Genomic DNA, 144,179 nt, shown 5'->3' on the forward strand with positions numbered 1-144,179 from the left:
GCAACTACGTACGCGTAAGACATCTTAAAGCTTGTGGAACGCTGCGATTAATGTTTAAGTTTGAACGGCAACTACGCACAAAAAATTATATGTCAATGTGAAGCATCCTATGGGTTCTGATAAGTGAGTTCGCGCGTATGCAAATTGTGACGTAAATGGTCGTATTCTTTGACTGCACTGACATAGAAACTTAATACTTTTGCGCCACCAAAGAGCTATAAACATCAATTTGCGACATAAATTCGATTTAATACATCTGTCTGTTCCTGAGAGGAAGGGTTCTTAATGACGAAGAGACAGACAAACAGTTGGATAACAAATGACAAAAAAAATTTTATGTGATATGATTACAAATTGACGGTTTTCGGATGTTTTTCTTCGGTTGCAGTGAGAAATCTTGCTTCCTGGCAAATTTTATAACTCTCTATCAACGGGAAGCACACTCTAGATTTTGATGAGTGAGTTTGTGAATATGAAAATATGTGGCATAAATGGCAGTATCTTTTGATTACACTGCCTTAGAAGCTAACGGTTACTATACCGCCAAGGGATCATAGACCTTCGTGTGTGACACAAATTTCAATTTGAGTCGTCTGCCCATTCCTGAGATTCTGATAAATGTCAAATTTCTTCTTCGTGTGATATAATTACAAATTAACAGTTTTAGGGTTTTTTCCTTTGGTTGTGGTGTGAAACCATTCTTCTTGACAAATTTCATAATTTTGGGTCAAGGGGAAGCACACTGAAGGTTTTGATATGTGAGTTTGCGAGAATCAGGATATGTATCTTTTGACTGCATAGACGTAGACGCACTTTTTTACTTCGCCAAGGGATTATAGATCTTGGTATATGACATAAATGTCAACTTTATACATGTACCCGTCCTCGAGAAAACGGATTTTGAACAGTCGGACAGACAGACATGCGGATAACGAAGTGATCCACGGAACCCAAAAAATAGCTAAAACATCAAAATACGTTGTAAAATAAGTTCTCTTACATTGACTTGAATCAAAATGTCTAAAGAAACAAACGTTGTTTACTTTCAGAATGACCTTCGCATCTCAAATTGTCATTGAAGCAGTAAAATGAAAATTATAGATGCGAGTAGTAATCCGGCAGACAAAATCTCGCAAAAAAAAGAAACAAAAAACGTTTCGATTTGATGAACTGTTTATGAAATAATTACGGAAGGAGTGGTGTTACATCATTGTGATACGAAACCATCAATATCAATCTATTCGAATTGAGATCAACAAGCATTTCAATAAAAAAATTAATATACAGGTATACAGCGCCCAAACAATCACAAAACATGCAGCAATGTACGCTCTTTTATTGCGAAGTTTAATTGTTGCATACCGTTTCGAACCTCAGGTCATCGTCAACCGACCATTCAGAACAAATAATACATCTTTAGTGTAAGTCTAGTCTATATACCAAGGTGTCAGTGATGTAATATACCGCTGGCTTCTGATGTTTTTTCACCCCTGGGCCGGATTATATGTTTGTGGCACGCTACGTTGTAGATCTATATGTTCTCTAGTGAGGAACATTTTCACACACCTGAAGCCACAATTTCTCCCTTCTTAAAAGCTTATCTGATTCACTTCTCAACAAAGTTCCAAAATCTCAACTTTGTCTCAGCAGTCATTTGACATCTACTATTGGATAAAAGCCTCATCAGGATATTTCTGTTTATAAGGGCCTTCGGCGACGTACATCCAGGTTACTTCTGCATGTTTTCTCCAGCAAATGAAGCTATAATATTTTAAGCGGAGGTTAAAGAGAACCGATGGGGTTGGTCCTACGAAACTTCGACATTGTGTACAGGAAGACTGAACGCAATTTGGAAGAAAAGAAAAGTAAAGGTATTTAGTCAAACCAGGCAGATTACTAGTTACAAACCTTCAAAGTGAGTCCGATTTATTATCGCTACTGTTTGAGAACCCATATCGCAACTGCATTTGCAATTATGACCGGTTTCTACCACGGTATTCAGAAATTCGTATTGGCACTAGTGACAACTTTTATTTGTCAGTCGTTGTTTTATGCACCCAACAGAGAGTCTTCTACTAATTTACTGCTGTTTAAAGCTGTATTAAAATATAGATAATGAAAAAGATAAATGATCAGTACTGCTCGAGAACTGTCATAAATTCATCTGAAAGTTAAATCTGAACTAACAAATGGGTGGGTTAAGCCAGGAAGGCCACAAGTGGAATCTCTGTTAATTTCAGGTGAAAGGGCATATAAATAATAGCACATGAAGCACTGCTAGACAGACAAGATCTGTCTCGTACGACGCTACAAGAGGGAGAGATTATTTGGATAAGACAGGTGACTTAGTAATGATATCAGAGTTTGACTGAGCGTTCAATCACCTGAATTCGGATTACCAACAACCGTAAATAACATTACTACTCAAACTTGCGGAATAATTTGATAGATACTAGAAGGCTCTGATATTAGAAACACGACATTTATCATCCGTCCTGAAGAAGTGATATCGAAAGAGTTTGTTCAGCTTCAATAGGCTGATAGTTATAACAACTTTCTTTATGTATTTCTCGGAGTTTAATAACATTATTCTCTCTCTCAAATTCATTTCATTACACCTTGCCTGCCTAAGTTTTGAATATCACTGAAGATATATTCTGTGAAGCTACAGAAATCCAGCTGGTCTAATACATTTGGGTAACAACATGGTTCAAAATGGCTCTGAGTACTATGGGACTTAACTTCTGAGGTCATCAGTCCCCTACAACTTAGAACTACTTAAACCTAACTAATCTAAGGACAGCACACACATCCATGCTGGAGGCAGGATTCGAACCTGCGACCGTAGCGATCGCGCGGTTCCAGACCGTAGCGCCTAGAACCGCCCGGCCACCCCGGCCGGCGTAACAATATGATTTCGCGAATTGTGAAAAGTAAGCCTTCAATCTCCCTGCATAAACCTGGCAAGGGACCCACCTGAAACATGAAAGTGTGAGATGCAAGTATTCTCACCACATTCAAGAACAAACGACTCTTGTTCGTAACCTTTGTTAATTACTAGTTTTAAAATCAGTTTTTGTGAAAGTGAATCTTCTAAGAGCATACGATTTGCTTTCGCAAATAAGACATCTCATTGAATTTCCTTCCGGTGTAAAAATATTGTCCTTTATTGGATATATTGATGGTGGATACACATGTTCGGTTACAAAATGCACCATATTAATAACGTTTCATGGCTTCAGTCTCGGAAGTGTCGATCAGTCGTACGGAAGAAACCAAACGAAACAAAATTTTACCGTGGGCGATTAATACAGGACAACACACCGGCGAGTTGGTCAAGACAAATATATTCTATAATACTGATACGATGTCTTCCTCTTTCCCGGCGAGATTAACTAATGAAAATGAAAATATCGATCATTTGTACGGAAGAAACTAAACGAACTGAAACTTTACCATGAGCGGTTAATGGAGGACAACACACCTATGAGTGACAAATATGTGCGTGTAATACGATATGATGTCTGTCTGTCCCGGCGAGATGAACTAATGAAAGCATCTCGGGAGTTCAGTCAGACGAAGTAGGGTGACTTCGCCAGAAGGTGATGGGAATTACACTGATCAGAACATAGCGCTATTTCGTCGAATTCACCCAGACGGGAACTTTGTAGGTGTAGCAGTAGTAGCAGTTGTTGTTGTTTTGATGGTAGAGCTCGTCATTGTAGTTATAGTAGTGGTAGTTGGTATTGTCGTTGTTGTTGTTATTGTGGTGGTCTTCAGTCCTAATGCTCTTTCCATGCTGGACATCTAGCTATTGTATCCTTGTAAGGGCTATATACCTTTGCATAATTGCTGCGCCTCCATTTTCTCTCTGCAAATTTTTCATCTCCCGTCGATGTTCTCCTACAATTTTTCCTGCTTTTCCTACTATTGAATTCCAGTTCTCCATCACAATTAAATTTACATATGTCTTAGTCATCTGAATAAAGCCTTTTATCTTTTCGCACTTTTTTTTCAGTTTCTTCATCGTCTGCGGAGATAGATAGCATATAAAGGAGAATGACTGCGGTGGGTACCGGTTTCGTGTCTGACTTGGCTGCTGTGAAGCATCAACTGTTGTTAGTAGTAGCGTACCCGCATTCCTATTTTCTTGTTCAGAATTACAACTTTTCTTGCTTAACCTCTACTTGATTCTGCGTTGGTAACTCTTTTTTTAAAAAAAAAAAAATTCCATAGCCCACATTCCGACCTGTGGAACACCAATACTCTTGAGGACAACTTTCACCCGAATGTCCCACTTAGTGATCGAGATGGGGTATTGTTTCACCTCCAGCATATTTTAGCCAAAGGGAAACCACTATCATCAAACCTTATAGGAGAAATCCACTTGGTGATCCGGATGGGATATTGTATCACCTCCAGCATATTTTAGCCAAAGGGAAACCATTATCATCAAACCTTACAGGAGAAATGCATGTCCCGAGCAAACAAAACAGCTATAGCCATGGACTGTGCGGCTGATCCTGGTGGAGGTTCGAGTCCTCCCTCGGGTATGGGTGTGTGTGTTTGTCCTTAGGATAGTATAGGTTAAGTAGCATGTAAGCTTAGGGACTGATGACCTTAGCAGTTAAGTCCCATAAGATGTCACACACACAAGCTGTAGTTTCCCCTTGTTTTCAGCCATTGGCCGCAGCATTATACCAAAGCTGTGTTGAGTAAATGACACGAGGTCAGACCAGTCAGTTATCCCGACTGTTGTCCCTACAACACTTAAAAAGGCTCTTGCCACACTTCAGGAATTACAGGTTTGTCTGGACTCTCCACAGACAACCTCCTACGGTACAGCGAACTGTGTTATAGAGGCGCGCAGGCGTTCTTTGTAGTTTTTTCTTTTGGTGCTTATTTCGTGAGATGTTTGGCCCGGTCACTACCAATGGACCACCCTGTATAATGAAAATATACTCAACACGGTCAACAGAGTTCCCCTTTTAATATTTTCTTTCTTTGGGAAAATTGTGTTGTGCAGCCTGTAAGAACGAACGTTTACTAGAATTGGTCGAAATCTGACAGCGGTAGGATCATCGCCTAGCGAGACAAAAATGGTTCAAATGGCTCTGAGCACTATGGGACTTAACATCTGGGGTCATCAGTCCCTTATAACTTAGAACTAGTTAAACCTATCTAACCTAAGGACATCACACACATCCATGCCCGAAGCAGGATTCGAACCTGCGACCGTAGCGGTCGTGCAGTTCCAGACTGAAGCGCCTAGAACCTCTGGGCCACGGTGGTCGGCCGCAGGCCACCCCACTTCAGCAAGTTCCACAGTCCGTGGAAACATTATGTTAATACACTGAAGTGACAAGTGATACGATACCTCCTAATATCATGTCGGGCTTACTTTTACCCGGGGTCGTGCAGCAACCCGACGTGGCATGGAATCAACAAGTCATGGAAGTCTCCTGTAGAAATATTGAGCCGTGATGCCTCCATGATGCCGTTCATAATCTCGAAAGTGTTGCAGCTGCAGAAATTTGTGCATCAATTGATCTCTCCATTACGTCCCGTAAATGTTCGATGGGTTTCAATCAAGGTAACCAAATAATTCGTTCGAATTGTTCAGAATGTTCTTCAAACCAATTGCGAACAATTGTGGCCTGGTGACACGGCGCATTGTTTTTTGGGGACATGGAGTTCACGAGTTGCTGCAAATGGCCTCCAAGTGGCCGAACATAACTATTTACAGTTAATTATTGGTTCATTTGGACCAGAGGACTCAGTCCAATCTATGTAAACACGGCCCACACAATTACGGAGCCACCAAAAACTTGAATAGTGCCTTGTTGACAACTTGGTCCATGGCTTCATGGGGCTGCGCCGCACTCTAACCCTACCGTCAGCTCTTGCCAACTGAAATTGTGACTCGTCTGAACAGGCCACGGTTTACCAGTCGTGTACGGTGCAACCGGTTTAGTCACGAGCCCAGGAGAGGCGGTACACGTTATGTCATACTGTTAACAAAGACACTCGCGTCTGTTGTCTGCTACCAGAGCCCATTAACGCCAAAATTCGCCGCACTGACCTAACGTACACGTTCGTCGTACGTCCCACACTGATTCTGACGTTATTTCACGGAGTGTTGCTTGTCTGTTAGCACTGACGACTCTATGCGAACGCTACTGCTCTCGGTCGTTACGTGACTGCGTTTCCGTGGTTCAAAAGTGGTTCAAATGGCTCTAAGCACTATGGGACTTAACATCTTAGGTCATCAGTCCCCTAGACTTAGAACTACTTAACCTAACTAACCTATCATACACATCCATGCCCGAGGCAGGATTCGAACCTGCGACCGTAGCAGCAGCGCCTAGAAGCGCCTAGAACCGCTCGGCCACTGCGGCCGGCTGTTTCCGTGGTGAGAGCTAATACCTGATATTGGGTATTCTGGACACACCGTTGACACTGTGTATCCCGGAATACTGGAGTCTCTGACAATTTCCAGAGTGGAATGTCCCAAGCGTCCAGTTCCAACTACTACTCAGTGTTCGAAGTAAGTAAATTCCCGTCGTGTGAGCATAATCACCTCAGACATCTTTTCACATTAATCGCCTGAGTATAAATGACAGCTTGGTCAATGCACTGCTTTTTTGTACCTTGCGTACGCCGTATTTCCGCCATCTGTATATCTGCATATCGCTATACCATGACATTTTGTCACTTCAGTGCACATGTGGGCATCCTGAAAAGTAATGCTTCGAATATTTTTTATGTGAAAGCTCCTAAAGCTTTTTTTCTTTAGAACAGATGTTACTAACACTGTACATCTTTATTCCTCTACATATCTTCAGACCTCTGCTGCAAGAACACTTTCAACTGTAGAGTGTAACATGATGGTCTGTAACGTAACTATGTCGGTGCGTGCGAAACAGCGTTCTGAAATCGAGTTTCGAATTGGAAGAGTTCGTCTACACATGTAGCACCCTCTGCTTCAGCAGGACAACGCCAGACCACACACGAGTGCTGCAACACCTGCAACGATCCGACGCCTTGGGTTCACCGTGATCGATCATCCTTCGTGCAGTCTCACCGACTTGGCCCCATCCTATTTTCATCTGTTTCCAAAACTCAAAGAACGCCTTCGAGATCTTCACTTTGATAGTGATGAAGCGGTGCAGGGAGAGGTGAGGTTGTGGCCTCGTCAATAAAGTCAAACATTGTACAGTGACGGTATCGACAAACTGTTCTCTCGTTGGGACAATTATGATCCTCACCAGAGTGACTACGTTGAGAAATAATCTTGTAGACATGACGAAAAAAGATGTAGAATGTTAATGGCGTCTGTTTTATTTAAAAATCTTTATGAGTTTGCAGATAGCACATTCGAAGGCATTAGTTTTTCAAACATGGGACTTAGGGAAAGGCAGGATTCGGTGTGGATGGGGCCTTACTCAGTTACCGTTCGTTGCTCAGTTTTTCTTTTAAAAAATCGCTTGCATTTTATTTGGAACCAACTGCAAACAAGGTTGACAATAAGGAACAATTATCAGATTTGACTGTTAAGACAGAATGTCTAATAAAAAAAATCTCAAGCAAGTTGGATTCACAGCTGAAGGGCTTTTTGACCAGAAATTCAAATTATTTGTCGGCTGAAGGTCCCAATAGTAATAACTCCAACAATTTGACGCCTGAAGGCCTGGATAGCAATTCTTAAGAACAGTTAAACTTCTCTTCTTCAATAGATACTAAAATATTTTTTAAAGAAAAGGACAATCCTCAAAATTTCACTGTAAAAATTTCATTCACAGCTGAAGGCTTTGTTGACAATAAATTCAAATTACTTGTCGGCTGAAGGCCCCAATAGTAATAACTCAAATTTAAAATGTTGTTAAAAAAATAATGATCACAATATGATCAAACCAAGAGAGTAGTGGGCATCAGACAGTGCTCCAAGGATCAGCCTGGGAAAGTCACTCAACTTCGTGACCGATGAGACAGGCAGCCAAGAGTTGTATTCACTTAACTGGATGGCAACTCAAACTAGTGACAGTTTAAACGCAGACCAACACTCTTGGAAATTCTCCCTAACGTCTGATAACCAGTGCAACGATGGAATAACCCAAGCAAGGCGGAACCCGCAGACAGTACTGCGTCTTCAGAATCCGGCGTTTAGAACATCCAGAAGCAGAAGGAATCACTACGACCAAAGCAGCCGAACATAAACAAGATATCCGAACTATAATCAAGGAGGCTGTCTAACTACACGCCTTACCAGACAGCAGCGCCAATGCGAGGAAAGGTACAATGACACGAAAGTACGCTATCCTCCAGGGCAGGTAACTAGGCCGTTAGCGGTCACTAGGCAGAAAAATTCCGCTGGTTGAACTTCACCAATAAACACAAGGAATTCAATGATTAATAATAAGAAGCAGAGGATGGCTAACTAATTTCGCCAACTCCAAATACTCCACTCGTTGCTCTTCATCTCATCGACCCTGCGAGAAGCAACGCCCAAAGAAATGGCGTGATCTCAAAATAGTGGAGGTTTCACTGCTGGGTTAATGTTCACTCAACTCAAACGTCCTGGGTCCGGTGGACCACGAGGTTGTGGCCCTCGCTACTACAGCCCCTCGATCCCGCAGTGCCTGCGTGCCTCCAACTGTCCCGGCATGACCTCGCCTGCCGGACCTCACTGCTGCTCCATCCCAACTGAACTCCCAAACACACTCCGACCCGGAAAACACTTCACGTCCTTCCAAAGATAGTACCACGGTACTAGGTACCGATAACCGCTGCTGCCACTCGCAGACAGACAATGCTAGCAAATGTAGTGGTGCCAGTAAACACATGAGGAAAACGAGACGCCACTATCCCTATTACACAATGCCAATCTACCAGCGGCACCAACGCGAGCTGTAACATGGCTCAGTTTTCAGCACGTCCTCGTACTTTAGTGTAAGACGCCGCTATACATGAGGTCACTAACTCATGCTTTTGCTGTGGCGCTGGACTGGGAGGTAACCTGTTTACATCCATGTAGCGGAATATATTATTGTATTTTCATCATAAGCATTTGGCCAGCAAGGGAAGCAGATATGGTGAACTAGTTCCCTGGATTAAATTCCAAACCGCTCTGCAGTGTCTGATGGAGTGAGAGAATTTGACAGAGTCGATGGTGATTTGTCCATCGTACGGAGACGTCAAGTTCGACGGTCTCTTTGGTGCCGCTCAAAAGCAGTAGTGTATGCGCCGGCACCGATTGCTAACAATTTGACCATGGACCCACAAAAACTAAGCTAAACTCCACCTGAAGAGGCCATGAAGGCCCAACGTTACCAATCGGCTCCTTGTCATCCTCAGCCCACAGGCGTCACTTGATGCGGATACAGAGGGCCATATGGCCAGCACACCGCTCTCCAGGCCGTATCTCAGTTCACGAGACCGCAGCCACTACGCCTCAGTGAAGTGTCCCAACCACCTTGCAGGAAATACACTCCTGGAAATTGAAATAAGAACACCGTGAATTCATTGTCCCAGGAAGGGGAAACTTTATTGACACATTCCTGGGGTCAGATACATCACATGATCACACTGACAGAACCACAGGCACCTAGACACAGGCAACAGAGCATGCACAATGTCGGCACTAGTACAGTGTATATCCACCTTTCGCAGCAATTCAGGCTGCTATTCTCCCATGGAGACGATCGTAGAGATGCTGGATGTAGTCCTGTGGAACGGCTTGCCATGCCATTTCCACCTGGCGCCTCAGTTGGACCAGCGTTCGTGCTGGACGTGCAGACCGCGTGAGACGACGCTTCATCCAGTCCCAAACATGCTCAATGGGGGACAGGTCCGGAGATCTTGCTGGCCAGGGTAGTTGACTTACACCTTCTAGAGCACGTTGGGTGGCACGGGATACATGCGGACGTGCATTGTCCTGTTGGAACAGCAAGTTCCCTTGCCGGTCTAGGAATGGTAGAACGATGGGTTCGATGACGGTTTGGATGTACCGTGCACTATTCAGTGTCCCCTCGACGATCACCAGTGGTGTACGGCCAGTGTAGGAGATCGCTCCCCATACCATGATGCCGGGTGTTGGCCCTGTGTGCCTCGGTCGTATGCAGTCCTGATTGTGGCGCTCACCTGCACGGCGCCAAACACGCATACGACCATCATTGGCACCAAGGCAGAAGCGACTCTCATCGCTGAAGACGACACGTCTCCATTCGTCCCTCCATTCACGCCTGTCGCGACACCACTGGAGGCGGGCTGCACGATGTTGGGGCGTGAGCGGAAGACGGCCTAACGGTGTGCGGGACCGTAGCCCAGCTTCATGGAGACGGTTGCGAATGGTCCTCGCCGATACCCCAGGAGCAACAGTGTCCCTAATTTGCTGGGAAGTGGCGGTGCGGTCCCCTACGGCACTGCGTAGGATCCTACGGTCTTGGCGTGCATCCGTGCGTCGCTGTGGTCCGGTCCCAGGTCGACGGCACGTGCACCTTCCGCCGACCACTGGCGACAACTTCGATGTACTGTGGAGACCTCACGCCCCACGTGTTGAGCAATTCGGCGGTACGTCCACCCGGCCTCCCGCATGCCCACTATACGCCCTCGCTCAAAGTCCGTCAACTGCACATACGGTTCACGTCCACGCTGTCGCGGCATGCTACCAGTGTTAAAGACTGCGATGGAGCTCCGTATGCCACGGCAAACTGGCTGACACTGACGGCGGCGGTGCACAAATGCTGCGCAGCTAGCGCCATTCGACGGCCAACACCGCGGTTCCTGGTGTGTCCGCTGTGCCGTGCGTGTGATCATTGCTTGTACAGCCCTCTCGCAGTGTCCGGAGCAAGTATGGTGGGTCTGACACACCGGTGTCAATGTGCTCTTTTTTCTATTTCCAGGAGTGTATTTTGTTCAGTTCCTGCACAATATCAGGCGCAGGATGGCCTGGGTGACCATAGTGCTGCATCCTCATCAGGCTCGTGATATCTAGGTTGACATTCTGAACGAGATCACAATATAAGCTCGATACATCTGACCTGTCAGAGTAACTGCGAAGTGGTCTGGAACGATTACTTCATGTCCAAGGATTGCACGCGACATAATAACGGACAGCCTTCATTAATGATCTACACGACATATCTAACCAGGACACTTTGTTGCGCATTTATACATATTATGACGATTCACTGCAGTACAATTTGTGAACGTGGTTTTAACAGAGAACATAACGGACGCTTTGTAAGGCGAGCACAATGAAATTATTCACGACCCATTCGCAGAAAGTAACTTTCCAATTGAAATCGTTCGCTTGTAGTTCGTCTGTGACGTGGAACAATGAAACTTGTGACCGTGTACTATTCGCCACACACATGTAAGACTGATATCGATGATTGCAGCAGTCTTTTTCTTAACTTATGTGAGAATCGCGCTGCACTGCATCTGAAACAAACGCTCCATATCCTCACTTCTTGCTGGCCTTCATCTGTTACTGCCGCTTCATGTAAAACTACTTGTTTACGCTGCTTACACGTAAGAGCGTAGCCGCTAATGGAGCTCTTCGACCATGATAACTCAGGCGTAACCCATGGCTGGTTCACTGATATTGTGTCGTCATTAGCAGGACATCAGCAACGTGACATCGTATTCGGTGGATGTGTGTGCTATGTTCATTCCACGTAAGCATCCGTGGCATACCGAGTCTCGCTTTTTATTCATTGCGACCATCCTTTTATATGGCAGCACAAGGATGCATTCTACAGTCTAATAGAACATGACTTCAAACAATGCATCGAGGGGCCTTGTTAATCCGTGACGTTACAGGTCGTCCGTTGCTTGTGTAGTATCTGTAATGAGTTGTGCAGACAGCAAAATAGGTACTCATTTGACCACATTACTTAAATGAACGTTTCGCCACCAGAACATCCATCCGAACACAGTCAATTCCAAACAGCAGATTGCATCCACCCCTAAAATGCTACACAGTTTTAGGTCCATAATACTGATAGAAATTTAAGTTGATTTGTACACAACTGTTTGAATAAAGGCCGTCCCTTTCAAGGCACAGGGGAAAACAACCGCAGTAGATATGATAATGAAATTGCATAATATGCTATAGCATCTCAAAGACTTTATGTTTAGGATTGAGATGTGCGAATTATTCTCGCCAGAGGGCAACATGATAGCATGAAGTAAAATGGCGACTCCAAAGTAGTACGAGCAAGCAATAGTTTGGTTTGCAGAAACAAAATCATCTATTACTGGGCAAAGAAATTATCGTATGTTGCATGGATTTAATTCGCCTGATGTGAAAACAAGAAATGTTATTTTATCCATGTTAGATCTTGAGAACTCCGTGGCCATTAATTATAGTTGATGAATGACGCAACCAGCAAAAATATTTTTCAAATGTTTTATTTTAGTGCCTTAACCGGTTTCGGGCTACCACGCCTGTCTTGAGATGGCTAATATTTTTCGTTACGCAAATATTTTGATCAACAGCATGTCGTCTGCTCCACACTTCACATGAAAAATATTAGGCATCTGAAGGTGAGTGTGGTATCCGGAAACTGGTTATGGCACTAAAATAAAATGTTTAAAAAGTGTTCGCGGCTTGTTGCGTCATTCACCAACTATTTAAGGAATGGTATCGTATGTTCCTGACAACTGGAAATGTTTTGAATCATTCTGGCGGCGCCCGTCCTAGGTTTTCGGAAGAGACAATGAATATCAGACAAGAGTTTCTTAGAAGGTCACGTACGTCAATTCGGCAGACGGCTAGGCGACTTACTGTATCCCGAGCAAAGTTCCATCGTGTAGTACACCAACGTATTCGATGGTACGCTCACAAAGTGCAAGTTATTTTACATCCGCTGCCGGGCGACAACGATAACAACTTACTACGGATATGCTGCAGCTTACTGGAAACATGTTTATTCTCAGACGAGGCAACCTTTCATGTAGCAGGAACGGTTAGTTGGCATAATGTTCGGATTTGGGGCTCGAAATATCTGAACGCTATCATTGAACATGTTCGTGATATACCTAAACTAAATGTCTGGTGTCAGCTAGAGCACGACAGGATTATTGGACTGTCCTTCTTTACAGAAAACAGAGTGAATGTATTAGCGTATCTGGATATGTTGGAGCAGTCTGCATACCCTCAGAAACAAGATTTGGAACGCGACCGCATCTTTCAACAAGATGGAGCCAGCCGCTTTGGTCAGCGGCTGTTCGCAAATTCTTGGATACGAAATTTCCCAGTCGCTGCATCGGACGCAGAGGACCCATTACCTCGCAACCCCATATTACACCACTGGATTCCTTCTTCTGGGGATTCGTGAAGGCCAGCGTGTATGTGAGCAAAGCGGATGATATTCCTATGTTACGCCGTCGTATTACTGGTGCGATGGTGAGAGTGACAGAGGAAATGTTACGAAGAGCATGGCAAGAAACTGAATACAGACTTCATTTCATTCGTGCTTCAGATGGATCACATAATAGTTGTAGTTGCAGTGATGATTATCAAATAAATTCTTTCAGATGCTTTAGCATATGGTGTAATGTAATTCAAAATGGTTCAAATGGCTCTGAGCACTATGGGACTTAATTTGTAAGGTCATCAGTCCCCTATAACTTAGAACTACTTAAACCTAACTAACCTAAGGACATCACACACATCCATGCCCGAGGCAAGATTCGAACCTGCGACCGTAGCGATCGCGCGGTTCCAGACTGTAGCGCCTAGAACCGCTCGGCCACCCCGGCAGTGCAATGTCATTATCATATGTACTGTAGTACTATTTTTTTCTGGGTATCTGAAATGTAGGAGGTTGGAAAGAGACGCCCATCAGCTACAAGAAAGAACAAATAATGTTGTATTTACAGATTTTTAAACCATTTCTGCAACTGTTTGCACAACACATAATTAAACTACGTTCATAAATCTAAAGAAAGAGTTAGGTTTGCCTATCTAAATAAATACTTCTTCCTGTTATTGTTCTATGAGTTACAAAGAAAAAAGATCTTACCTAAAAAAAACCCTGTCTATACAAATGAAGCCTGAGAATACAAGTGTCATAAGTTATATTTCACAAGAAAATAATCCAAATGCGCATTTGAAGAGCTAAAGTATGGATCTCTTCCGAGTACTAAAAGTACAAGCGATTTACTACATAGTACCACATTCTGCGGTGATGAAGTTCAAGCTCTAAGCGAAAGCCTGAACTGAGTGTAGAACGCAGCTAATATAAGTGAAATGGTGTACAGAAAGACGGTTGCTGATATCTTTAATGAAGGTTCACGAATTTATTTTTTGAAAGTACGGCAATAGCCGTATGCTTATGTTTTCAAGAGTATATATGCCGATATTTAATGCATTTTTAAATAGGTCATATTTTGAAATTCCGCTTGTATGTCTCGATTCAAAATCAACATATTGCCACAATAGATCATAAGGTACTTGAACCTAGCGATAAATATGTGATAAAGGTTTTGGTCTATCTGAAAAGACAAAGAAACATTTCAGACATATATTTGTTCATCAAGACAGAATGGAAGCAGAGAAGCAGATCATCCGACAGCTGTGGCCGAGCAGCTCTAGGCGCTTCAGTCCGGAACCGCGTTGTTGCTACGGTCGCAGGTTCGAATCCTGCCTCGGGCATGGATGTGTGTGATGTCCTTAGGTTAAGTTAGGTTTAAGTCGTTCTAAGTCCAGGGGACTGATGACCTCAGAGCCATTTGAACCATTTTAGAGAAGCAGATCAGCAGGGAGTTTTTCGTAGTGGAAGCGGAAACAGAAAACGTTTTTTCAATTAAAGCCATGGATACCATAGCAAAGAATAAAGTTGCTAAAGACACGGAATCCAACCAAATACAACGGAGAAGTGCAACGTGGCTCTGAATTAGCAAAGAAAATTCTCTAATAATGCAGTTCAAGTGTTCACTAAACCATGATCATGAGTTCATAGAAACGAATTTTAGAAAGCCCAGTATTGGCCCATTACACCATCAGCACCTCTTCTGCAGTCTTTGCATCAAGATGAGTTTGAAATAAAATTTGAGAAATGGAAAAATCGTCAGGAGATGAAACACTACATCCCTCCATTTTACCATGAGTTCTGTGACAATACAGATAGCAGTTACCGTAGGTGTAAGAAGAGCGAATGGAGAAGGAAAAAGATGTTGTCATAAGGAGGGAACGAAGACGACTGAAAAATGCACAACACAATGATACAGCATCACTAGTATTGCTCAGGAAGGACATTCTCCAAGAGGTATCACAAAAGGAAATGATTTTGCTTCTATAGACAATGACTGTGACGGGATTATAGAAAGTGACTATGAATATTCTGTTGTGTGTGTTGGAACCATATTATTACACGTTCTGAGAAAAGAAAAGAAAACGATGCACCACGAAGGAGTTACCTGAATCGCTAAATTGGACGGAAATCATTAGATCGTCTCCAGACACGTCTTCGGCCTGGAATCTCAATGACTGGAGTAGAACTGTCTTCAGTGATGATGAGTCCCGCTTCGAACTGAGCCCCGACGACCCGCGAAGATGTGCCTGGAGACCCCCCAGCCCGGACTGCGGTGAGGTACCAAACTGACTGTTGCCCGCCAAACCGCCCCATAAACAGGACTGATGGTCTGGGGTGCCACTTCTTTTAATAGTAGGAGCACTGCAGTTGTCATTCGCGGCATCATTACAGCACATCGCTACGTCGACTATATTCTACGCCCCATTTTGTTGCCCTCCGTGGCGAGCCATCCTGAGCTTACATTTCATCAAGACAATGGCCGCCGGCACACAGCGAGTGGTTACATTGCTTTGTGCTTGCGAAACCTTACCTTGGCCAGAAAGGTGGCCGGATCTCTCCTGACTTGTGAACATTTGAAGCATTGGGGTGGGGAGCTTCAACCCGTTCGGTATTTTGACGATCTAACGCAACAGTTGGACCGAATTTGTCACGATATCCCTCAGAAGGACATCCAAAAACTCTATCAATCAGTGCCAAGTCGCGTAACTGCTTTCATAATGGCGAGAGATGAACCAGCGTCTTATAGATCTGCCTATTTTGTGAAGTTCTTTCTCTTCAATAAATCATCAATTTTTTTAAAAATTTTAATCATTTGCTTGTCCGTATATGTGCATCACATCTACCGTCCCATCCGCATAATCCCTTGTGGGGCGTCTTCCTTTTTTTATTTGTCTTACAGTGTGTTTCCGTTTCGATATTTTAATTTTACTTGCTATTTACTTACTGTTTTTGACCTCGCTATATTAATTTCACATTCATTACTCACGTATCATTGTCTTATAATTACTTTGTATTTTACCATTACATCATGTGCGTTGTACCAAAAAATTTTCAAAATATAGCACAATAAATAACATGTTTTTCCACTTGAACTTGTTTTAACCTAAGGAGTACTTTTAATATATTTTAAAAAATAATGCCAGGCCACTAAAATCTATAACCAGACCCACAGTTATACGTAGGCTAACTTGCTATTAGGAAAAAACTTTCTGATGTTTCGATAGTGACTCAAATAATTTATAAGCAGCCATTTAACTTCGGCAGTCATTTACTCAGTTTGCTTCGGCAAACAGTTGTGCTACTTGTACAATCAGGCCCTCAGCCCCTCAAGTAGTAAGCAAGTAAGCATTGTGTACATCAGATAAACTCTTTATCAAATAACAATTGTAACATTCTTTAAAAAACAAAAAAAAAAGATATATTACTTTACGATTACGTTAAAAGAAGTCTGAACTGTGGAATGGATACTGAACTCGAATTGTTTGTTGCGTATTGTAACCGTAAGTAGTGTGCTTACTCTGTCTTATTGTTAGCATAACTTTACACGAATCGATTGGGCACTGCAAGTCCCATTAGCAATAACGAAATACATCACTGCAAAATGCATTCAGCCCCTTAGGGACTGAATCACCTGGCCCTGTTCAAAACATAACTTTGGTCCTCGTGCACATAACAAATAAATTAAATTATCTTACTTCTACAGCAGCAACGGTGGAACGCGATATATTCTGGTCTCTCTCAAAAAAATATGAATGCTAGCTACGGGCTTAGCAGTGTGCAATGCTCGCCATAATACTTGAAATGTACATGAAATTCATTTGGCTGATAAACGAGAACATAAGAAAATTCATGTTCTTTAAAATTTATGTGACGGTACTGATTATGGTGAATTACTAACACTCAGTTTTTTTTTAGCAAAATTATATTGCAAGTTAAGTTTGGCTTTCGAAAAACATCTGACAACTGAAGTTACGTTACTCACAACTAATTCACAAACAATGAGATTTAAACAGCATGTATGATCTAACTTCATTAATCCAACATAAATGCAAATCATCAAATTACATACAGCTCTGTTAACAAATCTTAAAAACATTACAAAAATGAAATATCTAACTAGTCTTTTTCTGAAAACAATTTTCGTACATTCTGGGGTTAGTCAACAATTACAGATTATAAGCCAACTCATCTATACTAAGACGCTGGCAAAAACAGAAATCATAATTATTTAACATGTTTACCTTGGTTGCCTGAAGACTTCCTCTTTCACGTTCAACAATATTGACATACGTAAATTGATGTAACACTTGGCGGCTTCACACAGCACACCACACAAACTGCCTACTCCATCGTCTTTCCCTCATAGACAGCTACCAACAACTGAGCGCCCAGCACTCTCTTACTCCAACTAAGCAGTATCTTTGGCTCTGTGGTCGCGATCCACATTATCGAGCCTATCAGAGACATTCATCGTTTATGGTGCATTAGTTTCATCTGAATTTATTAATATTCTTATCGTATTCTGGTGCCACATGCAAGTGCGCCCCAGTATACTCCTTTCACAATGAGTATGATAATATGACTATGTTCTTTCTTTTAGTGTTCAACCCTGAGATTGGTTTGCAACAGTGCGGCATTCCTCTCTTCTGTCTGCCTTCCTCTTCGTTTCCACGTATGTGTTACATCTAACGTCATTCATGATCTGTTGCATGTATGATATCCCTGGTCGCCCCCTCCGATTCCTTCCCCCAAAAGCTCCTTCTACTATTGTTACAATGATGTTGTTATTTCGTAGGATGTGCCCTACAAGTTTATCTCTTCTTGTTTGGATGTGCCTCCACAGAGATCTGGTTTCCTGTACTCTTCTAAGCACCTCTTCATTTGTTACTTTGTCTCTCCAGCTGATCTTCATCGTCCATCTATAGCACCACGTCTCCTGGACCTCTAGAGTGTGGCCGAGCGGTTCTAGGCGCTACAGTCTGGAACCCCGCTACCGCTCCGGTCGCAGGTTCGAATCCTGCCTCGGGCGTGGATGTGTGTGGTGTCCTTAGGTTAGTTAGGTTTAAGTAGTTCTAAGTTCCAGGGGACTGATGACCTCAGCAGTTAAGTCCCATAGTGCTCAGAGCCATTTGAACCATTTTGAACCAGGATCTCTAGCCGCTTCTCTATTCTCTTACAGTTGTCCAAGTTTCACATCTGCATAGGGCCACACCCCAAACGAAACCTTTCATGATACGTTTCCTTATTTTCAGACTGATTTGGTTGCTGGTGAGTAAGTTCCTTCTCCGATTAAATGCAATTTTGGCCTTTTGTATTCTGGTCGTAATTTCTTTCCGGCTTCTGCCATCTCTTGTAATTTTGCTTCCCAGGTAAGTAAATTCCTCTATCACTTCCTGCTCCTCTCTCCCAATTCTCATTCTCAGAGGTTCATATTCCACTCCTGTACTGCATACCATCACTTTAGTCTTTTTCTTGTTTATTCTTATTCCATACTGATTGCATAGAATTTTTTTCCATTGCTCTGAGGACTTCCTCTAGATCCTCTTTTGTCTCTGTGACTATCGCAATATCATCTGCACAACGTAACATGTCTATCCTCTGCCCATTAATTTTGATCCCCACCTCAGTAGCTTCTCGAACTTGGTCTATAGCTTCCTGGATGTAAGCATTGAATATGAGAGGAGAGAGAGCAAATCCTTGCGTTCCCCTTTTCTAATATTTGCTTCTCGTTCATGGTGACAGTTCCTAATCACTGCCACCTCATTCTTATAGAAACTGAGTATCACACGGACGTCTTTGTACTTTATTCCACTTTTCCTCAGCACTTTGAACATCTCTTGCCAGATAACGTTATCAAATGCCTATGTATATGAATTAATTACCTTTCTACGAGGGTTATTCGGAAAGTAAAGAACGATCGGTCGCGAAATGGACACAACAGTGAAAATCCGATGAAGTTTTGCACAGGTGTGCTGGGCAGTGTCTCTAGTATGCCCGTCGATCGCGTTAGGTCGTTCTTTTTAGTTCTGAGCACACACGGAGCACATAAAGGTACCTAGAACAGTAGTGTCTCCCGCCAAGTACGAGGGCCTGGTGAGAAATTTCGCCTGAAACTATGGAGCGCTTTCTTCTTCAAGACAATTCTCATCCGCATTCCGCAGGGGCAATGAAGATGCTCCTGCATCTTTTTCAGTTGGAAATGTTTGATTGAAAACAATACAGCCCATAATTGTCTCAATCTGAGTTTCATCTCTGCTCATATGAACCGCTGGCTACGAAGACAACATTTTGGCACAACGAGCTGCAGGCCAGCGTAAAGAATTGGGGGAAAGCTCTGACGGCTGCCTTCTATAACGAGGATATTGGAGAGTTGGTACAACGCTACGACAAACGTCTACGTCGGATCGGCTACTATGGAGATAAGTAGCTGGAGGTTGTAGCTAAGTGTTGCAAATTTCACTGTTGTTTCCCTTTCGCGACCTATCTTTCCTTACTTTCCGAATAGCCCTCGTAATTGCTTACATCTTTGTATTAAGTTGACATTTCCAATATCGTTGCGTACACGTTATAAGAAGGAGTAAACTATACTACTGGCCATTAAAATTGCTACTCCAAGAAGAAATGCAGATGATAAACGAGTATTCATTGGACAAATATATTATACTAGAACTGACATGTGATTACATTTTCACGCAATTTAGTTGCATAGATCCTGAGAAATCGGTACCCAGAACAACCACCTCTGGCCGTAATACCGGCCTTGATACGCCCGAGCATTGAGTCAAACAGAGCTTGGATGTCGTGTACAGGTACAGCTGCCCATGCAGCTTCAACATGATACCACAGTTCATCAAGAGTAGTGACTGGTGTATTGTGACGAGCCAGTTGCTCGGCCACCATTGACCAGACGTTTTCAGTTGGTGAGAGATCTGGAGAATGTGCTGGCCAGGGCAGGAGTCAAACACTTTCTGTATGCAGAAAGGCCCGTACAGCACCTGCGACATGCGGCACGTGCATTACCCTGCTGAAACGTAGGGTTTCGTAGGGATCGAATGAAGGGTAGAGCCACCGGCCGCGGTGGCAGAGGGGTTCTAGGCACTTCAGTCCGGAACCGCGCGACTGCTACGGTCGCAGGTTCGAATCCTGCCTCGGGCATGGATGTATGGGTGCCCTTAGGTTAGTTAGATTTAAGGAGTACTAAGTTCTAGGGGACTGATGACCTCACTTGTTAAGTCCCACAGCACTCAGAGCCAAGTGTACAGCCACGGGTCGTAACACATCTGAAATGTAACGTCCACTGTTCAAAGTGCGGTAAATGCGAACAAGAGGTGACTGAGACGTGTAACCAATGGCACCCCGTACCATCACGCAGGGTGATATACGCCAGTATGGCGATGACGAATACACGCTTCCAATGTGCGTGCACCGCGATGTCGCCAAACACGGATGCGACCATCACGATGCTGTAAACAGAACCTGAGTTCATTTGAAAAAATGACGTTTTGCCGTTCGTGCACCCAGGTTCGTCGTTTAGTACACCATCGCAGGCGCTCCTGTCTGTGACGCAGCGTCAAGGGTCTCCGAGCTGATAGTCCATGCTGCTGCAAAGGTCGTCGAACTGTTCGGGCAGATGGTTGTTGTCATGCAAACGTCCCCATCTGTTGACTCAGGAATCGAGACGTGGCTGCACGATCAGTTACAGCCATGCGGATAAGATGCCTGTCATCTCGGCTGCTAGTAATACGAGACCGTTGGGATACAGCACGGCCTTCCGTATTACCCTCCTGAACCCACCGATTCCATATTCTGCTAACAGTCATTGGATCTCGATCAACGCGAGCGGCAGTGTCGGTATACGGTAAACCGCAATCGCGAGAGGCTACCATCCGGCATTTATCAAACCGGAAACGTGATGGTAGACATTTCTCCTCCTTACACGAGGCATCACAGCAACGTTTCACCAGGCAACGCTGATCAACTGCTGTTTGCGCATGAGAAATCGGTTGGAAACTGTGGTGTCACCGCCAGACACCACACTTGCTAGGTGGTACCCTTTAAATCGGACGCGGTCCGTTAGTATACGTCGGACCCGCGTGTCGCCACTATCAGTGATTGCAGACCGAGCGCGGCCACACGACCGGTCTAGAGAGACTTCCTAGCACTCGCCCCAGTTGTACAGCCGACTTTGCTAGCGATGGTTCACTGACAAAATACGCTCTCTTTTGCCGAGACGATAGTTAGCATAGCCTTCAGCTACGTCATTTGCTACGACCTAGCAAGGCGCCATTATCAGTTGCTATTGATCTTGTAATTCATACCTCACGCCAGCCTGCGTGAGCTAAAACGCGTGTCTTTCGGCTTCCTCTAGTATTCCTGGGTTGGCTCTCCTGCCAATCCACAACAGAAACTTTCCTCATATCAGCACGTTGTAGGTGTCGCCACCGGCGCCAACCTTTTGTAAATGCTCTGAAAAGCTAATCATTTGCATATCACCGCGTCTTCTTCCTGTCGGTTAAATTGCACGTCTGTAGCACGTCATCTTCGTGGTGTAGCAATTTTAATGGCCAGTAGTGTATTTTTGTATTAAGTTGACATATCATTGCGTACACGTTCTGCGAAGGAGAAAACTACGTCTTCTGTTGTCGATTACCACAAAAAAATTCACCGAGTGAGGCAGGAGCAGGTTGGAGACGGGACAGAGAGCTGGCTGGGCTGTGGTATCCGGCCCGCCGTGAACCAGAGCGGCGGGTTCCCGGCCCGGCGGGTTCAGTGCCCCGGCCGCCATTCAGCGGCTCGCACTGGGCCGCCGACACGTGCCGCCCGGCCCGCCTGCTGCTGACCGCTCAGCGCACACCTCGCCGCTGCTGCGTCAGGGGCCACCGCGGACCACGCAGTGGTGCCAACTACACCAGCCTTCTGCTCCACCGCACGGGATGAGCACTCACAAAGCTTTAATCACGATCTCGATAATATGAACTTTCGTAATTAACTTTCTTGTTTGTTTAGGCAGGCAACTGTCTGCCTTTCTGGCACACGCCGGCAGCCTTCGCCGCAGTGCCGTAGCAGACGGCTAGAGGAGCACCGTGATACAGTGGAGAACGGTTCGGTATTTCCTTTCCGGCAGTGGCGGAAATGTTGCAGCTGTGTCGGGCTAATCCAGATGCCTGAAGAATCAATCTGGATTGCGACGACACAGCTGCAACATTTCCGCTGCTGGTCTGCCCAGAGACCCGACCTGAACCCAACAGGGCACATTAGGGATCAGGTGGAACGCCGATTTCGCTGCAGACCACTACTCTCTCTGGTGTCGGCTTTTAAGGAAGAATGGACGGCCATTCCGCAGCAGACATTCAGACACCTCGCTGAAAGTGTCCCCAACAGAATTCAAGCCGTCATAAACGCGATGGCTGGACAAACGCCATTTTTATCACGTAGTATATAACTCTCACGCTCTATACAACGGTCTTCCACTATCGATAACGCATTATGGTGGTTGTCTTTCGTAGAGTGGTGGCGATACTTGCTTACACTGTGTGTTGTTTTCCTCCGAAGGGCGTCTTTTGGTTTCTAACTGACGTAGTCCCTCCCATTCTAGGTTTAAGTTGCCTTGCTCAGCGACCTCTCGTTTCATTTATTCTTTGTAAACCACGGCGCGTTCACCCACCGAAAAATCAGTGGTTTTTGAGGACGTTACCCGGCTGCATCCCCGTAAGTTGTCTTAACTGCTGTTAATGTACTGTAGTAGTCTTCCATGGTCCGACTGTTGTCTCACAACCAGAGTCAGTTGGCCGTAGGAACGGTGTGCACGGGAGGCTCGTAGATACGATCACAGACAGCTAGACGCAGAATACGCAAATCGTAGGCTGGGATTCATTGACAGACAACTCGAAAACTACGGTTTTCCTCTGAAGAAAAAATAATTTACATCCGTACACTTGTGTGGGAATCTTACTATGCACTACTGCTTGGGAACAACGAGTGGATACAAAAACGAACTGGCCATTGGCAAATGTGTGTAGCAGAACACTAAAAAATCTAGACGAACAAACATTCCAAGAAGGATGCCTATTGTCTCACGTGAACCTACTTAGGAAAAAAAAAGAAAATCCTGGGAACAGGCTAACAGAGCGAAATATGCGAGTACCGTGCCGTCCGCCTTCCCGAGCTCAACTCTCTGCAGTTAAAAAGGCATTCTGCCAATCCATCAACGGTTCAGTTGTAAATGGGTCATATTACTGCTTAGTATCTACACTGAAGCGCCAAAGAAACTGGTACAGGCATGGTTATTCTTATACAGAGATATGTAAACAGGCAGAATACGGCGCAGTGGTAGGCGACGCCAGTATAAGACCAATGTCGGGCGCAGTTGTTAGATCGCTTACTGCTGCTACAATGACAGGTTATCAAGATTTAAGTGAGTTTGAACGTGGTATTATAGTCGGCGCACGAGCGGTGAGTCTCAACATCTCCGAGGAAGCGATGAAGTGGGAATTTTCCCGTACGACCATTTCACGAGTCTACCGCGAATATCAGGAATGCGGTAAAAGATCAAATCTCCGACATCGCTGCGGCCGTAAAAAGATCCTTCAAGAACTGAACCAACGATGACTGAATAGAATCGTTCAACGTGACAAAAGTGCAACCCTTCCGCAAATTTCTGCATATTTCAATGCTGGTCCAACAAAAAGTGTCAGCGTGCGAACCATTCAACGAAACATCGTCGATATGGGCTTTCGGAGCCGTAGGCCCACTCGTATATCCTTGATGACATGCACAACACAAAGCTTTGCCCTTCACCTGGGCCCTTCAACAGCGACATAGGACTGTTGATGACTGAAAACAAGCTTTGTCGGACGAGCCTCGTTTCAAATTGTATCGAGACGATGGACGTGCACGGGTATGGAGACAACTTCATGAATCCATGGACCCTGCGTGCCAGCAGGGACTGTTGAACCTGGTAGAGGCTTTGTAATGGTGTGGGGCAGTGCAAAATGGTTCAAATGGCTCTGAGCACTAAGGGACTTAACTTCTGAGGTCATCAGTCCCCTAGAACTTAGAACTACTTAAACCTAACTAACCTAAAGACATCACACTCACCCATGCCCGAGGCAGGTTTCGGACCTGCGACCATAGAGGTTGCGCGGTTTCAGACTGAAGTGCCTAGAACCGCTAGGCCATTCCGGCCGGCGGGCGTGTGCCGTTGGAGTGATATGGGACCCCTGATAAGTCTAGGTACGACTCTGACAGGTGACACGCACGTAAGCATCCTGTCTGATCACCTGCATCCATTCATGTTCATCGTGCATTCAGACGGACTTGGGCAATTCCAGCAGGACAATGCGATACCCCACCCGTCCAGAATTGCTCGAGTGGCTCCAGGAACACTCTTCTGAATTTAAAGACTTCCACTGGGCACCAAACTCCCCAGACATGAACATTACTGAGCATATCTAGGATCCTTGAAACGTGCTGTTCAGGAGAGACCTCCATCCCCTCGTATTCTCATCGGATTAGGGACAGCTTTGCAGGATTCATCGTGTCAATTCCCTCCACCACTATTTCAGATATTAGTAGAGTCCATTCCACGTCATGCTGCGGCACTTCTGTGTACTCGCAAGGGCCCTACACGATATTAGGCAGGTGAACCAGTTTCTTTGGCTCTTCAGTGTATATTACTAAGCGACAATCAAGGAACCGGGTTCCAGATGCAGGTTGCCTATCTGACGTCTTCAGCGGACAACAAAAATTTGATTATCAGTATTTTTCGTAGTTATTGACAGAATTTAAACATTTAAGTGCTGCCGTAATCTACTCATTAAGAGGTGTAGTCTTATGTTAAAAGTTTACGTAATAATACAAGTATTACATTTAGAGACTGTGTGTTTGTCTTGAGGCAACGTAAATTACGACGAGCAACCACCCGGACTTCACTCATCCAGTATCTGAGGATGAGAGCACTTAGTGACTGTAAAACTAGGACAGAAAAAACGTTCGTCGCTTACTACATTTCCGCTGTTCGTTCAGTAAAGCGCTACCATCAGACATAATGTATTAATTTATTAATTCTTTACTACCGACTCAATCCTCGACACAGTTTGCTAATATCATCCAAATACACCACTGAACGTACCTGCAAATTAAATCATTGTACGACACATAGTTCAGAATATATGACAGCATAGACTCGTGAAAAGCTAACATCTGCTTAAAAGGGTGCGTAGTATATGTTCAACAATAGGTATGACTTTTTGATGTATTAAATAAGCTTTTCAGACAACATATATCACCTGCAAAATGATATTATTGTATGACAAATAATAGTTCTGGAGATATGACGTCATAAACATTGAGTTACGTGGAAAGCTCACTTTTGCTTGAAATGAAGCGCCAATTATCCACACTGTACGCGTCACATGTTCCATAATGAGAGTACTTAGCTACTTCCAACTAGCATTGAGCGTAATTTCAAATTTATTCTAAAGGTTTACTCGTTCATATGCTTTACGTCAAATATTTAACTCATTAACTCTTTTGTTAAGTAGTCAGACTTTTGAAGCTGTTCTATGCATGGGTTCGAGTCTTAAAAGAATCGTGGGTTTACTCTTACGACACAAGATGCAGTCCTGGGTCACGGAGTTTCGAGTGATTCGAAAACAGTAGATCCGCGTTCTAATGCGAGTTCCATCGCTGACGAAGCTAGAGTCTCAACTGTTGCTCTTAGCCATCACTTGATGAGACGGAAAGATGGTCGTTGGTCGGTGGTGGCAGTACTCGAAGGATAATACTCGAAACTCAGCTGCACAACTTCTTTTAGTTCTATCTGGGTGCTCTAACGTTTGTAGTAAAGTTCTCAATAACTCTGAATTCTTCCTGGTGATTCCCCGATACGACAGAAGGTTTAGTGGAGTGATTCGTTCTGACGAAGAATCCATGCAGCCACACTACATTGCTCTGCTTAATAACGCTACGTTTTCCCCTCTCTGGAAGCCTACGACGTTCCTCATATTTGGCCTGCTGTTGTACCTCCACAGTGCCATTGGTCTGTGTGTGATTGCAGGAATGGTTCCCCTCATTCCTCCAGCAGAAGGCTACCCCTGACAACTTTGGCATAGATGCACCTGCAACACAGCCTATACCATCGGCACGGTAATGCCACAATTCTTCAGATGTCTTGACGTACAAACACGTGGGATGTACAGCATCTGATGTGCTTTGCTGAGCACACATTGTGGACTGATCGGGCTGGAAAATGCATCTACATCAGGTAGTGAACACTGGAGAGGAAAATTCTGAAAATTTTCCACTAGCAGTGCCTGCGACGGCGAATGAACTTAATAACGTAACAGTGGCAGAGAATAACCCATATGCTTGATGTGGTTCCTGGTTTCTGAAGCTCAGATCATGGAAATGACGGCTGTAGAACTTTACAGCACATTGTGTACGTTAAAGGTCCTGTAGGCGATATAGTTAAGGGGCTTCTGCGGTAACGTTAGTGGGAGACATTCTGTCGATAACTGCACGAGCGGCAGAGTGAAACGAGCTACCGCATTATGTCGTCCACCGGTCTCACACTAAAGAAAGTAACATTCGACAAAAGATTCTGCGAGATAAAATTATTTGTCTTACTTCAGGGAAGATTCTGCACAATTCTGTTTTAACAATGCTACGGTACTATTCTTTTTAGATCCTGCCCGCCACAATTCCCTTTCATCTGCTAATCTTTTCGTCTCTACGCAACTACTGCAATCAACCTCCTCTGTAATCTTGTTTGCATATGGTACTGTTTATCTACCCCTATTTTTTGTGGTTTCTGCTGTTCCTTCCAGCGTCAACCGTTCATGAATCCCGTAGCAGATGTCCCATAACCTCTTTTTTTAATTTTTTTCATTTCACACTTTGCTGATAATATGATGACTAAACAGCATTTATACACATATCAAAAAAAGATTTGCACCACCTCGGTTCCGAGAGTTCCGGTACCTGTACAGAAAATTGGAATAGAGATCAACATAATCATCACTTCCGCCCTCTTTACTGCTCATGAAAACCACACATTGCATGTCGTACCACCATACAGCAAGACCTTCAGAGGTGGTGGACCAGATTGCAGTACACACCGGTACCTCTAATACCCAGTAGCACGTCCTCTTGCATTGATGCAAGCCTGTATTCGCCGTGGCATACTGTCCACAAGTTCATCAAGGCACTGTTGGTCCGGATTGTCCCACTCCTGAACGGCGATTCGGCATAGATCCCTCAGAGTGGTTGGTACGTCACGTCGTCCATCAACAGCCCTTTTCAATCTATCCCAGGCTTGTTCGATAGGGTTCATGTCTGGAGAACATGCTGGCCACTCTAGTTGAGTGATGTCGTTATCCTGAAGGAAGTTATTTACAAGATGTGCACGATGGGGATGCGAATTTTCTTCCATGAAGACGAATGCCTCGCCAATATGCTGCTGATATCGTTGCACTATCAGTCGGAGGATGACATTCGCGTATCGTACAGCCGTTACGACGACTTCCATGACCGCCAGCCGGGTACATCGGCCCTACGTAATGCCAACCCAAAACATCAGGGAACCTCCACCTTGCTATACTCGCTGGACAGTGCCTATCCGGCCTGCCTCCAAACACGTCTCCGACCATTGTCTGGTTGAAGACATATGCGGCACTCACCAGTGAAGAGAACGTGATGCCAATCCTGAGCGATCCATTCGGCATGTTGTTGGGCCCATCTGTACCGTGCTGCATGGTGTCGTGGTTGCAAAGATGGATTTCGCCATGGACGTCGGGTGTGAAGTTGCGCATCTTGTACCCTATTGTGCACAGTTTGAGTCGTAAAACGACGTCCTGTGGCTGCACGAAAAGCATTATTCAACATGGTGGCGTTGCTATCAGGGTTCCTCCAAGCCACAATCCGTAGGTAGCGGTCATCCACTGCAGTGGTAGCTCTTGGGCTGCCTGAGCGAGGTATGTCATCGACAGTTCCTGTTTCCGAATAACGTCGCTTTGGTTCACTCCGAGACGCCTGGACACTTCCCTTGTTAAGAGCCGTTTCTGGCACAAAGTAACAATGCGGACGCGATCGAACCACGGTACTGATCGTCTAGGAATGGTTGAACTACAGACAACACGACCCGCATACCTCTTTCGTGGTTGAATGACTGGAACTTATCGGCTGTCACACATCTTCCGTCTAATAGGCGCTGCTCATGTATGGTTGTTTACATTTTTTAGTGACATCTCTGAACAGGCAAAGGAGTGATACAATATCCACAGTCAACGTTTATCTTCAGGAGTTCTGGGAACCGGGGTGATGCAAAACTTTTTTTGATGTGTGTATATTAAATTAACCAGTAAACGTATGAATCTTATCTGTCGAAATTATAGGGTAATTACACGCGACCTTGAACAAGCGTGTTAAACTCCTACAAATTGACGAACGGACAAGCGGAGTCTGAGAAGGAAGTGCACGCTATGTGCCCAGTTTGCTCCCCATATACACTGCCCTGATGCGGTCTGTACTATAACTCAGCAGTGTTAAGTGGGCTTTGGGGTCGCTCAGACGCTATGTAACTCTGTCATTTTTCTCTCCTCAACGCAGTTAGAACTGGGAAACGATCACATTTTCTTCCACAGATTCGTAAGCGAGGGCCCACGTGGTGTACGCTCTTTGCTTTCGGAGATACTGTGGGCAAAAGTTGATGACGATAAGTTTGTGTTCTTCCCGATTTCCCTTCACAGGTTTTAAACTATGAGGTTTCTTTCAAAAATTGACAAGATTTCGTTGGAAAGATCATGCTATTTCGGAAACATTTGATTGATACTGGAAAAATTTAGAGAAATTATCTTTCTTTGCAAAGAGGGATGAATCTTTACCAGAGCTCATGAAGTTGAGCCTTTACATCTCTTTTAACAGCGTCGAACTTCCCGTTATTTTGCCTAAAAGAGCAGATAGCAAGTTGTGCAATGACTGGATTACAGACAAAGATATTCAATAGGGAAATACTATTAGCTCAGGGTAATTCTGATTTTAGTTTTCCGTGGATTCGGTCCGTCACATCGGGAGTCCTTTGTTGTTTATCTAGTATTAAACACTATATTAAGCTATAGGGAAAATCGAAAAGAGGTACACCACAGCAGCCGAGGTGCAGCAAGGTATAGATAATTATTCATTTGGATTACCAGGGACATTTGAAATGCATCCGCATTCAGCGCGCCGGCCAGTGTGGCCGAGCGGTTCTAGGCGCTTCAGTCCGGAACCGCGCTGCTGCTACGGTCGCAGGTTCGAATCCTGCCTCGGGCATGGATGTGTGTGATGTCCTTAGGTTAGTTAGGTTTAAGTAGTTTTAAGTCTAGGGGACTGATGACCTCAGATGTTAAGTCCCATAGTGCTTAGAGCCATTTGAACCATTTCGCATTCAGCGTGATCAGCAGCTATCCATGGTTGCATTACCATTCATCCCAGTAACTCCTTCAATGACTAAAATGTTTGCGAGCTCTGCATCTTAGATATGATTGTACGTTTCTTCGCAAAATGTATTGGGTAAGCACCTGTTTCTCCGTCATGTCATATTCCGGTAGAGGCGTCAAATGATACGTTCAAATGTGTGTGAATTCCGAAGGGACCAAACTGCTGAGATCATCGGTCCCTAAACTTACACACTACTTAAACTGACTTAAGCTAACTTATGCTAAGAACAACACACACACTCATCCCGAGAGAGGACTCGAATCTCCGGCGGGAGGAGCCGCGCAATCCGTGGCATAGCGCCTCAAACCGCGCGGTCACTCCGCGCGGCTCAAATGATATATTTGTTTTACAGACATAACAAATTGTAATTCCTAACAGCTATCACGAGTTCTGTAGAAGTGAAAAAAGTCAAATCTAGCGCTGGGCTCTACCCGCTTCTTAAGAAGGAAGGAACAACGTTTTAACGTCCCGTCGACGATGGGGAGACACGGAGCACAAGATCGGGTTGGGAGAGAGTGGGGAAAGAAATGGGTCGTGTCCTCTCCCAAGGCAGCGTTCTTGCATGGGCCCTTAGCTATTTAAGGAAATCACTGAAAAAATTCAGTCTCGATGGTGAGACGTGGTTGAAGTACCGTTCCCCACGACGCGAGTCCAATGTCTTATTGCTGGCCCGCCTCACTCGATTGCTTCTTAAGAGAGATGCAAAGGATCCTGAAACACTGGAATAGTAAAAATTACTCAAACTGGCATATTACTTAAAATTACGCATTATATTGTTACCCGTGAATCACCATTGTCTCTGGAATATATCACTGGCGGAGAAATATAATTCTTCACCATAAAAGAAGAGGCTTAAATCGAATCAGTCTGAGTCAGTCTTATCTCAAGAGACAGCTTGAGGCCAGGTCATTGTTTTCTTCTCCTCAGACCGACCGAGATGACGTAGCGGTTACGGTATTCAGCTGCTAAAACAGTGCTGTCTGGTACCTGTCCCAGCGTTCTGATATGGGTTTCACGCGATTTCACTAAATAACTTCGGCGAGTGCTTGAAAAGTACCAGGCCGCGTTCCTCCGCTTCCATGTCCCGCTGATCACGACTATGACGAGGCGTTACACTTTTATGTCCCTTCCTTCAGATTTCTTCATGAACTCGCTGCCCGTCAGATACAGCTCCTTTCAGCCATTTCTCCCACACTGCAGAGGACATAATCCTGACTCAATCAGCCAATGCTCTTATCAAATGGACAAAAATTGAGCGCGCGTCGAATTACAGCAGCACTTCAGTCGTGATTCACTGAAGCGATGAACGGAGCAGATAGCGTCACCTAACGTGAGCGTCGCGAGACTTGCAGCCAGGGGTCCCCGGTTCAGTGCCTGGACAGACCTTGCAAGGACGCGGACCAGTTTGCTGTCCTAGGTTCGACGCCCGCCAACAGATCGCGCTGGCATGCCTCCGCAGCGGAACCATTCATTCAGTCGAAGCGTAGCCGTCAGTTTCATGTCTTCCGTTGATTTATGATAAACTTCGCGATATGCAGCGTGCATAAAAGATTAGCATATAAATGTACGTGACTGACTGCTTACTTTAATTATTGTTCAGAAGGATTCACAGTATTTCAGATATTCAAACATACATATCACTGATGAATCGTCAAACACTTTTAGTTCGATATTGATCTCAAAACGAAATAATGTGTTGACAGCTAATTTCTTTGGAGAATAAATGTACTGTGAGCGTATACGAGTATTCTCAATTGCTTCAACACGCGTCTGTAATGAATACCTGTCTGAGTTCAGTACATAATTCGTTTCTGTTCTGCAATGAACGCTTGTTGGCTAAGTGAAAATATATCCCAAGTTAACAACAAGTGTGATGTAAATGGCTGAATTTCTGCAAAAAACGTTGACTTATTGAATTCTGTCTCAAACATTTGAAATTATTCTTAGCAGAACATAGTAGACATATAGCATACAATACACAGTTTTATTCGTTTAAACTGTAAATAATTCGTCTCTAGTAGCCTATGAAGCAAAACTACTTTGTTAAAGGTATTTCTTTAAGCAGTAACCAGTCATGTTATATGTTACAGAACTAGAGGAGTTGCGACTGTTCGATGTTTAGCACTATCTCATTTGTGCAAATGACAAACAGCTTCTAGAAGAACACTTGCAGCCTTACTCTGTGCTACATTGAATGTCTATGGCAAGAGCAAACTTTGTACTGTTTCCCACGACGGGGACGATCCGTGTAGTCAGTTTTTAATTCATCACATTAAATGAATTTACAGTTGAATCGTTCATGGTTTTCACTTGATTTAGCAACAACTGTATCATAAATGAAATAACATGTTCTGTTCACATTTTCAAATAAAATCGGTGTTCCTCTAGGCAGAGCAGGAACAACCAAGGACCTTTGACCGAGCCTCATGGAACGCGCTTTGAGATTTCTGCCAAAGCAAATGAATTACTGCCCGTCGATGATTTACTTGGAATGCTTAGAATACTTTTGTATACTCTTTTCCCTTGGATACGATGTAAACTAATAATATGCTGGAGTATTATTTTCATAAAAACATTTCCTATCCATCACAATGTTGCGACGGATATAGCTGAAGTAATATTTTGTACTTTAATAAATTTTCGTGATTAACGGATGTATAAATAACTGTGTCGACAGAAAGATCTTCCTGAAATCCAAATTTTGGTTATGTAAATGTCCCATTGTTTTCATGGCTGCTAACTGGCCTTCTCAACACTCATAAAATGAAGTTAAGAGATCATCTACTAGATTATCGTTTTCGGTACCACTTCTCTTACAGAAAGACCTCACATTGGCATATTTCAAACCAGAAAATTATTGTATCGCTGTTTTTCACTGGGCCTATACCGTTCTACCATGTGTTCCACACCTCTGCTCCTTTTCTGGAATGTGTTTCCTTTTCGGTGACAGTTGAAAGTGACGCTGCACCGACATCTGTACTCCAGAAATCACGTCAGCATGCCTAGCAGGAAGCATTTTTTTTATTCTACAATGCTCGTATATTGAGTTTTCTTACAACTTCTCTACAGTTGGTCGTTAAACTTGCAACACCAGGCAGTCCTTCAAATAACGAAAATTTACAAATGAAATGACAGAATTCCAGAGACTTTACTGATCTCTACCAACGAATGTTCACTTATTGTGCGTGCACAATACAGTAGGAAGAATACATGATTGGATTTGGTGGACTAAGAATGCGCCAACTTAGGTGTCAGAGCTGTTACCTTTACGTTATCCGTGATTTCCATAAATCGCTCCAGGGAAGTGCCGGAATGTTTTCTTTGAAAAGGGCATGGCCGATTACCTTTTCCATCCTTTCGCAATCCGAACTCATGCTCCATCTCCAAGGACTTCGCTGTCGACGGTCCATTAGTGTATCCTTCCTTTCTTTTTTTAACAGCTCAAACCCACTGAGCAACGGGTCTCACTGAGTTAGGATGACAGATATTGATACTTATTATGTAATTTGAAGGTGGAGCAGGGAGAAAGGAAAGGACTTTTGATATCAGCTGTAGCGTGGACGAGTGAAAATGTGTGCCGGATCGGGACTCGAGCCTGGGATCTCCTGCTTACGAGACAGTTGCGTTAACAACTCCACCACCTGGACACAGTGTTTATAACAACTGCGCGGACTCACATTCCCACCTAGCGTCACTTATCCATAGTCCCCGTCCATTTCCTCCATACTCGCTAATTTTAGTTTCCCTCCGGAGGTCGAATGAAACGTGCATCGGGACTGAACATTGTGGATTCGTTGCCCATCTAGACGACTCAGTTAAATGAATCCGTAGTGCCTATTCTTTCGGACATGTCTGAAAGAAGAAACGCGAAGCATTCATATAACAATTGGAACGTCATTCCACTCCGCTCAACTCTGTGTCAAGAATTCATCAACTATAGTGTCTAGCGAGTGGTGGCATGTCAGTATCTCGACAACCCGTGAGCAGATGTTTTCAATGGATGGGAGATGTGGATAATTTGCTGGCCATGGCAAGAATCTAAAACCCTTTGTATCGATGTAAGTCGGCACAGCACAGACAACACGTGGTCTTGTTAAATGGTAACGTCATTGGTATCACGAAGATGGGGTGCAACCATAGGCTCATCGCATACGAAAAGTAGCACCTGCGGTTCAAATTTCTGGCTATACGAATCAGAGGTGATCCTCCTGTGTATCCAATGGCACCTCATAACACCATGGCAAATGCTGGACCGATATTAGGAAGACGAATATAAGCTTTCACAGAAGGGTACGTCCATTGTGATGCTGCACGCAGAAGCAGAACATTTCTCGAAATTCTGTGTCAGTGATGTCGTCGGGCTCACCACCGTTGGTGGCATCAGGGGAAGCCTCAATAATGTGTTGGGTCACTGTGGAGCAGGGGTCGAAAAAATGTTAAGTGACACAAGTGTTCTGATTACTTGGGTTTATTTGAATATTAAAAGTTTGGTAACTAACAATTAAGGCGGAATGATATTTAGGTACTCTCACTGATAATTTATCCTTCCCCTTCAAACACAATAATGGTAACCTTTGGCAACTTCTTAATAAATATTTAATAATGGCGACCTGTGCAAAAGCAGATCTCATGAATCTAACACGAGGGGCGTGGCGAGGGGGGGGGGGGGGGGGAGGAAGGAGGGAACTGAAGATAAATGGTGTAAGTGCTGAGTTATTGTAGTGAATTTAGTTGGCATAAAATAGAACTACAAAAGGTAATACTTAGAAATATTAAAGGTCAAAATAATGTGTCATTACTGTTGTGGATTTTGGAAGCAAACTATTCATGACTTTACAAGGCAAATTTTCAAAGCGAGACCCTGAAATTGTAAAATTAGAAGTTGGCTTGAAATCCCCTAAGCGGCTCGGTCTTACCACAATGGAGATCTCAGTAACCGAAGTACGGCGACCTCAGTCACAGGCAGTGACAGCGGATCTCGCCTGAGGATAAGCGTAGGATGGCCTAAAATTTTTCGAAGTACCCGAAAACCCATCAGATCAGCTGGTGGGTGAAGCCGACGAAGACAGCAGAGCGGTAGCAGTGCTCCAAGACAAGAGGCGATGTGAGAGGGTCTGCACTTTTAAAGGTGGACACGTCATTCTGATTTTTGTAAGTTATCGATGTGTACGTCACACAGAGAGAACAAGTTATGTTACTGTTAAACAATCTTTGGTCTTGCTGTGGCACAGTCTTTTCCTCTGCTAAGTCTGATGCATTCTTATTTTAAGTATGGTAGGTGATGGATTATTCAGTAGTGCTGTCTTGACGTGTGATTGTATCAGTTAGGTGAACAAAGGTTTATTGTAAAGGACAGGGAGGATGAATGACATGTACATTGAAAGGTGTAAATAATATAATTTTTTTAAGAGATGAAGTATGACGTAAGACAGCTAGGTTGTCGGACTGATTATTGTCAGCTAGTTAACTTTGTTCATTTGCTCAGAGCTGAGAGGAAGACCGACCGACTTCGCTGAGTCATGCATTAATATATCAACTCATTAAGCTGTTTGGTTTTTATAGAAATTCTCTGTTAACATTATACGCTTTGCAAATCATTGTTCACCTTGTTAAGCATTGTACTATTCAGATCAATGTTATGCGTGAAGATCACGCGAAGTTTTTCTCTGTTCTTTTGAACACATACTTCATTCTAAAATCGTTGCCCTGGAGTATCCCTTCAAAGGAATAGTTACTCTCCCCATCCGAATATTTAAAGAACATTTATCATTACGCATTATCACATTGCACAGTATGATATCTAACAGTTTGAATATTGTTCGGAAATTGTATTTAAAAATGAACTCTAGCTCAGCCGCTGCCTGCTTGCTGTTTGCTGTTGTGCTTTCGAGAAAGCTGCAACAATATTGTCTAGACGTGAGGTAAATGGAAATTTTTATTAGGGTCAGGTAGCCGTTTTACTTCACTTGCGCATTTAATATAAAGACAAGTTGAATTCAGACCAGTTACAGTTAGTTTCAAATAAGATTTCTTGTAGCCAAAAGTTAGCATATGAGTATAAGTTGGGAAAAAGTTTGTGGGTACATAGTTTGGGTAATACTTAGACTTTTTATAGGGTGGGAGGTAAATCTGGGCTAAATTACACACAGAAACAAACAGTGGGGAACTTAGAAGTTGACGTACAGATTCCTGTGCGAAGAGCAGCAATAATATACTGGAACAAAACGCCTCAAATATTTCAGTTATTTGAGCACATACCCCTGTTCATTGTTCTTTTCGTGATTAATGCCCCAATACGCAATACGTCAAGAAACTAGGGAACACGAAGAAATAAGGACCCTCTGTTTGACTTTTTATTGCTTTTAAACTGGTATCGTAACTAATGTCACGATTTTCTGGTACAAGTGTTCCAGACAGGTAAATTAGTTATCCAGTTTTGCTATGAATGATTCAACTGCAGTGTCATTAATAATATTCCGTCAAGTGTGACATGTTTGAGACATCATGCCGAGTGTCAAGCACATTTAACTACAACGGCTACTACAGCAAGTCTTTTTATTTGACACCACTTCGGCGTCTTTCGTGTCGATGATGACGAAATAATGATGACAACAATACCCTAGTCCCCGAACGCATAAAATCTCCGACCCAGCCAGAAATCTAACCCGTCGTGTTGTTGAAACTTTGAATACAAAAAGAAAAGAAAAAACATTAAAGCGAGGCTGGAAAGCCTATCAAAACCTTTTGCGCTAATATGTTATCTACAACAAGGAGATATACTGTATTTTTAACTTTTGTCTGGAACAACACACTCCGAAGCCCCAGGTTCCAAATAAGGTTTTTAGGAAGTTTCCTTCGGTTATGAGCCTAATCCTAGTTCTAGCAGTCCCTTTCCAAATATCTCCAATAGAGATTCTCTCCACCCCACTCCCACCCTGCTTAGACATGTGGCTAAGAAGCAGCATGACCCTCTAATGGGCCTGATTTCAAAAAGCCCTTTCTGCTCTTGGGGAGTGGAGAATGAAAGGTGAAAATAAAATTAGACTGTCATCAGTAAATTAATACCTAGGCCTACAGTGAATCACAAGCACATATGCAACAAACTTACACAATACACATTTTCGGTTTTGTCTGGAACTATCGATGGCTATGGATCAACTCTTGACTACAGTGGCCCACTTACGGCATGTAGCAGCACCACGTGTGTCACGAAGAGCGGAAACGTGTACAGGGCAACAGGGGTGGTCCTCGGTGGCTCGGCGCTGCTAAGGAGGGCAGAGTCGAGCTACTAGACTCTACACGGTCCTCCAGTGCTGCTCTTCAGCCAGCCCTCTCTGCACAGTAGTCAACTTGACTGTAGGTGTAGTAGTGACAGACATTGGTTGGATGATTAGGAGAGTCTCTTACTTTCAGCCAAAATCCATTTGCCAAATACAGATTGCACGTTCCGCCCTGAGGAGCCTGCGACCCCGACCGGCCACAGTGACATTTGGGTGTGGTTCAGCAGACAGCTCGCACAACTTTCCATTCCTTCTATGACATTTATGGCAAGTTACAGTCAATCCAGGTGTAACCTAGTGCCATATGTAGCAAGCCGTACTGATGGGGAAGTCTTTTAGGTATAACGTTGTGCCGTATGTAGAAAGCCGTACTGTTGAGGAAGTCTTTTACGAGTTGGGGGCGTTGTTGTGGCAAGTTACGGCGTCGCAACGCCCCTGGGTAGAGCACAGTCGCTCTCTATGGCCTGAGAGAAGCGGACTCTTATTTGGTAGCAAGTAACAACCTGGACCCTGACTGGCCGAAAAGTCTGAGGCAACTCCGGTTTTATTGCTGAGAAGAATCGAATGGGGGGCAGCCACAATGAGCAGTCGTGCAAATAAGGCCATTGTAAAGAAATTATCTAAATGAGTTAATTCTTTCATTCTAAGTGTTAATTGCTTCAAGGAAGCGCATTATAAGAGTGGATTGGCGGCGGCCACACTGTAATGTCGCACAGACCACGGCTCTATCCAGTTATTGAGGAATATTTCATTGTTAGACAGGCACGGATCGGGGCTGAGTGCAGTAGCGTATGATCAACAAGAGTGTGAAATAGGAATAACTATTATCATCACTGTTCACGAGTGTCACCTACTGCATGTTGTGTAATGCCTCTTGTGTAAAGTTAACAGCACTGTGTTCAGGAGTAAAGCAGGGAATAAATGCCATACCTTGAAACAAAGCTTAAGAGCTCTTTGCTGAAAGGTGGTACTAGATTTTCCTATGATTCTCTCACCTGCAGCAACAGGTCATTAACGAAAATACGAAAGAGCTCATCTTCAGTAGCGAAAAGGGCAAACCTATAGTAGACATCAAGTAGGAGAACTATAGAAAAACTCCGGGATGTACCCGACATAGCACGTCTCCAGCGATAACCCTTCCGTGTGTGGAAATCTGTGACAACCAAATACTGGGGCATGTCACTCTGACGGGGTGAAGGTGCTGCACTTCGAGCCGCTACTTTCCTCTCACGCAGCTTCTTGATTGGCATCGCAAGACTGAGTGGCTCCGGTTCCAGCAGTCCCGCCAAGAAAAGATCTCAAGCAGTCCCGGGAACTGAACCCGCCACATGAACGCGGGTCCTCTCCATGGCAATCCTACTCTCAGCTACGGAAGGAGACCCATCTTACCAGATACAATGCTAAATTACTTGTAGTGGTTGTTATCCAGATATAGTGCGCAACTATGTAATTTAACGGGGCTGAAATAGGCCTTTGACAGAAAAATTTTACAAACGGAAAAACACATTTAGAACCTTCATTGTTCATCAAGCTAAAAGTTAGGCTGAGCACTATACAGTAAAGATGATCTTCACTGATACTATTTGTTACATATTCAGGCTGTATCAGAATTACTGCTGAAAATTGCCACGGCTGAAAACACTCTATAATACGCTGTCAAGTCACATTCACGAGATCACCTGCCAAAACTTGAATAACTACATTTTGCAACGCAAACGGCTGCCAGACATGCAGTAAGAGAGGCAATGAGGTTCTGGAAGGAACCGACAGGAATTCGGAGCCATACCCACTCTAGCGTGGCCAGCTGCGCTACGTTTCTTAGTTGAGGATCCATGGTACGAAAGGTCCGATCAAGGTGGTACCACATCTTCTCGATTGGCTTTAAGTCCTGGGAGTCTGGTGGCCAGGGGAACATGGTAAACTCATTCTGGTACTCCCTGAACCAAGCACGAACACTACGAGCTGTGTGATACGTTGCATTGTCCTGCTGGTAGGTGCCATCGTCACAAAGGAAAAACAAACTGCATGTAAAGGTGGGTTCAAAATGGCTCTGAGCACTATGGGACTTAACATCTGAGGTCATCAATCCCCTAGAACTTAGAACCACTTAGACATAAATAACCTAAGGACATCAGACACATCCATGCCCGAGGCAGGATTCGAACCTGCGATCGTAGCAGTTGCGTGGTTCCGGACTGAAGCACCTAGAACCGCTTGGCCACCGCGGTCGGCGTAAAGGTGGGCATGGTTTACAAGCATAGATGCGTATTTGTGTTGATCCATTGCGTCTTCCAGCATGACGAAATCACCCATGGAAAACCACGAAAACGTTCCCCACACCATAACGCTCCCTTTCCTGCCTGGACCCTTCCAGCGATTGTCGCAGGGTGTTTTGCCTTCAAGACGTTTCACGCTGATGAAACATCAATAGTGACGCATATGAAAAGGTCACCTGTTGCCATTCCATAGCCGTACAGTTGCGGTATTGGTGTCAAAATTCCACCTTTGTCGCCGATGAACGGCAGTTAGCATGGATACGAGAACTAGGCACCTGCTGCGAACGCCCATACGCAGTAGCGTTCGCTGAACTGTCGTTGAGGAGACACAGTTGATAGCCCCTTGGTTCACCTGGGCGGTCAGTTGCTCAACAGTTGCACATCTAATCGACAGTACGTATCTCGGCGACCGTCAGTCACACCTGTCATCTAATGGCCATCGTGCATCGCAGTTGCCTTGCCGCCTATTTTGTATAGTGCCATGCAAAGTATACTTCAACCACAGCGGCGCGCGAACAGTTTACAGATGTAACCGCTTCGGAAATTGCTCCACCATTGGCCACAAAGCCAACGATCATGTCATTCTGGACGCCAGATAAATCGCCCCGTTTCCGTATTACTACAACCACTGAACTGTTTTCCCGCGTCCCTCCGACACGCTTCATGCTATATGCCCTCCAGCCAGTGCAGACACCTGCCATCTGTGAGTGGTTATCGCACGTTGACGTTGAGCATGCGGTGGTCACATTAATCTGAATGGATCGATTAGAAGCAAAAATATTCCACTAAACATATGTCCGCAAACGAAACGTTTACGAGATAATTTCTAATCTGTGGCTACATATCGCCACTGACCTAAGTATCAAATAGTGTCCCATTAGTACAAATGCATTTAAAACGCAAAATTTTCACTGAAGACTCCATCTAATTGGATTCATATTTCGCCCATGGTCTAGCTTGATGAAAAATACAGTACTGCGTCATTACATCACAAGTTACAGATTACTGAAAAGCCGCCCGTTGTGGCCGAGGGGTTCTAGGCGCTTCGGTTCGGAACCGCGCTGCTGCTACGGTCGCAGGTTCGAATCCTGCCTCGGGCTTGGATATGTGTGATGTCCTTAGGTTAATTACGTTTAAGTAATTCTAAGTCTAGGGGACTGATGACCTCAGATGTTAAGTCCCATAGTGCTTAGAGCCATTTGTACCATTTTGCTTACTGTAACCTCGTACCTGTTAAATGAGATGTTCCATGTCTCATCCATGCTTTTGCGTGCAATACTTCACCCGTTTCTGCTGTGGCTTACGAGTTATTTCAAATGCCCCAGGATCAGCTTGACAAGACTGGCAGTTCGCTGATACAACTATTCGACCTTGTTAGCGGTGGCGCTGTGCACCGTACGTTTCATTTTGAGATGCTCCAGGGAGAAAAATGCAGATGATTGGGTTGTGGTGATCTCGGAAGACGACCAAAGATCCATCGTTTCTGTGCGGACGCACACCAAGCCCTATCTTTTGAGGGAATCGGAAATGGCGAGTGAGGAGTTCATGGGTAGGTGACCCTACGCTTGAAGCGTGCAACAGGCTGGGAATTTGGGTCGGATGGGAAGCGTGCTCGGATAGCCGAGGCGGTTAAGATAACCGCTCCCTTTAAGCAGAAGGTCCGGGTTGGAGTCCCGCTCTAGTACATATTTTCACCTACTGTCACTGATTGATTTCGATGCCCAAATGCGGCTAACGTCGATGAAAACCTTTGAATACTATCCGTCTAAGATCGTATTTGCAAGTTATACGTCATCTTACTTCAGCAGAAAGATGTGCCCACAAAACAAAATATCACTCTAGACTAATTTTGAATTCCTCCGTCATATGCGCTCATAAAATTCCACTTTAAATATGATTTTGCTTGTAATGGGAAACAGAGCGACACTTTTCGTTGACATTGGGCGTCACATGAAAGACGTGAAGAGAGGCATTTGTCTGCGCCGTAGCCAGTTACATACTGCAAAAACGAAGTTGCAGACATCTACCGAAGCATCAGAGATATTGCGGCTGTAGAAGGAACACCTGGTGTAAGTCAGTGTAGCACTGACTTGAGAAAGAATAAAAGGCTGTCATCTATATTGCTTTATGTGTCTCGCAGTTGTCGCTGTTCTATGATTTTTTCCCTAATTTATGGAAATCGCCGTGCGCCCGTTCTTAACCATTGTAATCTCCGCAGTACGCTGAGCACGTCGATTTGCATTCGGATGAGAGAGGAACACTGCGTGCAGAACAAAATGCGCGATCTCATCAAGTCATATTACAGGCCCGTACAAGAGAGGCAATTTTATGGTAATGAGGTGCGAGTAATGGATTCAGTGCGGTCCGCTACATTGTGGCATTTCGTGAAAGGAGCAAGTGACGCAACGTTGCTGCGGCTCGCGCCATCCTGGCGGGCCGCCAAGGACACTCTTCGATTCCGCCGCTCGAGCCGCCTTTGCCGGCCGAAGACCTCGCTTCTGCCAGGGCGGCGGGCGGTTCAGAGTCCCGAAGGCCCGCGGAGCAGCACCTGCACTGCCGCCAGGGCAGGCGCCCACAGCCCTTAATGTAAAGAAACCGCTCTTATCCTCCAGTAACAATTCCACGTTCGTAATGATCGTGCATTGGCTCGAATCAAAAACAAAGATCAAGATGTGGATTTTGACGCTAACTGACTTAACCACCAAGATAAACACACTGGACAAAAAACTTGGCCGCTCCTGGGAAACATCATGCTAATATTGTGTAACATCATCACGAGCCTTGATAACGACTATGGGACATGGTATTAAATTTGATGAAACTGTGGTAGTTGCCAACATTTCCGGTTTTTGGAACAGAGTCTATAAAGAGGCGACTGAAATTAGGTTGGCGGATAATTTAATCAACAGAGGCAATGGGTTTCCTCTTAGCAAGACATGGAATCCTGTATTATCTCGCATCAAAACTGAACGTTCTTCGGCGCCGCCCTGAGTGCAATATATCGTTGCCAGCAGTGTTCCACTAAGGGCGGCGCCACCTCCCTGTCTTGGAGGGCAGCAACCATGATGGCCATGATGGACGGCGCATGCGCCGTGTACTGAACGGTGGCCTATATAGGACGTCGATTTTTACCCTGGCGTCAGTTCTCAGCGGGACTCATCAGCAGAAGCAGCATATTCCTGAAGATGGCGACCACTTGGATCGCCGAAATATCGAGTCAAGTTTGATTTTAGAATCCGGCAGCAAACCCGAAGAGACTTTCAAGACTATGAGATTCAGATCGGGTGATTTAGCGACGAGTAGAGATATGAAAGCCAGGAACATAAACGTGCTGCCTTGTGGATACGACTGACCACATCGTCAAAGACGGTAGTGTCCATAGCATACTCACTTTTGAAAAAATAAAGTCGTACAGTATGAATGGCTGCGGGACCCGAAGGGCGGGTTCAGCGCTTTAAGAGGAAAGGTTTTCCCTATCCTACACGCCCGCAGGCACCACTCCATCGCGAAGTCTGAGTGTGGGTGAGTATATGTGAGATGTGTGCGTTTGGAGTGTAATGTCATGCTCGCGTTGGAGATGATGAGAGAAGGCAGACGGAGAAACTCGGTGCCAGCACACAGGCTACTCCTTTTGAATAGCTCCAAGGGGGCCACTGAGCTTGACGTCCTCATCCAATGGATGAATCACCATAAATAGCCTCCCATACCCTCACTTCGTGAAACATTGTGTAATTTAATGCAGCGCATTGGCGCAAAGACTGACGATCGGGGACTTTACGCCACAACCCCTTCTGTCCCCTCTGCCGTAAAGACAAAGCGGAGATTGCGAATGCGAAATAGCAGTGCTTGTGTTATTAAGAAGTACGATGCAGCGTTGCTTCAGACTCGGAAATGTGTCTCAAGGAACATTCATTGCACTTTTTAATACCACAGATACTGCTATTTTGTACACTAATGGCCATTAAAATTGCTACACCACGAAGATGACGTGCTACAGACGCGAAATTTAACCGACAGGAAGAAGATGCTGTGATATGCAAATGATTGGCTTTTCAGAACATTCACACAAGGTTGGCGCCGGCGGCGACACCTACAACGTGCTGACATGAGGAAAGTTTCCAACCCATTTCTCATACACAAACAGCAGTTGACCGGCGTTGCCTGGTGAAACATTGTTGTAATGCCTCGTGTAAGGAGGAGACATGCGTACCATCACGTTTCTGACTTTGATAAAGGTCGGATTGTAGCCTATTTTGATTGCAGTTTATCGTATCGCGACATTGCTGCTCGCGTTGGTCGAGATCCAATGACTGTTAGCAGAATATGGAATCGGTGGGTTCAGGAGGGTAATACGGAACGTCGTGTTGGATCCCAACGGCCTCGTATCACCAGCAGTCGAGATGACAGGCATCTTATCCGCATGGCTGTAACGGATCGCGCAGCGACGTCTCGATCCCTGAGTCAACAGATGGGGACGTTTGCAAGACAACAACCATTTGCACGAACAGTTCGACGACGTTTGCAGCAGCATGGACTGTCAACTCGGAGACCACGGCTGCGGTTGCCCTTGAAGCTGCATCACAGACAGGAGCGCATGCGATGGTGTACTCAACGACGAACCTGGGTACACGAATGGCAAAACGTCCCGGCCGGAGTGGCCGAGCGGTTAAAGGCGCTACAGTCTGGAACCGCACGACCGCTACGGTCGCAGGTTCGAATCCTGCCTCGGGCATGGATGTGTGTGATGTCCTTAGGTTAGTTAGGTTTAAGTAGTTCTAAGTTCTAGGGGACTTATGACCACAGCAGTTGAGTCCCATAGTGCTCAGAGCCATTTGAACCAAGCCAAAACGTCATTTTTTCGGATTAATCACGGTTCTGTTTACAGCATCATAACGGTCGCATCCGTGTTTGGCGACATCGCGGTGAACGCACATTGGAAGCGTGTATTCGTCATCGCCATACTGGCGTATCATCCGGCATGATGGTATGGGGTGCCATTGGTTACACGTCTCGGTCACCTCTTGTTCGCATTGACGGCACCTTGAACAGTGGACGTTACATTTCAGATGTGTTACGACCCGTGGGTCTACCCTTCATTCGATCCTTGCGAAACCCTACATTTCAGCAGGATAATGCACGACCGCATGTTGCAGGAGCTGTACGGGCCTTTCTGGATACAGACAATGTTCGACTGCTGCCCTGGCCTGCACATTCTCCTGATCTCTCACGAATTGAGAACGTCTGTTCAATGGTGGCCGAGCAACTGGCTCGTCACAATACGCCAGTTACTACTCTTGATGAACTGTGGTATCGTGTTGAAGCTGCATGGGCAGCTGTATCTGTACACGCCATCCAAGCTGTGTTTGACTCAATGCCCAGGCGTATCAAGGCCGTTATTACGGCCAGAGGTGGTTGTTCTGGGTACTGATTTCTCAGGATCTATGCACTCAAATTGCGTGAAAATGAAATCACGTGTCAGTTCTACTGTAATATATTTGTCCAATGAATACCCGTTTATCATCTGCATTTATTCTTGGTGTAGCAATTTTAATGGCCAGTAGTGTATTTATTCGACAACACGAGGCCCTTGAGTCTCAATCAATATGTCCTTCCTGGACGGGAATACACGTAACGTACGAGTGCAGTTTATGACACAAGGACGACGACGTATGGAAGTTTGCATTTAGCCGTGATCCGTGCTCTGATGGCCAAAGAGATTAAGGCGACCGCTCATGTAAAGTGGGAACGACGTTCCAATACACAGTCGAACGTGGTCCATATTCGCAACTACCAATACATTTCCTGTATTACAGGGAAAATTCTCACAGCCCGAAGCGTACCCGGACAGTCACCCATACAAGTATTGGGCACGTCTGACAGAGCTTAATTTCAGTGTTCTGACAGGAAGCGGTGAGCTCAAGTGGGCTCGGCCGTTGACTCTCGCCATAAAGACATAGAAGAAAGGGCAATAATTAATCAACGAAAATGCTGAAATGAACATCCTGGCTCAAGTTCATGGAAACTTAAATGACTGCCGGCCGGAATGGTCGAGCGGCTCTAGGTGTTTCAGTCTGGAACCGCGCTACCGTTACGATCGCAGGTTCGAATGCTGCCTCGGGCATGGATGTGTGTGATGTCCTTAGGTTAGTTACGTTTAAGTTGCTCTAAGTTCTAGGGGGCTGATGATCTCCGCTGTTAAGTCCCATTGTGCTCAGAGCCATTCGAACCATTTTGAACTTAAATGACTGGTCCCAATCCACAGTAAGAATAACACCACCAAAGCTACCAATCGGACCACAAAACACGCCTACAATCAGCTACTGTCCAGTTTCTGTGTGGTTTGACTCACTGAACACAAGCAGTTCTACTCGCCGCTGTGAGCAATGGTCTTTTACGAGGTACCCGAAACCAAATCTCTGTCGCTTGCAGTTATCTGCATGATGTTCAGTTGTAAACTCGTTGATACAGACTTACATTCACTGACAGTAATAATGCCAGTGGAGTTTGAAAGTGTTTCTGATTGACAAGGCATGACACTCGTCTCCGGTACTTCCCGATTAGCATGATCTTCTATAAGCATGACTAATATTTTACTCGGTGAGCTTACTACAGCACAGTATTACTCTATAAAACTACTACACGTAGTACCCATGAAGCTCATACGTAACGTCACTAACAGCATCACAAGTCAGTGCATGATATTTATTGCTAGTCGTCACAAATACAATCTATATTGAAGTGGTATTCCACGCGCAGCGATTCATGTTAGAACAGCCAAAGCTCGAGTATAAATCCTTCGAGAGAAATTTTGTTTCTCGGGTCTTAATCACGTGTGAGTACTTTCTTTTAACGTATACGACATCCGGCATCTTTTGATTATCATGACACTTTTCTGATATTTAGGCTTCCGTACCTGAATCGGTAAAAACGGAAACCTAATAAGATCACTTTGTTGTCTGTTCGCCCGTCGGGCTGCTAAGAGCTCTTTTCCTGAGAAACAGGTAGGCATATCAAGTTGAAATTTATGCCAGACACTAAGGTCAGTGGTCCCTTGGCGGTATAAAAATAATTAAGCTCTTACGTCCCTGCGTGAAAATCCACTGGTCACTTTTAATGTCTTGGCCAAAGTACTCATTCCTGTTTTGAGGATCATTTGTAAGCATCCAGGGTGCTTTTAGTAAAAAAAGTTAAGAGAAAAGTGCAGCGAAAACAAAATACACGTATATACGCTGATGAGCCAAAACTCTACGACCACTGCCCACCGCAAGGTTGAGTGCCTTCCGGTAGTGTTGCGGGCACGTGGCGCAGAAAGGAAAGAATGTAAGCGGGAGACAGACAGATGAGCAGTCGTTATAGCGAAGATAAATGCGGAAATCCGTTGATATAAGCGGTTTTGACAAAGGGCGCATTGTTATGGCCCTGCGACTGGAAACGATAATCTCTGAAACGAAGAAGCTGGTCGCCTATTAGCTTACTACTGTTGTGAGCACCTATGGAAAGTGGTTGAAGAATCGTGAAATAACGATATTATTATATTATAAATATATTATAAATATGGTATTGGACGACCAAGTCTCATCGCGAAACGTAGGGGTCGGAGGATCCGCCACTGTGCCATCCAGGATAGGCAGCGAGCTATCTGTGGCAGATCTGACGGCAGAGTACAACGCCGCTGCAGGCACAAGTGTTTCGGAGCGCACCGTTCATTGGCCGTTATTGCACATGAAGGTCCACATCACACAACATAGCGTGTTTTCGCGTTAACCCAACGACATCGACAGTTATGACTGCAGTGAGCACAGCATCACTGGGCTTTCACCATGGATCAACAGAAACGCGTCGCCTGTGGAATGAATCGCATTACACCAGGTCGATAGTTGGGTCGCCGTCATCCAGGCGCGTGGCTGCTCGAAACATTCATCTCATCACAAATGCAGGCCGATGAGGGCAGAAATATGCCATGGGGTACATTGAGTTGAGCTCCCAAGGGAACTGTGGTGGTAATCGAAGACATCATGATAGCAACGAACTACGCGATCGTTATCGCGGGCCACCTTCATCGCTTTATGCCCGAAGTCCCCCCTACGGCGATGACATCTTCCAGCAGGATAATTGTCCGAGTTGCAATGTCATAGCCGGCCGCAGTGGCCGAGCGGTCCTAGGCGCTTCAGTCTGGAACCGCGCGACTGCTACAGTCGCAGGTTCGAATGCTGCCTCGGGCATGGATGTGTGTGATGTCCTTAGGTTAGTTAGGTTTAAGTAGTTCTAAGTTCTAGGGGACTGATGACGTCAGATGTTAAGTACCATAGTGCTCAGAGCCATTTGAACCATTTTTGCAATGTCATAAACGTGCTACAGTGGTTTGAAAGGTACTATAATGAACTCACATTGGTGTCTTGGCCAGAAAATGTGTCTGATCCGTACCCATTGTAACAGATATTGGGCACCAGCTGCATGTCCGTGAGCCACCATCGCGTAACTTGCAGGAATGGTTGATTTGTGAGTAGACATTCGGTGTCATGCACTGTTGGAATCCTGTCAAGGACTTGTACAATCCATGCCCAGCAAAATATCTGCTATGTTCACACCCCACGTAATCGAGACTACTGAATTAGACCCAAGGCAGGTACAAGGATACATCAGATATTCATTTGTCCAAACAATCATTCAAACATCCTATTTGAAAAGTGGAACAACATGGTATTAAACAGGTGGTGATAATATTTTGGCTCATCGGTGTAAATCTTAGGCCTTTCTGTTGTACAAACCAAAGTTTTTTTCCTCCTACAACTTACTGAGAGAGACACAAAAAGTGCCTCGGCCTAGCCTAGCCGACAGCAGACACACGTGGCCATGCAGACAGCAACCAGCGCACGGTGTCAGCCGCTGACGCGGCAGTCGTCTTGCCTTACTCAGCGGCGCATATGCAGCCGGCGTCAGCAGCGGGTGAGTGGCGCGACAGAGACTCGCTGAGCCATGTTCACAGGCCAGGTAATCGAGACTACTGTATTAGACACAGGGCAGGCACAAACAGACATCACATATTCATTTGTCCAATCACTCATTCAAACATCTTGTTCACCAAATGCCATCACGAAGGACAGTTCTCAGCGATGTGGAACGAGTCAACTTAGCACTGTATTAGACACAGGGCAGGCACATGGAGACATCACATATTCATTTGTCCAATCACTCATTCAAATATCTAGTTCACCAAATGCTATCATGAAGGACAGGCACACCTGAAATCACTCTTACTTCGGAAGACTTCTCTCCATTGAGAACGACATGCTGCGTTCTGTTATCTAGGAACTCTTCAATCCAATCACACAATTGGTCTGATAGTCCTTATGCTCTTACTTTGTTCATTAAACGACTGTGGGGAACTGTATCGAACGCCTTGCGGAAGTCAAGAAACACGGCATCTACCTGTGAACCCGTGTCTATGGCCCTCTGAGTCTCGTGGACGAATAGCGCGAGCTGGGTTTCACACGACCGTCTTTTTGGAAACCCATGCTGATTCCTACAGAGTAGATTTCTATATATTGCTATATACTCCAGACACCTGACCGCCATCCCGTTTTTTCCCATCGGCGGTTATTGTTAGTGTTAAATACGAAGGGCGTTCATTAAGTAGTGCAACACTTTTTTTCTTAAAGCAAGTGGGTTTTATTCAGGATTCCGATACACCCTACTCTTTTGGCTACAAAACTCTGTTTTTCAACATAATCTCCGTTGAACACGACAGCCTTACGCTACCTTTCTGCGAGGTCCCTGTATACCACACTAGAGTTTGACGTTGCAGCCAACGTCTTGGTGCATCGATAACTCCCCATCATCCTCCAACTGCTTCCCGTGGAGTGCATCCTTCATCAGGCTAAACAGATGGAAGCCGGAAGCTGCGAGATCCGGGTTGTAGAGTGAACGAGGAAGAACGGTCCAATGAACATTTTGTGAGCTCTTCTACAGTGCCCAGTCTTGCGCGAGGCCGTGCGTTGACGCAGAGAAGGAGAAGTTCGTTTGTATTTTTGTGGCGATGAAAACGCTGAAGTCTTTTCTTCAGTTTCCTGAGCGTATAACAGAATATGGCTTATGGCCACATATTGTGATGTTTTTGGACAACGAAAATCTTCTCTATAAATGTCAATAAGAATTCCGCCGTAGACAAAAGCGCTCAAGGTGAGGCTATGTTGTTGACTTCCGAGAAGATACAGTATCGCGCTGACGTTCCGCGGGCAAAATTAATATTGTTATTTTTGATTGTATTGTTATTCTCATTGTACCTGTGTATGTTGCCCTTCTGCTTCCGTAACCTTCGACGAAAACGATGTCTGTGTAAAAGCTTTACCAACGTGTGTGTGAGGGGAGGAGGGGGTGAGAGAGAGAGAGGGGGGGCAGGGGGAAGTGTGTGTGTGAGAGAGAGAGAGAGAGTGAGGGAGGGGGGGAGGGAAAGAGAGAGAGAGAGAGACAATTGAGCGAGTTGTTCAAGGAAGGACGGAGCAGTGATAAGACGGGCTGTTAAAATGGTTCAAATGGCTCTGAGCACTATGGGACTTAACTTCTATGGTCATCAGTCCCTAGAACTTAGAACTATTTAAACCTAACTAACCTAAGGACATCACACAACACCCAGTCATCACGAGGCAGTGAAAATCACTGACCCCGCCGGGAATCGAACTCGGGAACCCGGGCGCGGGAACGGGCGGTTATGATGGGTCGATTTATTGGTAGAAAAGGCAGGCAATTTTTAAAAAAATAAGTGTTTCTGATTAACATTGGTCGGTATGTAAAGTCTGGAAGAAGAGAATGTGCAATCCGGAGGAAGAGCAACGAATTTCATTAAAAAGTGAAGAAAAGAATGATTTTGATGGCGGTGGAAGGAGGGGAGACTTCGAAGAAATCAGGAGCAGATGGAGAAGGTCGGCATTTGCGAGGAGAGACTTGGAATATTCTAGAAGATCGAATGTCATACGGAACTTTACAAATAAACATCCTATTCGTTCGCCATTTGTGAATGAAACCGGAGACAGGGAATAAAGTAGGCACTGGAAGTCGTGGTATGAATCCGTCCACAGCGTTAACGCCAGTTGTAGTTTTAATAGAATGAGTACACTACGGAACACAGTTTTTATAGATTGACGACGTAATTTGTATTACGATATGACAACATTCTTTTATCACCTGAAGGTAACGATTTTATATTTCGCCTAACATTACGTTGTGAATTCTTTTATGAACCTGCTGATGGTCGGACGACTGAAACTGGTTGTGTAAATAAAGTATTTTACCAGTAGCTCTAGACGCTAATACGACTTTTTCAAATATATAAGAGCTCTGGGCGCCACCCCCTGAAAATGTATTAGAAGCCCCTGAGCTTGCCAAGTGGAGAGGTAGACGTATCTACACTTTCCTTGCCGCATCACGTACCGGCAACGTTACCAGGACTAAGTTATTAACGTCCATAATAATTTAATGGGACGTCATTGCTATTCCGCTGTCCCTCTATTTCGTCCCTTCAATTGAATACTTAAAATTGTGACTTAACATGTAACTTTATAATATTGCTGTACGTACAGAAAAGGTAAATTAAAATTCACGGAAGTATATTCCGTCTTTGCAGCTAAATGAAAGGCAGTTTGTTTTTTGCCGTACACGTTTCGTTTATTATTTACGAAGAATCTTCAGTGGCGAATTCTAGCGTTGTTAACTCAGGTGTGTCGTCCTGTAAATGTCTTTCCTCAGTTTCCATACTCCAGATGGGCGATTTTCGGCGTTCTCTCGCTCACATTTATTTCAACACTACAGTTGCATTTTCACTGTTCATTGAATTCAATACACAGTGAAGAGTGAAGACACTTCATAAAGAAAAAGAAGCGAAATGCTTATGGCAAAAAACAAGCTGCCTTTAATTTAATTGCAATAGCTCCATGTATTTTGAAGCAACTAAGGAACGACGGAAAATGAAAATATGACGATAAATACGAATTTACTAAGGGAAAGACTTGTTTGCGTCAACAGACCTCAGTTAATATTGAAGGTTCAAGCGGTTGGCGGCTATCAGCCGTCGTATGTCAATACGATAAGGACGACAAGTATGCGGAACGTTGCAGGCAAACATGCGAGCAGATGTGCGAGGATTCGCAGAAACACTGAGCGTCACGCTGATACAGATAGCGACTAACGAGTTGGATGAAGATTTAAACTCGTCTGCCTGTGATGAAGATTTAAACTCTTCTCTTTCTCCCTTTTTTTCTTTTACTCCTCTGTCAGCCTCTCGGATGCAGTGGGTAGGCAATGATGCAAACAATGATACAGAGTAGGCGGGACTTGGAGAACCGTCGTCGACATGACTTGGAAAAACCGGCGACAAGTATTCTTGTATCCATTAGTTATTTTCACTCCGATACTCTTTCGATTATACAACCGAACAGCTCTGGATGGCTTCTTTCAGTGTTGTCACTTATGAAATGCGACTTCGAGGCATACGCAGAGCTTCTGCCCTCACTTGTTTTGTGTAACAAGAATCTACTTCGATTTTCATTTGTCCGCTTAATTGTCAATGTCCTTCTGCAGAGATAACATTTCAAACTCTGTATGTCAGATCTTTTTCAAATATCCGGCTGTCCACTTATATTTTCAACTTCATTGTGTTTGTGGACTTGCGAAAAAGGTTTCGAAAATTATAGTCGCAATAACATAATGAAGTAGACGATGATAATGTTCTGGAACAAATGACTGCTCCACAATGTACGTACAAAGCAAATAATGAAAGTGGAATACCCTAGAAAGACCACAGACTAGTATTAAGAAGGATGTTAGAAAGAGCTGCACCTAACCACTATTGTTGTTTATATCGACTGTAAAGCAAGCTTTAGGAAATTATAGATATTTTCAGAATAGTACAAGATGAAGTTACGCCAACGCTGAGGTTAACTTCTTCAATAGAGTAAAGAAGACTTCATAGAGGTTTTTGAAAGAAGAGACAGCCTTCGTAGGGCATTATTTGGCTGAAGGGCACTCACGAAAGCGATGGAAAGTAGTAGGTGTGAGAATAATGACTTCCTAACCATCTGTACGCAGCCAGGAACTCCGAACGTAGGAGCAGCACTCTATAGGCGTCCACAGCAGCGTCTCGCGCGCAATTTCCTTTGCAGATGCGATTGCAGATGCTCTGCTCCTTCCCATGTCGCTTAAACAAATCTAAATCTTCCAGCTACTTAACCCACCACAAAATTTATGTCTTCGTCCCACTTCATATTCCTTCCTAACGATTTCGTGAGCTCTAGCAACTCATAACAAACTTGCAATCAAATAATATTGGGTACTAGCTCTTTGTTATTTACACTAATCTGCAAAAAAATGGTTCAAATGGCTCTGAAAACTATGGGACTTAACATCTGTGGTCATCAGTCCCCTAGAACTTAGAACTACTTAAACCAAACTAACCTAAGGACATCACAAACATCCATGCCCGAGGCAGGATTCGAACCTGCGACCGTAGCAGTCGCGCGGTTCCGGACTGAGCGCCTAGAGCCGCTAGACCACCGCGGCCGGCCTAATCTGCAATTATCCACATTTACAGAGAGTTCGTGACAGTTTCCACCATACTTCTTCCGAAATTTTAGGAATATTTGTCCGTTTGGTACCAAGTAAAGCTTGATTTCAAAATTCCGTTAAAGCGGGACTTGGCATTATTTGCAGCCGAGTCTGCTCAGCGCTTCGACTTCTCCCACCACTGCGTTATTCTGAACAGATGTGTGCGTGAGACGGCTGTTTGCATCAGGCTGCACATGCAGGAAACTTAGAAAGACATTTTTGAAACACAGTCTGACAACTTCTAAGACGTCAATACTGCGGCATATTCCTTCAAGGAGGATTTTATCTGTACTGTTTATTTTCGACTTTTTATTTTTTTCCCAAAGCAATTACTTTATTACTAAATTAAATAAATATATTAGATATTGCTAAACAGAGAGCATAATCACAAAAAGCTTTCCATATGAATTTAGCATTAAGTTGCGTTGTTTATAAATTTATACGCATTTTGATTTTAAAATACACTCATGCTCATAAATTAAGGATAATGCTGATACATGGTGAAACAACGCTCTGGTGAGCAGTTTGCGGGTTTAAATCACCTCGGGGTCTGACCATGCGGTGCATTTGACCTGCGGTCGTCGCACGGTGGCGCTGGCAGCAGTCCACATACGCAGAGGTGTGTTGGTGCATGTCAGATTACGGAGCAGCGAGTAAGTGTGCAGACGTTTTTATCCGTGCTAATGGTGACTGTGTGTTGGAAATGGCTCAAAGAACACATATTGATGACGTTATGAGGGGTAGAATACTAGGGCGACTGAAGGCTGGTCAGACACAGCATATCGTAGCACGGGCCCTCTGTGTGCCACAAGATTGTGGCAACGATTCCAGCAGACAGGAAACGTGTCCAGGCGCTACAGTACGGGACGTCCATAGTGTACAACACGACAAGAAGACCGATATCTCACCATCAGTGCCCACGGACGGCCACGGAGTACTGCAGGTAGCCTTGCTCGGGACCTTACCGCAGCCAATGGAACAGTTGTGTCCACAGACACAGTCTACACACAACTGAACAGACATGGTTTATATGCCCGGAGACCTGCAAGGTGCATTACACTGACCCCTGGTCACAGGAGAGCCCGTAAAGCCTGTTGTCAAGAACACAGTACATGGTCATTGGGACAGTGGTCCCAGTTTATGTTCACGGACGAGTCCAAGTATAGTCTGAACAGTGATTCTCGACGGGTTTTCATCTGGCGTGAACCAGGAAGCACATGGAATGATGTTGCTGAACTTTCTCATTTTGAGAAGACCTAAGGAGGAGATCTGTTTTACTTGCTAGAAATGTTCAACAGTCTAGAGCGCACAAATATTTTTTTAAATTAAGGCAACCGGTTTCGGCAGACTCTTCTGTTGCACGCTCAGAAACGTACCAGTGCATCACGCGGAACATGCTCCTCATCATGATTCGCACGTGCAGCTCTTTCCAAAGACAGCTGTCGCATGTATCTGGCTTGAAAATCACACTGCTTGTTTACGAAACTGGATGGGTGTAAAATTACTACGTTGTCTTATGAAAATGCACATTTCGTCGCTTGTCCACTCGTTAGTCTTGTTGTTCTGTCAGAAGTATACATAGATGATAAAATTCACGAACATATTATAAAGAAATTAAAGAACATCAGTAAGAACACCAGCTTTTAAAAGTTACATTAGAATTTACAGTAGTCTTCCACGTAAGATAAAAATATTGTTTCATCGTTCTCACTTTCTAGTAAAACCCCGTCATTCTTACTAGATCGCTGCTTCTGTTCAGTAGCAGGATTTTTAGAACATGTGCAGTGTAAGACCTGGAACTAGAAAGTACAAAATATTCTATTGTATCAGTGGAAGTTCTCTTGCAGATGAAGTCAAAACAGCATTTATTTACTGCAATATTACTCATAACTTCCGTACTTAATGTAACTGTGTGTGTATGGAGGGGGGGGGGGGTGTAGGTGCTTCATTTTACACATAATCATAAACAATATTTAAAAGGAATAATGTAACCCAAATTGTAGAACCTTTTTCAGTTTTTCAATGAATAAATGACTACAGAATTGCAATCGAATCAGTCAGTGAGGAGTAAAGCGATCTTCCAGTTCGTTGGTCCATGTTCCCTGGCACCTTCGCGACTCCTGAGCCAAAGCTCTCTTATACGAGCGTCGTCCACAAAGTTAAGTTCCGTTTCTATTTCTATCCGCGGCAACGCTACGACCGCAGTTCCGAGCACGCGCGGCAGTTACTCTGACTCAATGAGAAGACATGTACGCCATTTTCAGATCGCTGCTGCCGACGTGTGCTTTGTAGTGCTTCTTTATAATGCCAGCCGTAATTGAAAGTGCCGCCAAGCGGGGCAATTTCCTAATGGTCTGGCAGTAACCATGTGCATTGATTGTTTGGCCTCGTGGTAAGAAATCAATCAGCAAAATGCCTTTTCTGTACCAAAAAACGGTGCACATGACTTTTCGAGGTGTCATGACTTGCTTAGGCTTACCCTTCGCTGGGGATGAAGTGTGCATCAAATCCATTGTTTCAAGGGTCTCCTACGATACCCAAGATTTATCCCCCGTGACTATCCGAGAAGAAAACTATCGCCTTCTTCATTGTAGCTTGTCAAAAACTGAAGTGAAGTGCACTGCCCATCCGTTGTTTTTTGTATTGTTCAGTAAGAATTTTGGGTACCCAACTTGAGCAACGTTTTCGAAATTTGTTTTTCAGTAACAATTTCATGTATTAGTGATCATGAGATTTCCCGAACTTCCGTAGCAAGGGCACTAAGTGTAAACTTACGGTTGTGCTCAATCTTCTCTTAAATTGTGTGAACCAGTTCATCAGTAGCCACAGACGGGCGTCTACTTCGTTCTTCATCGTGCACTTGATCACGTCCTTCATTGAAAAGTCTGATCAGTCTTCTAACCATTGACTCACTCATAGCATTTTGTCCGTAAACCTCGCAGATTTGCCGATGAATTTCCTTTGGTTTAACTTTCTTTGCATTTAGAAAACGACTCACAGATCTGATTTCACACGCGGTGGCATTTTCAATTACGCCTGACATTATAAAGAAGCACTACAAAGCACACGTCGGCAGCAGCGATCTGAAAATGGCGTACATGTCTTCTCCTTGAGTCAGAGTAACTGCCGCGCGATCTTTGCGCTCCTGCGGATAGAAATAGAAACGGAACTTACCTTGTGGACGACCCTCGTATTTACATAACATCGAATACTGCAGAACATACGTCTTTTATATTCAGTTTCAGAACCTTTTATAAAACTCGAAGGTGAATAAGAAATACTTAAATTCGACAGTACGAGAACCAACTATGTTTAACCTGCACTACACTGAGCCTGTGTCACATACGACCATATCTTTTATACATGTTTGACATGGCTCGTGTATGGAGGTGATCGGCAGTAATAAGAAATATAGAAATGAAAACTTCAATCGCTAATTACAATTTACGACGACCGATTTCAACAAACGTATATTGCCATCGTCGGAGCTTATGCAAATACATCACAGTAAATCTCTTGTATACACACGACGGAGAGGCTTTGAAATGTATTTGCATAAGATCCGCGAACGTCAACGTGGATTTGCCGAAACCGGTCATCATGAATAAAATTATAATTTGTGATCTTGGATGCTGAATCTTCTGAAGGCTTTAATCGATGAAGTATTATTACCGAAATTCAACTATAATAAATCGTACTAAGAACAAGGGTTTTTTATAAACCTTCAGTGTGATGTTGCACCGAAATGACTACACTCATATCACGCAAGTTATACACAGTGTGTCGCCGCCCGGAGTGGCCGAGCGGTTCTAGGCGCATCAGTCTGGAACTGCGCGACCGTAACGGTCGCAGGTTCGAATGCTGCCTCGGGCATGGATGTGTGTGATGTCCTTAGGTTAGTTAGGTTTAAGTAGTTCTAAGTTCTAGGGGACTGATGGCCTCATAAGTTAAGTGCCATAGTGCTCAGAGCGATTTGAACCCTTTGAACACAGTGTGTCCTGTTTTATTAGGACTGCTTGTGTGAAATTCCAAACTGCAGTACTATCTCGTGGTAAACTCCGGCGTTATGATAATTGAGGTTTCAAAAACAGCTGTGTTGAAAGTCAAAGCGCCAGCAGTTCTACAGCGCGCACCCTGGCCGCGAATCTAACAATACATACTCTCGTTGGAAACACCGAGGCAACATCTATTTGTTGAATCCTCCAGCGTTTGTGGCCGAGAATTTGTCGAATTCGACCAGAATATCGAGAGGCAGGTTTCTGGTTGCTCCTCCACGGCAACACCTTGGCCCACAAAGCGAAGCATGTGCACAAGTTTTTGGCCAGCAAATGGATCACCCACTGTATTCGCCGGATTTGGCCCCAGCCGACTTCTGGTTATTCACCAAGTTGAAGTCAATTGTGAAAGCACACCGTTATGACGCAGTACTGTAGTGCTAAACGCAACTCCAAACAGAGCTATAGTGACTGTTACAAAACATTTTTAAAACTGTTTCAGCTATGTTTTGATCAAAGGGGAGACCATTTATTATAAATACAGTGATTTTGTGAAGACAATCCGTGACTTTTATTTTTCACAGCCGCAGTCCTAACGGAACTATGGCGCACCGTGCAATAGAAAAACAGCCAAGTACATACACTACTCGACATTAAAATTGCTACACCAAGAATAAATGCAGATGATAAACGGGTATTCATTGGACAAATATATTATAGTAGAACTGACACGTGATTACATTTTCACGCAATTTGGGTGCATAGATCCTCAGAAATCAGTACCCAGAACAACCACCTCTGGCCGTAATAACGGCCTTGAAACGCGTGGGCATTGAGTCAAACAAAGTTTGGATGGCGTGTACAGGTACATGTGCCCATGCAGCTTCAACACGATACCACAGTTCATCAAGAGTAGTGACTGGCGTATTGTGACGAGCTAGTTGCTCGGCCACCATTGACCAGACGTTTTCAATTGGTGAGAGATCAGGAGAATGTGCTGGCCATGCAGCAGTCGAACATTTTCTGTATCCAGAAAGGCCCGTACAGGACATGCAACATGCGGTCGTGCATTATCCTGCTGAAATGCAGGGTTTCGCAGGGATCGAATGAAGGGTACAGCCTCGGGTCGTAACACATCGCAAATGTAATGTCCACTGTTCAAAGTGCCGTCAATGCGAACAAGAGGTGACCGAGACGTGTAACCAATTGCACCCCATACTATCACGCCGGGTGATACGGCAGTATGGCGATGACGAATACACGCTTCCAATGTGCGTTCACCGCGATGTCGCCAAACACGGATGCGACCATCATGATGCTGTAAACAGAACCTGGATCCATCCGAAAAAATGACGTTTTGCCATTCGTGCACCCAGGTTCGTCGTTGAGTACACCATCGCATGCGCTCCTGTCTGTGATGCAGCTTCAAGGGTAACCGCAGCCATGGTTTCCGAGTTGATAGTCCATGCTGCTGCAAACGTGGTCGAACTGTTCGTGCAAATGGTTGTTGTCTTGCAAACGTCCCCATCTGTTGACTCAGGGATTGAGACGTGGCTGCACGATCCGTTACAGCCATGCGGATATGGTGCCTGTCATCTTGACTGCTAGAGATACGAGGCAGTTGGGACCCAGCACGGCGTTCCGTATTACCCTCTTGAACGCACCGATTCCATATTCTGCTAACAGTCATTGGATCTCGACCAACACGATCACCAATGTCGCGATACGATAAACCGCAATTGCGATAGGCTACAATCCGACCTTTATCAAAGTCGAAAACGTGATCTACATCTACATCTACATCCATACTCCGCAAGCCACCTGACGGTGTTTGGCGCAGGGTACCTTGAGTACCTCTATCGGTTCTCCCTTCTATTCCAGTCTCGTATTGTTCGTGGAAAGAAGGATTGTCGGTATGCCTCTGTGTGGGCTCTAATCTCTCTGATTTTATCCTCATGGTCTCTTCGCGAGATATACGTAGCAGGGAGCAATATAGTGCTTGACTCTTCGGTGAAGGTATGTTCTCGAAACTTTGACAAAAGCCCGTACCGAGCTACTGAGCGTCTCTCCTGCAGAGTCTTCCACTGGAGTTTATCTATCATCTCTGTAACGCTTTCGCGATTACTAAATGATCCTGTAACGAAGCGCGCTGCTCTCCGTTGGATCTTCTCTATATCTTCTATCAACCCTATCTGGTACGGATCCCACACTGCTGAGCAGTATTCAAGCAGTGGGCGAACAAGCGTACTGTAACCTACTTCCTTTGTTTTCGGATTGCATTTCCTTAGGATTCTTCCAATGAATCTCAGTCTGGCGTCTGCTTTACCGACGATCAACATTATATGATCATTCCATTTTAAATCACTCCTAATGCGTACTCCCAGATAATTTATGGTATTAACTGCTTCCAGTTGCTGACCTACTATTTTGTAGCTAAATGATAAAGGATCTATCTTTCTGTGTATTCGCAGCACATTACACTTGTCTACATTGAGATGGAATTGCCATTCCCTGCACCATGCGTCAATTCGCTGCAGATCCTCCTGCATTTCAGTACAATTTTCCATTGTTACAACCTCTCGATACACCACAGCATCATCTGCAAAAAGCCTCAGTGAACTTCCGATATCATCCACAAGGTCATTTATGTATATTGTGAATAGCAACGGTCCTATGACACTCCCCTGCGGCACACCTGAAATCACTCTTACTTCGGAAGACTTCTCTCCATTGAGAATGACATGCTGCGTCCTGTTATCTAGGAACTCCTCAATGCAATCACACAATTGGTCTGATAGTCCATATGCTCTTACTTTATTCATTAAACGACTGTGGGGAACTATATCGAACGCCTTGCGGAAGTCAAGAAACACGGCATCTACCTGTGAACCCGTGTCTATGGGCCTCTGAGTCTCGTGGACGAATAGCGCGAGGTGGGTTTCAAATGAGCGTCTGTTTCGAAACCCATGCTGATTCCTAGAGAGTAGATTTCTAGTCTCCAGAAAAGTCATTATACTCGATCACAATACGTGTTCCAAAATTCTACAACTGATCGACGTTAGAGATATAGGTCTATAGTTCTGCACATCTGCTCGACGACCATTCTTGAAAACGGGGATGATGGTAGGCATTTCTCCTCCTTACACGAGGCATTACAACAACGTTTCACCAGGCTACGCCGGTGAACTGCTGTTTGTGTATGAGAAATCGGTTGGAAACTTTCCTCATGTCAGCACGTTGTAGGTGTCGCCACCGGTGCCAATCTTGTGTGAATGCTCTGAAAAGCTAATCATTTGCATATCACAGCATCTTCTTGCTGTCGGTTAAATTTCGCGTCTGTAGCACGTCATCTTCGGCAACAATATGGAGTTTGCCGTCATTTAAGTGCAATAAGTCGTATCAATACCGACGCGTTTTAGAGGAAACCGCAATATTCATTGGCCACAAGCTATATTGTAAAATCTATCACACACGGACTTCAAATGAAAACGACGAAATCTAATATGACGTATCCCAAGTTCGGCTTGCGACGCACAACGCGATCTTGCATCTCAACGGTCACATTCCTCTTCACGACACAAAAATCTGACTTGCCTTGTTCAATCTTCCACTCTGCGGACTGCTGTGGGATGCGAAATTCCACTAAACTCGACCAGTTCCTAGTACACAAACGCTTTTGCTATCCCGTGTTAGGAGGGCTTTAAGGATACTGGTGCATCCAGGAAACGCAGATACAAGCGCAAGTGTTGCGGTAAGATGGCGGCGGTGGTGGTGAGGCGGAGTGAAAGTACGGCGTAGCGGTGAGCGCCACTGCGACGAAGACGGATCGCCGCGGCGCAGCGGAGCCGGCGTGGGCGGGTTGGCGGGGCTGTTGTGCAAGCCGCGCCGCGCCGCTCACTGCAAATAGCGTTGAGTCACCGGCGCAGCCGCTACACGTGGCCGCGCGCCGCACGTGGAGGCGCCGGTGGGCAACAGCGAGCGATGGCGCGGCGCCGCCCCGATAACGCGCTCCCGTCTTATTGCCCTTTCCACCAGTTTTATCATTAAGCTAGCTGTTCTCAAACCTCATCAGCATCGACCACCAACGACCTTCCCACACTTTGGTCCAGCACACCTTACTTTCACCCGTGGCGTCACGAAATATACTAAGGTACTTTTACAAATGCTTCCTTCGTGAGCCACCATCTACACATTGGATTGGTGTATAAGTTGGTAGCGTTTTTCCGTAAGTTTAATAAACACAACATGTACAGGGTGGTCCATTCATCGTGACCGGGCCAAATATCTCACGAAATAAGCGTCAAACGAAAAAACTACAAAGAATGAAACTTGTCTAGCTTGAAGGGGGGAACCAGATGGCGCTATGGTTGGCCCGCTAGATGGCGCTGCCATAGGTCGAACGGATATCGACTGCGTTTTTGCAAAATATGAACCTCCATTTTTATTACATATTCGTGTAGTACGTAAAGAAATATGAACGTTTTAGTTGGACCACTTTTTTCGCTTTGTCATAGATGGCGCTGTAATAGTCACAAACATGTGGCTCACAGTTTTAGACGAACGGTTGGTAACAGGTAGGTTTTTTAAATTAAAATACAGAACGTAGGTACGTCTGAACATTTTATATTGGTTGTTCCAATGTGATACATGTACCTTTGTGAACTTATCATTTCCGAGAACAAAAGCTGTTACAGCGTGATTACCTGTAAATACCACATTAATGCAATAAATGCTCAAAATGATGTCCGTCAACCTCAATGCATTTGGCAATACGTGTAACGACGTTCCTCTCAACAGCGAGTAGTTCGCCATCCGTAATGTTCGCACATGCATTGACAATGCGCTGACGCGTGTTGTCAGGTGTTGTCGGTGGATCACGAAAGGAAATATCCTTAAGTTTCCCGACAGAAAGAAATCCGGGGACGTCAGATCCGGTGAACGTGCTTCGACGACCAATCCACCCGTCATGAAATAAGCTATTCAGTACCGCTTCAACCGCACGCGAGCTATGTGCCGGACATCCATCGTGGTGGAAGTACATCGCCATTTTGGCATGCAGTGAAAAATCTTGTAGTAACATCGGTAGAACATTACGTAGTAAATCAGCATACATTGCTCCATTTAGATCGCTATCGATAAAATGGGGGCCAACTATCCTTCCTTCCATAATGCCGCACCATACATTAACCCGCCAAGGTCGCTGATGTTCCACTTGTCGCAGCCATCGTGGATTTTCCGTTGCCAAATAGTGCATATTATGCCGGTTACGTTACCGCTGTTGGTGAATGACGCTTTGTCGCTAAATAGAACGCGTACAAAATATCTGTCATCGTGCCTTACTTTGTCTTGTGCCCAGTGGCAGAACTGTACACGACGTTCAAAGTCGTCGCCATGCAATTCCTAGTGCACAGAAATATTGTACGGGTGCAATCGATGTTGAAGTAGCATCCTCAACACCGACGTTTTTGAGATTCCCGATTTTCGCGCAATTTGTCTGCTACTGATGTGCGGATTAGCCGCGACAGCAGCTAAAACACCTACCTGGGCATCATCATTTGTTGTAGGTCGTGGTTGACGTTTCACATGTGGCTCAACACTTCCTGTTTTCTTAAATAACGTAACTATCCGGCGAACGGTCCGGACACTTGAATGATGTCGTCCAGGATACCGAGCAGCATACATAGCACGCGCCCGTTGGGCATTTTGATCACAATAGCCATACATCAGCACGATATCGACCTTTTCCGCAATTGGTAAAAGGTCCCTTTTAATGTATGACGAAGCAAATACCGTCCGCACTGGCGGAATGTTACGTGATACCACGTACTTATACGTATTTGTCTATTACGGCGCCATCTATCACAAAGCGAAAAACGCAGTCCAACTAAAACATTCATATATCTTTACGTACTACACGAATATATAATAAAAAATGGGGGTTCCTATTTGAAAAAGCGCAGTTGATATCCGTTTGACCTATGGCAGCGCCATCTAGCGGGCCAACCATAGCGCCACCTGGTTTCCTCATTCAAGCAAGACGAGTTTCGTTCCTTGTAGTTTATTCGTTTGACGCTTATTTCGCGAGGTAGTTGGTCCGGTCACTATCAATTGGCCAGCCTGTATACACAAAACAGACTTGAGTCATCAATAACGTATTATCCTTTACTGTTTACAACAGTCTGCCAATGCTGGTGTAACATTTCGATTCCGCTACTGCAGAAATCACGTGGTTTTGAGGCATGTTGGGAACGCATTTTCATTCGGAAAGGAAGTTTCTTGAAGGTTATTCGTTAGAGAAAGGGAAAGGCGAAAATCTGATGGCGGTAGATCAGTTTTCCGTCAGCCTAACAGAACGGAGGCGGCCGTAATCGTGGAGTAGTTTCACTTCATGCAGTTTTCCTGGTCGTTGTTCTTGGATAGCAAGACGTCACAGTTGTTGGCAATAAATGTCAGCAGTGATGGTTACACTTCAGGAAAGCAATTCTTAGTACACCTCGCAGTCGCAGTTTCTGCTTTGTTTGGTCTCAACCATTCCTTTTCTTTTCCTTTTGTTAGCATAAAAACACCATCTCTTGTCACCAGTAACGATACAGCATAGGAACGGTCGGTGTTGTTTGTGAACCAATTGATGACGAGAAAGCAGATATGCACATCTGGCCACCTGCTGGTTTTTGTGATTTTGGCTTACAGTATTCGGTACCCATACACCCGATTTTTGAACCTTCCCAATGGCATGTTAATGCCGCATGATGGTGGAATGATGACAGTTAGTCACGGTTGCCAGTTCTCGAGTACACTGACGTGTATCGTTGTGGATTAATGCGTTTAAACGATCTTCATCAAAACCCAGAGGTCCTCCTGAACGTGGAGAGTCACTAATGTCAAAACGACCCTTCTTAAAACGAGAAAGCCAGTTTTTGCTGTGCTCTGTCCAACGGCGCTTTGACCATACACACGGCAAATGTTTCTGGCTGCCTCCGCAGCTATCAACCCTCTTCTGAACTCGAAAAAAAGAATACGTCGGAAACATTACCGTTTCTCCACTTGGCACTCCATTTTCTAGCGTCCACAGCTTCACTCACTATCTCCTAATGACAAAATGACAATGTAAACTCAAATAGCAACATTTAATTCCAAATCAAAAATAACACTCGATAAATAAACCCATAGCAACGGGAATGCCAACATCCAAAACAAAAACACAACGGACTTATGCACCAACCCAATTTGTACTCCACACGACATTGTATAGCGCCTGACGGAGGGTACATCGTACCAGTATTATCGATTTTCTTTCCTATTCCATTCACGTATTGAGCGAGAGGAAAAATAGTGTCCATGTGCCTCTGCCTTAATCTCTTTTACCCACGATCCGTACGCTAGATGTGCCTTGGTGGCAGCATACTGATCGAACAATCTCCTTCGAATATAGGCTCTCGAAATTTAACCAGAAGGTTTCTTCCGAGGATTCCACTTTATTTTCCCGAGCATTACAGTTTCGTATGAACTATACCGATCTGCCAGGTAGTTGAAGTGCAATTGTTCATGGGATTCAGTGGTGGTATGTAATTATCGTGCGGCAGCGAAACTTGGTAGACATGCTACTGCGTTATTGCGAAACCGATTTACGATGGAAAACAGTAAGTTCCAGTTTTGGCCACCAGGCACAAATCTGGCACTGTGATTGCAAGAAAGACGTATAGAAGTATGAGATTTTCACTCTGCAGCGGAGTGTGCGCTGATATGAAACTTCCTGGTAGATTAAAACTGTGTTCCGGACCGAGACTCGAACTCGGGACCTTTGCCTTCCGCGTGCAAGTGCTCTACTATATCTTTTTTTTAAATAAATCTCATTTTGTTCGCTTTTGTTCGTTGCTTCTGCTCGGGGTGGACGTCGTATGACATCCGTTTAAGTTCGTTGTTGATCGATTAACTCATTTTTTTTTTTATTACAGAGGGCAGCTAACCCTGTGACCGAACACGCTGAGCTACCGTGCCGGCATTTGAGCTACCCAAGCACTTCTTACGGCCCGTCCTCACAGCTTCAATTGCCAGCCGGAGTGGCCGAGCGGTTCTAGGCGCTACAGTCTGGAACCGCGCGACCGCTGCGGTCGCAGGTTCGAATGCTTCCTCGGGCATGGATGTGTGTGATGTCCCTAGGTTAGTTAGGTTTAAGTAGTTCTAAGTCCTAGGGGACTGATGACCTCAGAAGTTAAGTCCCATAGTGCTCAGAGCCATTTTTGAACAGCTTCAATTCTGCCAGTACCTCGTCTCCTACCTTCCAAACTTCACAGAAGCTCTTCTGCGAACCTTCAGAACTGGCACTCCTGGAAGACAGGATAATGCGGAGACATGGTTTAGCCACAGCCTGGGAGACGTTTCCAGAATGAGATTTTGACTTTGCAGTGGAGTGTGCGCGGTTCGCAGAAGAGCTTCTGTGAAGTTTGGAACGTAGGAGACGAGCCACTGGCAGAATTGAAGCTGTAAGGACGGGACGTGAGTCGTACTTGGATAGCTCTGTTGGTAGAGCCCTTGCCCGCGAAAGGCAAAGGTCCCGAGTTCGAGTCTCGGTCCGGCACACAGTTTTAGTCTGCCAGGAGGTTTCACGTATAGAAGTGTTTCCATATGTAATAGATTAGGAACGGCAAGTGGGCAGAAAAGGTCAAACAAGTGAGAAAGCCATAATGTTGATTGTATTGTTAACTGTCGCTTACACAGTTTGTTCAGTATGAGCACCAGTGGATCGATGAGATGCTGCATCCTTCAAATGCGTGAGCAACATTTGCTCGCAACAGCTCCGGTGGAATACTGGCCTTCAGGTCAGGTCTCGACCGAAAGTGTCCGTAGTAAATGCGTTCTTTTGGATATCCCCAGCGTCAAAAATCATATGGACTGAGAGCAGGCGACGTCGTACGTCATATATCTGGAAAAACCTCTCAATATTATACGTCTGTGGAAGGTTGCATTAAGCAGATGAGTCGTTGCCCCATCTTTCCTGAAAATAGTGGTTTCCACAGAGTTGCGCTCTTCCAAAGCAGGAATTACATGCAGTACAAGGAGGTCGCGATAACGTACAGACCTCACGGTGTACCTCGCAGGCCCTCTGTGTGTATACTCTACAAAGAAGAACGGACCGGGAATACCCATAAAGGTGCTCGTGAATTCACACCACTCAGTGTCTTACGGCGAATTCAATGGCTCTTTATGCACAACACACGGTTTAACAGAATCGCAAGTTCGGCAGCTCTGTGTACTCAGTGCACCGTGTAGTGTGAAAATGTACCTCAGCAGTCCATCGAATATATCCTGGCCACATGTCGTCAACTCTGATCCATGCTAGAAACCGAAGGGCAGATTCAGACTGTTGCTGCGTTCATGATGTTTCAGTTGCTGCACCGTCCGGATCTTGTAGGGGTACCACTGGAAAACTGACCGAAAAACTTTCAGTACTGTTGACCATGGGATGGACAGTTCTCGTGACACAGCACGGCCACTAGCGTTACCCGGGACACGTACTGCGTGGTCGCTTACAGTAACAGCAATCTCGTCAACAACTTCCACCGGGATGGGACGCCTTCCTCTTCCAGGTGCCACACCAAACTCACCCGTGTCTTCGAATTTCATTGCCATCGTCTTTAAATGATTTAATTACACTGGGTTTCTCTGAGAACGTTCAATCGGCGGTGCTGTCAGTGGATTGCAGTAATTGCTGCCGTTCATATAAAAAAGTTTCACTGACAGCGCACAGTCTCTCTTCTCGACAGCCACACTGTTCACTCACGTTATGGCTTGACAAATGACAGCGTGGATGTCATACTGTCATACAAACTGTCTACAGCACCGGATTTGCACCTGGTGGTCACAATTGGAACTAATTTGTTTCCCAGCGTAAATCTGATTTTACGTCACATCGGATTTGCGTAGCTTCACTCCTTAGGGTTAATACTGAGCCGGCCGCTGTATCCGAGCGGTTCTAGGCGCTTCAGTCCGGAACCGCGCGACTGCTACGGTCGCAGGTTCGAATCCTGCGTCGGGCATGGATATGTGTGATGTCCTTAGGTTAGTTAGGTTTAAGTAGTTCTAAGTTCTAGGGGACTGATGACCTCAGATGTTAAGTCCCATAGTGCTCAGAACCATTTTTGTTGGTACTGAGATTGCGACCGGTGTCGAAAGTGAAGCTAATGCCTTATCCAGCGCTCGAACGAAATATGTTTCTCATGTTTTGTATCTGACGTACAAGAGTAGTAAATAATTCTTCTTCTTCAGAGGAGACATCACATAGTAGAAAAATGTTCATTGTTATTCGGAGCAGCTGGGTTGGAAATTTTCCGCGATTTAAGCGCTTGCCTATATTGGTTTTTAAGTATGGTCCGTTGGTATTGCAGCTAGTAAATCCAAGGAGATAACGTTTCTTTTTGAGACCTTAGACAATACTACTCCACGTCCTAGTCGCTTCGTTTCTCACTTTGTCACTGATCAAGCTCGTCGGCATTTCCTAATAACGAAGTCTATCGTTTAAGATTTCGCCGAAGTTCGTTGTTTGTCTTGGCTGAGCTGCCCACAGCTTCGTTATGAAAGATGGCACTCTGCCCCGCCGTTCTGCGTCTGCAACGCTACGTGGCAGAGTCCAGTACTGTTGCACTACCGGGCTATTGTGACTTGGCCATTATCTTCATCTTAATTTCGTGCCCGAATGCTTCTCTTGACCCTCAGATGTACTTATCCCAAATAGACGGCTTATGTAGACATAGGCTGCCACTCTTCTAGCGGACACTCTGCTTTTACCACACAGAGGACGAATGCGCAATTAAACTTTGAATGTTTTCTTATGCCCTAGTACAATGTATTTTCGGTAAGTTATTGTGGATATGATATTTATTATACTGGGATTTTTTTTTCTTAAATTTCTATGCGGAAATTTAGCAATGTTCATTTTTTAGTTTCCGCAAACCCTCTTTACGATTCCTATCTCCTCGCTAAACTTTTGCTGCCCACTGTTTTCTTCGTCTGCTTCTCTTCTCGGAAACATTAGTAGCGTGAAGCCACCTCCACTTCTGTTTCTACAGATAGCAGCGGAACAACCTGACACTGCTGTTGATTGTCATTTAAAAGGACGTAAGCCGTATTAATTACATTCATTAAATCACTTAAAATTAATCGCTATAGAGAGCGTTAAAAAGAGTCTTCAATGGTGTCACAAGCACTACACTGCCAACGTAACCACAAGAGTGGTGAAAACACACCGTGCTGATCCATCAGGCAGTCGGCCGGCGAGTATATCTTGATTCGCCGTTCTCTGTCTTTTCAGGGCGTCAGTCTTAATAGATCTGAGAGCATCAACTCTCTGTGAGTAGTGAAAATTGTTCTGTGTGCAATGGTGTTTCAACTGGCTGTGTGTTTGCGTCTCTGAGGCGGAGACTTGTGCACCCGAGAGCTGAAAACCACTGAAAAATCACACTCAGAGTGACCGATATTTTGCACCAATGGTTGTTAATACAGCGTGTGGCTCACTGAGCGTTTAACTACATGAGCAAGTTATTAACGAAAAAACTTGGCGGTATTAGTTATAGATTTGTTCTCGAGTCTTTTGGCTAATGTGATGTTCTTCTGTTTCTTCCTATCCTGGGTAATTCTCTTCAGCTCTACTCACCTGTTTTCCGAAGCGTCCACTGTCTGTTGACAGACTTTGTCCTTTCTTAGAGTTCCTCCACTCTTCGTTAATCCCATTGAAGTCTTGTACCTTATTATATGTTCAAGCAATTCTTCTCTTAATTTTATACTGGCTGCCTGTTTTTGTTTCATATTTTAAAAAAAGATACTTGTATTGCATTACTGATTTATAGATTATACAATCCTGTCTTCTGACGTCCGATAGTTCTTCTGATAAATGGAAATCCAGACGAAAATGAGTTACTTTAAGTGTGTCATGTGCGACTAATATGTCTGCTTTTAAGAATTCTGTACTGGCCTCTATAACCCCACTGGCTAAATGGTTAACACTAATTGTTATATTTTCCATGTAGTGTTTCCCCTCTTTCCCACGTAGCTCTTTGATTATTTCCGCGATTGTCTCGCACTGACTAGGTCCGTAACAGATCTTCAATATGTTTTCTGTCAAGATAGATTACAGAGAATCACAAACTATAAAACAATATTCAGAAATCGATTGGAAGAAGAATGGACAAAATTAAGCTTTCTAAGGATTATTCCAGTGAACTACAGCCAGGCATACGAAACTTTCACAGCCAAATGAAGTTCTGTCATATGGATATCGCCAGATACTCGACTGTTGTAAATGATTTTGGATCCACTATCAGCGAACTGTCAAGGAATTTTACATGCGAATCCATCGTCAATTCATATGGTACATTCCGTGGAAATTTTCCTGTAATTATATAGATGGTTCGATAGTGGCGAGGATGTGACTGTAAAATTATGTGCTGCAATCCACTCAATAGGTCCTGCACTGCGACCCTTCTTCACGTTCTCTGAAGATAGCAATGTCATTCAGCGAATTTTGTCATTGATATCCTTTCAGCCTGAGTTTTAATTCCATTCCTGAAACTTAGTTTTATTTTCGTTATTGCTCCTTCGATTTTTAGATTGAACAGCTGGCGCGAAAGACTGCTAATCCTGTCTTAGACCCTCTCTAATCTGAGCACTCCCTTCCTGGTCTTCCACTTCTATTTTTCCCTCTTGATTCTTGTACAGATTGTATTCCATCCGTCTTCCCCCTAAGCTTACATATTTCTCTGAGAATTTCAAGCCTATGAATCAGCCAAGTGTTGAAGCAGGACTATTAATTAATTTATTTTACATGTCCAGTATTAGGTAATACAGAATAATAAAACTAATAACAAAATTCTGCCAGGCAACGTGATTCTCTGTTAAACGTATTTTAAGCTCTAGAAGTCCTCTGTCTTCATGTTCTTATCACTTGCTGCGTACAGATCTTCTGTGACGCAAGTATGGGGCAGGTTACTAGAGCCCAGGAAATGTTGTGGGTCCTGCAGGTCACCGCACTCACAGGTCTCATCTTCAGTCATGACGCAACACTTCCAGAGGTTCGCCTCCCATCGTGACACTCCTGTCCTCCGTCGGTTTAGTGTCTTCAGTGTCAAATACGCCAGGGAGCGGCGCGCAGCAAGTTCCTCTTTGAAGTTCTTCTCGATCGTTTCAGCTAATGAATTTCGCCATAGCTCTGTTCGGTGAGTTCCAGGTAGTGATGAAATTGCTAATGTCGTGCGCATGAAGCTCCTCCTTGAACTCAACCTAGATTTTTGTGGTTCACATCGAAGCAGGAGGTGCCTGGGTTCGATTTCTTGCTTCTTATTCTCCGATTTTGCGACTGTTCTTTACCGGACGTCAGGTGACGCTACACACATAATTTGACAAATTTTAGTGGTAGTAGCTGGTCGTAGGCAGCCAGAATGCGTCCAGTCTCATTCAACGCCGTATCCGCCTGTTTGGCATGTGTGGAATTTTGTCAAACTGGTGCTGCGTATTCTGCTGAAGAAAAGCAACACTGTTGTGTTGGATCCAAATTATTCTTCTTCGTATAGCTTTTTCCACAGAAGGGAGTCACTCAAGTTACGCATCAGGAAAAATCTGTTAACGACCTGAACCTGACATCATTAGGGCACTATGCTGATCTTTAAGCAGCTGTTCTGCAGAGTTTAATTATTTACCATGTCTGACAATCCATTCTACGAAGTCTAACAAGGTGTCCTCCGAAGAAGGCTTATATTCTGTTGCGCAAGACGCATATGGAGCAGTTTCGCTTATTCTGATACCATTTTAGAATGAGTGGATTTCGTTCCGTGAGCTCAAGGTTTGTGAGAAGACGATCATTCTGTCGGAACGAACGTGTTACCCCTTATTACAGGGGACGATCAAAACGTTTTCGTTTGAAGGCGTTGCTGCATCGTATACGCAACGTAGCGTGACTCCGATTCAGGTATACAAGCAACGACACGCAGGCAGGGGATTAGTTTGGCATTCATGGCTTTCTGAAGTTGCGTGCAGTAAGTGCTGAAATGTGAACTACGGCGACATTATTATCAAATGCGACCAAACAGATCAACGTAATGTTATTCTTTTCATGGCTGGTGAAGGACAACCACCGGTAAACATCCATCGGAGAATAAAGAAGACTGAGTACGGGGTAGTATGACTGTGAAAGACCTGTCGGACGACGATGTGTAGAAGGTAGCTACGGACTTCTTCACGCAGCAGGATACGGTGCTTTACCAAACGGGTATCTGCAACCTGACGCGTCCGTGGGATAATTGCTTCAATGCTCTCTGCGAGTTGCCTGATTGGCATAACGGTTCTGACTGTACACCCTCGAATGAACATTTTTTGATCGCTCCTTAATTCCTGAAGTATGAAAATTGGTAGTGTTGTGATTTTTTTACTTGAAGAAGGAGATGGGTCATCCACTCCTTCAAATGGTTCAAATGGCTCTGAGCACTATGGGACTTAACATCTATGGTCATCAGTCCCCTAGAACTTAGAACTACTTAAACCTAACTAACCTAAGGACAGCACACAACACCCAGCCATCACGAGGCAGAGAAAATCCCTGACCCCGCCGGGAATCGAACCCGGGAACCCGGGCGTGGGAAGCGAGAACGCTACCGCACGACCACGAGATGCGGGCCATTCCTTCAAAGACAGACGATCTGTTACTATGTCCTATATATATTCATCTGTGCTCAACATACATCAGCTGTATATCGAAGGAACAGTGGGAAAAGCACGGACGAAACGAACCTTCTCCAGATCGGCAGCTGCACGTTCTCGAGGAATTTTCCTGTCACCAGTACAATGCAATTAATTAGCTCTTTTTCTTCGCTCTTACTTCTGTTTAGTGTACCGTCGATAATTTTGTTATTGGAGACACGCAAAATTTGCCCTTTCTTATAAGGATTGCAACTGTATTCATCATGTAAAGAAAGTTTCAGATATGAAGTTTTTGTTACCTTGATCGTATGTAGGTACATTGGATTACCAGTTTAAGAAGGACTAAGTTGTAATGTTGAGATACGCAGTATACATGTTGTGAAATCATGCTGTGCGAGAAACCACGTTTGTTTTCATATCATCGTAACCGACTCGTAAAACGAAGACAGTAGAACATTAAAAAATATAACTGTGTCCACATCAGCCTGTTTCCAGTCGTTGCTTTCAGTCCACGCCCCGGAGGATATTTCCAGCGCAGATCATCTTTACGAGTTCAAAAAAAGTGTAATGACAAATGATATTTCTCTGAGCAACGATCGGTCAACTTCCTGACTACAACCCACCGTCTCATCTCAACGTAGCCAGTTTTAAAAGTCATCCTATAGAAGGATTTTTGGCAAAACAGAGTCGTACAAGCGTGGCACATCAAGAAGTGTCGCATGTATCTGGACTGGCTGCCGTCTACATACTCACGTTAGCCTGCAGCCCACCCAGATTCATGCGACGCTTCTTGATGTGAAACATTTGTACGACTCTGTTTTGCCATGTGGACACAGTTATATTTTTTAATGTTCTACTCTCTATTATGAATCCATTGCGATGGTACGAAACAAACGTGTGGTTTATCGCACAGCATGATTTCGTAACCTCTGCACTGTGGATCTGAATATGGCAACTTAGTCCTGTCGAAACCAATAATTCAGTGTACCTATACGCGATCAAGGTAATAAACATTTCAGATCTGAAGTTGTCTTTGCATTGAATTCATTGATCACTCTCCAGGGACAATGCTAGGTATTTACACTACTGGCCATTAAAATTGCTACACCACGAAGATGAGTGCTACACACGCGAAATTTAACCGACAGGAAGAAGATGCTGTGATATGTAAATGATTAGCTTTTTAGAGCATTCACACGAGGTTGGCGCCGGTGGCGACATCCACAACGTGCTGACATGAGGAAAGTTCCCAACCGATTTCTCATACACTAACGGCAGTTGACCGGCGTTGCCTGGTGAAACGTTGTTGTGATGCCTCGTGTAAGGAGGAGAAATGCGTACCATGACGTTTCCGACTTTGATAAAGATCGGATCGTAGCGTATCGCGATTGCGGTTTATCGTATCGCGACATTGCTGCTTGCGTTGGTCGAGATCCAATGACTGTTAGCAGAATATGGAATCGATGGGTTCAGGAGGGTAATACGGAACGCTGTGCTGGATCCCAACGGCCTCGTATCACTAACAGTCGTGATGACAGGCATCTTATCCGCATGGCTGTAACGGATCGTGCAGCCGCGTCTCGATCCCTGAGTCAACAGATGGGGACGTTTGCAAGACAACAACCATCTGCACGAACAGTTCGACGACGTTTGCAGCAGCATAGAATATCAGCTCGGAGACCATGGCTGCGGTTACCCTTGACGCTGCATCACAGACAGGAGCGTCTGCGATGGTGTGCTCAACGACGAACCTGCGTGCACGAATGGCAAAACGTCATTTTTTCGGATGAGTCCAGGTTCTGTTTACAGCATCATGATTGTCGCATCCGTGTTTGGCGGCATTGTGGAGAACGCACATTGGAAGCGTGTATTCGTCATCGCCATACTGGCGTATCACCCGGCGTGATGGTATGGGGTGCCATTGGTTACACGTCTCGGTCACCTCTTGTTCGCATTGACGGCACGTTGAACAGTGGACGTTACATTGCAAATGTGTTACGACCCGTGGCTCTACCCTTCATTGGATCCCTGCGAAACCCTACATTTCAGCAGGATAATGCACGACCGCATGTTGCAGGTCCTGTACAGGCCTTTCTGGATACAGAAAATGTTCGACTGCTGCCCTGGCCAGCACATTCTCCAGATCCCTCACCAATTGAAAACGTCTGGTCAATGGTGGCCGAGCATCTGGCTCGTCACAATGCGCCAGTCACTACTCTTGATGAACTGTGGTATCGTGTTGAAGCTGCATGGGCAGCTGTACCTGTACACACCACCCAAGCTCGATTGACTCAATGCCCAGGCGTATCAAGGCCGTCATTACGGCCAGAGGTGGTTGTTCTGGGCACTGATTTCTCAGGATTGATGCACCCAAATTGCGTGAAAATGTAATCACATGTCAGTTCTAGTATAATATTTTTGTCCAATGAATACCCGTTTATCATCTGCATTTCTTCTTGGTGCAGCAATTTTAATGGCCAGTAGTGTATGAAATCATCTTGTTTCTGCTTGGTGACCTCCATGGAACTGCTATGGAGTAATACGATGAAACCATTATTAATCTGAATCAGAACAAAGTCTGTGAATCGAAGGGCATTTCCGTAACTATTTTTGCAAGTACAACGACCTTTGTCAATATGTGGAGTACCTGACGGAATAGGGGTACCTGAACATCAAGCACGCAAGCCCACTTTTCAACGGTACAGCACGTAAGCATTCTGTCGGGACAATGGTTCAATACTAGGTTGTTTCACTTTGTTTCGTCCGTTTAATGACTCAGGCTAGTGAACTGCTACTGAACTCCGCCGCAAACTGTGGAATTGTGTCAGGTACCCCGAATCGTAAAAATCACTCGCATGTGCAGGTATCAACACGTGCGACACGTGGAGACAAGCACTCGGTTATGGGCTTCGCGTACATACTGTTGAAATGGCTTAACGGGCTGTTCCCCAGTCGGATCGCCGGCCGGAAGCAAACAGGTGTAATCTTTGGCGGCGCTCGTACATCTGTGCGCGATATCTTTATGGCGCGCACGGCAGCGCGTTCAAACAAAAGTTCGTTACTGGGCGCGCAGATTACTGTTAAGGAGGTTAGAGGCGGCGCGGCGGCCGAGAGCGCGCGCGTCCATTGTGTAAGGGCGGCGCGCGGGGCTTCGAAGCCCTGCAAGTACCCACCCGCGGGCGGGCGTGGGCGCGGCTTTGGCTCAACGCGCTGCGTGCGCCTTACAAGTGCGGCGCGTGTCGTAAAGCGGCGCCCGCGATCGCCTCCGGAGCGACGCCTACCGGCGCGTCTCTTGCGACGCTGACGTCACCAGTCGGTCTCGAAGGCGGAAGCGCGGCTACTCCTAGTCCACCTCCCACTACGGAAATACACCGACCAAATGGAAAGTGTCACACCGTGGCGCGCCCCGGGCTGGCCCTGAAGGGCAAATCGGAACCGAATGACCGTCGTGTCATCCTCTCTCCAATGGTGTCATGCTGATGCTGGATGGAAGGGCAAAACTTTGTCGGCTTTCTTGACATTCCAACCGCTACTTCCCACTCTGGTAGTTCCTCAATTGGCGTAATGAGGCGAAATGCACCCTGGCATAGTCATAACACCAAGAAAAAGTTCCCAACAGAATCGGGAATCGAACCCGGGTCCTCCTCATAGCTGCCAAACATGTTTCTGAGATACGGAGACGGACACAGCGCGAAGCATTAGTCCAAAATTTATCAAACTTTGGGAAGATGTTTATCACACAGTGGGCTTTAAGTGATTAAACTTTCGTCCCATTCAGAGGCGCTATCCATCATAAACATTTGTATAGAGTGTAACCACATACTGGCACGAATACACTGTTGTATTCATCGTGGGATGGAGGCAAACGAACACCAAATGGAAAATGTCACACCATGGAGTACGGAGGGCTGGCCCTGAAGGGCAAATCAGAACCGAATGACCGCCGTGTCATCCTCTCTCCAATGGTGTCATCCTGATGCAGGATGTAAGGGCATAACTTTGTCGGCTTTCTTGACCTTCCAAACTCTACTTCCCACTCTGGTAGCTTCTCAAGTGGCATAATGAGGCGAAATGCACCATGGCCTAGTCATAACACCAAGAAAAAGTTCCCGACAGTACCGGGAATCGATCCCGTGTCCTCCTCATAGCTGCCAAACATGTTGCTTAGATATGGAGACGGACACAGCATGAAGCATTAGTCCAAAATTTATCAAACTTCGGGAAGATCTTTATCACACAATGGGTATTAAGCGATTAAACTTTCGTCCCATTCAGAGACGCTCTCCATCATAAATATCTGTATGGAGTGTAACCCCATACTGGCACGAATACACTGTTGTATTCATCGTGGGATGGAGGCAAACGGTGACCAAATGTCATCTTCAGATATTCCTTGCCAGAAACACTTTCTCCGTCAGATGAAGCTGGTATCTGTAAAGATATCATTGGTGATCTTGCAGCTCTAGAAGAATGAAATTATAATGAAATCTAGGCCTTTAACTGCTTACAGGCGTTGATAATATCAAATGTTTTATATTCCACTTTTTGATCACAGTATCAATCCTTTAGCCTGTTTCAGTCCATAATGACCATCCTCAGATCTTTTTTTACACCATGTCCTAAAGTGATAAGGCCATAATGGCATCGTCATAACATGTAAATATAATCAGCACAGCATATATCACTTTAGGACATGGTGTAAAAAAGGTCTGAGGGTGATCATTAAGGACTGAAACCGGTCATCATCTAAAGAATTGATATTATGATCAAAGACTGGAATAAATAACATTTGACAGTATTGGATCACTGTTTATATACGCGACTATGTCGCAATTGGTGAAACTAGTTGATAGTATCAACGGGGACAGTTGAAAAATACGTGCCCCGACAGGGACTCGAACACGGGACCTCCTGCTTACATTTTCAACTGTTCTCGTTGATATTATCAATGCCTGTAAGCAGCTAAAGGTCTAGATTTAATTATAATTTCATTCTTTCTCTGTCAGCCCATGAAGACTACGGGCTGGAAGCTGGTATGAAAGTATGCAACTTCCCATCTTTATATTTATACTTACACTGTCCAGTCAGTTTAATGTGACCACATGTCAAAAACCTGAATAACTACCTTTCGCAGTACAGACCACTACGACACGAGCAGGAAGAGAATCAGGTACGTTCTGGACTGTACTGAGAGGGTCGTGGATCCATTCCGACTCCAGGGTTGCGGCCAGCTCCTCTAGGTTTCTCAGCTGAGAATCCGTGGTGCGAACAGCCCAATTGAGCTGGCCCCACAAATTCTCCATTAAGTCTAGGAAGTTTCGTGGCCAGAGGAGTACGGTAAGCCCATCCGGATACCAGATATTTTCGCTGATCCGTAGTCCCTTCCAGAGTGACGTGATCACCCAGGGAATGACTCCAGCCTGATCACTTCTAATTATTGTTGCAGTGCGTTTACTTTCAGACATTTCAAGTTGTACACTCCCATACCCATCTGCCCAAAAGCCTAATTCTTCTGAAAAGGCCACTGTCGCCACTCAGTGGACGTCAGTTGTGGTAATCGTCAGAAAATTTCAGCCTTCGTCACCTATGAACAGCAGTCAGTACGTAGCCGCCCGTTGTGACCGAGCGGTTCTAGGCACTTCAAAAATGGTTCAAATGGCTCTGAGCATTATGGGACTTAACATCTGAGGTCATCAATCCCCTAGAACTTAGAACTACTTAAACCTAACTAACCTAAGGACATCACACACATCCATGCCCGAGGCACGATTCGAACTTGCGACCGTAGCAGGAGTGCGGTTCCAGACTGAAGCGCCTAGAACCGCTCGACCACATCGGCCGGCTAGGCACTTCAGTCAGGAACCGCGCTCCTGCTACGGTCGCAAGTTTTAATCCTGCCTCGGGCATGGACGTGTGTGATGTCCTTAAGTTGGTTGGGTTTAAGTAGTTCTAAGTCTTGGGAACTGATGGTCTCAGATGTTAAGTCCCATAGTACTTAGAGCCATTCGAACCATTTGAGTCAGTACGTATTCGTGAATCCACGCACGTGCTGCTGAGGCCCACATGTAGCAACATCCATCGAACAGTCGTTGAGCAGAGGCTGTTGGTACCCCTAGTTCATCTGCGCGGTCAATTGCTCAATAGCTGTACGTCTGTTCCCCTGTATACATCTGCACAGCCGTTTTTCACCCCTATAATCTATGACCTATGGTGCACCAAAGTAGCCTCGGTGCCGGATTTGGATACCACCATTTTGGCATGCATGATATGCTTTAACTACAGCAGCATGCGAACAGTTTACAGACTTCGCCGTTTCAGAAATGCTTCTACCCTTGACCCAAAAGCCAATGATTCTGCTCTTTTGAACGTCGGATAAATCTCTCCGTTTCCACTTTACAACTGTGACCTACGTATTGTCCGCATTCCCCCCCCCCCTCCCCCCCAACACGCTATATGTACCCTCCACTGCTAGCTCTGCATTGTGACCTCTGTGATTAGTTACTGCACACTGATGTCGAACATGGGCGGAGCGCACATTAATGTGAGTGGACCGTGTATCAGGGCCTGGGGAGGCCAGTCAACGATCTGTAGATTCCTCGAGGCATTTGTGGTGTGAACTGCCGTGCAGACTTACGTTATTCTGCTCGAATATACAATGTGGCAACCTGGAGAAGAGGAGTATGACAACAGGGCTAATCATTACTGCTACACAACTGCGAGCGTCCACCCTCATTTCAACAATTACCAAATCAGTCCTGTAGTCATATCCAATATCTCCCCACAGCTGGAAGGGTATGGGTCTCGAGAATCGCTACTTCCCTTGACATTTGACCAGATCGCCTACGTACACGATGGCGTCAATGTGACCGCCACAGACAGAAGTGAGGCTCGTCGTTGAACACCATAGGATGCCATCTGACGCTGGCTCTGCACCATGCAAGACTCTGCTGTCCGTGTTATGGTGTCAGCGGTAAACGGTGAATGACAACCCGAGATCTCAAATCAGCTTCCAGTAATCTGTCCCTGACGAATTGTGCAATCTCTTCCCTAATTTCAGCTGTTTCCATCTGCCCGATTGTCAGGGTCAGTCGAAAAAAGCTACGATATTCTCTTGGTCTGGTCCTTGTTGAAGAGTCTGCGCCTATTCTTCTTCCTACAATGTTGTCCTGAGTCCAACTCATCATCACTCTCGTCATTGCACAAAAGCCAGCTATCTACGCTGTCTGTCGATGTAATACTCCCACGTCCTTCATGCCAGTGATTCGACCACTATCAGTGCTCCAAAGACGGCGATAAGCTGCACGCGCACATCCTGGGGACGCTGTGCTGCCATCTTCATCTGAAAACTTCCAGTAACTTTAGACACATATAAAGCCGTCACGTATTCACGCAATGATTTTTTTCTGGACTGAAAATGCTGAAACTGAGGTAGTATAGCGATGAAATTTAAATCACCGTAGGCCTAACCCACAGCCGGCCGGTGTGGCCGAGCGGCTCTAGGCGCTTCAGTCTGCAACCGCGCGACCGCTACGGTCGTAGATTCGAATCCTGCCTCCCGCATGGATGTGTGTGATGTCCTTAGGTTAGTTACGTTTAAGTAGTTCTAAGTTCTAGGGGACTGATGACCTCAGATGTTAAGTCCCACAGTGCTCAGAGCCATTTGAACCATTTGAGGCCTAACCCACAGGCGTGGAAATACTGGAGTATCAGTTCAGCAGCATTAGATCAAGGTGTTCGTGATGTAACACTTCTCAATACAATCAGCGTATTTCAGAGGAAGTCAGCTTTAGGAAAAACAAGTGTATTTTTATTTTGCTGATTTAATTTTTCATCCTGCAGCGAATTGTGCGCTGTTTTTGAAACTTCCTTGTGGGTGAAAAGTGTGTCCTCGAGCAGGACTCGAACCCAGAGTCTTTGCCTTGTCCAACGATGACCTATCCATACATGTCTCACGACCTGCTTTAGAGCATTTCCTGCGAAAGGCAAGTTTCCAAGTTCTTGGCCGACACACTGTTTCACTCCTTCAGGAAGTTCCAAAAAAGACGTCACACTCCACTGCAAAGTGAAAGACTCATTCTGGAAACAAAATGTGGATAAACTGTTTCTCCGCAGTATCCCTTCTTTGAATAGTATTAGTCCCATTTCCTATGCAGGTGGGCTGTGAAGTTTGGAAGGTAGGAAGTTAGGCAATGGAGGAAACAGTTGTGAGTGCGGCTTGATAGGTTAGTCTATGAGCATATTGCCCGCACAAAGTAAAGTTTCTGGTTTCGAGTCCCGGTCCTGCACACAGTTTTAATTTGACAGAAGTTTCATATTCTAACAATTTATGTGCTTATTTAATTACACATTCTTTAAATGGAAGTCTAGAGAAATGAAGCTTATTAAGATACATATCATGTAAGCTATTTTACTCTACCGCGCCACCTCTAGCGTTCAAAGTAACAACACACAAAACAGCTCGATGAAGTAGAGGCGATTCAGTCAGGTGCCGTTAGGACCACTCAGATATCGGGACTACAGACGGATACCAGTGCCTACTGTCGAGGGTGGATGACTCAATGGAAAGCGGGAGATCATAAGATAAATACTGACGGTAACTCCAATGGCTGGAGACAGTCAACTGTTAAGTGTTTGCCTGCAGAAGGTCGCCATTGTGTCTAATAACTTTAATATGAAGGGCTTATTTCAATAGTGGTACAAGTCCATTACCTCCACTTTTCTGATTATAGTGCTTCTGACATCAATGATGCAAACAAACAGAGAGAAAGGTTCATCTCTAGCAAGAAACCATATGCTTGAATATTCCTGGTATCTCAACTGCAGGTTTTTCAGCGCTCATTTAACTTTAGAACTCTGTGTATCTGAGAATGAACAAAAATGGACTTGTACCACTATTGAAATAAGCCCTTCATATGATGGATGAAACCGCTATTTCGACAATGGTCCCAATGGCCTTCCTCTGAGCTTAGAAGAATGTGTACACTGCAACTGTGGTCGTAACGTCATTTTTCATTCATTTAGTGACAGTTGTTTATAATATGGCGCATTTCCCAGATAGCCGAGCGCTCCAAATCGCCACTTCCGGGACAGGGTTGTCGATTGGTTCAAATGTCTCGGAGCACTATGGGACTTAACATCTATGGTCATCAGTCCCCTAGAACTTAGAACTACTTAAACCTAACTAACCTAAGGACATCACACACATCCATGCCTGAGGCAGGATTCGAACCTGCGACCGTAGCGGCAGGGTAAGCGAATTCGCGACGAGGGGTGGTGAGCCACACACCCTGGGTGTGGTTTTAGGCGGTTTTCCACATTCAAGTAGGTAAATGCCGGCCTGATGCCCACTTCCTGCCTCAGTTACCCTTTTATTTAAACATTTAGAAAAGGTTATCACACTTGAAAATGAGGTCTAGTCTAGACGGAGACAGATGGGTTACACCGAATTCTTCCCAGCAGGAGCCGTTGCATCAGAAAGGGCATGCCTTCACTGACAGTAACACTACTGAAACCGATATATAGTAATAACGACGGCCCCACAGTGAAACGTAAAAAGGCAACGACGACGCGGCTCTACACTCAAAAAACTCATGTGTAATTTGTGAGTTCCGAGGCGCCAAGAGGAAAATTTTCTTTTGCCCTAAACACAAAAATAAGATTAGAGAATAAGACGAAAATTAGTCAGACGACATGCGGATATTCAGGAATTTATCTTAAAATTTTCTTTCGTCATGCCACTATGGCAGCAGCCAAGGCAAGTAGAATAATATAAAAACTAGCCTGCATAGGCACTCACACATAGAATAGGCGGTGCAGCTGTTGAGGGGCTACGATAGCGCCATCGTCACAATCGCGTTTTTCTTTGTCTCTTCGATCTTTGCGGCCAGCGTGTGGACACATCAGCTGTGTTACGAAAGACATAGGGAAACCTTGTGTCGTCCGCATGAGGACTTACCCGCACTAACCACACCAGTTGATCCGATAACGATGACTCAGTCACACATCTAACAGCCTCTTAAAGCTCGAAATAGCTAACTAAAAGAGTTAAAAGAATATCTGGCACCAGAATTCATCTGAAACTCTGAGCAGTAGGTGCTTGGCAAAGGTACTGTGATACCACGGACGAGGGTCGTAGCTTCTACGGTCTTGCCAAACTTCGGGATAGGATTAAAAATTATTTGTGCCTCGCCCATTCATGGTGGGTTTCACTGCCTGGATGGGCAAGTTCATTTTGCGCAACATCTACACCGACGACAAAGACTAATGCGATTTTGGAAGTTTTGGAGCCACGGTCTATATTCTGTATCAGAGTTACCAAGCCTAGAGAACTGAAGACGTCGCAGACTGTTTTTTAGATAGACCAGAAAGCGATTCATTTCTGTACCACTGAAGACTTTGTTTCAAGACAGATTATTCCGTGAAATCAACAGCCATACACCTCTTCCGTAGGTCGCTTAGAAGGTGCACTGAATTGTGCATTAGGTAATAAGGGCACTCGTTTGAACACTTCACTTTAATGAGCATTGCGCTCCCAGCCAATTACGTGCAGCAAGTTTCATCTACCCATAAAAACTGAACGTCTACAGCTCCCTAACTGAAACTGATACTCAAGGCGAGTCGTGATGATGTTACAGACTTTCAAGGATGATGGAAAAGGGTAAAGGTGACAATTTGAGGTAAACAGAAACGACCGAATCGAAAGTTGTAAGCGAAAATCGTTATGGTGCCTCTGGTAGTGGACCTCTTCTACTGCATTTCTTTCTATTCCATATTATGGGAGGAGGTAGTATGGACTGAAACAAGAAAAAATTGAGCACTTGTTCAGCAGAAGGGTTGAACAAGTACTCATAGCTCTGAAATAGATAGTGTCGGGAGATCCATGCGGCTTTTCGCGGATGATGCTGTATTATACAGAGAAGTTGCAGCATTAGAAAATTGTAGCGAAATGCAGGAAGATCTGCAGCGGATAGGCACTTGGTGCAGGGAGTACCACTGATCCTTAACATAGACAAATGTAATGTATTGCGAATACATAGAAAGAAGGATCCTTTATTGTATGATTATATGATAGCGGAACAAACACTGGTAGCAGTTACTTCTATAAAGTATCTGGGAGTATGTGTGCGGAACGATTTGAAGTGGAATGATCACATAAAATTAATTGTTGATAAGGCGGGTACCAGGTTGAGATTCATTGGGAGAGTCCTTAGAAAATGTAGTCCAACAACAAAGGAGGTGGCTTACAAAACACTCGTTCGACCTATACTTGAGTATTGCTCATCAGTGTGGGATACGTACCAGGTCGGGTTGACGGAGGAGATGGAGAAGATCCAAAGAAGAGCGGCGCGTTTCGTCACAGGGTTATTTGGTAACCGTGATAGCGTTACGGAAATGTTTAGTAAACTCAAGTGGCAGACTCTGCAAGAGAGGCGCTCTGCATCGCGGTGTAGCTTGCTCGCCAGGTTTCAAGAGGGTGCGTTTCTGGATGAGGTATCGAATATATTGCTTCCCCCTACTTATACCTCCCGAGGAGATCACGAATGTAAAATTAGAGAGATTCGAGCGCGAACGGAGGCTTTCCGGCAGTCGTTTTTCCCGCGAACCATACGCGACTGGAACAGAAAAGGGAGGTAATGACAGAGGCACGTAAAGTGCCCTCCGCCACACACCGCCGGGTGGCTTGCGGAGTATAAATGTAGATGTAGAAGGTATGGTTTTTAGAGCTCACGTTTAGTGGAGAGTTTTCCTTGTTTTGGTCTATACTACCTCCTGTCATAATACGGAATACAAAGAGCTTGCAGTAGAAGAGGCCCACTGCCAGAGATTGTTGTGGTCTTTAGTCCAGAGACTGGTTTGATGTAGCTCTCCATGCTACTCTTTCCTGTGCAAGCTTCTTCATCTCCCAGTACGTACTGCAACCTACATCCTTCGGAATCTGCTTACTGTATTCATTTCTTGGTCTTCCTCTACGATTTTTACCCTCCACGCTGCCTCCAATATTAAATTGGTGATCCCTTGATGCCTCAGAACATGTCCTACCAGCCGATTCCTTCTTCTAGTCAAGTTGTGCCACAAATTGCTCTTCTCCCCAGTTCTATTCAATACCTCCTCATTAGTTATGTGATCTACTCATCTAATCTTCAGCATTATTCTGTAGCACCACATTTCGAAAGCTTCTATTCTCTTCTTGTCCAAACTATTTATCGTCCACGTTTCACTTCCATACATGGCTACACTCCATACAAGTACTTTCAGAAACGACTTCCTGACACTTAAATCAATACTCGATGTTAACAAATTTCTCTTCTTCAGAAACGCTTTCCTTGCCATTGCCAGTCTACATTTTATATCCTCTCTACTTCGACCATCATCAGTTACTTTGCTACCAATGCTGAGGCAATTAGATTAGGAAATGAGACACTTAAAGTAGTAAAGGAATTTAGCTAAACTCCTTTACTACTGTAAGTGTCTCATTTCCTAATCTAATTCCCTCAGCATTTCCCGAATTAATTCGACTACATTCCATTGTCCTCGTTTTGCTTTTGTTGATGTTCATCTTATATCCTCCTTTCAACACACTGTCCATTCCGTTCAACTGCTCTTCCAGGTCCTTTGCTGTCTGTGACAGAATTACAATGTCATCGGCGAACCTCAAAGTTTTTATTTCTTCTCCATGGATTTTAATACCTACTCCGAATATTTCTTTTGCTTCCTTTACTGATTGCTCAGAGGTACCAGAAGGATTTTCTCTTACAATTTTCGATTCGGTGGTTTCCGTTTACCTCTGATTGATAGCTTTACCCTTTTCCATCATCCCCGAAAGTCTCTACCATTATCACGGAATCACCCTGTATATTTCATTTAAATTGATTTGTACCAGTTTGTTTAAATACGTCAGCTACGTCAAAAAAGTGATATTTATAAAATTCATGTAACTATATTTAAAATAAATAAATAAACCATGTTAATAACTCCGCAGAAAGAGTGACGTTTCTTACATTTGCCTATCTAAATAAATATTACTTTATTTATTCTTTCATAAACTGCAAAGAATGGCTAAAATGGCTCTGAGCACTAAGGGTCATCAGTCCCCTTAAAGATAACTAACCTAAGAACATCACACACACCCATGTCCGAGGCAGGATTCGAACCTGCGACCGTAACAAAGTGCAAACAAAATGGAATTTTTCTGAAACATCCTCTATATATTGCATAGGGCGATGTTTGTCAAGCGCAACAACGATGGCCCTCCGTCTCGAACGAATGCTGGATGTGTTTTCTCGAACTTCTGTGATCTCTAAAAAACACCTAGGGCCCGCTCTACCCTATCTTCTAACTGGGCATCCAACCACCTCTTGTGCAGTAATCGAGAAAATTTCTATGTGATGTTGATATTTACGTAAGTTGTGTTCTCATATTCATATTAGTATGTAGCAAAAAATTTTAAATGAGCTCTTTCCGTTTCGGCGTTACGCGTGCTTTGTTGGACGGTGTCAAGTTTTGTTCTCGTCTCCGCGAGTTTAAGCGGCAAGCCGGCATTTTCGTTGCCGCTACACCACAGGTGTGGGATATTTCGTGGGAAACGATAATTCCCCAGCGCTGAATTCGTAGAGAGTGTCACTTCGCAGAGACAGACAGAAAAAAAAGAGGACCGCCGCAAAACGCCTGGGAAACGGCGTGTTTGACAAGCTTCGCCATCGCAGCCAGGCTGTTTGTACGAAAGCGCGCGGTGGGCGAGTCTGCGAGGCGATAAGATAGCGGCGGCCGCCTGTCAGCGCACAACGGCGCGGCTCAGCACGAGGCACCGGGCGCGCTTCCGGCCGCGGCTGTAGACCCGCGGGCTGCGCTCCCAACACCACTGCCGTCCAGCCGCAGACGCAGAGAAACGACACACAAACACCACCAGCCAAGTGCAAACTGAAGTTCACGCTATACAAATTCAGGCACGTTGAATCATTTCTCTGGCACGTCCTTGGGCTCGTCCTGTTTGCCACTGTGGACGCCAGAGCTGGTTTCCGGCGCGGAAGCTCTTGTCCAGCTTGGAGATAATGGGCCTCTCATTACGTAGTCGTTCTAAATGGTTTGTGGACAGGGCCCTGACTCTATGGAAGGTGTTTTGCAGCTGCTCTTGGCAACATTTCGAACGCTAATTTTTGGAAACATTTCTCTGGAGAACCAGCGCTAAAAGTGTTACAGCACCTGTTCCATTCACCGTCACCGCCTATCATCATCGGAATAATTTCTTCTTTTAATATCTGTTATATAAGATGTATTTTATACACTGAAGCGAGAAAGAAACTGGTATAGGCATGCGCATTCAGATACAGAGATACATATGTAAACAGGCAGAATACGGGGCTGCGGTATAAAGGCAACAAATGTCTGGCCCAGTTGTTAGATCGGCTACTGCTGCTACAACGGCAGGTTATCAAGATTTAAGTGAGTCTGAGCGTGGTGTTATGGTCGGCACATGGGCGAATGGACACAGCATTCCCGAGGTAGGAATTTTCCAGTACGACCATTTCACGAGTGTACCATGTATATCAGGAACCAGTAAAAGATCAAATCTCTGACATCGCTGCGGCCGGAACAAGATCCTGCAATAACGGGACCAACGACGGCTGAAAAGAATCGTTCAGCGCCGGCCGAAGTGGCCGTGCGGTTAAAGGCGCTGCAGTCTGGAACCGCGAGACCGCTACGGTCGCAGGTTCGAATCCTGCCTCGGGCATGGATGTTTGTGATGTCCTTAGGTTAGTTAGGTTTAACTAGTTCTAAGTTCTAGGGGACTAATGACCTCAGCAGTTGAGTCCCATAGTGCTCAGAGCCATTTTTTTGAATCGTTCAGCGTGACAGAAGTGCAACCCTACATCTGCATCTACATACATACTCCGCAATCCACCATACGGTGCGTGGCGGAGGGTGCCTCGTACCACAACTAGCATCTTCTCTCCCTGGTCCACTCCCAAACAGAACGAGGGAAAAATGACTGCCTATATGCCTCTGTACGAGCCCTAATCTCTCTTATCTTATCTTTGTGGTCTTTCCGCGAAATGTAAGTTGGTGGCAGTAAAATTGTACTGCAGTCAGCCTCCAATACTAGTTCTCTAAATTTCCTCAGTAGCGATTCACGAAAAGAACGCCTCCTTTCCTCCAGAGACTCCCACCCGAGTTCCTGAAGCATTTCCGTAACACGCGCGTGATGATCAAACCTACCAGTAACAAATCTAGCAGCCCGCCACTGAATTGCTTCTGTGTCCTCCCTCGATCCGACCTGGTAGGGATCCCAAACGCTCGAGCAGTACTCAAGAATACGTCGTATTAGTATTTTATAAGCGGTCTCCTTTACAGATGAACCACATCTTCCCACAATTCTACCAATGAACCGAAGACGACTATACGCCTTCCCCACAAATGCCATTACATGCTTGTCCCACTTCATATCGCTCTGCAGTGTTACGCCCAAATATTTAATCGACGTGACTGTGTCAAGCGCTACACTACTAATGGAGTATTCAAACATTACGGGATTCTTTTTCCTATTCATCTGCATTAATTTACATTTATCTATATTTAAAGTTAGCTGCCATTCTTTACACTAATCACAAATCCTGTCGCCGGCCCTGGTGGCCAAGCGGTTCTAGGCGCTTCAGTCCGGAACCGCGCGACCGCTACGGTCGCAGGTTCGAATCCTGCCTCGGGCATGGATGTGTGTGATGTCCTTAGGTTAGTTAGGTTTAAGTAGTTCTAAGTTCTAGGCGACTGATGACCTCAGATGTTAAGTCCCATGGTGCTCAGAACCATTTGAACCAATTTTGTACAAATCCTGTCCAAGTCATCTTGTATCCTCCTACAGTCACTCAACGACGACACCTTTCCGTACACCACAGCATCATCAGCTAACAGCCGCACATTGCTATCCACCCTATCCGAAAGATCATTTATGTAGATAGAAAACAACAGCGGACCTACCACACTTCCCTGGGGCACTCCAGATGACACACTCACCTCCGATGAACACTCACCATCGAGGACAACGTACTGAGTTCTATTACTTAACTGCTCCAGATTTCAATGCTGGGTCATCAGGAAATGTCAGCGTGCGAACCATTCAACGAAACATCATCGATATAGGCTTTCGGAGCCGAAGGCCCACACGTGTACCCTTGATGACTGCGTGACACAAAGCTTTACGCCTCGCCTGGGCCCCTCGACACTGTTGATGACTGGAAACATGTTGCCTGTTCGGATGAGTCTTGTTCTAAATTGAATCGAGTGGATGGACGTGTAAGGGTATGGAGACAACTTCATGAATCCATGGACCCCGCACGTCGGCAGGGGACTGTTCAAACTGGTTGAGGCTCTGTCGTGGTGTGGGGCGCGTGCAATTTTTGGAGTGACATGGAACCCCTGATATCTAGATACGACTCTGGCAGGTGACATGTACCTAAGCATCCTGTTTGATCTCCTACATCTATTCATGTCCACTGTGCCTTCCTGCGGACTTGAAATACAGCAAGATAGTCCAACACCCCACACATCCGGAATTTCTACAGAGTGGCTCCAGGAACACTCTTCCGAGTTTAAACACTTACGCTGGCCACCAGACTCCCCAGACATGAGCAATGTTGAGCCTATTTGCGATGCCTTGCAAGGCGCTGTTCAGAAGAGATCTCCATCCCATCGTACTCTTACGGATTTTTGCACAGCCCTGCAGGATTCATGTTGTCAGTTCCTTCCAGCACTACTTCAGCCATTAGTCGAATCCATGCTGCGTCGTGTTGCGGCACTTCTGTGTGCTCGCGGAGGCCCTACACGATATTAGGCAAGTGTACCAGTTTCATCGGCTCTTCAGTGTATAATATGTATTTTATATGCTACTTCTATTATCAGGTATTCTCTAAATCCATTATATGGTCATATTTCAGTGTAAGGGTCTGAGGACGTTCAAAAGCTGACCTGTTTTTGTGGTCAATGCTGTTTGTGTCAATTTTTAAAGAACATTTTCAACAGTTTCGTCATGAAGCTCCACTATGTCCAGATAATGGGCACCCTTTGATGACAATCACTATAAGAAAGCCATTGTCTACCACGGATAGGGTTACTGTTGATATTCCGAAAGCTTACGTTCGGAGAAGAATCTGGCAATAAATTGCTTACTCCCACGCATGTTCCGCGAAATGACGGCGACGAAAAAGTCAGAGAAGTCAGAGCTAATACAGAAGTTTATCGACAGTCGTTCGCCCCATGCACTATTCACGAATGCACGAATGCCTGCACTCTTCTCCGGAAATTGATTGGATGTAAGGCACGGGTGTTAAAACAGTTCCGTGGAGAAGTTTTAGAGTTCGCAAAATCGAAAGTCGGCAGGTAGTTCTCGCGAGGCGTAGAAGGTAAGTTCCTGTTCTCTTGGGTCGAGTCGAGGTGATGATTCGAAATATAATTATGGGGTCTGTAGCCAGCCCTCTGGGTGTAGGAACCAAGTTCTGGGCTTTTGGGGGGCGGTGGTGGTGTTTTAAGCGCTGCAAGACGACTGGGAATGATCCTCACTGATCGATCAATTTATCCGGTTGGGACACAGGCCTACAGCAATTGACGTCTATACTCCGCAAGGCACTTTAGGTTATGTGGCAGAGGGTGCCTATGGTACCACCAGCATTTTCCCCTTCTCTGCTCTATTCGCGAGTGGTTTTTGCTCAGAACGACTCTCGATAAAGATACATATGAGCTCCGATTTCTCGGCTTTTTTTTTCATCTCGGTCTCTGCGCGACATGTTTGTGGGAGGAAGTGAAGTGTTGACCAAGTATTCTTGGGACGTACGCTCTCGGAATTTCAGCAGTAACAAACTCTATGATACACAACGCCACTCTTGTAGCGTCTGCGAACGGAGTTTGCTGAGCATCTCCGTAACGCTCTCACGCTTACTACGAGGTGCATTCAAGTTCTAAGGCCTCCGATTTTTTTTCTCCGGACTGGAAAGAGATAGAAAAATGCGCATTGTTTTAAAATGAGGCCGCGTTCATTGTCAATACGTCCCAGAGATGGCAGCACCGTACGGCAGATGGAATTTTACCGCCAGCAGCGAGAATGAGAACTGTTTTAAATACTTAAAATGGCGACGTTTTCCTTACTTGAACAGCGTGCAATCATTCGTTTTCTGAATTTGCGTGGTGTGAAACCAATTGAAATTCATCGACAGTTGAAGGAGACATGTGGTGATGGAGTTATGGATGTGTCGAAAGTGCGTTCGTGGGTGCGACAGTTTAATGAAGGCAGAACATCGTGTGACAACAAACCGAAACAACCTCGGGCTCGCACAAGCCGGTCTGACGACATGATCGAGAAAGTGGAGAGAATTGTTTTGGGGGATCGCCGAATGACTGTTGAACAGATCGCCTCCAGAGTTGGCATTTCTGTGGGTTCTGTGCACACAATCCTGCATGACGACCTGAAAATGCGAAAAGTGTCATCCAGGTGGGTACCACGAATGCTGACGGACGACCACATGGCTGCCCGTGTGGCATGTTGCCAAGCAATGTTGACGCACAACGACAGCATGAACGGGACTTTCTTTTCGTCGGTTGTCACAATGGATGAGACGTGCATGCCATTTTTCAATCCAGAAACAAAGCGCCAGTCAGCTCAATGGAAGCACACAGATTCACCGCCGCCAAAAAAATTTCGGGTAACCGCCAGTGCTGAAAAAATGATGGTGTCCATGTTCTGGGACAGCGAGGGCGTAATCCTTACCCATTGCGTTCCAAAGGGCACTACGGTAACAGGTGCATCCTACGAAAATGTTTTGAAGAACAAATTCCTTCCTGCACTGCAACAAAAACGTCCAGGAAGGGCTGCGCGTGTGCTGTTTCACCAAGACAACGCACCCGCACAGCGAGCTAACGTTACGCAACTGTTTCTTCGTGATAACAACTTTTAAGTGATTCCTCATGCTCCCTACTCACCTGACCTGGCTCCTAGTGACTTTTGGCTTTTTCCAGCAATGAAAGACACTCTCCGTGGCCGCACATTCACCAGCCGTGCTGCTATTGCCTCAGCGATTTTCCAGTGGTCAAAACAGACTCCTGAAGAAGCCTTCGCCGCTGCCATGGAATCATGGCGTCAGTGTTGTGAAAAATGTGTACGTCTGCAGGGCGATTACGTCGAGAAGTAACGCCAGTTTCATCGATTTCGGGTGAGTAGTTAATTAGAAAAAAAATCGGAGGCCTTAGAACTTGAATGCACCTCGTAAAATGATCCCGAGGCGAAACTAGCCGCTCTCCACTGGAACGTCTCTACCTCTTCTGTTAATTCTACTAGGTAGGGTTCCAGACTGTTGAACAGTACAGAAGAATAGGTCTAATAAGTGTTGATACTCCCAGTAAGGCACAACCTGGCATTTGGTTTTCTTACAGTCAACTGAATCTTGTCTTTTCACTTTAAGTCGCTCCGGACGATTACCTCCGCGCAATGCTCGATTTGTGATGGTACGGACCAGTACGCCGTACCGGTACCGCTGACGAAAAAAATTGTGGTAGGATACAGCTTCTGCTGCGGTTAAAACGATGTAAAACAAATGTAGTATTCACACTTTTAATGTGCTCAGCAAAGTGTTGAAATAACGTTTTAAGAAGCATCCTGGAAGGTCACGGTTCTGGAAACTCTTGTTTAAAAAAACCAACTACTGCGCCCACGTATTTCACGAGTGTTACTATTTTTCACCAACAGCGCTTATTCACGAGCGTTCAAGGTCAACCGCCAGTCGATACTCCGCAAGTAATACTGCATCTTGCTACAGTCTCGTTACGGTGCAAACGTTATCCTGAGAACAGCACCACAGTCTAATACATACAATCACGACACTCTCTGGTGCGAAAGTTGTTACCGTTTGACAGCTGAAGCGACACTAGCGATCCAAGCGGTGAGAAAGCACAGTAACAAACGACGTAAGTATGTTTGTTTTTAGTAATTTTCTACTTAATTAACGAAGTAGTTGTTATAATTTTGCGTTTCATGTGTTAGTAAATTTCCAAGGGACATGAATTATCGTGAAACACATGTAAAAACAACTGAGTCATACTGAAATGAAATGAAATGTCGTGTGGCTAGGGCCTCCCGTCGGGTAGACCGTTCGCCTGGTGCAGGTCTTTCGAGTTGACGCCACTTCGGCGACCTGCGCGTCGATGGGGATGAAATGATAATGATTAGGACAACACAACACCCAGTCCCTGAGCGGAGAAAATCTCCCACCCAGCCGGGAATCGAACCCGGGATCTTAGGATTGACATTCCGTCACGCTGACCACTCAGCTACCTGGGCCGGACTGAGTCATACTGATTTAATGACAGAAGCTACACCTTATTCAGGAAGAAATACTTTCGAATATGTCTATATCTGCAGCTATCTCCGCTGAACGCAAGAAAATAGAAACACATTTCATGCCTGAGAAGCATTTATTTCTGTTATTATCACAGACTTGACAGTTACAGAAAAAATACAGAGTCTAATGATTCGTCCGTCCTAACACTTCACTCGACTATCTAACACAGGAATATTTTTGTAAATGTAATTACCTTTGCTTCAAAAGCGAATGTGCTGAAGAATCACGACGTTCGTGGCTCTTACTTAGCAACGATATTGTGGAATTGGTTTCTTCTGTATTGAGAAACAGTATTATTACTTTTGTCAATTTATTATCACGGCTTTCTGGTTTTCCCTTAAGATACAGGTGTGGTGGCTCATCTGATACGTTAAATAATGTTTTTAGTATATTCCTCATAGGTTACCTACGCTCCATATTCACTCATTTGTCTCAAAGTGTAACGAACATAACTTCACTTTGCTGGGTAGATATACAAAGTTTTTCGGCAAACAGAGTGTTTTTAGTAGCAGTTTTTTGTTATTGAAGGAAAACGATATGATTCACTAAATATCTGTACGTTACTAGATAATGATAAATAAACAGTCGTGTGATGTGCCTTTTCGTACCTCTCAGCTTTCTTAGGAAGCTAAAGAATAGCAACTGCTGTGTCATTTTTTTAGTTATTGGTCATTTTTATGGGGCTACATACGCTCCTTATTGTAAAAAGTATTTCACAAAACGATATAAACGTTAGTATTCGCACTCATCCAACTCCTATTAAGAAGAGTCACTTTCTGGCCGCTTGGGGCGCCGATATTGTTGTAGGTAACAAAAACGAGACAAAATGTCACGACTGTTTTGTTAGACTGAGACAGCACCATCTATATACATCAAAAAATGTTTTGCGTCGCCCCAGCTCCCAGAACTCCTGAAGATAGACGTTAACTGTGGATATTGTGTCACAGACACAGTCCCTTTGACTGTTCAGAAATGTCACTAAACCCGCCCAAAGATGTAAATAACCATGCAGGAGCAGCGCCTATTAGACGGAGGAGGTCCGACAGCCGATCAGTCCAGTCATTCCACCAGCAAGGAGGTACACGGCTCGTGTTGTCTGTAGATCAACCATGCCTAGACGGTCAATACCGCGGTTCGATCGCGTCCGCTCTTAACAATGAAAGTGTCCAGGCGTCTCGGGGTGAACCAAAGGGATGTTGTTCGGAAATAAAGGAAATACAGAGAGACAGGAACTGTTGATGACATGCCTCGCTCAGGCCGCCCAAGGGGTACTGCTGCAGTGGATGACCGCTATCTACGGATTACGGCTCGGAGGAACCCTGACAGCAACGCCACGATGTTCAATAATTCTTTTCGTGCAGCCACAGGACGTTGTGTTACGACTCAAACTGTGCGCAACAAGCTGCATGATGCGCTAATTCACTCCCGACGTCCATGGCGAGGTCCATCTTTGCAACCACGATACCATGCAGACTGGTACAGATGGGCCCAACAACATGTCGAATGGACCGCTCAGAATTGACATCACGTTCTCTTCACCGATGAGTGTCGCATATGCCTTCAACCAGACAATCGTCGGAGACGAGTTTGGAGGCAACCTTTGCCAGGCTGAACGCCTTAGACACACTGTCCAGCGAGTGCAGCAAGGTGGAGGTTACCTGCTGTTTTGGGGTGGCATTATGTGAGGCCGACGAACGCCGCTGGCGGTAATGGAAGGCGCCGCATAGGCTGTACGATACGTCAGTGCTATCCTCCGACTGATAGTGCAAACATATCGGCTGCATATTGGTGAGACAATCGTCTTCATGGACGACAATTCGCGCCCCCAAATCAAATGGCTCTGAGCACTATGGGACTTAACATCTATGATCATCAGTCCCCTAGAACTTAGAACTACTTAAACCTAACTAACCTAAGGACATCACACAACACCCAGTCATCACGGGGCAGAGAAAATCCCTGACTCCGCCGAGAATCGAACCCGGGAACCCGGGCGTGGGAAGCGAGAACGCTACCGCACGACCACGAGCTGCGGACTTCGCGCCCCCATCGTGTGCATCTTGTGAATGACTTCCTTCAGCATAACGACATCGCTCGACTAGAGTGGCCAGCATGTTCTGCAGACATGAACCCTATCGAATATGCCTGGGATAGATTGAAAAGGGCTGCTTATGGACGACGTGACCCACCAACTACTCTGAGGGATCTACAACGAATCGCGTTGAGGAGTGGAACAATCCGGACCAACAGTGCCTTGATGTACTTGTGGATAGTATGTCATGACGACTACAGGCATCCATCAATGCAAGAGGACATGCTACTGTGTATTAGAGGTACCGGTGTGTAGAGCAATCTGGACCACCACCTCTGAAGGTCTCGCTGTATAGTGGTACAACATGCAATGTTAGTTTTTCATGAGCAATGGAAAGGGCGTAAATGATGTTTATGTAGATCTCTATTCCAGTTTACAGTTTCCGGAACTCTCGGAACCGAGGTGATGCAAAACTTTTTTTAACGTTTGTATTAAAAGTCTCATAAGAGTGGTGATAAGTTCCTATGGGACCAAACTACTGAGGTCATCGGTCCGTAGGCTTTGAAACACCCCCTTTGAACAATTATACATGACTGTGCTTAAACTGACACACAATATTTTGTTAGCGCAACGCCATCTGACTTTCAAAATTCCCTACAAAAGAATGGCCCTGACTAACATTGAACTATACCTTTCACAAATCACTTACTTCACAAAAATCTTCGCTGCTCAAGCTACTGCAATACAGCGAGCGCCACTACTGCCAGCTAAATAAAAGATTCAAACTATGGAAGGCACTAACTACTGATAGGGATAGTTAGCAAATGAAAGATATTAATAGAGAACAAACAATATATTTACCTTGATATCATCATATATAAATATAGCAGTTCATGACAAATTACAAAACTCCGCCATCTCTCTCCCCACATCCTCCACTGCTGGCGGCTCACCTCCAACTGCGCAACGCTACGTGCTGTTCACAGCCAGCTGCCTAACACTACAATGGCGAGTATTACAACAATGCAAAGCAGCCACAGACTGCACACAGCACAGCCAGTGATTTTCATACAGAGGTGGCGTTACCAATAAAAAAACCTAAATAGTCTACTTACAGCTTATACACTACTTAATCTTTCTTGAACTAACTTACGCTAAGGACAAAACACACACCCATGGCTGAGGGAGAACTCGAACCTCCGACGGTGGGGGGGGGGGGGGGGGGGGCAGCCGCGCAAGCCGCAAGCCGTGGTAAGGCGGCCGAGACCGCACGGCTGTCCCGCGCGGCCCTTTGTAAAATTTTCGACGCTATCCAGTATACTATTTATATACAATGCCGGACGGAAAGTGAAGCATGCTGAGGACATAGATGTCAATATATATTCGTACACGTATACACTATCGGTAGGTATGTCAATGATTAGGGTTGTAGTTCCCTGTGACGGATAGAATGGCCACCAGAGTCCAGTACCGTAATTGGTGTTCAGTACTGTTACCAAAAAAAGGTTCAAATGGCTCTAAGCACTATGGGACTTAACATCTGAGGTCATCAGTCCCCTAGAGTTAGAACTACTTAAACCTAACTAATCTAAGGAATCACACACATCCATGCCCGAGGCAGGATTCGAACCTGCGACCTTAGCAGGAGCGCCGTTCCGGACTGAAGCGCCTAGAACCGCTCGGCCACAGCGGCAGTGTAAATAAGGGGATCAACAGTGTCAGATACTGAATAATCGCTGTGAATCACACCGAGATGTCGCGAACCCATGTGGGACCGTTATTACTACCTGGCAGTTTGAAAGTGGCTCATTGTGGGTCTACTTGTCGAGCATTCGGAAGTGACAGCGGCTCGATCTCTGCTCAGGAACGTGGGAAAAGTAGCCTGTCACGCCTGTTGCTGCTAATTATGTTGACTGTAATTATTCGCCGACACCCGTGCAGAACACCGCCGTCGTGTGAAGGTTTTTGCAGTAGAGGCCGAGAGTCGCGCCTTCGTCACAAGTCTGGAGCCTGCCCGTCTGCTGATGAGCACCCCCGTCCGTATCCACCACACGTGGCTGATATGCTCACAAGGGGAGGATGCTAAGTTCACCCAACCTGGATATGATGTGACGTCATTATGACGTATATACGCTTTAGTCGATTAACACACATATCGACTTTTACGAACGTTCGAGATTCTAAACTGTCGTCAGCTAGTTGTTTGTTTTGACACGTGCGATTCTGAAAACAGCTCAGTGTGGCAGCGTATATGTATTTCTCCAAAATAAAAGTAAAAGAGCTGGATATTAATAGAAATATTCACGATCGTGGCCTTGAAAACACCACGGACAACACGTTTCGTAAAAAAGTGAAGTCTTCTTATGTCCCGATCAGAATAGATTGTGTGATTGTTGTGTTGAATGCTTACGCCGAATATAATATTTATTTATCATCAACATTTTAGTATGGTTTCATACAATTGTCTTGTCAGTACATATTAGATTGTAGCAGCATACTCTTGCTGACTTTTTTTTCTTAATTTATATAGCTGAAAGAGAACTCGTGCAAGTTCGTTAGCTAAGTAATTTATATGTCCATCCCAAGATAGGCTTTTATCAACCATAATTCCAAGTAATTTTACACTCGGACCGCAGAGACGGGTACCTTAGTGTCCAGTAATGACTGCTGTGTAGAATGATTGAATTTCGAACTTAAAAAGAAAAATATGAGGCATTGTTGAAGGAAAATCGTCGACCGGAGATGAAATAGGAGGGGAAGTGGATTTCTCATTGTAATCTTAACCAAAGGTCAGTGTCTAGTACTGATTGACGTATGAAATGATTGAATGCACTGTCAAAGCATTCCATGGTGGTATGATAAACCAGACATACTGTATATTATGTCATGTATGCAACCACAATAGTTTTAGCATGTACCTGGCCATGTCAATGTGGTTTATGTCAGCAGTATAATTTGCTAAGACAAGATTATGCAAAATACGAATTGCATCACAACATGAGCGGATACCTTAAACTATGCAGAAGTCTCGTTACTTTCGCTGGATGCAGCTTGCAGAAGATGGCACCAGTAAAGGTCTCTTACTCGGAGAACCAATGTATTTGGTCATCATATACTCAGTTCAGCTTTGGAGTCTACTGTTCACAAGCGAATGGCGCAGAGCACAGCGCTACCCTGTCACAACCTCTCGAAAGTTCACAAAAGTCGAACAGTCGATATACGGTTTCTATCGTTTTCGATGTAGCGTGTATACGACATAAAGACGTTACATCGTATCCAAGTCCGGTGAACCTAGCATCCTCCGCTCACAAGGCACGCAGTTGCACGTTTCCGAAAGAACTCTAAATATGCACTCACTAGCGCGTCTGGCGTAGGGATGGGAAAAACTGACCGGTTAGAAACGATACCTGTATTTTAGTTCTGAATAACCGGTGTAATTCGGTATTTGTTTGGTCTCGACTATTAACAGTATTTATATTTTTTGCTAATAACCGGTTGAAAAACCAAAATATCAATTAGCTATTGCAGCAGTGCTAAATTTTTTGGTTTTTAAATAGACCAATTTTTAAAAATGTGTAATTTTTATTAGTAAAATTTTCATAGCTCTGAAATGTTGTTTTATTATAGAAAATGGGAAAAGTGATCAGTGCTACTTTAGAAGCGATAGCGACAGAAACGAGCAACAAATACATGGCGTAAGAACTAGTACAGTTTGCTGAGACAAAAATGTACCTGATATCGTGTGGCGTGGCCTATTGGATGGCGCGCACCTACGGGCTGTGCGTGGGACTCGCCCCGTCTGGTCTATATGATAACCTCTCCCTGCTGTCGGTGGACAGTAGGTGTATTACAGTATGACATCATCCCTAGTCTCTAAGTGTTTTACGAAGTGTGGTATCAGTTAAGTACAGTGCCATTAATATGGGTATTGTTGTTTTGGGGAAGGAGACCAGACAGCGAGGTCATCGGTCTCGCCGGATTACGGAAGGATGGGGAAGGAAGTCGGCCGTGCCCTTTCAAATGAACCATCCCGGCATTTGCCTGGAGCGATTTAGGGAAATCACGGAAAACCTAAATCAGGATGGCCGGACGCGGGATTGAACCGTGCCATTAATACACTCCTGGAAATGGAAAAAAGAACACATTGACACCGGTGTGTCAGACCCACCATACTTGCTCCGGACACTGCGAGAGGGCTGTACAAGCAATGATCACACGCACGGCACAGCGGACACACCAGGAACCGCGGTGTTGGCCGTCGAATGGCGCTAGCTGCGCAGCATTTGTGCACCGCCGCCGTCAGTGTCAGCCAGTTTGTCGTGGCATACGGAGCTCCATCGCAGTCTTTAACACTGGTAGCATGCCGCGACAGCGTCGACGTGAACCGTATGTGCAGTTGACGGACTTTGAGCGAGGGCGTATAGTGGGCATGCGGGAGGCCGGGTGGACGCACCGCCGAATTGCTCAACACGTGGGGCGTGAGGTCTCCACAGTACATCGATGTTGTCGCCAGTGGTCGGCGGAAGGTGCACGTGCCCGTCGACCTGGGACCGGACCGCAGCGACGCACGGATGCACGCCAAGACCGTAGGATCCTACGCAGTGCCGTAGGGGACCGCACCGCCACTTCCCAGCAAATTAGGGACACTGTTGCTCCTGGGGTATCGGCGAGGACCATTCGCAACCGTCTCCATGAAGCTGGGCTACGGTCCCGCACACCGTTAGGCCGTCTTCCGCTCACGCCCCAACATCGTGCAGCCCGCCTCCAGTGGTGTCGCGACAGGCGTGAATGGAGGGACGAATGGAGACGTGTCGTCTTCAGCGATGAGAGTCGCTTCTGCCTTGGTGCCAATGATGGTCGTATGCGTGTTTGGCGCCGTGCAGGTGAGCGCCACAATCAGGACTGCATACGACCGAGGCACACAGGGCCAACACCCGGCATCATGGTGTGGGGAGCGATCTCCTACACTGGCCGTACACCACTGGTGATCGTCGAGGGGACACTGAATAGTGCACGGTACATCCAAACCGTCATCGAACCCATCGTTCTACCATTCCTAGACCGGCAAGGGAACTTGCTGTTCCAACAGGACAATGCACGTCCGCATGTATCCCGTGCCACCCAACATGCTCTAGAAGGTGTAAGTCAACTACCCTGGCCAGCAAGATCTCCGGATCTGTCCCCCATTGAGCATGTTTGGGACTGGATGAAGCGTCGTCTCACGCGGTCTGCACGTCCAGCACGAACGCTGGTCCAACTGAGGCGCCAGGTGGAAATGGCATGGCAAGCCGTTCCACAGGACTACATCCAGCATCTCTACGATCGTCTCCATGGGAGAATAGCAGCCTGCATTGCTGCGAAAGGTGGATATACACTGTACTAGTGCCGACATTGTGCATGCTCTGTTGCCTGTGTCTATGTGCCTGTGGTTCTGTCAGTGTGATCATGTGATGTATCTGACCCCAGGAATGTGTCAATAAAGTTTCCCCTTCCTGGGACAATGAATTCACGGTGTTCTTATTTCAATTTCCAGGAGTGTAGTTTAAAAGATTAAGAACGGGATAAGCCACGGCGAATTTGCGATTTCATGTAAGGAGAAAAACTTAACAGCCATCCGGTGTGGCCGAGCGGTTCTACGCGCTTCTATCTGGAACCGCGCGACCGCTACGGTCGCAGGTTCGAATCCTGCGTCGGGCGTGGGTGTGTGTGACGTCCTTTGGTTAGCTAGCTTTAAGTAGTTCTAAGTTCTAGGGGACTGATGACCTCAGATATTAAGTCCCATAGTGCTCAGAGGCATTTGAACCATTTTTGAAAAACTTAACAATTCATTCATAGTTTACAACACAAATAGAAAGTAATTGCCTGCGTCTGTACAATACGCCTATATCTGCCTGTAGCTTTTGAAAACGGACGAGTCAACACGAAAAGTAGAGTTCTTCAATCACAGTTTTCAACCTTTAGCACTGACTATTCATAATGTCCTAATAATGGTATAATCTTCGACTATAACATGATTTTTGAGCACAGTTCCAAAAAATTAGATTCAATACGAGAATTTTTGGTAGTATTCAGCCACGTATCACCGTTTAGAGAAAAACAGCGAACGCTGGAAGGACTAACTTTTATTTGCCTATTTAATTTAATATTTTGATTCCATGTGTCCTGAAACTAAGAGAGAAAAACAGCGAACGCTGGACGGACTAACTTTTATTTGCCTATTTAATTTAATATTTTGATTCCATGTGTCCTGAAACTAAGGGAGAAAAACAGCGAACGCTGGACGGACTAACTTTTATTTGCCTATTTAATTTAATATTTTGATTCCATGTGTCCTGAAACTAAGAGAGAAAAACAGCGAACGCTGGACGGACTAACTTTTATTTGCCTATTTAATTTAATATTTTGATTCCATGTGTCCTGAAACTAAGAGAGAAAAACAGCGAACGCTGGAAGGACTAACTTTTATTTGCCTATTTAATTTAATATTTTGATTCCATGTGTCCTGAATCTAAGGGAGAAAAACAGCGAACGCTGGACGGACTAACTTTTATTTGCCTATTTAATTTAATATTTTGATTCCATGTGTCCTGAAACTAAGAGAGAAAAACAGCGAACGCTGGACGGACTAACTTTTATTTGCCTATTTAATTTAATATTTTGATTCCATGTGTCCTGAAACTAAGAGAGAAAAACAGCGAATGCTGGACGGACTAACTTTTATTTGCCTATTTAATTTAATATTTTGATTCCATGTGTCCTGAAACTAAGAGAGAAAAACAGCGAACGCTGGACGGACTAACTTTTATTTGCCTATTTAATTTAATATTTTGATTCCATGTGTCCTGAAACTAAGAGAGAAAAACAGCGAACGCTGGACGGACTAACTTTTATTTGCCTATTTAATTTAATATTTTGATTCCATGTGTCCTGAAACTAAGGGAGAAAAACAGCGAACGCTGGACGGACTAACTTTTATTTGCCTATTTAATTTAATATTTTGATTCCATGTGTCCTGAAACTAAGAGAGAAAAACAGCGAACACTGGACGGACTAACTTTTATTTGCCTATTTAATTTAATATTTTGATTCCATGTGTCCTGAAACTAAGGGAGAAAAACAGCGAACGCTGGACGGACTAACTTTTATTTGCCTATTTAATTTAATATTTTGATTCCATGTGTCCTGAAACTAAGAGAGAAAAACAGCGAACGCTGGACGGACTAACTTTTATTTGCCTATTTAACTTAATATTTTGATTCCATGTGTCCTGAAACTAAGAGAGAAAAACAGCGAACGCTGGACGGACTAACTTTTATTTGCCTATTTAATTTAATATTTTGATTCCATGTGTCCTGAAACTAAGAGAGAAAAACAGCGAACGCTGGACGGACTAACTTTTATTTGCCTATTTAATTTAATATTTTGATTCCATGTGTCCTGAAACTAAGAGAGAAAAACAGCGAACGCTGGACGGACTAACTTTTATTTGCCTATTTAATTTAATATTTTGATTCCATGTGTCCTGAAACTAAGAGAGAAAAACAGCGAACGCTGGACGGACTAACTTTTATTTGCCTATTTAATTTAATATTTTGATTCCATGTGTCCTGAAACTAAGAGAGAAAAACAGCGAACGCTGGACGGACTAACTTTTATTTGCCTATTTAATTTAATATTTTGATTCCATGTGTCCTGAAACTAAGGGAGAAAAACAGCGAACGCTGGACGGACTAACTTTTATTTGCCTATTTAATTTAATATTTTGATTCCATGTGTCCTGAAACTAAGAGAGAAAAACAGCGAACGCTGGACGGACTAACTTTTATTTGCCTATTTAATTTAATATTTTGATTCCATGTGTCCTGAAACTAAGAGAGAAAAACAGCGAACGCTGGACGGACTAACTTTTATTTGCCTATTTAATTTAATATTTTGATTCCATGTGTCCTGAAACTAAGAGAGAAAAACAGCAAACGCTGGAAGGACTAACTTTTATTTGCCTATTTAATTTAATATTTTGATTCCATGTGTCCTGAATCTAAGGGAGAAAAACAGCGAACGCTGGACGGACTAACTTTTACTTGCCTATTTAATTTAATATTTTGATTCCATGTGTCCTGAAACTAAGAGAGAAAAACAGCGAACGCTGGACGGACTAACTTTTATTTGCCTATTTAATTTAATATTTTGATTCCATGTGTCCTGAAACTAAGAGAGAAAAACAGCGAACGCTGGACGGACTAACTTTTATTTGCCTATTTAATTTAATATTTTGATTCCATGTGTCCTGAAACTAAGAGAGAAAAACAGCGAACGCTGGACGGACTAACTTTTATTTGCCTATTTAATTTAATATTTTGATTCCATGTGTCCTGAAACTAAGGGAGAAAAACAGCGAACGCTGGACGGACTAACTTTTATTTGCCTATTTAATTTAATATTTTGATTCCATGTGTCCTGAAACTAAGAGAGAAAAACAGCGAACACTGGACGGACTAACTTTTATTTGCCTATTTAATTTAATATTTTGATTCCATGTGTCCTGAAACTAAGGGAGAAAAACAGCGAACGCTGGACGGACTAACTTTTATTTGCCTATTTAATTTAATATTTTGATTCCATGTGTCCTGAAACTAAGAGAGAAAAACAGCGAACGCTGGACGGACTAACTTTTATTTGCCTATTTAATTTAATATTTTGATTCCATGTGTCCTGAAACTAAGAGAGAAAAACAGCGAACGCTGGACGGACTAACTTTTATTTGCCTATTTAATTTAATATTTTGATTCCATGTGTCCTGAAACTAAGAGAGAAAAACAGCGAACGCTGGACGGACTAACTTTTATTTGCCTATTTAATTTAATATTTTGATTCCATGTGTCCTGAAACTAAGAGAGAAAAACAGCGAACGCTGGACGGACTAACTTTTATTTGCCTATTTAATTTAATATTTTGATTCCATGTGTCCTGAAACTAAGAGAGAAAAACAGCGAACGCTGGACGGACTAACTTTTATTTGCCTATTTAACTTAATATTTTGATTCCATGTGTCCTGAAACTAAGAGAGAAAAACAGCGAACGCTGGACGGACTAACTTTTATTTGCCTATTTAATTTAATATTTTGATTCCATGTGTCCTGAAACTAAGGGAGTCGAAATTTTTGTCGTTTTCCGATTTCTACGTTTATTACAGGAAATAATGCGTTATTTTGAGCTGATTTAAGATGTAGGTTAAACTGGTCTTGAAAAACAAAACGATATTACCGAAAATCGGTTGTTTCAGCGATAACCACCATCCCTAGTCTGGCCACAAACTCCGATCCGCTCTCTTTCTAGCTACTGACTCCTTAATATTTCCACAGAATCTTATGCCAGGCTATTTCCTCCATCAAACTCTACATGCCAACAGCGGAAAACGCCTACACGGCACCCATATAGCACACAAAACCTCGCCAAGACAGGGCGTCGCTATAATACGCCAATCACATAACGCATCACGTTTCACTCTCACAGAGCAACAGTACGTCACGGCTGTTATCCGTCTTCATGCTTTACCTGTCATGCGACAGTACCCTGATGCCATTTTTCAACAGGACAATGCTCGTTGACACACGGCTCGTGTTTCCTTGAACTGGCTGTATAATGTTGAGATACTCCTGTGACCAGCAATATCCCCAAATATGTATGTCCCCGATAGAAGATGTACGTGAGACAAATTCGGACGTCAATTCCGTCACAGTACCAGTACCCAGGATGTCGAGGACAAAGTACAACAGTTGTGGGCCAGTTGACCTCAAGGAGGATACAGCGGCTTTACGACACCCTTCTAATAGGATCAGTGCATGCAAGCAGGCCAGAGGATGTCGAATGTCATTCTGATAAGTGGGCTCCTACTGCCAAGTTCTGCATAAATTTGACTCGATTCGGTAAACACTCAAGTAGTATTACCAAACCTTCTCGTGAAGTTCCATTTCGGTTCCTCCTCCCCTTCTGGGTGCTTTACTTTTTTTGTCAGGCACTGTATATTAAAACACTAATGGGCCTATAACACTCATTTGCCGTCCCCCAGAAAGTACCTTCGCATCTGTCGATTTCATCCCGTAACGGACTGAGTTTTGTCCCTTAGAGAGCCCTGAATTCAGTCAAAAATCTGTTCCGATACTCGGTCAGCACGCAGTTTGTTCACGAAACGACAGCGGCGAATTGTATCGAATGTTTTCCAGAAGCCAAAGAACAAGGCATCGACTTCGATGGCCCGGTCAACGGCTCCGTGGATTTCATGGACGAACAGCTAGAGCTGTTTGTTTGTGTGGCCATCATCCGCAGCAAGCATATAAATACTTGTTTTGCAAATCAAACTGCCTTTTCCTGCTGCTATTTCTTTTATTTAATCCATACGCGTTTCGCCTTCTCCTGTTCTAAGGCCTCATCAGTGGGCTCTATAACGATACAGTTTTGTTAGTTATAGATTATGAAACAGTTCACTTCGCGATTTTTTGTAAAAAAATGTAATTACTTACGATTTGCTGATTTGCGTTTCCTCACATCTGGTCTGGAGATCGCACTACCACTCCAGACCAGACCAGCCTAGGCGTCGACTTACTCCTTTTCCGGCGTTCTTGGTGAGTGGTGCTACTAATATTTAGTACCCGAGCAGACGTTCCGCAGGCAGAGGAACCATGTCATAGCGTGGAGCCATCGACTAGCTCCAGGTGGCATTTGATAAGAAGGAAGCGGATTTGGCGAGAGTGTTCAATCTCTCTGAAGTCACTGAAATATCTCAGACACAAAAAATTACAATTAAAAATTTTCGCCTCGGAGGGGGACACTAAATGCAACACTCACCCCACCCTACCCCCTGTGTGCGGTCGGGAGAAAGGCTACTTCGAAGTCTTAAAGGAGGACCTTCATTTTTTTTAAATGCAGATTTGGATTCTACGGAAAAATACGTAAATTTTGTCCGAAACATTTTTTTCGTTACGTGACAGATGGCGCTATAATCGGCAAAATAAAAATGGGTAGAACACCGTATTTTAAAAATGCTGTTCAATGAAACTTGAGTTGTCCCCGAACCTCCACGGTGCCAGGGTAGGACAGGCGGTTGTTTCACAACTTTTAATGACACTGCACTGCTTGTTATGATAGTCGAAGTTGGCCCCACGGCCACAGTGCCGCGTGGGGCAGTCGTTTTGTCGGAGGAATGGGGTTTCCCATTAAAAGTTCTGGAATAATTCCCTGTCCTACCCTCACAACCTGGAGGCGGGGGATTAATCCAAGTGTCACTGGATAGCATTTTCAAACATACGATTTTCTACCCATTTTGACTTTTCCCATTACAGCGCCATCTGTCACGAAACGAAAAAAAATTTTCCAGACAAAACTTAAGTATTTTTCCGTAGAATCCGATTCTCCAATAAAAATGAGTGTTCCCATTTAAGATTTCAAAGTTGGCTCCACACACGGGGTAGGATGGGCGGTCGAATTTGGTATAACTGGGTGTCTTTCTCCGAGAGAAAGGCATTTTAATTATAAATTGTTTGGATCCGATGTGTAGTTTTCGAGTTATTTGAGTGTCTTCAGATGAATTGAACCATTGAATAAGGCAATGTCTTACGTGGGAAATATCAGGTGTGTTGTCATATGTGCCTTTTTCCCTTTTCTGAATTTTAAACTGTTCTCCTGTTTTGTTTATGGAGGAAATTATCGGAGGAAGTTACTAGAAACCATTTGGAAGAAAGATTAGGGTGTAAGTTTCGTCGATATTGAGGTCATAAGTGACAGAGCACAAGCTCTGATTGTTTTTGAGGAGGGGAAGGAAGTCGGCTGCGCTCTTTCATAGGAATCATCCCGGCGTTTGCCTGGAGCGATTTAGGAAATCACGCAAAACCCAAATCCGGGTGGTCGGACGCGGATTTGAACCGTCGTCCTTCTGAATGACAGTCCAGTGCACTTATCATTGCGCCACCTGGCTCGGTGAAAACGAGTTGGAACAGTGACTGTTGACCGTGCTTGTTTTCCTGTTCTGTGGTTCGATGTGAGAGCCCTTTGGAAGCAGTACATTTGTTAGTAGTATAGGACTAATGACAATTTTAACCTGTCTCGCTTGTCAAACGGATGCTGGCGGACCTTTATTTAAAATGATTTATTAGTCTAGTGCTGCACAAGAAGCTTCAGGGCCCGGCAATAACTGTTTCCGAATAAGCCTGTTAGCTTTTGTCTCGGGATCTTCTGTCGACATTTGTTAAATGATTTTTATGAGATTTCGCCACACTGGCTATGCACTGGTTCACTCTCCATTGCTGATGACGGCAATGGAGGATGAACTTTTCGCAGTGCCGGCCACTCGTGTTGCCGAAACGCCAGAAACATCGTCGTACTAACGTTGGCCGAAATCCCGGGGCAAAATTGAACATGCGGTAAGTCGTCAAGTGCCTACGAAAGCCTCAAAATTTTGTTTCTGAGTGGCCAGCCGCTGTGGTCTAGCGGTTCTAGGCGCTTCAGTACGGAACCACGCGGCTGCTATGGTCGCAGGTTCGAATCCTGCCTCGGTCATGGATGTATTTGATGTCCTTAGGTTAGTTAGTTTTAAGTAGTTCTAAGTCTAGGGGACTGATGATCTCAGATGTTAAGTCCCGGCTTAGAGCCATTTGCACCATTTTGTTTCTGAGTAAGTCTACGGAGCAGTACGTAGCGTACCTTGTCTCGCGCGCCGTACACCTCAGAGTGCGAGTGGATTGTGACCGGCACTGCCAGTGGGACCCTGCGAGAGGCCAAGACAGCTTCGAGGACGAGTCGGAACGGAAGTTTCAGCTTCCCCCGTCACATCGGGAAGCAGCTCCATTAGCGTTCACAACCCACGTAATTTTCTGTGACACAGACTAAACGATGCACCAGGCATGGGAGATAACAGTTTCTAACCAGTCCTTGCACGAAAACTAATTCATGTCTGTCAGTGAACGTGGATGACACCGCTCAAGTTTACCACCTTGGCATGTGACCCAAGATATTTTCTGTGAGTTCAGAGCTGGAAAATATTCAGCTCAGTTTCGATGTTTGCGTCCCCCTGAGACCCTGTTCCTCAGGTTTAGCCACCACGGTTCTACTTTGATGAATGTGAGGACTGGGAGAAGTGGTAAAGTTACGGTCCTCTTCTAAGATGATGGCCATGCGGAAAACCACAGTTTTCTGGCAGATCGATGTAACTATTTGCACTCGTGGTACTTGTCATATCAAAGGAAGAAGGCAAGCTACTGTATTGATACTGGACTCCGAAGTAGCTCGTCCAAGTTCTGATGATGAAAGATCACGGCAAATGGAAAGTGCGAGGAAACAGAGTGTACTACCGACCGCAAACAAAGCACAACACTGAAGGCGGTCATTTACAATTCCGTGTGAGCTGACTAGCGGTCGCCAGCCGGCAAGTGTTGCGTTGCTCGCGTTGTTTAGTGCAGGGGAGCGTAAGAATCTCTTCCTACCCACATGACCTCCAAGGGAGTCTCATTTGAGGCTTGGAAGCGCAAACTTGTCTCTACAGCTGAAATGAAAGGCGGGAAATCTATAATATGTTTCATAAACTTTGCATCCAAACAAAATAAGTAAAAAAAAGAAGCAGTAGGGTCATTGGTTCATTCAAATGCGCTGAATGTACCAACAGAGAAGCTAAATTTGCCAATGTTTTTCACCATTTAGATTGTTCCTCGAGAGACTATGTGTAAGCACGGTGGTGAACTCTGAATGTTGCACTTAGGTAATACGGGTAGCTACTAAAATTGTAACGCCATGGAGGACAGAAAATAACGACTGTTTACTTATTGGGCATATACAGTATAATGGGAAGAATAAATGATTAAATTCGTAGGTCATTTATAGGTATAGAGGGTGCGACATTCAGTACAGAGAGCTGTCGCCCCTGGGCATAGAGTCGAACAGAGTTTCAATGACAGATAGGGGTACATCATTCCACGCAGCTTCAACTCTATGCCGAATGAAGTGGCTGGTTAGCGAGGCCATGCTAGTCTGTCAGCCACCCATGATCAGCTTTACACCTACATCGATTCTCTGCACATCACACTTACGTGTCTGGCAGAGGATCCGTCGAACCGCCATCATAATAATTCTCTGTTATTCCACTGTCGAGGAACACGCGGAAAAAACTAACACCTGTATCTTACCGCGCGAGCTCTGATTGCCCTTATTTTTTTTATTTTTTTATTAATTTTTTTTTTTTTTTTTGAAATTTGTGGTAATGTCTTACCGGACCAAACTTCCAAGGTCATCGGTCCCTAAGCTTACACACTATTTAATCTAACTTACACTAACTTACGCTATGGACAACACGCACACCCATGCCCGAAGGAGGACTCGAATTTCCGACAGGGGGAGCCGCGTGGACAACGACAGGACGCCTTAGGCCGACTCGCTTTTACTTATTTCTCGATAATACAAAACGTGCTGCTCGTCGCTGGGCTTTCTCGATGTACTCCGTTAGTCCTGTCTGGCACAGCAGTACTCCAAAAGAGGACGGACAAGCATAGTGCGGGCAGTCTCTTCAGTAGATATCTTGCATCTCCTAAGCGTTCTGCCAATAAAATGCAGTGTTCGGTTCGCCTTCCCCCACAACATTTTCTGTGATGTCACCGCCATACACCACACTTGCTAGGTGGTAGCCTTTAAATCGGCCGCGGTCCGTTAGTATACGTCGGACCCGCGTGTCGCCACTATCAGTGATTGCAGACCGAGCGCCGCCACACGGCAGGTCTAGAGACAATTCCTAGCACTCGCCCAGTTGTACAGCCGACTTTGCTAGCGATGGTTCACTGAAAAATTACGCTCTCATTTGCCGAGACGATAGTTAGCATAGCCTTCAGCTACGTTATTTGCTACGACCTAGCAAGGCGCCATTATCGTTTGCTAGTTATCTTGTGATGCATGTACCGTCAGACCGATGTTCACCAATTATGGATTAAAGTTAAGTATTCCAGAAGCTACGTACCTTTTTTGCTAGTCTCTATTCCTTTAACTGTTCCAGACCTCACGCCAGCCTGCGTGAGCTTAAACGCGTGCCTTTCAGCTACCTCACAGTGGATTGGCTGTCTTGCCAGTCCACAACATTTTCTATGTGTTCTTTCGAATTTAAGTTGTTCGTAGTTGCAATTACTAGGTATTTATTTGAATTTACGGCCTTTAAATTCGTTTGATTTATCGTGTAACCGAAGTTTAACGGATTCCTTTTAGTACTCATGTGGATGACCTCACACTTTTCATTATTTAGGGTCAGTTACCAATTTTTGCACCATACGGATATCTTTCCTAAATCGTTTTGCAATTTGTTTTGATCTTCTGATGACTTAACTACACGATAAACGGCAACACCATCTGCAAAAAACCTAAGAGGGATGCTCAGATTGTCTCTTAAAGCGTTTATATAGATAAGGAACAGCAGAGGGCATACTCAGATACCTCGGGGAACGCCAGAAATGACTTCCGTTTTACTCGATGACTTTCTGTCAGTTGCTACAAACTGTGACCTCTCTGACAGGAAATGAGTCCGGTCGCATAACTGAGAGGATATCCCCTAAGCACGAAGTTTGACTACATATGCGTGAGAGACATGGCCAACGTGCTAGCCAGGACAACAGCCGAGCTCCGTCTGTGTCGAGTTCAGCCAGTACACCACAGGCGGAACTGCATTGCATCGCAGAGCTCTCGAAGAAGCTACTTCTCCCACCGGCCTTAACACGTCAGGACGGTAACACCCGCTATCCGAAATACCGGGTACACTAACTAGGAGTGATTATGTTGTGTACCCAGTGACGTCTCACACCATCACACCGGCTGCTGAGCCAGTGAGACCCTAAGACGATGACGAATACAGTCTGAGAGCGTTTTATCTTCGGAACCACCATTCACTGATCCGTTCATAGTGATGCTGTACGCGAACCGGTTGTCGCGTGGAAAGACGGCGTGACACCACACCTGTATCCAGTGCTGACACTGGGCGCACCGCTGTCAAAAAAGTGGTTCAAATGGCTCCGAGCACTATGGGACTTAACATCTGAGGTCATCAGTCCCCTAGAACTTAGAACTACTTAAACCTAACTAACCTAAGGACATCACACACATCCATGCCCGAGGCAGGATTCGAACCTGCAACCGTAGCAGTCGCGCGGTTCCGGCATGGAGCGCCTAGAACCGCTCGGCCACCACGGCCGGCGCACCGCTGTCGGCGAACCACTCTCTGCTGCCGCGTCAAGGGAAGTCGCACTCTCCGTGTGGACACATGTCTTGCTGCAAACAAGGCCATGACGTGACTCAAAGTACGTGACCTGGCTGTACCATCCTGCACTGCCGAGTGCGCAGTATGTCTGCCCTCATGGACGGTAGTGGCGCGAGAGACCGATTTCCTGCATGGCGTCGGACGTGGCCTTCGTGTAGTCGTCGATTCCATATTCGGATGAGAGTCGCGGAATCGCTACCGACGTGAGCAGCGATACCGTGTGGAAACGTAAGCCGCACTCTCGATAGGCCACGATGCTACCGCTGCCAAATTCCTACACGCGCTGGTTTTCGTTTCTTCTCCTTACACGACCAATTACACCACATTCTCACTACCGACATTCCAATGCGATTCCCAATGATACACTCACTCCGTTATCTTTACTTATATACAGATTGTAAATGGCATTTCTGCTGTCTGTGGGGTTGCACTGATATGCTACTCGATTTACATATTCTGTAAGTTTTCGTACCTTCGTTACGTTCCGTCAGCTCACAAAAATTTATTATAATTCAAATAGCCAGGAGGAATAGAGTACTGAAATGAAATGTTGCTCTTCTCAGACGTAGTTTATTACAAATCCCACGCGTGCATTCACAGAATTAGCATACAAACAAACAAACAAAAATACCGCGAAACAAAACACACTGTGATAGATGATGTCGATGGCTGGAAAAGTTATTAAAGGGAAAGGGGGTTCAAGCTAAAACGATGCCTGACTCCCTCGGGATAATAGCAACAACGCTTTCTGACTATATGTGAGATACTGACCGACATTCTGAACCGCTAGCTGAACGTCGATACGACACAGGTTGGCTGAAATACAGGGATACAATTCAGATGGACTCACTGCAGCGAAGACTAAAACCTCAGACTAAGATTGCTAACATGCCCGTGCTGCCGAAATGCTCACCACTGAACTGCCCAACAGGTGATTTGGAGACTGGCCGTTGTTGCGCAACTGCAAATGCCGCGGCAGGCGTACCCTCGCGCCGAGAAGTGCAGAGAATCGCGGCTGGCGCGCCGAAAAGACCGACACTGTCCCGTGTCGCGCTTCTCCGCCAAAATGCCGAACGTACAGTGTACCTCGGCCGAACTGCCCAGATTATCCTCAACAATGGAGATCCACCGAATGCCTCGAAAATCTCTCCTCTCTTCCCTCTTCGACACCAAATCCTCGTGGAGTAGGCCGGCCGGAGTGGCCGAGCGGTTCTAGGCGCTACAGTCTGCAACCGCGCGACCGCTACGGTCGCAGGTTTGAATCCTGCCTCGGGCATGGACATGTGTGATGTCCTTAGGTTGGTTACGTTTAATTAGTTCCAAGTTCTAAGGGACTGATGACCTTAGAAGTTAAGTCCCATAGTGCTCAGAGCCATTTGAGCCTCGTGGAGTAGTCAAAATTATCCTCTCCAATTGCCAAGCTGCTAGCACAAATTGCGTCAATGTCGTACTTATAACACCGCCCCGGAACTGCCACCTAGACACAGCGTAGCTGCATTCCTTCAATGAGAAAGTTTGCCGCCAAAATCTATGCTCTCCCCTACTAAACTTGGCACCAGACAATGCGGCGGACACGGCTCTCCTTCCCAGAATAAATCATAAAACTCTGTCGGTCACCCACCCAAGGTGGACAATATGCCTCTGGAATGCAGGCCACTGGCCATTGTCCTCCTGAAGACCGGGCCGACTTTATGACGAGATGCCATCGTCTGTGCTCACAAGCAAAGCGGTCACGCTTTTGTAGAAAGCCTGGATGCTTTCCTGGAGACGCCTAGGCTCTTTCTTCCACTTCTGCAGCTTTGGCCACGTCTCACTGCCGTCCTCACCGACACAGAAAAATATCTAGTGCCCCAACTATTATCGCTAGCGGCAAAGAAGCTCCATCATTCCCCATCATAACTACACTCCTGGAAATTGAAATAAGAACACCGTGAATTCATTGTCCCAGGAAGGGGAAACTTTATTGACACATTCCTGGGGTCAGATACATCACATGATCACACTGACAGAACCACAGACACATAGACACAGGCAACAGAGCATGCACAATGTCGGCACTAGTACAGTGTATATCCACCTTTCGCAGCAATGCAGGCTGCTATTCTCCCATGGAGACGATCGTAGAGATGCTGGATGTAGTCCTGTGGAACGGCTTGCCATGCCATTTCCACCTGGCGCCTCAGTTGGACCAGCGTTCGTGCTGGACGTGCAGACCGCGTGAGACGACGCTTCATCCAGTCCCAAACATGCTCAATGGGGGACAGATCCGGAGATCTTGCTGGCCAGGGTAGTTGACTTACACCTTCTAGAGCACGTTGGGTGGCACGGGATACATGCGGACGTGCATTGTCCTGTTGGAACAGCAAGTTCCCTTGCCGGTCTAGGAATGGTAGAACGATGGGTTCGATGACGGTTTGGATGTACCGTGCACTATTCAGTGTCCCCTCGACGATCACCAGTGGTGTACGGCCAGTGTAGGAGATCGCCCCCCACACCATGATGCCGGGTGTTGGCCCTGTGTGCCTCGGTCGTATGCAGTCCTGATTGTGGGGCTCACCTGCACGGCGCCAAACACGCATACGATCATCATTAGCACCAAGGCAGAAGCGACTCTCATCGCTGAAGACGACACGTCTCCATTCGTCCCTCCATTCACGCCTGTCGCGACACCACTGGAGGCGGGCTGCACGATGTTGGGGCGTGAGCGGAAGACGGCCTAACGGTGTGCGGGACCGTAGCCCAGCTTCATGGAGACGGTTGCGAATGGTCCTCGCCGAAACCCCAGGAGCAACAGTGTCCCTAATTTGCTGGGAAGTGGCGGTGCGGTCCCCTACGGCACTGCGTAGGATCCTACGGTCTTGGCGTGCATCCGTGCGTCGCTGCGGTCCGGTCCCAGGTCGACGGGCACGTGCACCTTCCGCCGACCACTGGCGACAACATCGATGTACTGTGGAGACCTCACGCCCCACGTGTTGAGCAATTCGGCGGTACGTCCACCCGGCCTCCCGCATGCCCACTATACGCCCTCGTTCAAAGTCCGTCAACTGCACATACGGTTCACGTCCACGCTGTCGCGGCATGCTACCAGTGTTAAAGACTGCGATGGAGCTCCGTATGCCACGGCAAACTGGCTGACACTGACGGCGGCGGTGCACAAATGCTGCGCAGCTAGCGCCATTCGACGGCCAACACCGCGGTTCCTGGTGTGTCCGCTGTGCTGTGCGTGTGATAATTGCTTGTACAGCCCTCTCGCAGTGTCCGGAGCAAGTATGGTGGGTCTGACACACCGGTGTCAATGTGTTCTTTTTTCCATTTCCAGGAGTGTATAATTACTCGTCCTGATGGCTCGATACGTAGCTGAGGTGGTTGCAATGCCTATGCAGGGACTACGTAATTAACAAGTGGTGAAAGATGGTCGCCACCTTTCAATTGAAGCACGTAGTACACTTCAAGAAAATTTGACGTTTATTATATGCAGCCTTCACGGTGCTGCATTTTTAATGAGCAGCAGTGTATTTCGCAAAGAATTGATCCAGGTCTGCAGCTCAACTTTTCCTTCGCCTACAGAGGTCTAATTTGTTGTGTCGACTTCATACACAATGGTATGGAGAGGTGGTTTACAGGTTGGTGTAGCAACTGTCGTCATAGGATACCTGGACAGGAGCAGAAATGATTAGCGAACAAGATAACACAACAAACAGAAGATTTAGTTGAGTTGTATTTCTCCAAACTTACGTAGGCTTCTTACAAGTACTCTGCAAGAAACATTGTCGCTATCACAGTGTCAATAAGGATCAAGAACGAACAAAGGTGTGTTAGCGTAGTGGCTCCAAGTGTAGAGGGGACTGAGCGGCTGTTGCCAGCCGTCCTATATTGCGGCGGCAAAGGCCACTCACAGTACATAGCTGCTGGGGGATGGCACAGAGGACGCACACCATTGGTTCTGCCAGGTCCCACGCAGCCGCCAAAGGCGTCACACGGGAACCTGCCATTCCGTTACTAAACTTCATACGCCATGGGGTGGTATCAGTTTGTGACACCACATAATTGTGTTACATTGTGGGATCCCACGTCTCACCAAGCCTAGAGAAACGTAGACCCTGGTATGGACGAGATTCGGCGACGCTACATAGGAAGAAAAGGAGAAACGGACTGAGTCTTCCACAAGTCAAACAAATCTGTGACCATTCAGGCTTTCGTTCTTGGAGGAAGTTTCTCTGAAGCAATCCTTTTATGGTTCCCTGCACCTAAGAACTGTGTAGGCAGCATACGTGTTTTCTAAGGCGCTGCAGTCATGGACTGTGCGGCTGGTCCCGGAGGAGGTTCGAATCCTCCCTGGGGTATGGGTCTGTGTTTGTCCTTAGGATAATTTAGGTTAAGCAGTGTGTAAGCTTAGGGACTGATGATCTTAGCAGTTAAGTCCCATAAGATTTCACACACATTTGAACATTTGCACATATGTGTTTTGTATGGAATCTCCAGCATGCTAGCAGTGAATCGAAGCCTCTCCTTTGTCTCTTCTACTACTAAGTGTTATTACTCGTAACACTTCACATTACCCCAAGCCCTGTAACTCCGAGGTATTTGTAAGATATCATTAATATATGTATCGTTCAACGTTTACTCACCAGACGCTTGCTTTTTTGATTATCGTGAAATGGGCCACTTTATTACCATTTGTTCAAATGGTGCAAATGGCTCTGAGCACTATGGGACTTAACAGCTGTGGTCATCAGTCCCCTAGAACTTAGAACTACTTAAACCTAACTAACCTAAGGACAACGCACACATCCATGCCCGAGGCAAGATTCGAACCTGCGACCATAGCAGTCGCGCGGTTCCAGACTGAAGCGCCTAGAACCGATCACCTCTGGTTCGCATACTTGCAGCCGATACATTTCTGACGCTCTATGACCTGTGACTGTGCCCCATCTTCGCCTGCACTGTGGCATTATCTTTCAACAAGGTGTTAGCAGTTCGTGGTCTTGTGGTTACAGTTGCTGACTCTCGATAACAAGGCCCCGCTTCTATAAGCGCACAGTTCCGGAATTTTCTCCGCTTGAGCCTGAGTGTGTGTGTTGCCATCCTCATTTTATCGTCATCACGCTCAAGTCGCCGACTTGGCATCATATAAAAAGACGTATCAGGCAACTGAACTCCTCGACATAGAGCTCTCGGCCAAAAATCAGACAAGTACTTTAATTTTTTTTTTCAATAACTTAACACACAAGATCGTGCTGTCCTGATCTCACCTCGATACTGACCAATGTGTTCAGCAGATCTCTCATTGACTGAAAACATCTACATCTACATCTACATGCATACTACGCAAGCCACCTGACGGTGTGTGGTACTTCGAGTACCTCTATTGGTTCTCCCTTCTACTGCAATCTCGTATTGTTCGTGGAAAGAAAGACTGTCGGTATGCCTCTGTATGGGCTCTAATCTCTCTGATTTTATCCTCATGGTCTCTTCGCGAGACATGCGCAGGAGAGCAATATACTGCTTGAGTCCTCGGTGAATGTATGTTCTCGAAACTTCAACAAAAGCCCGTACCGAGCTACTGAGCGTCTCTCTTGCAGAGTCTTCCACTGGAGTTTATCTGTCATCTCCATAATGCTTTCGCGATTACTAAATGATCCTGTAACTAAGCGCGCTGCTCTCCATTGAATCTTCTCTATCTCTTCTATCAACCCTATCTGGTACGGATCACACACCGGTGAGCAGTATTCAAGCAGAGGGCGAACAAGTGTTCTGTAACCTACTTCCTTTGTTTTCGTACTGCATTTCCTTAGGATTCTTCCAATGAATCTCAATCTGGAATCTGCTTTGCCGACGATTAATTATATTCGGTCATTCCATTTAAATCACTCCTAATGCCTACTCCCATATAATTTATGGAATTAATTGCTTCCACTTGCTGACCACCTATATGGTAGCTAAATGATAAAGGATGTTTCTTTCTATGTATTCGCAGCACATTACATTTGTCTGCATTGAGATTCAATTGTCATTCCCTGCACCATGCGTCAATTCGTTGCAGATCCTCCTGCAATTCAGTACAATTGTCCATTGTTACAACCTCTCGATATACTACAGCATCATCTGCAAAAAGCCTCAGTGAACTTCCGATGTTATCCACAAGGTCATTTACGTATATTGTGAATAGCTACGGTCCTACGACACTCCCCTGCGGCACACCTGAAATCACTCTTACTTCGGAAGACTTCCCTCCTTTGAGAATGACATGCTGCGTTCTGTTATCCAGGAACTCTTCAATCCAATCACACAATTGGTCTGATAGTCCATATGCTCTTACTTTGTTCATTAAACGACTGTGGGTTGACAAGAAACTGGATCGCCACCATTAGCGAACCGTGTCGACTGATGAACTCAGTTATATAGCTGAAGGAGCATCTCTCGTCAAAGCTCAGTTCGGGTGGTTGCCCACATACCTTGGAAGTGTAGTTACTGCCTACTTTCGCAGTGTTATTACTGCCACTGGTGGCAGGCATGTCTAGTAAATTTCTTACCCGTATATCCCCATAACATCTAAAAACCGAATCGCTTATTCTTCCGACTATACTGAGTACACACGATATAAGTAAAATTTCGTTTCCTGCTATCGTTCCTAATGTTGCATTTTTAGCGGCCACCAAGGTATTTTGAAGCGGTAGAAATACTGAATCCGTACGTTTTTCTCATCTTCGAGTAAAGTTTTGTGCAGGTGGTATTACTGAGCACCACACGGAAGCCTCAAGGATGTACGTAGAATCTCGTCCTCCAGGTAGCACGCCAAAACAGCTAGATAAGCGCGATGCTTGACGCCTGTGGCTTCGGCGTCAGCCGTGCGATGGAGTACGGAGTGCCGATACGGCGCTCCGCTGAGAACAACGCGTGCCTCCGTTGTGGCTGGTACCTGCGATGAACAAAGGTTCAATTAGCAGCGACAGCGCTCCCCGTGGTACCTCGTGGAGGGCGCGGACAATGGCGGCCCGTGGCGGGCAGGCAGTCAGGCAGCTGCCCGCACCCTCGCCCTCCCATTGGCTGGCACGCCAGGGGGAGGAGCTCGCCACACTAGCCCCAGCTTCGTGTTCCCCTCGCCATTACCCTAATTACCGGTCAGCTCTAAGCTCTGCAGCCACCACTAGACTGCACTGCACTGCAATCCGCTAGGCTTTCTGAAAATAGTGTTGGAAATGTGTTTGTACTACAGGATACAATACAAAAACCCTACCTCATTATCCACTAGTCCTCACATCTACATCTACATTTATACTCCGCAAGCCACCCAACGGTGTGTAGCGCAGGGCACTTTACGTGCCACGGTCATTACCTCCCATTTCTGTTCCAGTCGCGTATGGTTCGCGGGAAGAACGACTGTCTGAAAGCCTCCGTACGCGCTCGAATCTCTCTAATTTTACATTCGTGATCTCCTCGGGAGGTATAAGTAAGGGAAAGCAATATATTCGATACCTCATCCAGAAACGCACCCTCTCGAAATCTGGACAGCAAGCTACACCGCGATGCAGAGCGCCTCTCTTGAAGAGTCTGCCACTTCAGTTAGCTAAACATCTCCGTAACGCTATCACGCTTACCAAATAACACTGTGACGAAACGCGCCGCTCTTCTTGGGATCTTCTCTATCTCCTCTGTCAACCCGACCTTGTACGTATCCCACACTGATGAGCAATACTCAAGTACAGTTCGAACGAGTGTTTTGTAAGTCACCTCCTTTGTTGATGAACTACATTTTCTAAGGATTCTCTCACTGAATCTCAACCTGGCACCCGCCTTATCAACAATTAATTTTATATAATCATTCCACTTCAAATCGTTCCGTTCGCATACTCCCAGATATTTTACAGAAGTAACTGCTATCGAATACATAGAAAGAAGAATCCTTTATTGTATGATTATATGATAGCGGAACAAACACTGGTAGCAGTTACTTCTGTAAAATATCTGGGAGTATGCGTGCGGAACGATTTGAAGTGGAATGATCATATAAAATTAATTGTTGGTAAGGCGGGTACCAGGTTGAGATTCATTGGGAGAGTGCTTAGAAAATGTAGTCCATCAACAAAGGAGGTGGCTTACAAAACACTCGTTCGACCTATACTTGAGTATTGCTCATCAGTGTGGGATCCGTACCAGATCGGTCTGACGGACGAGATAGAGAAGATCCAAAGAAGAGCGGCGCGTTTCGTCACAGGGTTATTTGGTAACCGTGATAGCGTTACGGAGATGTTTAATAAACTCAAGTGGCAGACTCTGCAAGAGAGGCGCTCTGCATCGCGGTGTAGCTTGCTCGCCAGGTTTCGAGAGGGTGCGTTTCTGGATGAGGTATCGAATATATTGCTTCTCCCTACTTATACCTCCCGAGGAGATCACGAATGTAAAATTAGAGAGATTAGAGCGCGCACGGAGGCTTTCAGACAGTCGTTCTTCCTGCGAACCATACGCGACTGGAACAGGAAAGGGAGGCAATGACAGTGGCACGTAAAGTGCCCTGCGCCACACACCGTTGGGTGGCTTGCGGAGTATAAATGTAGATGTAGATGTAGTGTTTGTTCTGCTATCATATAATCATACAATAAAGGACCCTTCTTTCTATGTATTCGCAATGCATTACATTTATCTATCATTCGCTGCAATTTTCTAATGCTGCAACTTCTCTGTGTACTACAGCATCATCCGCGAAAAGCCGCATGGAACTTCCGACACTATCTACTAGGTCATTTATATGTATTGTGAAAAGCAATGGTTCCATGACACTCCCTGTGGCACGCCAGAGGTTACATTAACGTCTGTAGACGTCTCTCCATTGAGAACAACATGCTGTGTTCTGTTTGCTAAAAACTCTTCAATCCAGCCACACAGCTGGTCTGATATTCCGTAGGCTCTTACTTTGTTTATCAGGCGACAGTGCGGAACTGTATCGAACGCCTTCCGGAAGTCAAGGAAAATAGCATCTACCTGGGAGCCCGTATCTAATATTTTCTGGAACAAAAGGAGGAGATATACAAGGAGATTGCATGTCAACAAAAGTATCCTCAGAAGCTGTAGAGCAGGGAATCAGAAAAAATGAAACAGGGAGAGGAATACGTGTTATTGCAACACACCATTGTTGTTGTTGTATTGTTGTTGTTGTCGCTTGCAGTCTGAAGACTAGTTTGATGGAAATCCCTACACTAGTTTACCCACTGCAAAACTTCTCCTTCTCTGTGAAACTATTACTACCAACATCCATTTTCAGCTGCTTACTGTATTCAAACCTCAGTCTCCTCCAACAATGTTGCCCCCACACCTTCCACTTTTACCACATTAACTTCTCCCTCATGTCTCACGATGTTTCCTGTCAACTGGTCTCTTCTTTTTGGCAAGTTGTGCTACAGATTTCTTTCCTTCACAATTCGATTCACTTTGTTTTCCAAAGGCAATATCCTTCTGAGTAATTACCACTTGGAGATCTGAATGAAGGAGTGTTGCACCTCTGGAATATTTTACACGATAAGATGCCATCAAGCCGTACAATAGAGTTACATGCTCTCAGAAAATATAAAGGGTGTAGGAACCGAGCTAGCGCAGTGACTGTGCATCGGACGTTAAAAATGGCTCTGAGCACTATGGGACTTAACTTCTGAGGTCATCAGTCCCCCAGAACTTAGAACTGCTTAAATCTAACTAACCTAACGACATCACACACATCCATGAGCGAGACAGGATTCGAACCTGCGACCGTAGCGGTCGCGCGGTTTCAGACTGGTCGTGCAGTTCCTCATAAGCTACACATTTCTGTAGTCAGTACAAAGCTATGCTTGAAGAGGTGTAAATAGAGACGCCACTGGGCAGTGGATGATGGAAAATAGTGGTCTGGAGTGATGAATCACCCTATACCGTGCTTTTATTTGATGGAAGGGTTTGTGTTTGGTGAACGTTACCAAACGTCATGTGTATTGTGTAGTGCCAACAGTGAAGTACGTAGGAAGTGGTGTTACAATATGGGTAAGTTTTTCGTCCCCTTGGATTGTGGTCCTCTTGTTCTGTAAAAATCACAATACGGATGAATATGAACACTTTTCATAGCATTCTGTAACGCGTACAGTAGGGGAACAGATCGGGGCCGATGACTGATTTTATCAGCATTAAATGCAGTCTGTCACAAAGTAGTTTCAGTGAGGCAATGGTTTGTATACAACAACATTCCTTAAATGGATTGGGTTGCCGATAGTCCTGAGCTGAACCCAATGGAACATTTTTGGGATGAGTTAGATCGTTGATTTCGCTCCGGATTCCAGCTGCCTATTCCAGTTTTGTCTCTTGAGGAAGAATGTGCTGCTATTCCACCACAAACATTCAGAGACCTCATTGAAAGTTTCCCCAGAAAATTCAAGCCAGTCAAGAGTGGACACATCCCTCTACTAATAGGTGTCGACATACTTTTGATCAGATAGTGTAAGGTAAGGTGGTACAATTCTGGTATTGGTACAATTCAGATCAACATATGGTTTCGCGCAGTTCTACAGTTGCCAGTGTGCGGCGTTCCAGCGCGTAAGGTTTCTGCAGCTCCTACTTTCTTTTCCCTGAATACACCAGTTTATGCTACAGAGGTATAAATTTTTTCTTGTTGAGAGGTACGTGAAGTTATTTAATTTTAAGTCCTCTTACAAACTGACTACTTTCCATGGGCTTGTAAATTCTATATTAGTGAGGTTAGAGACTTGTTTTCCGTTTCCGTGTGTTACGAGACGTCTATAGAGAAAGACTGCATGACGTGTGCTGTCATCTCTTGGCACAGTTCGGTACTATTGTAAGTGGGCTGTTTAGGTTTTTATGTTGGTAACGTCACGTAGCGCTCTGTGTGAAAATCACTGGCTGTGCTGTGTGCAGTCTGTGACTGGTTGGCATTGTTGGAATATTCGCTATTGTAGTGTTGGGCAGTTGGATGTGAGCAGCGCGTAGCGTTGCGCAGTTGGAGGTGAGCCGCCAGCAGTGGTGGATGTGGGAGGAGAGATGGCAGAATTTTGAGAGCGGACGATCTGGACGTGTGTCCATCAGAAAGACTCTTGAACATTATTAAGGTAAATACATTGTTTGTTCTCTATCAAAATCATTCATTTGCTAACCATGCCTATCAGTAGTTACTGCCTTCAGTAGTTAGAATCTTTTATTTAGCTGGCAGTATTGGCGCTCGCTGTATTGCAGTAGTTCGAGTAACGAAGATTTTTGTGAAGTAAGTGATTCATGAAAGGTATAGGTTATTGTTAGTCAGGGCCATTCTTTTGTAGGGATTATTGAAAGTCAGACTGCATTGCGCTAAAAATATTGTGTGTCAGTTTAGTGTTGATCAGAATAAGTAAAGAGAGAAATGTCTGAGTACGTTGAGTTTTGCTCAGCTGTTTGAAAATCAAATAACGTAAGGGATTTATCAGCACATTAAATCATCAATTTTTCTAAGGGGACGTTGCACTATTTACTCGTGATTTCACTCTTGCCAATAGTACATTTTCGATCAGACAAAAGGTACAATTTCGACAACCTAGTACAATTTCGATCGATGCAGTTCTTTAGCTTAGTCCGTCAAGACTGGTTACTGTAGACATGTTATGAACAATTACTAAAAAATAAATTTTGTACATTTAAATAAATTTCCTCTCGTGAGCTTTTAGAGCAAATCCTTATTTTTTCCTCTTAGATGGCCCGAAAACAAGCAGAAAAGAAAAATCTACAATAAAGGGAGTCCAACTGCATTACATGAGGCAATAAAGAGTGTAATGGATGGATATTTGAACCTTCGAGGTGCAACAGAATTGTATCACATTCATTTCAGCACCCTTTTCCATGGTAAAGTTACGGCCTGGTTTTACGAAGATAAGTGAATCGGGGTACATCAGTGAAGAACTGTTTCTGGTCTGGCTTCGACACTTCAAGAAATAGATAACAAATGGTAGTATTATAGTTCTTATTATTGACAACCATAGCAGCCATATGAGCTTGGATGTTTTAGAATACTGTCGGGAAAATGGGATAGAACTTTTGCCTCCACACAGTACATATGTACGACAGCCATTATTCAGAACTTTCTTCAAGTCTCTACCGGGCTCTATATCACAGAAATGCAACTTAGTGGATTCGTCGTAAGCCCAGTGAAAGCATTAAAAAAGAACATTCTGTACTATTCTCTGTGATGCGTGGAGCTAAACTGCATCTGTTGTGTGGGCAATCAAGGGGTTCCAGTGCACAGGAATAATGCCCTTCTGCAAACACATTGTTCCCGAGGAGAAATTTGCACCTTCAGTGTTATTCGAGGCTCCTGCACCTTCAACCCTCACCAATCAAGCTACTACCAGCATTCTGGGCAAAGAGCACATATCTTGAAATATGTAACTGAAGAGCACAGAAAATCCGTAACGCCAGCATCCAGTGTACCATTTCTCAGCATGATGCTGTCAAGGACTTTTTGCCCACTCCAGAGAAAAAAGTATCGTCTCCGAAAAGGAAAACACGGACATCAATTCGACTTACTTTAGATGAAAACCTGGAAAACCTCCGCAGCAAGTAAAAAAATTTTTAAGACAGAACAAAGAAAGAAACAATGAGTGAAACAAGAACAATAAATAGAGCTGTAGTTCCATGAGCAATGATGAAAAAAGTATTAAAAGCTCCAGATCGACAGCAAAGAACGAGAACATTGTGGATTTTGTTCCTTGAATTATTATAGTGCGGAATCATTGGCAAAGGGGGACTGGATTCGCTGCCAAACATGTAATGCGTAGGTTCCCGAGGGAAAAAGGGCTTTTTATGTAAAAGATGTCAATGATCAGAATTGTACCAAAAAAAGATTACAGTTTACCTAGTGTGATACATTTTCGAACAAATGTACTCAGTTCAATAACCTTTTCTTGTGCGTAAATCAACACTTGTAATAGTAATATTTATGTCACATATTCATTAAACATCAAAGAAGGAGTGCAGTAATTTAAATTATTTCTTCCCTCAATATGTTTCCTGCTACAGTAGGATTTGACCGAAATGATCTATGGCCAGCCCGATTGATGGCAGATGGATCAAAGTGATTCCTTACTAAATTCGAAGAAGTAAGAAAAGACCGAGACGACGACGTGGTTTAAGATAGGTCTATGAAATAAGAAAACATGCAGGGACGTAGTCGGTGCGTATTGCTTTAGACTAGCTATGGAGAAGTCTTGGCATTGCCTATATCTAGAAGTGGATATGGAATGGCCGATGACTATGATGATGATGATGATGATGATAACGATGACGTATATGTAGACATTACGCGTCAAACTTCAATACAACCAGGAAGGAACGATTATGATAGGGACAAAGGACGACAAAAGTTGTATCATAAGAGACGGATCAAGAGACGGAGCACTAGTTCGGAGTGAATGAGGAGAACGGGTAACACAGTGCCCGTCCTCTTGTATGAGAATCACTCTCTGCGTTCGCCTATTGTGAAACCATGGGGAACCCAGTCAGGATAACTGGTGAAGGAACGGAATCCCATTCCTACTAACAGGGCCGGCTGCAGGGGTTTTGCACCCCGTGTGGGGTTTTCAATCACCGCCCCCCGCTCGCCCCCCCCCCCTCCAGCACAAACACGACGCCTACCACCCTTTGCACTTTCAAACATAGTAAACCATTTTCACAATTCCATTCATGCATGACGTCTTATTTTTACGTATCATACTCAGCTACTCATACGCCCTTTAGACCAGAGCCAGGTCTTGGGCAAGAGTCAGTAAAACAGAAATGAAAAGTTTTCAGTATCCCACATTTTCAGGTCTAGCTCCAAAATTACTTATGCAACCAAAATTAATTTACGTCAATCGCAGACTATATAACTGAACTCTGTTGACCTATTCTCGTTCACTAAGCAGAGGCCGTATAATAGGAACAACGGATTTTTTTTTTAAAATTAAGCTGACTTCGTTGTTCCACTAGCTAGATTACAATTATATTGACTCGCAAAAATTGTTATTACAACTGCGATCCTCTAAAAATGCTTTGAATTGTCCACCCGCCATACAGCCATTTACTCTGCATTTATAATCTACCTGAGGTTCTTAGTCCTACACGTACCCCTAGTGGAGGTGTATTCGCTGTTGGGTATGAGCCGCTGTCTGTGGAGTAATTGACCTAGGGTTAAGCGTTTACATGATCAACTGTTAACAATTACCGGCTATTCAGGAACAAGCTATACACATGACTGCCTTTCTATACCTACATCTTCATCTACATGGATACTCTGTAAATTGGACTTAAGTGACTGGCAGAGAATTCATTGAACCAACTTCACAATAATTCTCTGTTATTCCAATGTCGAACAACGAGTGGAGAAAACGAACACCTGTATCTTTCCGTAAGATCTCTGTTTTCCCTTATTTTATTATGATGATCGTTTCACCCTGTGTAGGTCGATATCAACAAAATATATTCGCTTTCAGAGGTGAAAGTTGGTGATAGAAATTTCGTGAGCAGATACCGCTGCAATGAGAAACGCTTTTTTTATGATGTCCATCCCAAATCCTGTGTCATGTCAGAGACACTCTCTCCCCTATTCCGCGATAATACAAAACGTGCTGCTGTTCTTTGAACTTTCTCGACTGACTCCGTTAATCCTATCTCGTAAGAATCCCACACCGCGCAGCAGTACTCCAAAAGAGGACGGAAAAGCGTAGTGTAGGCAGTCTCTTTAGTAGATCTGCTACATTTTCTAAGTGTTCTGCCAATAAAACGCAGTCTTAGGTGTGCCTTTTCCACATCATTTCCTAAGTGTTCTTCCCAATTTAAGTTGTTCGTAATTGTAATTCCTAGGTATTCAGTTGAATTTACGGCCTTTAGATTTGACTGTTTCGTAGCGTAACCGAAGTTTAAGGGCTTCCCTTACGCACTCATGTGGATGACCCAACACTTTTCATTATTTAGGGTCAATTTCCAATTTTCCCACCATTCAAATATTTTTCTACATCGTTTTGTAGTTTGTTTTTATCTGCTGATGACCGTCATAGACGATAAACCTCAGCATCATCTACAAACAACCTAAGATAGCTGCTCAGATTGTCTCCTAAATCGTTGATACAGATAAGGAACAGCAGAGGACCTATAATACTACCCTGGGGGACACCAGAAATCTCTTCTGTTTTACTCGATGACTTTCCGTCAGTTACTACGAACTGTGACCTTCCTGACAGGAAATCACGAATCCAGTCGCGTAACTGCGACGATATACCATAAGTGTGCAATTTCACTACAAGCCGTTTGTGTGGTACAGTGCCAAAAGCCCTTTGGAAATCTAGAAATACTGAATCCGTTTGAAATCCCTTGTCAATAGCATTCGACACTTTGTGTGTGCAAAGAGCGAGTTGTGTTCCACAAAAGCGCTGTTTTCTAAATCCGTGTCGACTGTGTGTCAATAGACCGTTCTCATCGAGGTAATTCATAATGTTTGAACACAATATATGTTCTAAAATCCTGCTGCATATCGACGTTAATGATGTGGGCCTGTAATTTAGTGGATTACTCCTGCTACCTTTCCTGAATATTGGTGTGACCTGAGCAACTTCCCAGTCTTTTAGTACAGATGTTTCGTCCAACGAGTGGTTGTATAAGATTGGTAAGTACGGATCTGTTGATCAGCATATTCTGAAATGAACCTAATTGATATACAGACTGGAACAGAAGACGTTCTTTTAGTAAGCGATTTATATTTCAATACCACTCCTAGGATATCTACTTCTAATTACTCGTGTTGGCAGCTGTTCTTGATTCGAATTCTAGAATATTTACTTCGTCTTCTTTGGTGAAGTAATTTCGAAAACCTATGTTTAGTAACTCTGCTTTCGCAGCACTGTCGTCGATAGTGCTTCCACTTCTATAGCGCAGAGATGACATTGTGTCTTGCCTCTGGCATACTTTACACACTATCAAAATCTCTTTGGATTTTCTGCCAGATTTCGAGACAAAGTTTCGTTGTGGAAACTGTCATAAGCATCTCGCAATGACGTCCGCACTAAATTTAGATTTTCTGTAAAAGATCGCCAATCTTAGAGATTTTGCGTTCGTTTAAATCTGGCATGCTTTTTTCGTTGTTTCTGCGACAGTGTTCTGACCTGTTTTGTGTACCAAGCGGTATCAGCTCCGTCGTTTGTCAATATATTTAGTATAAATCTCTCAACTGCTATCCATACTGTTTCTTTGAATTCAAGCCACATCTGGCCAATCTTACATTATTAATTTGAAAGGACTGGAGATTGCCTCTCAGGAACACGTCAAGTGATTTTTGATTGCTTTTTTTAAATATATAAACTTTTCGTTTATTTTTGGAGGATTTGGGGGTTCCAATATTCAGTCTCTCTACGACAACCTTGTATTCACTATTCCCTGTATCCGTTTTCATGCTCGTCATTAGCTCTGGATTATGTGTTGCCAAGAGGTCAAGTGTGTTTTCATAAATGTTTACTATTTGCATGGGCTCATGAACCAACTGTTAGAAATCGTTTTTAGAGAACCGGTTTAGAACAATTTTGGACGATGCATTATTCACATCTCTGGATTTAAACACGTACGAGAGTTGGAGCTTATTTATTCAAAACCGATACAAAAGAGTTACACATGTTACTGTCCTTCAAAATAGTCATCAGCTTTGTGTAGAACCCGTTGCCAGCGATGTGGAAGGCGTAGTATACCGTTAGCAGAGACTGTTCTGTTGGTGGTGCGAATGGAGCGGGCTACTGCCTGTCGAATCTCTGGAACAGTTCTGAAGCGAATGCCACGAAGTGGTTCCTTCATCTTCGGAATCAAATCAAAGTCACAAAGACTTAAGTCCGGGGAGTATGGAGAATGGTACAGTACTTCACAGTCCCATAGACCGAACAGAGCAGCCACAGCTTGCTCTGTATGCGTCCGCGCATTGTCGTGCAAAATGATGGGTGGGTTGCGCAGAAAGTGTCGCCGCTTCTTTCGCAAAGCTGGTCTCAGGCGATGCTCCACAAACGAACAGTAATATTGCGCATTGACGGTCTACCATGGAGGAACCCAATGCGCTAGGATAACACCATCACAGTCGTACACAAGAATCACCGTAACTTTAGAGCGCTCCATTCGCACCACCAACAGAACAGGCTCTCCTAACGGTATACTACGCTTTCCACATCGCTGGCAACGGGTTCTACACAACGCTGGTGACTACTATGAAAGACATTAACAGGGACAAACATGTAACTCTTTCGTATCGGTTGTGAATAAATAGTTGCCACTGACTTAAGTTCCAACCATCGTATTTCCGCCAACATGTCAAGGGTAAGTTAAAGTTATCACCAACTATAATTGTATGAGTCGGGCTCCAGGAACACTCTTCTGAGTTTAAACACTTCCGCTGGCCACGAAACTCCCCAGACATGAACATTATTGAGCATATCTGGGATGCCTTGCAACGTGCAGTCCAGAAGAGATCTCCACCCCTTCGTATTTTTACGGATTTATGGACATCCCTGCAGGATTCATGACGTCACTTACCTCCAGCACTGCTTCAGACATTAGTCGAGTCCATGCCACGCCGTGCTGCGGCACTTCTGAGTGCTCTCGGAGGCCCCACATGAAATTAGGCTGGTGTTCCAGTTTCTTGAACTCTTCAGAGTATTATTTCATTCCGGTTGCCAAGAATGGCCTTTGCCCATACCAACTCACAGGAACTATCTATTTCAATTTCGAGACAAGATAAACTACTTCTAACAGCAACAATTGTGTTTCGGAACACCGTTAGGTTTTTCGCAAAAACTTCAGCTGAACTTATCTCCGGCTTTAACCAGCTTCCAGTGCCTATAACCATTTGAACATCACTGCTTTCTATTAGCGCTTGGAGCTCAAGTACTTTCCTAACACAGCTATGACAATTTACAACTGTTACACCAATGGTTCCTGCATCTACGTTCTTCCTGTGTTCAGCCTGCACCGTTTGATACTGAAGCCCTTTCTGTGTTGTCCCGATACCCTCTAACCTAAAAAACCCCACAGTCCACAGCACACATCCTCTGCTACCCGTCGTGTGACGAGGGTCTCCCGTCGGGTAGACCGTTCGCCTGGTGCAAGTCTTTCGATTTGACGCCACTTTGGCGACTTCCGCGTCGATGGGGATGAAATGATGATGATTAGGACAACACAACACCCAGTACCTGAGCGGAGAAAATCTCCGACCCAGCCGGGAATCGAACCCAGGCCCTTTGGATTGACAGACTGTCGCGCTGACCACTCAGCTACCGGGGGCGGACTCTGCTACCCGTGTAGCCGCTTCTTGCTTGTAGTGGACTCCTGACCCATTCAGCTAACCCGAAACCCAACCACCCTACGGCGCAAGTTCAGGAATCTGCAACGTACAAGACTGCAGAACCGTCTGAGCCTCTGATTCAGACCCTCCAGTTGGCTCTGTACCAGAGGTTCGCAATCGGTCCTGTCGACTACGCTGCAAATGGTGAGCTCTTCTTTCATCTCGCAAGCAAGACTGGCAGCCTCTACGATTTCTGTTAGTCACCAATGTGAGCCACCATCTGCAGCTGGCTGCACCCTGTGCTCCTCATGCCATCCAGAAGGACCCTTTCCACATCTGGAATGACTACACTCCATATGAATACGGAGTGCACATTGGCTTTATTCCCCTCCTTGGAAGTCATGTCCCTAAGGGGCCTCATAAAGTACCTAACACCAATAACCACCAATAACCCACCATCTGTGGTTGCCTGAATCTTGCAGGCTGATAGGTTCCAACTAAATAGGAAAAGTGGCTGCATCTAGCTGATAGACAGTGTCAGCTACAGACTGCACCTGAAACCTTTTTGTCAGACTAACCAGGAAGGCTTTAAGTGCGGCATCCTGGAAGTCTTTCGCCGCCTGCCACGCCCCGAGGCGACCTCCCATTGGACCATGGGCGAGGTGTCAACCTCAGTGCGAACAGTAACTGGGCTGGTCATCGGTGTGGACTAACTGGCAGACTCAGATGTGCTGGACATCCATTGAATCCACACGGCCGGCCCACAACAGTGATGCCCATCCTCTGCAGCTTCAAGCTGTGTAACCGAAGCCATCACAACCTGGAGTTGAGAGTGAAGTGTCACCAACGCGGCTCGCTGATATTCACATTCCAGTGCTGTAGATGGATTTTAATATTTATTTTTTTGTTTGTTATCACCTGGATTTTGTACGGATCTTCTGTAAGAAATATATTCGATGATCAAAAGTATCTGGACATATCTATGCAATGTGGAATTGGTCGCTCAATGCCACGATAGGTGCACCCTTCAGTATAAAGGAGGCGGGGTGTATTGTGTTGTCAGTAGAGAAGTAGTAACGGCAGAATGTGCCTGTCAGGAGAGCTCAGCGACTTCGTAAGTGGATTAATCTGTGGATGCCACCTAAACAACAAATCCATCAGGATCAATTCAACCCACCTACAGCTGCCCAAGTCGACTGCTGATGATCCAGCTGTGAAGTGGATAAGCGAAGAAACAACCAGAGCTAAACCAAAAACAACAGCTAAACCAAAACCAGGCAGACTTCATGTCCTCACAGACACGGACCGTCGAACACTGCGGAGAGTTTTTGTAAAAATCTAGCATGAAATCAGAGGAAAAAGTCACTTGCGTGATACTGTGCGTAGGGAGTTTAAAAAAATGTGCAACGGTCGAACAGCTCCTCGTAAGCAACGCGTTCCTCCATGCAGTGCTAAGCGACGGTGGACTAGTGGATGACTGGAAGTGAGTCATTTGGCTTTATGAATCACGCTATACCGTGTGGCAGTTCGAAGGAAGGGTTCGAGTTTGGCGAATGCCTGGAGAACGTTACCGGCCATCATGTGTAATGCCAACAGCGAAGTATGGAAGCAGTACTAGTATGATAAGGGAGTGCCTTTCGTGCTTTGGGTGTGGTCCCTTTATTCACCTGCAACGGCGTTTTACAGCATTGTGTACTGCGTACAGTAGAGTAATGGCTCAGAGACGATGTTTGTTTATATCAGCATGACGCTGAACTCTGTCACAAAGCAGCATTTGCATTAGTCGACCACAATATTATTGCTCTTGTGAGTGAGGGCGCTCCGGTTGGCTTATCGTGAGTTTATATCGTGATATTTCACGAAGGCAGGCTGAACCACTTGGTAATATACTCTGATAAGACAAAACATTACGACCATTGCCAACTGAGACGTTGGATGCCACCTGGTGGCGCTGCAGGCAAATGACGCGGTAACAAAAGTATGTAAGAGGAGCAGACATGCACGGGGAGTCACCCGAGTGAAGATATGGGCTGCATATGGGGAGATCCATTGAGACAAGCGACTCTGACAACGGTGTCTCGAGTATCTCGAAAACGACGAAGCTCGTCAAATGTCTACGTGCTACTGTCGTGGGCGTCTACGGAAACAGGTAGAAGGACAGTGAAATTAATACTAGGCGCTAAATGTTTAGACGTCCACGACTCTTCACAGAACGTGGTGTTCGGAGGCTTGTCTGCTCTGTAAAGTAGGATACATGGTGATCTGTGACATCTCTGCCGAAAGAGCACAATGCTGATACCCGCACATGTGTTTCGGAGCACACCGTTCATGGTACATTGTTGAACATTGAGCCCCGCAGCAGACCACAAGTTTACCCAACGATGTCGTCAATTACGATTGCAATGGGCACTGGATTCGACCGTCATGGAAACGTGCTAGCTCTTCGGGTAGATCACATTTTTGCTACGCTACGTCGATGGTCGTCTCCACAAATAGAGGTGAACGGCGGCTCGAAACGTGCAGCGCACCAAGGACGCAGGCTGGTGGGAGTACTATTTACGCTACGGGAGACATTGTCCTGAGCTTGCAAGAGACATGTGATAGTAAAAGAAGGCACGGTGACAGCTGCGAACCACCTGCATACCTTCATGCATGATGTCTTCCCTGATGACATCATGCTTGATGTCTTCCCTGATGACAATGTCATCTTACAGCAATGTTATTGACCGTGTCTCGGAGCGAGAACCAGTTGTTTGAGGAGCATTATAGTGAACTCACGTTGATGTCTCGTTAACCAAATTCGCCTGATGTAAATGTTATGTAACCTACCTGGGTAGCCATCGGGCACCATCACCTTCAACGCAAATCAGCGTCCCGTTATTTACTCGAATTACATTGAGAGGCACCCACGTGCCTTGCTCATACTGTGGCATCAAGCAGTCAGGCCTGCAAGATGAGTGGTCTGCCAAGCGAGTGGATTCATTCTTATTTATCGAGTAACATGAACTCTCGTACCCACAATTAAGTCACTAATCAACCTCCTGCATGAATAATACGCAACGGAAACGCACATCTGACTATCAGTAATTTACAGAACTCTGACTGTTCACTACGCACTGGCAATACCACATTTTCTTTTTTCTTTTATTTAACGGCTTTTATCAACGCGTGGCCACCGCACTGAATATGAATGGCGCACACATTATAAATTCGGGACATCATGACAACATACAATTCGAAGGAAAAGTCCACCAACCTTTTTTCTTTTCACTATCTTATTTATTCCGATAAATTCTGTAACCTAAACACACAAATTCTATAACCTACAACAATAACACATGAGAAATTCCGCCCAGTGGGCATGGCTTTACATTGGTGATTCTCTACCTTATGGTCTCGTAATTATTTAACGCTACAGTGCACTTTCTGGATAGGATGGTGGATCTTTTTCTATATCTCACACTTCGACTCTCACAACCATCATCACGAATCTTTCCTCCAGACCGAGCGGTACAAAAGGAACTCGCATAACCCACTAATCTTTTGAAACTACCTTGCTATTCTCCCATGCAAACCACACTTACTTAAATTACATGACATACACCACACTGCAACACGAAATACATGACAGGGAATAGTCACAACATTATCACTTTCAGCTTTCCCACTTCAATTAATATTTATCCCAGTTTCACACGACACTGCCCCACTTCGTAATTCTACTCTCCTACTATGAACTCTGGAGATATATGCACGTCTTCCTGTGCAATGCAAGCCAAGTGGCGTTGCTGGATAGACGACTGACTCACCTTGTTTCTCTCTCAGAGTGTTATAGTTTGAATCAAGCGTCACACGGTAACATATCTCGCAAAGTAATATTAAGAACATATTCATCACACACACGAGTCTTCAACTGATACCATGGACGAGTACTTCTCTTTATCCTTTGTCTCATACACAGATTGAGACTCACACAGTACTCACCACGTGGAAGTACTCGCCTGTAATTTCAAGTCCTGCACATGCTATTTCTTAAATATTTCAACTTATAGTACACACGCTAGTAATTCAGCTTAACTTAAGCACACGGAAGTATTTCAACTTATTGCTACACGTGGTTTCATTGTGACCGTTGGTCACTTCCGAAGATTACTACGATCCCATTAATATTACCTGCCTGACATTTAATTCTCCCCAAAAAATTTCCTGAAATAGAGAAATTATTATTTCAAACTACTCTTAAATATTCCACATGCATACCATGTCTCCACTCTTTTGTCTTTACGAAGCGCACCCAAGACAGGTCTTAACAGCACAAGATCCAGCGACAGAGTGCTGAAACATGGCCGTTCTTCAGGTCCTCTCGCACCTCTGTCGAAGTGGGGGAGCACCTTGCTACCGTATTGGTTAGCCACATTTCAGGCGCTCAAAGCTCAGGTAAATTTCATCTCTTTGGTCGCACCAAAGGTGGCCAAAGGATCTTCTCAATGATGATAATATATTCACATTCACTATCTGCGGTTAGCAGACGACCATACATTCATTCATTTCACAGATCTCACCAAACTGGATGTAGGGATTTATTTTGAGGGAGTGCACTTTTGATCAATTAAAGAAATAAATTGTCATTCTTTCCCACAATGGTATCTGGCTTCGCTGTATTAATTGAAATTGAGTTATTTTATAAAAAAATGTGTTGTTCTGACAAAAATAATGAGTATGTTGTACCTATTTTCAATGTCGGGCGGTACTGTACCCTTTCAACATGACATTTGCGTACACATCTAATAATGCCACAAACCTACCAAAAAACTGACTGATCCGTGATAATGCAGAATCTGTGATGTATTTCGATCCAAAGCCGGCCAAACAAGCTACACTACGTGATCAAAAGTATCCCAACACCTGGCTGAAAATGACATAAAAATTCGTGGCTACCTCCATCAGTAATACTGGAATTCAATATGGTATTGGCCCACCCTTAGCCTTGATTACAACTTCCACTTTCAATCAGGTGCTGGAAGGTTTCTTGGGTAATGGCAGCCCATTCTTCACGGAGTGTTGCACTGAGGAGAGGTATCCATGTCAGTCGGTGAGGCCTGGCACGAAGTCGGCGTTCTAAAACATCTCATAGGTGTTCTATAGGATTCAGGTCAGGACTCTGTGCACGGCAGTCCAATACAGGGATGTTATTGTCGTGTAACTACTCCGCAACAGGCCGTGAATTATGAACAGGTACTCTATCGTGTTGAAAGATGCAATAGCCATCCCCGAATTGCTCTTCAACAGTGGGAGGCAAGGAGGTGCTTAAAACATCAATGTAGGCGTGTGCTGTGATATTGCCACGCAAAACAACAAGGGGTGCATGCCCCCTCCATGAAAAACACGACCACACCATAACAACACCCCCTGCGAATTTTGCTGTATGTACTACACACGGTGGCAGATGACGCTCACCGGGCATACGCCATACCCACACCTTGGCATCGGATCGCCACATTGTGTACCATGATTCGTTACTCCACATAACATTTTTCCACTATCCAGTCGTCCCAATGTTTACGCTCCTTACATCAAGCGAGGAGTCTTTTGGCATTTAACGGCGTGATGTGTGGCTTATGAGCAACCGCTCTGCCACGAAATCCAAGTTTTCTCGCCTGCCGCCTATCTGTTATAGTACTTACAGTGGATTCTGATGCAGTTTGGAATTCGGTGTGATGGTCTGGACAGATGTCTGCCTATTACACATTACGACCCTCAGCTGTCGGCGGTCTCCGTCAGTCAACAGACGAGGTCGGCCTGTACGTTTTTGTGCTGTACGTGCCCCTTCACGTTTCCACTTCACTCTCACATCGGAAAAAGTGGAGCTAGGAATGTTTAGGAGTGTGGGAACCTCGCCTACACCCCGACACATGACACCCAGTCACCTGACCACGTTCGAAGTCCGTAAGTTCCGCAGAGCACCCCATTCTGCTCTCTCACGATGTCTAATAACTACTGAGGTCGCTGATATGGAGTACCTGGCAGTAGGAGGCAGCACAATGCACCTAATATGAGAAACGTATGTTTTTGGTGGTGTCCGGATACTTTTGATCACATAGTGTATCAAGCACGTGGTCATAACGTTTTGGCACACCTGGGTATGCCGAACTGTATTGAAATCATTCATAGTGCTACGTGCTTTCCTTAATCGTCACTGTACTGTTTGTTGTAAGGCCACCGCGTGTTTCCCGTAATGGCGACGGAAGGCCATGTGCAGTTATATCGTGGTCGGGTAGTAAGTCAATGGTTTGTGATAACACCATTCCTGAAATGAACTGGTCTGCTCCCGAATGGAACACGTTTGGGATGAGTTAAAACGTGGGGTTCGTTTCAGGCTCCAGCGTCCAACATCACTCCCATCCCCTGGCTCCAGTTTCTACATGTACATCTACATCTACATCTACATTTATACTCCGCAAGCTACCCGACGGTGTGTGGCGGAGGGCACTTTACGTGTCACGGTCATTACCTCCCATTTCTGTTCCAGTCGCGTATGGTTCGCGGGAAAAACGACTGTCTGAAAGCCTCCGTACGCGCTCGAATCTCTCTAATTTTACATTCGTGATCTCCTCGGGAGGTATAAGTAGGGGAAAGCAATATATTCGATACCTCATCCAGAAACGCACCCTCTCGAAACCTGGCGAGCAAGCTACACCGCGATGCAGAGCGCCTCTCTTGCAGAGTCTGCCACTTGAGTTTGCTAAACATCTCCGTAACGCTATCATGCTTACCAAATAACCCTGTGACGAAACGCGCCCGCTCTTCTTTGGATCTTCTCTATCTCCTCCGTCAACCCGATCTGGTACCGATCCCACACTGATGAGCAATACTCAAGTATAGGTCGAAAGAGTGTTTTGTAAGCCACCTCCTTTGTTGATGGACTACATTTTCTAAGGACTCTCCCAATGAATCTCAACCTCGCACCCACCTTACCAACAATTAATTTTATATGATCATTCCACTTCAAATCGTTCCGCACGCATACTCCCAGATATTTTACAGAAGTAACTCCTACCAGTGTTTGTTCCGCTATCATATAATCATACAATAAAGGATCCTTATTTCTATGTATTCCCAATACATTACATTTGTCTATGTTAAGGGTCAGTTGCCACTCCCTGCACCAAGTGCCTATCCGCTGCAGATATTCCTGCATTTCGCTACAATTTTCTAATGCTGCAACTTCTCTGTATACTGCAGCATCATCCGCGAAAAGCCGCATGGAACTTCCGACACTATCTACTAGGTCATTTATATATATTGTGAAAAGCAATGGTCCCATAACACTCCCCTGTGGCACGCCAGAGGTTACTTTAATGTCTGTACACGTCTCCCCATTGATAACAACATGCTGTGTTCTGCTTGCTAAAAACTCTTCAATCCAGCCACACAGCTGGTCTGATATTCCGTAGGCTCTTACTTTGTTTATCAGGCGACAGTGCGGAACTGTATCCAACGCCTTCCGGAAGTCAAGGAAAATAGCATCTACCTGGGAGCCTGTATCTAATATTTTCTGGGTCTCATGAACAAATAAAGCGAGTTGGGTCTCACACGATCGCTGTTTCCGGAATCCATGTTGATTCCTACAGAGTAGATTCTGAGTTCCAAAAACGACATGATACGCGAGCAAAAAACATGTTCTAAAATTCTACAACAGATCGACGTCAGAGATATGGCTCTATAGTTTTGCGCATCTGCTCGACGACCCTTCTTGTTGACTGGGACAACCTGTGCTCTTTTCCAATCATTTGGAACCTTCCGTTCCTCTAGAGACTTGCGGTACACGGCTGTTAGAAGGGGGGCAAGTTCTTTCGCGTACTCTGTGTAGAATCGAATTGGTATCCCGTCAGGTCCAGTGGACCTTCCTCTGTTGAGTGATTCCAGTTGCTTTTCTATTCCTTGGACACTTATTTCGATGTCAGCCATTTTTTCTTTTGTGCGAGGATTTAGAGAAGGAACTGCAGTGCGGTCTTCCCCTGTGAAACAGCTTTGGAAAAAGGTGTTTAGTATTTCAGCTTTACGCGTGTCATCCTCTGTTTCAATGCCATCATCATCCCGGAGTGTCTGGGTATGCTGTTTCGAGCCACTGACTGATTTAACGTAAGACCAGAACTTCCTAGGATCTTCTGTCAAGTCGGTACATAGAATTTTACTTTCGAATTCACTGAACGCTTCACGCATAGCCCTCCTTACGCTAACTTTGACATCGTGTAGCTTCTGTTTGTCTGAGAGGTTTTGGCTGCGTTTACACTTGGAGTGAAGCTCTCTTTGCTTTCGCAGTAGTTTCCTATCTTTGTTATTGAACCACGATGGATTTTTCCCGTCCCTCACAGTTTTATTTGGCACGTACCTGTCTAAAACGCATTTTACTATTGCCTTGAACTTTTTCCATAAAGAATGTGCTGCCAATCCTCCGCAGACATTCAAACTCCTCACTGAATGTGTCCTCAGCAGAGCTTAAAGCGTTATAAAGTCGAAGTATGGACATACACCGTAGTAATGTCCATTAATAGGTATTTCGACACTTTTGATGATTTGTGGAAATTTGTGGAAAGTCCTATGGGACCGAACTGCTGAGATCATCGGTCCCTAGGCTTACACACTACTTAATCTAACTTAAACTAACTTACACTAAGGACCACACACACACTCATTCCCAAGGTAGGACTCGAACCTCTGACGGGAGGAGCCGCGCGAACCGTGGCAAGGCGTCCTAGACCGCACGGCTACCCTTCACGGCTTTTTGATCAGATAGTGTAACTATAATGTGGCTGATACTTATATTTGTTTCGCAGACAGATTTCAAAGATTTGTCGTTTCGTTTACTGTGCAAAAAATCCTTTTTAATTAGGTAGCTAAACTACACGAAGGCAGAGGATTGTCACATCAACGATCACTGCGGAGATTTCACGTTTCTCGATGGAACATCTAAGGTGTTCACTCTCTTGTATAGTCTCAAATGATTGTTTTCCTTCACATCGACTTGAAATCGATCTGCAAAATAAGTGTATAAAGAATATCCGCGTTGTAGAATTCCTTTTCCTTGTACTGTTATTGATAATCTTCGGCTTTTTGTAGAACAAAATGGACCATTACAGTTCCCATTCATATTTATACAAGGCGCAACGACAGTTATTTTCAGTACGTTGTTTTTACAGCTTTCATTCTGAGTCTGCATTTACGGTATTTACAGCCTCCCCTATTTCTCAGTGTCTGCAATGGAAAGACTAGTAAAGTTGAATGAGCGTACTGACTGGATAGCTGAAGATCGTAAAAATGGTGACAGGTCTGACGAGCCAATCTTTTAGGGTGCTCTGTGGAAGGGGCTGGTGTGGTTTTGGCATTAAGAGCATGACGCTATGAACCCTTTCCAGTATTGAGCGAAGTCACGGCTGTAAACTGTGCACATACGAAACCTACATAGCAAGAACTTGGGACTCTAGTGCCAATAAGGAATCCATGATTTATTGCAGGCACGGTGTATCTGACAATTATGTGTTATTTTCTAAATAACTATGTCGTCTTTCAGAACAATAAGGCTTATAGTCACTTTTTGTAGCTTTGGTGTTCGCAGGTTTCAGTTCTCCTGAATAGTTGTAGGACTACATCGAATGGCACACACCCCTACTCGAACCTTTTCTACATCTACATCTACATGCTTACTCTGCATTTGACACTTATGTGCCTGGCAGAGAGTTCATAGAACAATTTTCATACTATTTCTCTACCATTCCACTCTCGAATGGCGAGTGGGAAGAAGGAACACTTAAATCTTTCCGTTCGAACTCTGATTTCTCTTATTTTTATTACGATGATCATACCTCCCTACGTAGGTGGGCGTCAACAAAATATTTACACATTCGGAAGAGAAAATTGGTGATTGAAATTTCTTAAATAGATCTCGCCGCAAAGGAAACCGCCTTTGTTTCAGTGACTGCCACCCTAACTCGTGTATCATATCAGTGACACTCTCACCACTATTGCGCGATAACACGAAACGAGCTGCCCTTCTTTGCACTTTTTCGATGTCCTCCGTCAATCCTACCTGGTAAGGATCCTACACCGCTCAGCAATATTCCAGCAGAGGAAGGACAAGTCTAATGTAGGCTGTCTCTTTAGTGGGTTTGTCGCATTCTATAAGTGTTCTGCCTACAAAGCGCACTCTTTCTTTCGCCTTCCCCACAATATTATCTATGTGGTCTTTCCAATTTAAGTTGCTCGTAATTGTAATTGCTAGGTATTTAGTCGAACTGACAGCCCTTAGACTTTTGCGATTTATCGTATACCCAAAATTTAATGGATTTCTTTTAGTACCCATGTGGATGACCTCGCACATTTCTTTGTTTAGTTCCAATTGCCACTTTTCGCACCATACAGAAATTCTCTCTACATCATTTTGTAATTGGAATTGATCGTCTGATGATTTTACTAGACGGTAAATTACAGCATCATCTGCAAACAATCTAAGGGGGGTGCTCAGATTATCGACTAGATCACTTATGTAAATCAGGAACAGCTGAGCGCCTATGACATTACCTTGCGGAACGCCGGATATCACTTCTGTTCTACTCGATGATTTACCGTCTGTCACTACGAACTGTGACCTCTTGGAGAAGAAATCACGAATCCAGTCACACAGCTGAGACGATACTCCATATGCACGCAATTTGATTAATAGTCGCTTGTGAGGAACGTTGTCAAAAGCCTTCCGGAAATCTAGGAATATGGAATCGATCTGAGATTCCTTGTCGACAGCACTTGTCTTCCATGTCCACGTTGCCGTATAAGTTGACACGGTACGTATCATTATTACACGGTACACATCGTTCTTCGCTACACCGCAGCATCAGTGGCGACGTCTGATCAGAATGCATCCACACTGAACCACTGCTGTAAAAGGTAATGTACGTAGGTTTATTCAACAAGCTATAATTCAGTAACAATATAGTTTGAGCCTACAACAACATCGTAGAAAATTTCTAGATAAGTTTTGGCCTTGCCCTCGATGAAAGACCAAGCCGAAATTCACTGGCAGTGTTTAACGACAGCACGAAGAAGGAGGTGACTTGAGCGTACGACGGCCTTGAGCCACATCAGGCGCAGAGGTCTCTCTAGCAGAAGGTAAAGCGCTGACGCTAGAGGCATTCTAGACGTTAGAGGAATTCGTAGCTGTAAAAACATGCCGCTTAAATATAGTTAAAATTTCTTTGCCGTAGCGGCACGTTACTGTTACACATGCAGCCTGGCAGAGGACAAAGCGAGTGCTGGAGCACAGATGTGCCGCAGCGTCTAGTTTCTTACGAAATACCGAAGTGGAGTTGCGTCCAACGGCGCAGCCCGTTTATCCGGCCCAAGTGGGACGAGGTTACTCTGGCGGCAAGAACAAAATATTTCGAAAGCCTGTGTGAACAGCGCTAAAAATAATAGCGGCGCGGTTCAAGGCTGGTGCCGATACGCGGGCCCTGGAGTCCTTGCTGTCGGAAGGGAAAGGACGGAGGAAAGGACCTGGAGAACTCGCCGGAATGCGGCCGACCTTACAGCGCGCTCAATGGACGCGTGAGTGGGACCCGCGAAAGCGCCGTTGTGGACACTCTGCTCGTTCTCAAATGTTAATGACCGTCCGTGGAACGACGAGCTGTCCGGGGAGAATGAAAGGACTGGACAGGCGGGAGAGTGTGTTGTGCATCTCCACCCGAAAGCTTAACACCCACACTCCCACCTACTCACCTGTCCGCCTACCCTCTCTCTCTCTCTCTCACACACACACATACACACACACACACACACACACACACACACACACACACACACACACACGCACGCACGCACGCACCAACACACGTACCTTCATCTTATACAAACTACAAACCACTGCAGTACAGAAACCGGGCTAATTTGAGGAGGAGGGGAGGAATGGAGGGAGGAAGGAAGATCTGGCTTTCACGCCCCGTCGACAGCGGTATCAATATGGAGCACAGGCTCAATTGGGGAAGGGCGGATGGACGAAACAGGCCGTCTCCTTCTCAGAGGAACCACCTCTTCATTTGTCTTATGCAATTTGGGAAAACGTTGGAAAACCTAAATCTGGATGGACAGCTGACTCCTCTTCTTTCAGAATGCCATTACGCTGCCATACGCTGCAGACGTAAAGGGTAATACCAACGTGAAATTCTAGCGCAACCATTCGCATGGTTTTTGTCAAGTACGGTATTGTCCACAAGAGAGACTGTTCTTCAAATACGATTCCTTGTGCCCCATTCCCACCTATTGGAATATTTCCCTGGAAAGTGCGAAGTTCTACAACAGCCCGTCCTGCTCACATGAGTTGGGAATGAAAGGTGTAGTTCACGTTTCCACATTTCCTGCACGCACTTCTGGAACACACGAATGCCAAACTAATCCCTTTTCTACATGTCGGTGCTTAAATGCACGCATCGGAGTCGCGCTATATTAAATATACGCTGCAGCAACGCCCTCAAACGGAAACTTGTTGATCGCCCCATAAATCTGATATAGTGCTTACCTATTCATTCTTTTGCCGGCCATGAACCTGTAACGCGTTCTGTCCATCATCCCAATTCAAAGGTGTCATTTCTAGGCTGTTAAGTCTTTCTTATGGTCCGGGTTTCACGTCCCTAAATCATAACTGTAAAGACCGAAGTCCTTACTACACGGATCTTAAATCACTGTCGATGCTGGTCATTACCTTTCTACGAATTAAGAAGCGCCTGTTTATCTGATAGCTGCAGTCACCATCAGAAGAAATCTGGGAGCCTGGATAATTGAATATAGAAACTGCCTCCATTCTTTCCCCTCCTAAGTGCCATGAAGTGATGGGTGCAGTTGTCATAATTTTCTTTTCCTTGAGATTCAGCCTCACATTAGCCTTTGCACTTTCTTCTTTCGCCTTCAGTGAGAAGAACGTTAACTCTTGTTCACTGTCTAGCACCAGTATAGTATCATCTGCATATCTAAGGCTATTTATATTCATGCCAACTATTTTCTTGATTTCCATATTTCATGACCATAATTTCACCAGCAAGTTAAACGATAGTTAATCATCCTTCATTGCTTAAAACAGAAGATAAGTACCTTTATTAGGCAAGGTATTAACATAAACTAGTTCAAATACTCCACCTTCAGAAGTATCCAATGAAGAATTTCACGACCTTAGCTACTGGTGCATCTCTCCTGGTTGTATGGTTGTGGTCCGTTAAACATTTTCGTTCCTGACGTTTCGTCCAGAGCTGCGCTGGACTGTCTGAGAGGTGCTCGTGGTACCGTTTGGTCTTGCCAACTCAACCAGGAGCAGGTGCCGAACCCGGGAAATCTATCAGCATGTCCAGCACAGCTCTGGGCGAAACGTCAGGAACGAAGAAGTTTCGTGGACCACAACCATACAATCTGGAAGATTCACTAGCAAATTAGAGCGACATTTTACTGATGTACTGAATCAAGTATTATAATTGGCCCTTCGATTTGTGACTGAGTGGCGAGTTACACATACTTCGCGAAAGGAACATGATGATACTTCGTGACATTCTTCACGACGTATTAGAATAAAAGTAAGGTACGAAACTCCAGTAGCTGGACAGACTGGCTGCCCCTCGCTCTAACAGCCATTATATTACCTTATAAATCAAAGATATTGTGAATTACCTGAATGTCCTAAGTTAGCTGTTCAAGGTAGAGCATAAATTAAATTTGCTGGGAGATTAAAAGCTGCGTGGCGTATGGGGCCACGGACTCGCTGGTAATGCTCTTACCGGCTGAGCTATACGGGCAACACTCACCACTCGCCCTCACAGCTTCAGTTCTTCTGGCACCTCTCTGCTACTTCCCGGCTTGCAAGTTTTCCTCCATATCTTGCTGAACTAGGGCTCCAGGAACAAACTTTATCCCAAAGAAATGATTTAAATACAGTCTGCAATTGTTCACCTATGAATCTTTCACTTCGCAGTATAAAGCGCGTCACCGTTGCAAAATACGATCAAAGATAGAAAGAAACTACGCATCGCAAAGGAATTATTCGAATGGGACGGAAATTGGTAGATTTGTTGTACATGTACAGAAAAACAAATGATTACAATTTCAGAAAAATTTGATGATTTATTTAAAGAAAAAGCTTCACAAATTGAAAAATCAGTAACGCGTTGGTCCATCTCTGGCCTTTAAACAAGCAGCTGTTTGGCTTGGCATTGATCGATAGAGGCTCTGAGCACTATGGGACTTAACAGCTGTGGTCACCAGTCTCCTAGAACTTAGAACTACTTAAACCTAACTAACCTAAGGACATCACACACATCCATGCCCGAGGCAGGATTCGAACCTGCGACCGTAGCAGTCGCGCGGTTCCGGACTGCGCTCCTAGAACCGCGAGACCACCGCGGCCGGCTGATCGATAGAGTTGTTGGATGTCCCCCTCAGGAATATCGTGTCAGATTCCGTCCAATAGGCGTGTTATATCGTCATAATCCCAAGATAGCTGGACGACTCTGCTCAAAATGCTCCAAACATTCTGAATTGGGGAGAGATCCGGCGACCTTGCTGGCCAAGCTTGGGTTTGGCAAGCACGAAGACAAACAGAAACTCTCACCGCATGCGGATGCACATTACCTTGCTGAAATGTAATCCCAGAATGGCTTCCCATGAGGGGCAATAAAACGGGGTGTAGAATATCGTCGACGTATGGCTGTGCTGTAAGGGTGCAGCGGATGGCTACCAAAGGGATCCTGTTATGAAAACAAATAGCACACTTGATCATCAGTCCTAGTTGCCAGGCCGCATGGCGTACGACAGTCATGTTGGTGTCCCACATCTGTCCTATGTGTCTCCAGATACGTCTGGCTCAGTTCGAAGCGGGACTCATCAGTGAAGATAATTCTACTCCAGCCAGTAATATCACAGGCCCCGCCAATTGAACAGACTTTGGCACGATGTCTCACAGGAAGACACCCAACAACTCTGTCGATCATTTTCAAGCCGAATAACTGCTTCCGTAACGTCCAGAGGTGGACCAACGCGTTATTGCCTTTCTCAATTTGTGAAGGTCTTTCTCTTGAATAAGTCATCCAATTTTTCTGAATTTGCAATCGTTTGTTTGTCTGTACGTCTGCGTCACATCTACCGATTTCAGCCTCATTCGGATAATTCCTTTGTGGTGGGTTACTTTCTTTCCTCCCTTACGAACTTAATACATTTTAAATTCCATTTCAAAAGAAGCGCTTGTAGGCTATCATGTTATGTCACGTTATGTTAACCGGGGGCCTGGAAACGACGGAGAGGCTCCGTCCCCGCCGCAGCCGCAGTTGTCCGCAACCCCACGACGATTGCCGCAGTCCACTTCACCCCTCCGCCGCCCCACACCAAACCCAGGGTTATTGTGCGGTTCGGCCCCCGGTCGACTACCCCTCCCCCCCCCCCCGCACCCACCCCCCCTCCCCCAGCGAACGTCTCACACCAGACGAGTATAACCCCTATGTTTGCGTGGTAGAGTAATGGTGGTGTACGCGTACGTGGAGAACTTGTTTGCGCA

This window comes from Schistocerca serialis, chromosome 1 (assembly GCF_023864345.2).
Source record: "Schistocerca serialis cubense isolate TAMUIC-IGC-003099 chromosome 1, iqSchSeri2.2, whole genome shotgun sequence".
In the NCBI taxonomy this organism is placed as follows: Eukaryota; Metazoa; Arthropoda; class Insecta; order Orthoptera; family Acrididae; genus Schistocerca; species Schistocerca serialis.